The sequence below is a fragment of the Bufo gargarizans genome, chromosome 4, assembly GCF_014858855.1.
Source record: "Bufo gargarizans isolate SCDJY-AF-19 chromosome 4, ASM1485885v1, whole genome shotgun sequence".
Lineage (NCBI taxonomy): Eukaryota > Metazoa > Chordata > Amphibia > Anura > Bufonidae > Bufo > Bufo gargarizans.
Window position 1 is genome coordinate 40,523,616 of NC_058083.1, and position 144,179 is coordinate 40,667,794.

General features: G+C 43.3%; 2 protein-coding genes and 1 long non-coding RNA gene across 5 annotated transcripts; 2 read left to right on the forward strand and 1 right to left on the reverse strand.

The window, feature by feature from the left end:
- Nucleotides 1-7,909: 7,909 nt before the first annotated feature.
- On the forward strand, nucleotides 7,910-32,158 carry LOC122934195 (cytochrome P450 2K6-like). The gene is made up of 9 exons (XM_044289478.1): nucleotides 7,910-8,083; nucleotides 11,210-11,372; nucleotides 14,221-14,370; nucleotides 17,504-17,664; nucleotides 27,537-27,713; nucleotides 29,127-29,268; nucleotides 29,636-29,820; nucleotides 31,129-31,270; nucleotides 31,983-32,158. Exons 1-9 carry the CDS (start codon nucleotides 7,913-7,915, stop codon nucleotides 32,156-32,158), a joined length of 1,467 nt encoding a protein of 488 aa, XP_044145413.1. The 5' UTR covers nucleotides 7,910-7,912.
- On the reverse strand, nucleotides 27,861-65,651 carry LOC122934196. Its single transcript, XR_006388638.1, has 4 exons — nucleotides 65,453-65,651; nucleotides 38,022-38,079; nucleotides 29,101-29,256; nucleotides 27,861-28,272 (listed from the first exon to the last, which is right to left on the reverse strand). It is a non-coding gene; the product is annotated as an uncharacterized LOC122934196 (long non-coding RNA).
- Nucleotides 46,587-110,673, forward strand: LOC122934193 (cytochrome P450 2C5-like). 3 transcript variants are annotated; one of them, XM_044289475.1, is made up of 11 exons: nucleotides 46,587-46,633; nucleotides 53,692-54,141; nucleotides 75,918-76,111; nucleotides 81,003-81,165; nucleotides 83,720-83,869; nucleotides 89,036-89,196; nucleotides 91,069-91,245; nucleotides 92,056-92,197; nucleotides 96,258-96,442; nucleotides 96,964-97,105; nucleotides 109,548-110,673. In XM_044289475.1, the coding sequence occupies exons 3-11, from the start codon at nucleotides 75,932-75,934 to the stop codon at nucleotides 109,730-109,732; spliced, it is 1,485 nt and encodes a 494-aa protein (XP_044145410.1). In that variant the 5' UTR covers nucleotides 46,587-46,633; nucleotides 53,692-54,141; nucleotides 75,918-75,931; the 3' UTR covers nucleotides 109,733-110,673. The 3 variants fall into 3 exon arrangements, with proteins under 3 accessions (XP_044145410.1, XP_044145411.1, XP_044145412.1); XM_044289476.1 differs by lacking the exons at nucleotides 46,587-46,633; nucleotides 53,692-54,141 and adding an exon at nucleotides 65,829-66,072; XM_044289477.1 differs by lacking the exons at nucleotides 46,587-46,633; nucleotides 53,692-54,141 and adding an exon at nucleotides 69,465-69,508.
- Nucleotides 110,674-144,179: the final 33,506 nt, after the last annotated feature.

Genomic DNA, 144,179 nt, shown 5'->3' on the forward strand with positions numbered 1-144,179 from the left:
CTGATCCGTCTGACAAATGCCATCAGTTTGCATAGGTTTTGACGGATCCGACGGAGCAGCCTGCCGGAATCCTCTGCCGCAAGTGTGAAAGTACCCTAAACCTCCACTGAGCGAGCAGCTGACTGTCCGGAAGGAACGCTGTTGGATCGGAGTGTCTAAACCCCACGTTTAGGATAGATATTATTAAACCACCACACAATCCCTATAAAAACAAAAGTAAAAAAAAAAAAAGTTTTATAAAAAAAAAAATATATTGCCCCGTGTTAAGCTGTGCCCCCTTTTTACCTGTGTAAACTTGGCTGATATTTTTGGTTCGCAATATACGGAGGGCAAAAAACGGATTCATGGACCAAACATGGATCTTTCATGTACATCTTCTTGAATGAAGCACTGATCATCTTGTCACAGATGACATCACAGACACAGACGTGTGAATAAGGACTAATGGGGCCATTTATCAAACTGGTGTCAAGTAGAACTGGCTTTGTTGCCCATAGCAACCAATCAGATTGAGGTGGGCATTTGAGACCTGTTCACATTGTGCTGCATGGTGGCTGTTGCTGCTGTGTCTTTGGGCTAATGGCATGAGGGCATTTGAGAAGAGACCCACAAAAGAGAGGCCAGCTTGACGTGGTAAGTCTTCTTATGCATTTTGACCAGAACGTAGACAAAGTTCCTCAATGGAGAGGTTTCTGTTAGGGCTCATTCACACGAGCGTATGACTGAGTCCGTATCCATTCCGCAACTCCGCGGACCCATTCATTTCAATGGGGCCACAAAAGATGCGGACAGCACACCATGGGCTGTCCGCATCCATAGTTCCGTTCCACGACCCCGCAAAAAATATACAGCATGTCCTATGTTCATGCAATTGCGGACAAGAATAGGCATTTTCTATGATAGTGAAGGTCATGTGTGGGCCGGTATCCGCAAAACACTACGGTCGTATGAATGCGCAGTTAGGGCTCATGCATACGAACATGTCCGTTCCTTTTTTTTTGCGGACCATATGTGGAAGCATTAATTTCAACGGGTCCGTGTGCATTCCGTTTCCGTATGCAGTTCCGCCAAAAAATGTATTATTATTGTTTTCATTACGGATGGGACTGTTCTATTAGGGGCTAGCTGTTCCGTTCCGCAAAATACGGAATGCACAGGGACGTCGGACGTATTTTTTGCGGACCGCAAAATACATATGGTCGTGTGCGTGAGCCCTTATGCTGAGAAGCAATGGATGAATGCATGGCATGTGTAAGTGCAATCCTTAGGCAGAATTCACACGTCCGTGAGATACCGGACTGGCATCTGGCTGAGCGCAGGAGCGCACGGCGTCATTAGTTGCTATGACGCCGTGCGCTTCTTGCCGCCGCTGCTGTACAGTAATACACTTGTATAGATCATAGCAACCAATGACGCCGTGCGCTCCTGCACTCAGCCAGATGCCAGTCCGGTATGTCACGGACCGTGTTCCACCGACGTGTGAATTCAGCCTTATATGTTTCTTCTCCGTCTAGTATTTTTGTAGTCTTTTCCCTCGTTTTTTGTGTTTTTTTGGGCTTTTTTTTATGATATCTTTACTCCTCCCATTTGACCTAGGTGTTTGTAATCAGCAGGAGACTGCCTAAGGGTTAATAATCTCCTACTCTGGTTCAGTCTGGTGCCTTAGACCACATGGAGAGGTGAGATCTGTTCACATTGTGTGGTGCTGCTTGGTGGTAGGTGATGCGGTGCATTTGGGCTGGTGGGGTCCAATGTCAGCTTAGCCTGACCGCGGTGGGGTTGTTGGGGAAGCAGTGGTCACATGTGGTGCTGCCAATTTACAGGAGGGACCCACTTACCAGAAGTTAGCTTGAGGTGGAGAGTGCTCCTATGCGTTTTAATCTGAATGTATATGAAGTGTTATGATTAGTGTTGAGTGAACTTGTGTTTTAAGTTTGGCGTCTAAGGTTCGGGTTCGGGTTATCGAAGTATCCCGTTATGGATTCCGCTACCATGGACCATAACGGAATTTAGGATCCATAACGGTATACTTTGATAACCTGAACTTGAACTTTAGGCGCCAAACTTAAAACGCAAGTTCGCTCAACACTAGTTATGATGGAGATGTTGGATTAGGCCTCATGCACACGACTGTTTTTTTTTTTTAAGGTCTGCAAAAACGTGGTCCGTAGGTCTGTGATCCGTGACCGTTTTTTCGTCCGTGGGTCTTCCTTGATTTTTGGAGGATCCACGGACATGAAAAATGAAAAAAATCTAAGTCAAGTTTGCCATTGAAATGATAGGAAAAAACGGACACTGATCACGGACACGGATCACGGACGCGGATGACAATCTTGTGTGCATCCGTGTTTTTTCACGGACCCATTGACTTGAATGGGTCCGTGAACCGTTGGCCGTGAAAAAAATAGGACAGGTCATATTTTTTTCACGGCCAGGAAAAACGGATCACGGATGCGGCTGCCAAACTGTGCATTTTCCGATTTTTCCACGGACCCATTGAAAGTCAATGGGTCTGCGAAAAAAAACGGAAAACGGCACAACGGCCACTGATGCACACAACGGTCGTGTGCATGAGGCCTCACACTGAGAAGAAGCAACAGGTCAATGCCTGGCATGTGGATGTGTGATCCTGTATAGCATCTTTGTCCTCTGCCCCCTCACTTATTTTTCTGTATGTTACGGTATCTGCTCCCCTCCTGTTCAACCAGCAGTTGACTACCTAAGGGTTAATAAACTCCTACTTGGTCTTAGGCTTAATGTACACGACTATGTATTTTTCAGTCTGCAAAACACGGATCCCTTGTAACAATGCTTGTCCTTGTCTGCAAAATGGACAAGAGTAGGACATAAGATATAGATAAAGATATATTTATTTTTTTGCAGTCACAAGGGTACTAAATGCACAGACATTCCCCCTTTTTTTTTTTTTGTGTGCGGCCCAATTGAAATGAATAGTTCTGTATATGGGCTGCAAATAAAAATGGGAGAAAAAAAATTGGTTTGTGTGCATGAGTCTGGTTTCTGAGACCACATGGGGAGGTGAGCTTTTGAAATCTGTGCATTGTGATGCTGTATCTACCCCTTTAACCCCTTCAGGATCACCCCAGTCTTTAACCACCTCAGCCCCCCTAGCTTAAACCCCCTTAATGACCAGACCACTTTTTACAATTCTGCACTACACTACTTTCACGGTTTATTGCTCGGTCATACAACTTACCACCCAAATTAATTTTACCTCCTTTTCTTCTCACTAATAGAGCTTTCATTTGGTGGTATTTCATTGCTGCTGACTAGAGATGAGCGAACTTCTGTTTTAAGTTCGGCGTCTAAAGTTCGGGTTTGGATTAGCGGAGAATCCCGATCTGGAACCGGATATGGATTCCGACTTCCGTTGTGGTCCGTGGTAGCGGAATCAATAATGGCCGATTATTGATTCCGCTACCACGGACCACAACGGAAGTCGGAATCCATATCCGGTTCCAGATCGGGATTCTCCGCTAATCCAAACCCGAACTTTAGACGCCGAACTTAAAACAGAAGTTCGCTCATCTCTACTGCTGACATTTTTACTTTTTTTGATATTAATCAAAAATGACCGAAATTTTTGCAAAAAAATGACATTTTTCCCTTTCTGTTGTAGTTTTATTTGAAAAATTTTAAATTTCTATATATTCTCAAAATTTATTGTTCTACATGCATTTGATAAAAAAAATAATAATGCAATAAGTATATTTAGTGGTTTGGGTAAAAGTTATAGCGTTTACAAACTATGGTGCAAAAAAATTAATTTACGCACTTTGACTTTCTGAGCACCTGTCATGTTTCCTGAGGTTCTACAATGCCCAGACAGTAGAAACACCCCACAAATGACCACATTTCGGAAAGTAGACAACCTAAGGTATTCGCTGATGGGCATAGTGAGTTCATGGAAGTTTTTATTTTTTGTCACAAGTAAGCGGAAATTTTTTTTTTTTTTTCTTACAAAGTCTCATATTCCAAACTTGTGACAAAAAATAACATTTTACATGAACTCGCCATACCCCTCACGGAATACCTTGGGGTGTCTTCTTTCTAAAATGGGGTCACCTGTGGTGTATTTATACTGCCCTTGCATTTTAGGGGCCCTAAAGCGTGAAGTAGTTTGGAATCCAAATGTGTAAAAATGCCCTGTGAAATCCTAAAATTACTCATTGGAATTTGGGCCCCTTTGCGCACCTAGGCTGCAAAAAAGTGTCACACATGTGGCATCACCGTACTCAGGAGAAGTAGGGCAATGTGTTTTGGGGTATATTTTTACATATACCCATGCTGGATGAGAGAAATATCTCTGTAAATGACAACTTTTTACTTTTTTTTTATTTATTTTATATAAAGTTGTCAATTTAAAGAGATATTTCTCTCACACAGCATGGGTATATGTAAAAATACACCTGTCCTATTTTTTTCACGGCCAACGGTTCACAGACCCATTCAAGTCAATGGGTCCGTGAAAAATCACGGATGCACACAAGATTGTTATCTGCGTCCGTGATCCATGTCCGTTTTTTCCTGTCATTTCAATGGCAACTTGACTTAGTTTTTTTTTTTTTTTTTTTTTTTTTTCATTTTTCATGTCCGTGGATCCTCCAAAAATCAAGGAAGACCCACGGCCGAAAAAACCGATCACGGACCTACGGACCCCGTTTTTGCGGACCTTAAAAAAAAAAAAAAAGTCGTGTGCATGAGGCCTAATGAGATTTTATTTTTTTCCATTCAGCCTCCGGGCTGAAAGAAAAAATGAACGGCACAGATTTCTTCATTTGCATCGATTAATGTGGATGAAAAAATCTCTTCCAAAAAATGTGCAAAATAAAGAGGGGAAAGGCGTCTGCCAGGACATAGGAGCTCCGCCCAACATCCAAACCCACTCAGCCCGTATGCCCTGGCAAACCCGATTTCTCCATTCACATCAATCGATGTGGATAAATAAATCATTGCCGGAATTTTTTTATTTTATTTTTTATATACAAAGTATTTGCCAAAGCATATGAACACCGCCTCCTCCTCAGCTCGTATGCCTTGGCAAACCTATCTTTTTTTACTGCAGAGGAGAAATCTAGTCTTGCAGCGCCGCATACAGACTTTTGTGTAATCTGACAGCAGCGCAATGCTTCTGTCACAATGCACATCAGTGCTGCAGCTGGTTGATCGATTGGTCCACCTAGAACAGGCATGCTCAACCTGCAGCCCTCCAGCTGTTGCAAAACTACAACTCCCAGCATTCTCGGACAGCCTACAGCTATCAACCTACAGCAGGGCATTGTGGGAGTTGTAGTTTTACAACAGCTGGAGGGCCGCAGGTTGAGCATCCCTGACCTAGAAGGTAAAAAAAGCGAAGTACAGGAAGCCGCCGCGATTGATCAAAACTGATTTTTATTTTTTATCGCCACAGCGCTTGTGTAGTGATTGTGCAGTGATAAAAAATAAATAAAAATTTTCTCAATGTGGCGGGGCGGGCGTGGGTGAACGCACATGTGGGCGACCGATCAGGTCCTGATCGGTCAAACCCTGCGTTTTGGGTGGAGGGCGAGCTAAGGTGACACGAATACTATTATAGATCTGACTGTTCTGATCACTTACAGATACTATAAAGTACCAATGCTGATTAGCGATACGCTAATCAGCGATTCAGTGACTGCGGTGCGGTGGGCTGGGCGCTATCTGAAGCTAACTACCTAACCAAGGGGCCTAAACTAACCTAAACCTAACAGTCAATACTGGTGAAAAAAAGTGACCGTTTACACTGATCACTTTTTTTCCCCTTTCACTAGTGATTGACAGGGGTGATCAAGGGGTTAATTGGGGTGATGGGTGGGGGGGGGGGGGTGATCTGGGGCTAAATATGTAGTGCTTGGTGTACTCTCTGTGATCTGTGCTCTCTGCTGGGACCAACCAACGAAAAGGACCAGCAGAGCGCACAGAAGCCATTTAAACACATTAGATTTATAAATATAATGTGTTATATGGCTGGTGGTTCGTTATTTTAAGTCACCAACCTGCCAGCGCTGATCATTGGCTGGCAGGCTGGTGACCAACTCCTTGTGCGCCTTTTGCCGACCCGCACTGCGCATGTGCGGGCTGGATATGCACGTCATCTCGCGTCTCGTGAGATGACGCCTAGATGCATCAAGGAGGAATAACCCGGCCACCCGCAGGATGCATCCCTGCGTTAGGCGGTTGGGAGGTGGTTAAACGTGGCGCCCACTGGCACATGCAGCGGGTGCCATAGCCGCCTGGTTTCTGCTGTTTAAATAGCCGACACACCCGCGGAAGATGTATGCGATGAGCCTTAAAGCTGAGCAGTCTGGAAGCGGGAGCTGCGCGCTTCCGCTCCAGTAACAACGTTCCCCTGCTGAGATTGGGGAACCTGTTAGGCCCCCTCTCACACGACCGTTTTTTTTCCATTTACGGGCTGTTTTCTGCGTTCTGTATACAGAACCTTTCATTTCAATGGTTCCGCAAAAAATAAAAACTGAATGTACTCCGTATGCTTTCCGTATTTCTGTTCCATTAAAAGATAGAACATGTCCTATTATTGCCTGCAAATCCTGTTCTGTGGCTCCATCCAAGTCAATGGGTCCGCAAAAAAAAAAAACGCATAGGGAAATGCATCCGTATGTCTCTTCCGTATCCGTTCAGTTTTTGTGGAACCATCTATTGAAAATGTTATGCCCAGCCCAATTACTGTATACTGTATATGGCATACGGAAAAACTAAAAGGAACAACGGATGGCCTCTTTCATAATTCTATAATTGGCAGTTATTTTCACCCAGGGTGACTTAAAAAAAAAAAAAAGGGAAAAAAGTTAATAAGTGTTTACAAATATAAAAAGTTAAAATCTAAAAAAATGCTTAACTAATAAAAAAAAATAATGGGCATCGTCGTGTGTGAAAATGCCCATACAATTAAAATATTACACTATTAATGGCATACAGCAAATGGGGGGGGGGGGGAAATAAAAACTTTGCCAATTCGCCATTTTTTGTCTCTAACTCCCCAGGTGTGTATATATATAATTATTTTCAAATTGGTATCACTGAAAAGTACAGATCGTCCCACAAAAGATTAGCCCTCATACAGCCCCATACACAACTACAAAAAAGTTGCATATTTTTTTTTTTTTCCCAATGCTACCCCATTTGGAATTTTTTTTCCGCTTCCCACTACACCGTATGAAACTGTAAATGGTGCCATTAGAAAGTACAACTTGTCCTGCAAAAAAGCCCTCGTAAGGCTATGTCAATGGGAAAATAAAAAAGTAAGGACTATGGGAAGGTGGGGAGTGAAAAACGAAAACGCAAAAAATTTAAAATCGCATAGTCCTCTACGTGATGTTTGATCTCAGTATTTACCTGTTTTCTTAGGCTGCGTTCACACGGGCGAGATTTCCGCGCGGGTGCAATGCAGTAGGTGAACGCATTGCACCTGCACTGAATCCTGACCCATTCATTTCAATGGGGCTGTGCACATGGGAATTTTTTTTTCATGCATCACTTCTGCAATGCTTTAAAATCGCAGCATGTTCTGTATTCTGCATTTTTCACGCAGCCCTGGCTCCATAGAAGTGAATGGGGCTGCGTTAATAACGCATTGCATCTGCAAGCAAGTGCGGATGCAATGCGTTTTTCACTGATGGTTGCTAGGAGATGTTGTTTGTAAACCTTCAGTTTTTTATCACGCGCGTGAAAAACGCATCAAAACGCATTGCACCCGCGCGGAAAAAACTGAACAACTAAACGCAATTGCAGCCAAAACTGACTGAACTTGCTTGCAAAATGGTTTAACTGAACGCATCCGGACCTAATCTGTCACGCCCGTGTGAACTCAGCCTTATACAAGTTTGTTTTACGTTTTCTTAGGTTCCTCGTCACCATGGACCTGGTTTCCATTATTCTGTCGGTCACTGTCATCTTAATTTTATACAATGTTTTCAGCAAGAAAAACAACAAGTACAAGAACTTTCCTCCAGGACCTAAGCCCTTACCACTCATTGGGAATATGCACATGCTTGACACGGTGAAACCCCATAAATCTTTAATGGAGGTAAGAACATTATCATCTGGAGCATTTCTAGCACACATCAGCGTTCTCCTTCAAGGTTTTAGAGGTTTTTTTTTTTTTTTTTTTTTTTTACACTGATAACCTATCTTCAGGTTAGTGCATTAATATCTGATCTGCGGGGTCCAACACCAAGACCCCTACCGATCAGCTGTTTGAGGAACCCACGGCGCTCACTGAAGTACAGGTGAGTGCGGCGGCCTCCTCCCATATTACAGAGTAAAGTTTATAGTGTATATGTTTTATAGTGGTGGTGCTTGGTATTGCAGCTCAGGCCCCCCTTCACTTCAGAAGAATTGAGCTGTGCCTATCCCACCTGACTGACCTTGATCGAGATCGGACCTCCACTTATCAGATACTGATGACCTATCCAGAAGATACGTCATCAGTATGAAAATAAAATTGGAAAACACCTTTAAATATTCTGTTCAGCTGCTGGGATAAGGAAAATAAGAATCACTGAAGGGTTCTCAGATGATGATGATTAAATGTTGAAAGTTCTGCCCCACCACCACTTTGGGTATTATTTGGGGGAGGATCATGAATTATATCTCTTAATGGAGTTCTCTGGTTAGGAATATTGCAAAGAGTAAGATTCATTGATAATAAGCTGTTCACAAAGTGCCCCCCTCCTGGGAATCCCACTGATCATAGTGATGGCATTTCCTAGAGAGATACCATCACTTTTAGGGCTCATGCACATGACCATATATTCATTTCACATCAGAATTCAATGCATTAAAGATGGAACATGTCCTATTCTACTCCGTTTTGCAGACAAGGATAGGACATTTCTGCAGGTGTTTAAAAAAAAAGTGTCATGCACCGCGGCATAGATGGTGATTGGGGATCGGACCCCTGGAAGTTAAAGTCCCAGAGTGGGATAGAAATGAAGTAAAAAAAAAGTCAGTGTTTTGTAATAATACAAAATAAAGTTTCAAGTAAATTAAAGCCTCTTTCCACTGACTTTAAAATAAAAAATGGGAAAAAAAAACTGCACATATTTGGTATTGCAACGCCTGGCTCTGTAAATATATTGCATAATACACCCCGACTGATAAACACCGTAAAAATAAATTGTGCTAAAAAAGCAATTTTTTTTTGTCATCTTGCATCATAAGTGCAACACCAAGCAATCAAAAAGGCGTATGCATGAATACCAATCAAACCGTCACCTCAGCCCAAAAAAATGAGCCCCTACATAAGACAATTGCCCCCCCCCCCCCCCAAAATAAAAATGGCTATCAGAATATGGAGACACTAAAACATATTTTTTTTGTTTTCCCCAAAAAATGTTTGTATGAAACGTGAATAATAAAAAAAAGTATAAATGTTGGGTACTGCCACGTCCGTAACAACCTGCTCTATAAATATCACATGACCTACCCCCCACAGGTGAACACAGTTAAAAAAAACTGGGCTCAAATCTGACCAGGTGAGACAGTCTGGCCATTCAGCCTCTCAGGTTATTAGGATTACACATGGCAGCATGTTATTACTGTTCTTTTTTAAAAAGATAGAAAGCTATTAATTTTAAGAGGATTGCATACCTCCCAACTTCTGAAAATCGCAGAGGGACAATATGTGCAGCACTCATCGCGACAATTTATTTTCATATTAGGCCACGACCCTAATCAGGTGAGTGTAAGTTTTTATTTTTTACAGCATGTGAAGCCTCTGGGACTATTTATTTTTTCTTGCACTTCAATAACCAGTTAAATATTTGCACAGAGATCAGCAAATTATCGCTATTTTAAGTTCCAAAATGCACCAAATAATGAAGTTATGGTCTCGTAGACAGGTAGAAATCATACAGATAGTTTAGTAAGGTGCAATTTAGTAAATTTATTAATGGACATTTATACATTGATTCTCCAGGTCAAAAATGGGGACTTTTAAGGATTAAGAGTACTTTCACACTAGTGTTTTCGTTTTCTGGTATTGAGTTCTGTTCTAGGGGCTCAATACCAGGAAAAAACTGATCAGTTTAAGGCCTCATGCGCACACAACAGTTTTTCAGGTGTGGACCCATTCCCTTTATTGGGGCCGCAAAAGATGCGGACAGCACTCTGTGTGCTGTCCGCATCCATTGCTCCGTTCCAAGGCCCCGCAAAAAAAAATAAAAAAAATTGCATGTCTTATTCTTGTCCGTTTTTGCGGACAATAGGCATTTCTACAATGGGACGCAAATTGCTAAGGCACGCAGGCGGCTTCCGGTTTTTGCATATCCGGGGTTTGCAGACCGCGAGAAACGGCACGGTCGTGTGCATGAGGCCTTATCCTAATGCATTCTGGAAGGAGAGCATTCTGTTCAGGATGCACCAGTTCAGTCCCTCTCACGTTTTTTGGCCAGAGAAAATACTGCAGCATGCTGCAGTTTTCTCTCCAGCCAAAAATCCTGAACACTTGACGGAATGCTATTGAAATGCATTAATGCCAGATCCGGCCCCAAGTGTTCTGGCAAAACTGATCCGCAAGCGCAGATCTTTAAAAATGAGAAAATAAATACTAGATCAGTTTTTCCGTATGACAACCGGAGAGACTGATCCGGCAACGAAACTGCCTGCCGGAATCCTCTGCCGCAAGTGTAAAAGTACCCTAAAGAGGGACTTGGGTCAAAAAGGGGGACTGTCCCTCCCAAAGAGGGACACTTGGGAGGCATGGGATTGTTTCTCAGTCTGGTGGTACTCAAAGCCATTGCCACGTCTGGTGACTTGTCCATGAATACTGGACTACTGTGTAAGGGTAGTATTCAACAGTGTAGGGCAAGTTTGAAATGCAGTACTAAATATTTAGTTCTTGTTGATTGACAAGAACAGGCAAAATGATGATGGATGAACCGGACTGTGTCAATGTATATAGTAAAGAGGTGCTGGAGGAGTAAGGGTGTAGACTGTGGCTTGGGCCCATTCTCTGTGCTCTTAACTGCTCAAGTGTCTCAGAATAAAGGCCTTTTCCAGAATGAAGCAACAGATCGCTAAGTGAAAGGTATCATTAGATTCAACCGAGCTAACCCTACATACATGGTCTGCTGTTAAAATTCACCCATTTCGGGAAAACCATTTCACCAGAGGTTTTAGTCTTTATTTTGGTTTTGATTCTTTTTTTTAGATGTCAAAAATATATGGCCCAGTATTCAGCATCCAGGTTGGAAGTGATAAGACTGTTATCCTGTGTGGTTATGAGACTGTGAAAGATGCTCTTATAAACTATGCCGAAGAATTTTCTGGAAGGCCCGATTCGCCAGTGTCCACTATGACCTCAAAAGGATATGGTAACTATTTTTACAGCTAGTTTTAATTTAAATTGTTAAAGGGGTTGTTAGGGTTCAAAGCTAAACCCAGACATATCCCCATTTTCACCCAGCCAGCACCCCTGATATACACAAACTGCCCTTGTCCTGCTCATATTTTTTTACTCTGCTAGGCAGAGGCTTCCACCTACCAGAGTTGCCGGTGACATCACCGACACTGATGTGCAGGCTATAGCGTTGCCCTAGCCATTTTACAGGCTAGAGCAGTGTCAAGGCCCACCCATTAGTGCCGTTGATGTCACCAGGCTCACTGCTAGGCTGAAGCCTCCACATAGCTTTACCTATGGAGAACACAGTAAGTCACCTGATCTCCAAAAAAAAAAATTGCCCTGCGTGGAGGTGGAGGGGGGGGGGGGGGGTGTGTGGTTGGGTGCTACCTGGGTAAAAATGGGGATATGTTCAGGTGCAGCTCTGACATTGGATACAACAACCCCTTTAATCCAGACCTGTGTCCCTGAAGCATAAAAAAAAAAACAGTTTTCTATTTTCAGAGAAAACAGATCCATCCCCATTGACTTGCATTGTGTGTCAGGATGGATCCGTCTTGCTCCACCACATCAGACAAACCCTGCTTGCGGCGTTCTTCTGTCCGCAATGTGGTCGCAACCAAACTGAAGGGAATGCATTTTGGCTCATTTGGTTTTGTTCAGTTTTGTCCCCATTGACAATGAATGGGGACAAAACTATATATTTTTTTATTTTTTTTGTCCCCATAATTTTTTTTTGCTATTGAGATCCTATGAAGTATCTCATAAGCGGAATTGAAAACACAGATGTGAAAGTAGCCTTAGAAGTCCTAGTGCTGCTTCAACCCCTGCTGCTTCTGTCCACTGAGGCCTGCAATAGGGACTAAACACTTGACTGGTACATCACTACCGTGAGTCGCCATTAAAACCTCTGTGACCACTAAGGCCTGTTTGGTGGCAGCACTGACATAACACAAACTTCCTGGGAATGGAGCAGCGGTGAGACTGCAGAGGCTTCAGGAGCACAGGTCTAGACTAAGGCCTTTTGCACATGAACGTATTTTCATTCGGTTTCCGTTCCATGTTTTATTTTTGCGGACCTTATATGGAACCATACATTGGGTCTGCAAAAAAACAGAAGGTACTCCGTGTGCATTCTATTTCTGTATTTCCATATTTCCGTATTGTCCACATTACGGACAAGGATAGTGCTGTTCTGTTCCCCAAAATATGGAATGGACACAGACGTCATCTGTTTTTTGCGGTCCACAAAATGCATACGGTTGTGTGCAAGAGGCCTAAGAATGAGCGAATCTATTCTACTGGTTCTAAGACATTTAAATTTTTTGGTGGTTCGTTGAGTGGGAGAGGGTCTAGTATGCTACTCTTAATTTCTCAGCAGTATGTTTGTCTTGGGGGTACTCTGATTGCAGGGAGTGCCTAGTATGTGTATTAAGTGTGTGGAATATTGTAGGCCAGCCAATGCCCCATTTGGTTTCTGGGAAAAATATTAAATATCCAGATCGGAGTGACAGCCTGAGGTGGGACACTGACCTGTCTTCATACACGTTCACACAGTGTGCAGTATGACATTCAGCATAAACCATTCCTGTCTTCCAAATAAGAGGACTGTTCTTTGTAGTCTAACTATTTTATTTATTTTTTATTAGTAAAACAGGATTGTTTGGTAAAACTACAAGAATACAAATAACATGTATAAAGTATTGATGGCGTGTACTATGACATTTGCATTGAACACTGAAGCAAATGGTAAAATGGCTGCCTGTACATAAGATTACATGTCTAGCTAACAGTAGTAACCACTCCAAATAACAATTACAACTAGCTGAACAGCTCTGCAACACAAATATCCCCGAACAGAGGTAGATCTCTCACCAGATAAGCCTTTACAAGGATGGTGGAGTTTAAGATGTGCATAGGACAGCTCTGGAGACTGGAGACTTCTTTCCTAGGATGCTTTGCACTCCCACAATGCAGTAGCCTTTGTAATAGGTTAAAAAAAAAAGTGAATTACAACTAAGGCTCCTTTCACACTAGCGTTCGCTGGTCCGCTCGTGAGCTCCGTTTGAAGGAGCTCACGAGCGGACCCGAACGCAGCCGTCCAGCCCTGATGCAGTCTGAATGGAGCGGATCCGCTCAGACTGCATCAGTCTGGCGGCGTTCAGCCTCCGCTCCGCACGGACAGGCGGACAGCTGAACGCTGCTTGCAGCGTTCGGGTGTCCGCCTGGCCGTTCGGAGGCGTGCGGATCCGTCCAGACTTACAATGTAAGTCAATGGGGACGGATCCGTTTGAAGATGCCACAATGTGGCTCAATCTTCAAGCGGATCCGTCCCCCATTGACTTTACATTGAAAGTCTGGACGGATCCGTCCGAGGCTATTTTCACACTTAGCTTTTTTTTTGCAATTTTAATGCAGACGGATCCGTTCTGAACAGAGCCTCCGTCTGCATTATTATGCGCGGATCCGTTCAGAACGGATCCGCCCGAACGCTAGTGTGAAAGTAGCCTTAACCACATTAAACACTTGCGTAATACAAAGACTGAAGCAGATGTGATCTGTAATGTTTCTTTAACTCAGCTGGGCAGAACACTGACTACATCTCATCAGGGCCACTAACACTTCCATCCTCTACACTCCCTCCTCCAATGCTCGCTGCAAGTGCAGTTTTGATAGTCTTGAAGACCCTTTGTATATGAACATAATGGTCAACATTTACATCAGACTGACTATGCTGCACCCACTGCGTAAACTGAAGTCTATTTAGGCTGGACAAGTCATAGGTTGAACTCTATGGACTAACATTTGCTTATTTCCTTCAGGTATTCTTTTTTCTCATGGAGAAAACTGGAAAGTGATGAGAAAATTCACTTTGGCAACATTAAGAGATTTTGGTATGGGAAAGAAGACCATAGAGGAGAAGATCAATGAAGAATGTGAAAACCTAGTACAGACATTTAGGTCTTATGGAGGTAAGGTTATAATGTCAGAAAACATTCAATAGAAATAAAGTCGAGAATCTGGACCAGAAGAGCTTACGTTTTACAGGAGATCATAGTTGCACTATAGGTAGAGGTGCTTTGGTTCAGCAGCTATCAGTACAGGGAATATTAAAGTGGTGAAGGACATCTAGTTCCAGTTTGCATATGTATAATTTTATTGTGTAAAAAAAAATAAAAAAAACACAGAGCTATGGGGACTGGGTATTGCGTATGTGCTAGTGGCCATCTAGCAGCCCATGTCTTCAGCGCTATACCCAAAATCCAGGTGACAGGTTCTCTTTAAATTAGATTTGCATTTCCTTCAGGAAATGCATAGTGCTTGAAAAGAGCTGAAAGTTTGGGTGTGCGGTCTGAGACGGGGTGGTAGCCTGTGACTGTAACATCATCCATGATAGGTCCTTCAGCTCTTGCAGTGCATTATATTCAACTGTATTGCAGTCCTGAGGATAGCAATACAGTTTTATCTGTATGGCAGGCAGTACATTCGGGGCCTGGGACAGAACATCCGGGGTCCAGGTTCTGAATGTTCTAACCTAGCAACACCCCTGTGTGGGTGTCTGCTGGATGAAACAGGAACCCAGCAGCTATGGCACCTGCTTCACTCAGGAGCAGACACTATCTTTAAAGACCTGTCCAATGGGAAGAAGATAAAAATCCCTCCTACCATACATGTATAGTGCTGGGACTTAGAGTTAATAACTTTTTTAGTTTTTTATTTCCACCTTCCAAAAGTATTTTTTTTAATTTTTGTGCCCATATAAGAGGGCACATTTTCTGTGGGGTAAGTTGTTAAACTTTTTTATATATTTTAGGTCTGTAGAGCTCTGAGGGTTTGTTTTTTACAGGGGTAACTAATCTTTTTGTACCATTTTGGGGTCTGCAACATTTTGATAATTAAAAAAAAAATATTTAATAGAATATTGCAATCTGAGATTGACAGACTGCATGTGAAGCTGTACCTCAGACACAGCTTAGCAGGCTGTAGGCGATGACAGGCCCGAAAACCTTCACAAGGCCGTAGGTGGTCATAGCAACTGATCTGGGCCCTGTGGCTTTGTTGCGTGGGCTTCGGTCGGAGGGCAGAGGTAGCCCCTCTCCCTCTGTTCAGCCCTATAGATGCCACAGTATCCAAGGGGTTAAAATAACTGGGATCTGAGTAATCGCTCATCCTGGTGAATGCCGGCAGGTGTCTGCTGTATTATACAGCTGGCACCCGAATGTATGGCATGAGCTCAGTGTGTAAACCAGCTCTATCATCCCCTGCATGCTAATGCCATACACATACAGCATTAAGGGGTCAAACACAGGGACCAGAGGGTGACATTGGCATACTTGATAGAGATGAGCAAACCTTTCAAGATTTGGTTTTTCAAGTTTGCTGAATTTCTTTAAAAAAATTGGTTTGGACACTAATCTATTCTACCTGAACCAATGAGAAAGATGCAAATTTGCACATTCTTTCTAGAAACCAAATGCATATTTTTGGTCTCTGATAAAGAGCACCCTGAAGAGTACCCTGCAAGGCCAGCCTACCAAGCAAGGCAAACTTATCTTGTGACATTCTGGTTCTATTGTCCTTCTCTCAAAGAAACATGCAAGCTAGTTATCTTTCTAGAAGTGTAAGCTTAGGGTACTTTCACACTTGCGTCAAAAGGGCTCAATGCTGGAAAAGAACTGATCAGTTATATGTCCATGCATTCTGAATGGAGAGCATTCCATTCAGGACGTCTTCAGCTCAGTCTTTATGACTGATCAGGCAAAAGATAAAACCGCAGCATACTACGGATTTTCTCTGGCCAAAAAAACTGAAGACTTGCCTGAATGCTGGATTAGCATTTTTTTTTACATTGTATTAGTGCCGGATTCGGCATTAAAAATGCCAGAATGCCGGACCCATCCTTCCAGTCTGCGCATGCACAGACTGAAAAAAATAAATGCGAATCCGTTTTGCCGGATGACACTGGAAAGACACATCTGGCATTTCAATGCATTTTTCTGACTGATCAGGCACTTTAGGACTGATCAGGATGCTGATCAGTCTTTCAAATGCCATCAGTTGGCATACATTTTGCCCGATCCAGCAGACAATTCCGGCGACGGAACTGCTTGCCGGATCACTCTGCCACAAGTGTGAAAGTACCCTTAGTAGGATCTAGTTTGCTTGTCTGTCTTTCAGTAGACTATTACTTTGGGCCTTTCTCTGGTTCATCAGTAATTAATCCCAAAATGGGAAAATGGATGTCCTCATTCTTAAAGGGGCTGTCTGCTTTTGCTAAATTGACCTATCCTCAAGTGACTAGGAAGGAGCCATCCCTTTGAACTGAATGGGGGCAATGGAGCTGTAATTGCATCTGCTCACTGCTACTGGGTGAGCAGGTAAACGGTGAGGAGGACACAGCACTCGCATGAGCAATGCGTTCTCTTCACACAGCTGATCAGCAGTTGGGCCCCCGCCAATCTGATATTGACAACCTATCCTGAGGATAGGTCATAAATAATGCAAAAGTACAAAAATTATTTTGCAATTGGTTTCAGATGAATGAGACATGTCTGAAAAGCATTTGTATTTTGTAATCCAGCTTTCTTTACAAAAAGACTTAAAAAAAATAAATAAGAGTTTCTCAACTACAGCATATCCCTCCAGCCTTTTTCCCATGCTTATGTAGCAAAAGTAGGAAAATGGCTTTTGGGACAAAAGCACTTTATCAGGATAAAAAAAAAAGATAAACTGCTTTGGGGTGGGAACCTCTGGGTGGGTACTCTTTCTAATATGGAGACCAGTTAACTTACGTGACTATTGTAGGCTAGGCAATGCTCCTTTGGTTTATTAAAAAATATAGATGGATAGATTTATCTATATAAAAGGAGGGAGAGAGACTTATTATGGAGAGTGTGTAGTATGCGGAGTAAGAGTATTCATATTCTCTATATCCTATCTTGCACTCTAGCTCTCACTTGTACACATTGCCAACTGGGTCTCCAACCGTCCAGAAATTTATGGACAGTCTGTAAAAGTAGGCGTCTCTTTTCCAGTGTCCGTTATTTTTGTCTTGTCGTTTTTTTGTTTTTTTTTAAATTGACCTGCTCTTCAAATTACTTTTAGGAAAACCCTTTGAAAACCAGTCTATCATGAATACTGCTGTAGCCAACATAATCGTGTCCATACTGCTGGACTATAGATTTGAATATGATGACCCTACAGTACTGAAGCTTATGAACTTGGTTAATGAAAATATCAGGATCATGGGAGATGTTATGGTCCAGGTAAGGTCTTCTAAACAAGAAATCTGATGTTAAAGTTGTATTCCAGTAGGTAAAAGTAATCGCCTATCTAGGGGATAACTATCTGATCAGTGGGGATTCCACTGATCGTAATGGGGACCACGTACCCCCTGCAAGTGGCTGCTGCTCCACTGAAATGCCGAGTGGGCAGTCTCACATGTGTGCGACCACTCCATTAATTCTTATTGGCGTTCTGGAGATAGCCGAGCTCTGTACTCTGCAATCTCCGGAACTCCCATAGAAATGAATGGATCGGCCGTGCCTATTTGTGACCAGCTGCTCTGGTCATTTCAGTGGAACAGGGGGTTACTGGGACCCTGTTCTTGTGATCAGTCCCTTCAGTAGGGCCTCCACCAATCTCTATTATCCCACATCCTCTGGCTATATAAAACCCTCTCGTGCTATACCCTTGTTAACAGCAGGTTTTACCCCTTAAGGACCGGGCCATTTTTCACCTAAAGGACCAGACTGATTTTTGCAAATCTGACATGTCCCTTTATGTGGTGATCACTTTAAAACTTTTACTTATCCAAGCCATTCTGAGATTTTCTTGTCACATATTGTACTTCATAACAGTGGTAAATTTGAATCAAAATATTTTTTTATTTACAAAAAAAATTTACCAAAAATTTGGAAAAATTCTCAACTTTCCAAATTTCTATTTCTCTGTTTTTTAAACAGATGGTTATGCCTCCAAAAATAGTTATTACTTTACATTCCCCATATGTCTACTTCATGTTTGGATCATTTTGTTAATGCCATTTTGGTTGTTGGAGACGTTAGAAGGCTTATAAGTTTAGAAGCAAATCCCAAAATTTTTCAGAAAATTTCCAAAACCCACTTTTTAAGGACCAGTTCAGGTCTGAAGTCACTTTGTGAGGCTTACATGATAGAAACCACCCAAAAATGATCCCATTTTAGAAACCACATCCCTCAAGGTATTAAAAATGTATCTTACAAATGTTGTTAACCCTTTAGGTGTGCCACAAGAATTAATGGAAAATGGATATGAAATTTCAGAATTTTTCACTTTTTGGCAGATTTACTTTTTTTTTTTTTTTTTTTTTTTTTTTTTCACTAACAAAGCCATGATTAACACCCAAACTAAACTCAATATTTATTTTTGCTGATTCTGTAGTTTACAGAAACACTTCGTATGTGTTTGTAAACTGCTGTATGGCCACGCGGCAGGGCGCAAAAGGAAAGGAATGCCATATGGTTTTTGGAAGGCAGATTTTGATGGACTGGTTTTTTGACACCATGTCCCATTTGAAGCCCCCCTGATACACCCACTAGAGTAGAAACTCCAAAATGGTGACCTCCATTTTAGAAACTACACCCATCAAAGTATTTAAAACTGATTTTACAAACTTTGTTAACCATTTAGGTGTTCCACAAGAATTTAATCAAAAATGGATATGAAATTTCCAAATTTCACTTTTTGGCAGATTTTCAATTTTTTAATTTTTCCCCCGCTAAAAAAGCAAGGGTTAACAGCCAAACTAAACTCAATATTTATTGCCCTGATTCAGCAGTTTACAGAAACACCCCTTATGTGGTTGTAAACTGCTGTAGGGCACATGGCAGGGTGCAGAAGGAAAGGAACGCCATATGGTTTTTGAGGGGCAGATTCCACTGGGATAATTTTAACTTGCCATGTCACATTTGAAGACCCCCCCCCCCCCCACCCTGATGCACCCCTAGAGTAGAAACTACAAAAAGTTACCCCATTTTGGAAACTACAGGATAAGGTGACTGTTTTATTGGTACTATTTTAGGGTGCAGTTTTTTGGTTGCTCTATATTTAGAGGTCAAGTCCTGGGGGGGGGAAAGTGTGGGAACTCACCCAAGATCCACTGCCACCCCGACCCCACCAAAAAAATATTCATATATTAATATAGATTATTCAGTGTAACATAAAATGTAAACAAAAACTTGAATTTGTGCTATGTCTGTTCAGGCATAATTTGTATTTCATATTATAAGCTCCTCTTATAATTTACTTGCAGTTCTGAAGACTCAGGGGTGCTGGCTGGCTTGGCTGGGCAGAAGGAGTGTTGGAGACTGTGGCCTTTTTTTCTCCAAGCTGCTCGGGGGGAAAAAGTCATTACACCTCAGGTCAGACCACTAGTCAGACCTCAGCTTACAGCCCCAATAAGATCCCCAATGTTAATAAGACCTCAGCTCAGACCCCAATATGAATTGGCCCAATCAGACCTCGGATAAGAGCCCTCAGTTGCCTCATGGCAGCCCCCAGTAGCCTCTCCATTAGCCTCATAAAATAAAAAAAAGTACCCTCTCCTGCTCCTGGACACCGCCTTTCCTCTCCTCCTACTCAATGACCTGCTGTCGGCTGTGCTGTGAAGGATGCACACAGCGTGACATCACAGAGCGCCTCAGCCTTCATGCCTGTGCGCTGCCCTGCACAGCCGAGAACTAGGAAGCGGCGAGTACAAAGCCTTCACCGCTTCCTGGTCCTTTTGTCCGGCATTAAAGAAGGGCGGCCCTGAAAGGGAACTGTTTCTGCTATCAAAAAGGTGCAGGAACGCCGTTCCTGCAGGACTCGAGCCCCATCTATATTACACTTTTGTGAGGCAAAGTAACAAAAAATGGCACTGGCACAGTTTTTCATTTTGTTACAATGTTCATCTGATAGGTTAGATTATTATGAGCTTTTTTTTTTTTTTTATAGAGCAGGTTGTTGCCTACGCGACAATACCAAATATGATTATTTTTTGGGTTGTTTTAGTTTTACATAAAGCATTGTCTCCATATTCTGAAAGCCATATATTTTTATTTTTTATAAATTTTTTATTTATTTAACGCAAAGCATTTTTGAAACAAAAAAATCATGTTTTAGTGTCTCCATAGTCGGAGCCATAGTGTCTGTGTTTTTTTTTTTTTTTTTTTTTTTTTTGGGGGCGATTTGTCCTATGTAAGGGCTAATTTTCTGCGGTATTAGTACTATTTTGGGTGGCATATGCCTTTTTGATCGCTTGGTGTTGCACTTTTAGTGATGTTAGGTGACAAAAATAGCTTTATATTTTTTTGGTGTCTATCGGACAGGGTAGATCATGTAATATATTTATAGAGACGGTCGTTATGGATGTGGCGATTCCTAATGTGTGTGTGTGTTTTTTTTTATTTTTATTTATTATATCAGGTGAAAGGGGCATTTTTCTTTTATGCAAATTGCCAAACTTTTTCTGTCCGACTCTGGGACTTCAACTTTTGGGGGTCTGATCCCCTCTGCAATGCATTACAATAAATCTGTATTGTAATGCATTGCCTGTTAGTGTATGACTCGGTGTAATACACTAAGGCCCCTTTCACACCGGCGAGTTTTCCATGCAGGTGCAATGCGTGAGTTGAACGTATTGCACCCGCACTGAATCGGGACCCATTAATTTCTATGGGGCTGTTCACATGAGCAGTGATTTTCACGCATCACTTGTGCGTTGCGTGAAAATCGCAGCAAGCTCTATTTTGTGCGTTTTTTCACATCAACGCAGGCCCCATAGAAGTGACTAGGGCTGCATGAAAATTGCAAGCAAGTGTGGATGTGGTGCGATTTTCACGCACGGTTGCTAGGAGGCGATCGGGATGGAGACACGATCATTATTATTTTCCCTTATAACATGGTTATAATGGAAAATAATAACATTCTGAATACAGAATGCATAGTACAATAGCACTGGAGGGGTTAAAAATATAATTTAACTCACCTTAATTTACTTGATCGCGCAGCTCTGCTTCTCTTCTGTCTTATTTGCTGTGTGCAGGAAAAGGATCTGTGGTGATGTCACTCCAGTCATCACAGGATCCATCACCATGGTAAAGGATCATGTGACGGCCCATGTGATGACCGGAGTGACGTCACCACAGATCCTTTTCCTGCACACAGCAAATAAGACAGAAGAGAAGCAGGGCTGCGCGATCAAGTAAATTAAGGTGAGTTAAATTATTTATTTTTAACCCCTCCAGCGCTATTGTACTATGCATTCTGTATTCAGAATGTTATCATTTTCCCTTAACAATCTTCAGAACACCAATCTCAATCCCGAACTTCTGTGAAGAAGTTAGGGTTTGGGTACCAAACATGCCTGTTTTTCTCACGTGCGTGCAAAACGCATTACTATGTTTTGCACTTGCACGGAATAATCGTGCATGTTCCCGCACCTTTTTCCCGCAACGCACGTGTGAAAGAGGCCTAACTGGTTGCCTAGGAGACCCAGCCTGAGGCTGGATCTCCTCTGAACCCATAGAAGGCAGGTCCCGATGCTGTACAAGGCATTGGGCAGCCTCTGCACAGCATCGGGCTGCCTTGTCACACGTGGGTCCCCACCACAGCAGCGCAGGGACTCTATGCGCTCCCTCACCTGCCAGAAACTACTATGTCGCGGACTGCGGCATAGAAGAGGTTAATCAGCCAAACTCGCTGTAAACGGCAATGTCGGCGGATACAGCAGGGGCCTGGCTACCAGGGACTGCCGGACACCTGCAGTGATCAGGAGCGCACCGCCCGATCAGCCCACCGTGCATGTACGGCGGAATGCATTCTAGCAATGCATGCATCCCCTGCCGTACATGCAGGGAGTTTTGCCTTAAGGGGTTAAAGCAAACCTCGATGTTACATGTGTTTATCCTTTTTCATACTCCAAAGCTTTGAAAAATGGTAGCTTATTTGGGGCAGATGATAACACACAAGGTGTTGTGGGAATAAACAGTGGTGCATGAATCAAATCTTTTGGATTTTTTTTGCAGGAAAAAAAAAAATTTAAGCCCATTTCAAATATAAAGTTGTTTCTGTAATCCTTATTGTACATTCTTCCCCCACCCCCTGGGGCCCAAGTGCATGACCTTACATTTATCCACCTTGAACTTAATTTTCCTTTTTTTTGCCCAAGGCTCCATCTTAGGGCTCCTGCACATGACCGTATGTATTTTGCGAACCGCAAAATACTGATCCGCAAAAAAACTGACATCCATGTGACATCGATATTGCATCATATTTTTTTTGATCCATTGTAACAATGCCTGTCTTTGTCCACAAAATGGACAAGAATAGGACTTGTTCTATTTCTTTTGCGGACGTACAGAAACGAAATGCACACTGTAATTTCAGGGTTTTTTTTTGGGTGGACCCGTTGAAATAAATAGTTACGCACATGGACCTGTAAAAATTTGTTCATGAGTCTTTAACCAAATCTCCCTCATCAGCTAAGGCCTCATGCATACGACCGTTGTGCGCATCCGTGTCCCTTGTTCCGTTTTCCGTGATTTTCTGCGGAGTTGAAAACTCTGAAAATGCACCGTTGTTCATCCGCGTCCATGATCTGTGTTTCCTGTCTGTCAAAAAAAAAATGACCTGTCCAATTATTATTATTTTTGACGGACAATGGTTCACTGACCCATTTAAGTCAATGGGTCCGTGAAAAAACATGGATGCACACAAGATTGTCATCTGCGTCAGTGATCCGTGTCCGTAGGCTACTTTCATACAGACAGATCCGAAGATCCGTCTGCATAAAAGATTTTTCAGTATATTCTAACACAGAGGCGTTCCCATGGTTAATCGGGGGGGGGGGGGGGGGGCTTGCACTGGCCACCAATGAAATAATACAGTAGAGGGAGGGGGGCCGCAATGGCCACCAATGAATTTAAAACTGGGGAGTGAGGGGGTCTGCCCCCTGCTGCCTGGCAGCCCCTGATCTTACAGGGGGCTATGATACGCTCAATTAACCCCTCAGGTGTGGCATCTGAGGGGTTAATTGTGCGGATCACAGCCCCCTGTAAGAGATCGGATGCTGCCAGGCAACAGGGGGCAGTCATGTACACAGTTCGTAGTATATTCTAACTTGAAGGTGTCCCCATCACCATGGGAACGCCTCTGTGTTAGAATATACTGTCGGATCTGAGTTTTCACAATGTAACTCGAATCTGATAGTATATTCTAACACAGAGGCGTTCCTATGGTGATGGGGATGCTACCATCGGATTGGAGAAAACTTCGATAGGGACTCCTGACTTTACATTGAAAGTCAATGGGGGACTGATCCGTTTGCAATTGCACAATATTGTGTCAACGTCAAACGGATCCATCTCCATTGACTTGTATTGTAAGTCAGGACTGATCCGTTTGGCTCCGCACGGCCAGGCGGACACCAAAACGACTTTAAAAAAAAAACAAAAAAACTTTCCTTCATGTCTGGTGATCCTCCAAAAATCATGGAAGACACACGGAAGAAAAAACAGACACTGAACAACGGAACCCCGTTTTGTGGACCGTGAAAAAATACTGTGTGTGCATGAGACCTAACTGTGAACAAAAAATTATACTAAAATCTGGTAAGCCCCCATTCATCATTTTGCCTCGGCACAGCTGGCCTGGGAGTGCAGGGAGAACTCTTTGAGCAGCAGATTCTTTCAAGACCATGATTCTAAAAGGAACTTGTAACGTTTGAGAATTGTTTCAGACAAATTGCGAAAATATGGCATCTGCAATGTGACAGGATGTCTCGTAGAGAACAAAAACTTTTACACAGACCACAACTAGTTTAGTGTCGGATACAATAACTAGTTGTTTAGATTTACCAAGGCATACTGTAACACCAAATCTATTGCTACGTCAAAAACGTAGCCTTTGCTTCTTCCTATTCCACAGCGAGTGTATCTAAGCTGGAAAGCAATTTATTTTTTTAAGTAGAAATGGTGTTTATCCACTTCCCAACAGCAGCCATACATGTACACATTTAGGAGTTGAGCTGTGGCTGCGTTGCCAAATGCCGGCCACTTTATCTAGAAAACACCCGGTGGAGTAGGTAATTGAAGACAACGCTGATCAGACTTTTAACCCCTTGGATGCCACAGTAAACTGCAGGAGTCCCTCATTCCTGGTGACCGAATGGCCCCTGTGATGAGACCTGTGAGGAGGAGCCATTCGGTTGATATGACAGCCTGGGAGCCTTCTGAAGGCTCCAAGGTCTGACATAGTAAAATTCCTATCAAGCCCTGCCTGCAGTGATTTTATTTATTTTTTTCCACAGACTGCAATGTGAAATGATTGCAGTCTGATAGAAGGGATCAACGAGTTGCATGTTGAAGTCCCCTAGGGACTAAAAAATAAGAAAGTTTCAAAGAAAAACAATTACATTTTTTATTTTAAATTGGCTCCCTAATCCATTTTCCAAATGAAAATATACAATAAAAACGGAACATTTACAATCAATGTATCCATACAGTATGTTGAATGGCGTAAAAAATCAAAATGACCAAATCCTTTTTCTTTTTAAAAATGCTAATAAAATGTGTGCGTAAAAATGGTATTGGTAAACTACAGTTCACCCTACATAAATTGGCCCCTGCACAGCTCGGTAAATGTACAAATCAAATTTTTTTTTTTCAAAATGGCCGTTCAGAATATGATTTTTGTTTTGCATAAAAAACATAAACTACCATAAACAAATGTGGCATTGTTGTAATGGTACTGATCCACAGAATGAACAGTTGCTGCATATGCAATGCTATAAAATGGAACATAGACCATTCCGCCAATTTCATTTAGGATTTTTCAGCTTCCCAGTACATTAAATGGAATGGTTAAGGCCTCTTTCACATGGGCGAGTATTCCGCGCGGATGCGATGCGCGAGTTGAACGCATTGCACCCGCACTGAATACCGACCCATTCATTTCTATGGGGCTGTTCACATGAGCAGTGATTTTCACGCATCACTTATGCGTTGCGTGAAAATCGCAGCATGCTCCTTTGTGCGTTGCGGTGCAGCGCAGGCCCCATAGAAGTGAATGGGGTTGCGTGAAAATTGCAAGCATCCGCAAGCAAGTGCGGATGCGGTGCGATTTTTCGCGCACGGTTGCTAGGAGACAATCGGGATGGAGACCCGATCATTATTATTTTCCCTTATAACATGGATACAGAATGCATAGTAAAATTGCGCTGGAGGGGTTAGAAAATAAAAAATAATTTAACTCGCCTTAATCCACTTGCTCATGTAGCCAGCATCTCCTTCTGTCTTGATCTTAGCTTTTTGTAGCAACAAGGACCTTTGGTGACGTCAGTCATCACATGATCCATCACATGATCTTTTACCATGGTGATGGATCATGTGATGACTGACATCACCAAAGGTCCTTGTTGCTACAAAAAGCTAAGATGAACATTTTTTTTTTGTTTAACCCCTCCAGTGCTATTGTACTAAGCATTCTGTATTCAGAATGCTATTTTCCCTTATAACCATGTTATAAGGGAAAATAATACAATCTACAGAATACCGATCCCAAGCCCGAACTTCTGTGAAGAAGTTCGAGTTTAGGTACCAAACACGCGCAATTTTTCTCACGCAAGTGCAAAACGCATTACAATGTTTTGCACTCGCGCTGAAAAATCGCAGGTGTTCCCGCAACGCACCCGCACATTTTCCCGCAACACCCATGTGAAAGGGGCCTAAGTGATGCCATTGGAAAGTAAAACTTGATCTGCAAAATTAAGCCCTGATTTGGCTATATGAGAAAAAGGCTCAGGGAAGAAGGGGAGTAAAGAAACTAAAATGGCTGTTTCAGGAACATCTACTTATTTGTAGACAGTTTACAATATGTTGCTGTCACTTTGACATTGCTAATGCTGTTTTGTCTTTAATCCTTTCACTACCAGCAACATACAAGTACGGCGCTGAAGTGATAATCAAACGTGGCGCCTGCTCGCATGCGCAGCGGGCATCGTGGCCAGCAGGTCTCTATTGTTTCAAACAGAGATCCTTGGCTAATTACCGCGACCGACAATAATGCTGATTGCGGTAATTAGTATCTTTTTAGATGTCGTGATCAAGTGAGATCATGGAACCTAAAGGGTCAAAAATGTATGTTTAAAAATAAAAAAAAGTTTAAATCTCCACCATATAATAAAAAAATAAATGCCTAAATAGCAAATATAAACATCATGGGTATCAATGTGACTGAAAACTCCCGTCCTATTTAAATATAAAAATATTTTTCCAATACGGCAAATGGCGTAACAGGGGAAAAAATGAATCAAAATGATCAGTTTGTCATTGTTTCTCTTACCCAAAAATATGTACAAATGTGCTAAAAAAAAAAATCATATGCTACAAAATGGTATCAATAAAAACTACAGGTTGTTCGGCAAAAATTGAGCCCCCACACAGCTCAGTAGATATAACTATTAAAAAAAAATGATGGGGGTTAGAATATGGGGACGTAAAAACTTTCCCCAAAGTTTACATTTATTTTTACACTATTTAGACATTTAAAAAAAAATACACACATGGGGTATTGTTGTAATCCTACTGAGCCATAGAATGAAGGGCATGGGTCAGTTTTGCCGCAATGCCGTGGGAACAAAACTCTCAACGGTGGGGGAATTTGTGTTTTCATTTTTCTAATTCCACCCCATTTTAATTTTTTATTTTTTTCCTACCGCTTCCCACTACATTATGTGTCATTAGAAACTACGACTTGTCCCTCAAAAAATAAGCCCTCATACAGCTATGTGAACGGAAATATAAAGTTATAGCTCAAGGAAGATGGGGAAGAAAAATGAAACGGCAAAAACTAAACCTCTGGCATTCTAATGGTAAAGCTTGAAAGGGGTCGTAGGAGACCTCAGTGTGTACAATTATTCAGGGCAACTGAATTTATTTAGACCCAAATGGAATCTGATGACTGGTTCTGTTGAACTGAACCCAAAAAAATTTGGGGGTCTGTAGCCTGTAGATTGGTAGGAGATCAAGGAGGAGCTGAAACTCAAGATTTCCCCACGGTAGGTTAGATTGTATATTGCATTAGATTGAACTAACAGTTGTCATCTTTGTAAATTAAGCTGTACAACAGTTATCCCACTCTGATCGGCTGGCTACCTGGGAGCCATAGAAAACTGGCTGGAAATTACAAAGAAATGCAAGATTTTGTTATGGCCACATTTACCAAACCTGGGAAAGATTTTGATGTGAACAATCAGAGAAGCTTCATCGAGGCTTTCCTGGCTAAACAACTAGAGGTAAATATGATATTTATACCTTGTATCATATCCACTGAATTTCATTATGAAAGTTTTTTGTATTAGTTATTAAAAATCAGAATGTCAGGAAGCTCTCTGTATAATCCAAAACAAAGCTCTATAAAGGGGGGGGGGGGGGAGGATTAGTCCAGTGAAACCAAATTCATGCCTTTACCCGAACCGGGATATATGTAGCAATAAGGTCTCCTTCGTAGTCATGCGATTAGCAATGTAGATTTTTCTTCTCCGATCACTTTGTGGTCTTCTTAAAAGGAGAACATGCCTCTAGGAATGCAGTTGGTGATCAGAATCTCTGGGATTGTTGGTGATCAGAATCTCTGGGATTGCAGATGTGTAGCTCTTAACTGTCTTTCCTTCAAAGTATAGTCAGTCGCACACAAGGTATTGTATGAAACGATAAGCGGGGATACCCCTGGCCGGTGGGATACTCTCAACCTAATCCAGCGATTTATGGTCCACTTGTCGTAACATCACTCACAAATCAGATAGTAGGAATGACGCTTGCTACACTTCCCAGAACAATCTAGGCTGTCTGACACTGAAATAAAAAATAGAAACTTAAGAATAAAATACAAGGCAAACCATCTGTCAAAGTCCATATGGGAGAGAAGAAAAACACAGCCAAGCAGGGGCTAGATATTCTTATATAGGCTCAAGCTTATTTGATTTAAATTTCCATCTATCCTACTAGTACAGGGGGGTAGAAATCTCATTGTTCTGCTGGTTAGGACTTGAGGGAAACTTTTATAAATCCTTGTGCCCACCCACCATGACAGGATAACCTCTTTTAGCTGGGACCCAAATCTATAATGACTCCTCCTCTTACCAACAGGACTTGAATTCAGGGGGAGTAGTATTCAGCTACAGTATACACTGCTATTATATCGCTGTCTATCTAGGCTGTCCTTTGGACAAAAGATAAGATGTGTCCATAAGTATCCACTGAGCCACAGTTCACATATTCAACATTAAAATACAAAAACCGTAAATTTGAATGCAACTTTAACACAACTTACAAAATTTACTGATCAATAGTAAATTGAAGTGACTAGGACCCAGCTAGTCAATTGATTATCCCTTTATCTATATAGTAGGGACAAGCTAAATTCCTGTTTTGGTGCAATATATATGGCACTCAGTTTGAAGAACACTGACCACAATACACTGGAAAATACATATTGGTCACTGAAGTGTTCATGTGCATAAAGCCTTAGACCACTGAGCAATAGCTGGACACATCAATTACATGTAAAAAGGCAAATTGGACAATGCAGTTGCTGGATAACTTCTAGAAAGAATTTGGGAAGCTACAGCTTTGAGCATTCTTAGACTTCTAATTCATTGGTCTGCATAGTATGTAACTCACCATAACTATTCACTTTCTGCATTAAGGGAAAACCTGAATCTAAATTATATTATAATAATGAAAATCTGAGCACACTGGTGATGGACCTGTTTGCTGCCGGAATGGAGACAACTTCAACCACTCTGCGATGGGGATTACTATTAATGATGAAATATCCTGAAATACAAAGTAAGAAAAATTAAATCCATAACAAAGCAATATTTCAATTTTGCCCCCATTCTATAATTAAATGCAAAAACATATGGCTATTTTATCTGGTTGGGGATCTATATGCACATTAGTATAATGGTAGCACATGCTTTGGAATATTTAACTGCTAATGAATCTGACTTTTGGATGTAAGGTAAAAAAAAATTGTGGTACTGTAATGGGTACTTCAGTTACCCCAGAATAACGTAAAATATCAGTCTGTGAGATTCATTATGAAGTCATTTTTTCCCAATTGTTTTGTATCAACAGTGTATAGAATAATTGTACTTTTAGTGTGCCTGTAGATTGCAATTAATGTAATCTCCTCCTTTTTTTTACTGAACAGAAAAGGTTCAAAATGAGATTGAAAGCGTTATTGGATCGACTCGCGCGCAAACCGAACATAGGAAACTAATGCCATATACTGATGCTGTCATTCATGAAATTCAAAGATTTGCTAATATAGTACCTGGAAACCTCCCACATGCAGTAGATAAAGATGTGACCTTTAGGGGTTATTTTATTCCAAAGGTGATGAGATATTGCATCATATAACATGCCTATATGTACAAGTTGGACAGGTTTTTTATATATACATGGTGGACCATTTGATGCCATGATCCAACTACCTGTTAATTACCCAAAGTGTAATTTATCAACAAAAGTTTACAGTGTATAAGGTTATCTAACTTTCTGCATCAGTTCTTAAAGGGGTTTTCCAAGCTTTTAATATCGATGACCTATTCTCAGGATAGGTCATAAATATCAGATCGACAGTGGTCTGACACAGGCACCCTGCTTATCAGCTGTTTAAAGAGAAGGCACGCGCCATGCATGTGTACCATCTCCTGTCTCTCTTCCTGCTCGCTACAGCTATATCTATGGCTGGAAGAGACAGGAGACGGCACATGCCTTCTCTTCATACAGCTGATGTGCTGGGTTTCTGACACCCCACTGCTGATCTGATATTGATGACCTGAGGATAGGTAATCAATAATAAAAGCCTGGAAAACCCCCTAAGAGTTGAGTGTGTGTTTTTTTTTTTTTTTTTTATGTATACTTGCACTAATGATGAAATGGGATTATCAATTGAAGGGCATTCAAATTTGTTTATTTTTTCTAAATACATATACCAGAACTTGGCCAAACTTTCATGTAGTGAATAGAAGAGGGGAGAAAGCCAGACTCTCCTAACAACTTACCTCCTCACTGACAAAAGAATCAGCCATTGAAAATCCAATATGTCATCTTTATTTCTCCCAACATCAGCCATCAGGGAGAGTCTGACGCCATACACATTATATGGTCTTCCAGAACTGCCAAGATCCCATCAGTGTGTTTGGCAAATACAGATCTAATGTGTTTAGTCAACTTCAGTCCTAGACTTTCAGAATGTTGATTGCTTTATAACAAAGTTATGTGTAGCCAAGTGATTTGACTTAAATAACATTGATCCAAGGCATAATTGTAAAATCACTGTTTTCCTTCCAAAGCCACTGGCTGCTGTTAGAATTGTGGTGAGGATACAAAAATCGGTGCCCCCTATAGCTTTGATTAAAGAGACTGTTTGTTTAATTTTATAACTGATACAAAAGCCCCCCCCCCCCCCAAAAAAAAAAAAAAAAAAAGAAAGCTACTGGGATCTGTGACCAATTTTAATTTGCAGAAGAACTCAGGAGCAAGTGTGTATTTTCCCTACAGTGCCCCCACTGGAGAAATGAAGCATTACAAGGTGCCCATTAATATCAATGGGCCATCCATGTAATGCACTTTCATGACACTTTGTAGTCACTCTATTTCGTATTCTATATACGCTCACACATTGTATTTTTATACTAGGGCACATTTGTTATCCCATCGCTGCACTCTGTGCTTAAAGATGAAACTTGCTTCGAGAAGCCGGATGAGTTTTATCCAGAACACTTCCTTGATTCAGAAGGAAACTTTAAGAAGAATGAAGCCTTTATACCATTCTCACTAGGTAAGAGGAACAGAAAAAATTATATCTAAGTAAAGGAAGTGAACATGGGTTTTAAAGGATTTGTTAAGTGTAATAGGCAAAAAAAAGGTGTGCCCTTTCAACAAAAAAACTAAAAAAAGCTTCTGCTGCGCTGTAAACTCATTTATCTGGACGTGGCTTAGTCCTGTGACCTGCTGCAACCAATCATTGGCCTCAGTAGTCACATGTGCTTGAACAGCAAGTCACTAGCAATGACTCCATGAGCAGATGTAAACAATGAGACCAGTGACTGACTGGCCACAGATCACAGGCTCGAACCACTTCTTTTTGGGAAGAGGAATGGGCTAGCAGCACTGAAATGGCAGGACTTCAAACAGGTGAGTGTTGGGAGAGACATCAAGATTTGAGAGACCGATTACTGGTATTTAAGCAGTTCCCCTTCCATGAGCCAGAATGGAGGTTTTTTCTGTAAAGTGGCTTCCATTCTGTTCTCAAACCATCCATGTAACTCTTGGCTTCCATGTAATAATGCATTTCCCCTACAATGGCAAATAACAGTCCTAATTTATGATGTGCCATTTATAAATGTGGGTTCTTTGTAAGTGACAGACAGGGTTTGGACCTCTGTCACCAGTAGCCTTGATGCAGCTGCTACCTCTGCCCCCCCCCCCCCTATAACTACACCTCTTAGTTGTTCGCTAAGGTTGGCCTATATCTATTCTATTTTATCTAGGTAAAAGAAGTTGTGCCGGAGAGAACTTGGCAAAAATGGAGCTGTTCCTGTTTTTCATAACCTTGCTGCAGAACTTCACATTCCAGGCCCCACCAGGCGCAGAGATGGACCTCAGTCCTGCTGTGGGACTCATTAGTTCCCCATTACCCCATGAAATCCGTGCAGTTCCTCGCTAATGAGACCTACCTAATGCTAAAACAAAGCTGAGATCTTGTTTTCCCGTAAAGCTTATTTTTGAATTATTTTTTTCCCTATGCATATAGTTATTGCACAATAGTGTATGCTATGTCTAATATAAAGTTATGAGCATCTGGGATCTTTCAAATCTCCAAATAAAAATTAAGTATAAGCAGAATTCTTGTATTTTGATGGACATTGACAGTGCATTTGTTCCTATATCAATGCAGTGTAACTTGCAGGGGGTGAGACAATCATAAAAAATGTAACTAAAAGTAGTGGATGGTGATATTTTAGGTGCTTCCGTATCCTTTCCAGATCTGTTTGCTGATACAGCCATAAATAACAGCACACGTGCCACATAAAACACCTTCTCTGGATGGAACCTGCAGATCATGTGACTACTGGTTCTGTGCTTATATTACAGTATAATGTTATGGTCACCAAGCTAGCGGAAGCAGGTCATCCTTTGACCTAAAAATGATCTTGCATGTAACCTTTTCCGTTTCCTTTCCTCCCTTGTTACAGCTTTCAGAATATTAAGCCACTCTTGTCCAAGGGGTGTGCTTCGTGCATTAACGGTCATATACAGACTGGACTAATGTTAAAGGGGGTTACCCGGCCTAGGAGCTGACAACTTCAAAAGAACCTGTGACCAATTTAAAACTAATGTGGGTTATTTCTTCATAAATTTCTACTGTAAAAAAAAAAAACTTTGTACCAAACTCTGGTTTGGTTCCAAGGCTCATCGGAGCCAATACATTCTCATACTGTTCTGAGCACTTGCTCCATACAGTATTATAACAAAGTTTAATGCGAATCGACTTTGGATGAAGCATCCAAAGTCTATTCGCTCATCCCTATTAACCTCAGCTGTCACACGTGATGTGTGGCTTATAACTGCTAGTGAGGTTCAATTCTCGCACATGTGAATGCTGAATACAGTGAAAAAAGCTGTTCCATCATGTTGAGACTGAATGGGCTGGTGGTGGGTGATCCTGTAGAGGGCTCACCTCTTCAGACATGCTAGGGGCAGGCCTCTTCACGCTGCCAGCTGTGTACCTGCTGTTTCCTGGAAAATTTGTCTTACATTTTATATGTATAGTAATGATAGGCACTCAACATCTGGAATCCTTTAAAGCTGATGGCATTTCTTTAAATGAACCCCAACATACATACACTGAAGAAGGAGAAAGTCCAATTCCTCCGAAATCTGTCTGGTTGGAGAGCCCCCCCCCCCTCATGTATGAGTACCCTCATATGGAGCACTCCAGAATGTATATGCCTGCGATCTGAAGGCATAACAGCCAAGAGGACCCAGTCAAAGCCAGCAAATTACTCAACTGCAGATTAGGGTTGAGCGAAGCGGAAATGTAAAGTTCGGGTTCGGTGTTTGCCGCTTTCTTGGTGCTTTTTGAAAGGCTGCACAGCAGCCAATCAACAAGCGTCATACTACTTGGCTGTGATGGCTTCTTGGGGCAAGCCTACTATTGGCATGGCTGTGATTGGCCAGTGCAGCATGTGACCCAGCCTCTATTTGGCTGGAGTCACGTAGCGCCGCACGTCACTCTGCTGTTAAAAGTGTAGGGAGAGGATGCTGCTGGACTTGTGATTTCAGGGAGAGCATAGGAGAGAATCTAACTCGGCGATCTACAGACAAATAGTTGTGTGGGTGCAGGACACTGTTTTACCCTGCCCTGAGCTCATTGACCAAAAAATACTAACTTTTTTAGAATTGTTAGGTGGGTGGCGGCGGCCATTTTATGCATGCTCAGTGCACCAGCACTGCATCTGAGCTTTTGGGATGGTGCAATGTGTTTTGGGGTGTATTTTTACATATACCCATGCTGAGTGAGAAATATCTCTGTCAAATGACAACTTTGTATAAAAAAAAAATGGGAAAAGTTGTCATTTTACAGAGGTTTCTCTCACCCAGCATGGGTATATGTAAAAATACACCCCAAAACACATTGCCCTACTTCTCCTGAGTACGGCGATACCACATGTGTGACTTTTTTTTTTTTTTTTTTTTTTTTATAGAGCCTAGGTGCACAAAGAGGCCTAAATTCCTTTTTAGGAGGGCATTTTTAGACATTTGGATTCCAGGCTTCTTCTCACGCTTTAGGGCCCTAAAATGCCAGGGCAGTATAAATACCCCACAAGTGACCCCCTTTTGTAAATAAGACACCCCAAGGTACTCCGTGAGGGGCATGGCAAGTTCCTAGTGTGTGTGTGTGTATGTGTATGTGTGTGTGTATGTGTATATATATATATATATATATATATATATATATATATATATATATATATATAAAAATTTGGCACACGTTAGCGGAAAATGTTTTTTTTTTTTTTCTCTTACAAAGTCTCATATTCCACTAACTTGTGACAAAAAATACAATTTTACATGAACTCGCCATGCCCCTCACGGAGTACCTTGGGGTGTCTTCTTTCCAAAATGGGGTCACTTGTGTGGTATTTATACTGCCCTGGCATTTTAGGGGCCCTAAAGCGTGAGAAGAAGTCTGGAATATAAATGTCCCAAAATTTTTACGCATTTGGATTCCGTGAGGGGTATGGTGAGTTCATGGGAGATTTTATTTTTTGTCACAAGTTAGTGGAATATGAGACTTTGTAAGAAAAAACAAAAAAACTAAAAATAAACAATTTCCGCTAACTTCTGCCCAAAAAAAAAAAATCTTCTATGAACTCGCCATGCCCCTCAAAAGTGATCTTTATAGCGTGTATGGTGAAAAAAAAAATCTTTCACTGCGGTGGGGCAGACTGAACGCAAGTGTGCACACAAGATCAGGACTGATCGGGCGAACACTGCGTTTTTTTGTAGAGCCTATAGAACATGTCCTATTCTTGTCCGCAATTGCAGACAAGAAAAGGCAGAGAAACTTTAAATATTAATACAACAAACAATTTGTCCAGTGGTGACCATGCGCATAACCGTCCACCAAGATGCTAGCTAGGATGGGGGAAAAAATTTCCCTAATTACATTTCCTAAGACTAGGCCCTCTGCCCAGGGGCGACTCCTAATGGTGGAGACCCCCTGTCCTCGAACCTAACTGGCAGCTCCTAGTTAGCCCTATTATGTGTGGGCTGATGATCATTGATCTAATGGTGGACTGGTATGAGCACTGACAGAGAGGATCAAATACAACACAACATAGTGCACGATGTATACAGCCCTGATGGTATAAAATACCAAGCGGTACACTGTGCAGCCAACTACAAATATAAAAGACACCTTGAAAAGATAACTATTGATAACATAAAAAAAAATCTGTGATCAACCCCAACGCGTTTCCCCCACGGTGTGGGATCATCAAGGGGTAAATGGATTTAGATATTTTGATAGATAAATAAATTGGAAATTGTCGAGCGGAGGGCGGCCCAAATAATATTGGGGCATCCGTTCAACAAAAAATGGTGTTAAATGACGGTCAATAGTAGGATTAAAAGATTGGACCAGATGACATTCCTGGGAGGAAAAGAGGGAGGGACACAAACCAACACACGTATATTTCATGTGGGACAACCAGAGTGGGTATCTGTAGAAGAGAGAGGAGAATATACAGATGTATATATGCATAAATTTACACCCAAACACCAAAATAGATTGCATGAGGGACCACCACCAGCAAAAGCCTTATTTAAGGGAGTCACTCACTGTGTCCAGGGGGAAATTCAGTACACATATATAGCCACGGTCGGTCTCTCAATCAAGGCCATGCGTAGCCTTAAGGATAATGGTGTTCACAGAGACTAATGGTGTTAATAGTGTTCACAAAGAACAGTATTCATAAGTATAAATGACAACGATAAGCTGAAACATAATATAGTAACCAGTCAATACAAAGTCATGCTATATGAGACCCCCACAGTATAGCCTGGATAGAAAGCATAGGCATACCTTAAGATACGCTCTGAATCAGATTAGACCGCTTAGGGTAAAGAGCCTATTCATTATGGGTCCCCTACATGACAAAAGCGTGTATCACATTAACAACACAGTTACACCCAGCTCATGTATCAATATAGTAAACCAGGATTACTTACTGTTGGTGCCTATGGGCGACACATCCCCCCCAAACAAGAAGTTACACTTCCCAGGGTCCAATAGTGGGCCTCTCTATACAGCCCCCTCTTATAGTGAACACCTCCTATTAGGCGATAATTGATGACATCTGAGTCTGGGCAAGGATATAGGCTCCACCTTCTCATTAATCCGATAAGGGTGCCAGGTGGTGGCGTCTTCGCCATGATGTAAAAAGCGTGCGTTCCACTGTGGAACGCATGCCGCATAGTAGACTTCCGGTTGTGGCGCCCGGAGTGGAGCGCACCTCAGTCCTAGGCTAAAAGGCCGTATGCGCTGGCGTCCAGTTATGGCGTCATCACCAGAGGACTTGCGTTCCACTTTGGAGTGCAGTCGGCCAAAAACAGCCAGAAGTTGCGATGGATAAATCGGACGAAGTTATATAGTTAAGGCACAAATTAACCACGACTGGGAGGGACAGTTTAATCAATACTCCCTAGCCCAAATATAGCCACTATAAATAGATAATAAATCGCCGCAAGGGGGCAGTGATTATATAAATTTTAAAATATAATCACACTAACTGCACAGAAGATATGAAAAAATCTCTATGGGGGGGTAGGTGAACCGAGGGCTACCAGTAGGACAAACATAATATCGCAATAATTGATAGCCAAATCGATAAATAAATTATGGCTAAACCAGTGAAACCGTAAATGTTCACTGTACATGGTAGTTACAATTTAGGTGCTTTACGCACCAGGCCCAGTATATAGGGACAAAGAAGTCAAACGAGCCAATGAGTTGCAGGGGAATAATGGGGAAGGGGTAGGGGGTGGGGGATAGGATATATCAGGAACAGGCCAAGAGGCCAAAGAGCAAAACAGGTCACAGAAAGCATGAAAAGGTGAGTCTTTCATTAAGGCCATGGGGGGATTGGGACCGGAGTCTATGGATCCATTCACTTTCCCTTTGTAGGATCCTCCTGTCCCAATCACCCCCGCGTGGAGATGGATGTACCATTTCAAGTACAGTAAAGCGAAGGGACCTGGGATCACCTCCATGAACCCCGTGTAGCAATCGCCTCACGTCTGATTTTTTTGAATTCACTCAGCACATTTTATTTTGGAGGAGGTATATTGATGATGTGCTAATCCTTTGGGATGGCACCACCGATAATTTTCACCGTTTTGTCACTGCACTTAACACTAATGCCATTGGGATGGCATTCACATCAGAGATTAGTGACAGCACTATAACTTTCCTGGATCTCAAATTGTCCTTGGACCCTGATGGCCACATCCGGTCAGAGGTTTACCGTAAACCTACAGCAACGAATAGCTTATTGGAATGGAATAGTTTCCATCCTAGACCTCTTAGGAAAGGAATGCCTATAGGGCAATACATCAGGGCCCGTAGGAATTGCTCTGACGAAGTTAGTTTTGAAAGAGAAAGTAAGATCCTATATGATCGATTCCGAGCCAGAGGCTATCCAAAAAAAGTCCTACATCATGCCTACGCCCGGGCAAGTAGGACCAGTAGAACGGAGCTTCTGACTAATCCATCTAAGGCTTCGAAGATGCCCACGGTCAGGTGTATTGGCACCTTCGATGCACAAAATAATAAAGTGTTTGGGATCCTTAGGAAGCATTGGCATGTCCTATGGGCTGACAATGACTTGAGGACAGTCATTACATCTAATCCCAGTGTAACCTACCGGCGTGGAAGAAACCTAAAGGACGTACTAGTCCATAGTTTCTTTCGCCCAGAACCACCTAAGACAACCTGGTTGAAATCAAATGTTACGGGTACTTACCCCTGTGGGAACTGTGTTTACTGCCCACTTGTGAAGAAATGTCGGTCCTTTGTAAATCCTGTTGACAAAAAAGAATATCAGATTAGACAATACATCAATTGCAAGACCAAAGGTATAGTTTACGCCATCCAATGCCCTTGTCTCAAGATTTATGTTGGGAAGACATCCCAAGAATTCAGGAGAAGGATGTGTCAACATATTAGCAGTATCAACACTCTTGCAGACACATCCATCTCGAAACATGTCAGAAGTCATCATGGGAGAGACCATAGGGTTCTGAAGTTTTGGGGCATCTGTAAAAAAACTTTAGGAGAAAGAAAAGGCGACCTGGACGCCATTCTTTTACAAGAGGAAACCAGGTGGATCTACCGCCTTGACAGCTTGAATCCAAAGGGACTTAACGAAGGATTTGCTTTTACCGCTTTTCTATAAATACTGGAAAAATAATAATAATTTTTTGGAATTGATCAGATATTTAATTATTTCAACCACTCACTATTACAGTGTTTGGATTGCTAGTAGAATCTACATTTATGCACAGACATAGTGTCAGAATAATAGGTTTGAATTCTCTGCACCGGATTTAAGCATTAATATTAAAATGAGCATATAACATCCTCAATAATCATGTGGTCTATCATTCTACATTTTTTGAATGTTACTGTCAAGTAACTAATCACATTGTGTACCGGATTGGTAAGACGCATTCTGTGTCTGAATATAAGTGATTGGGGTTATGCTGGTCAATAAATTTATAAATACATCTGTGAGGAGATGTTAGGCAGTATGGGGGTTCGTTTTTTCATCTCTCCCCCTTGCCAACTCCTCCCCCTCTCTTTAAAAAGATGTCTTTCGATCGATATAAACCACCAGCATATTTCTAGCTCAACATTTAACAGTGTAATATCTTTCATTCTTCCCACAATGACAGTCACAATTACCTCCCACTTTCGTGATGGTAGATATGATGCAGTTGAGCCCTGCGGGGAGATCCGGTCTATTCAGAGTCTGCGCGCATCTCTTCACTGCGCAGCGCATGCGCATTGAGCCGCTCTAGTGAAGAGCTCATGCCGGAGTTCCGGCGCATGCCCTCTGTGGCATTGTGACGCCGTGAGGAAGTTAAGTGGGAGGTAATGGAGAGGCTTGGCACAGGGAGATGATGTCAGCCCTCTCCGTTTACAGTGATTGGTTATTGTAAGGTTTCGCCTCCATTACCGATTGGTCAGTCGCATCTGTCAATCACGGGGACACCATTTAGTCTTCCGGTGCAGGGTTTCATTCATTGCTGCCCGTTACCCCTGAGGAAGCCAGCGAGACTGGCGAAACATGTCGGGGGGCAGTTTTAGGTTTTAATCAGCAGATATGTGGCCCCTAGCTGATGATCACCATTAGTGACCTGTCCAGCGCTCACGACTGGTCACACTTTTAGGAGGACAGCAGTCCTGCTAGCCCTGCATATGCCATTTGACCTGTTCAACAGTATTAACAGGCTGCGTTTTAAGTCAGATACAGCTTACATCAGTCCTGACTGTACTGACATCAATTGTTTGGGTTCACCAGCAGCCTGTATACTTAGGTTATTAACAGCATAGCCATCGCCTCTGTTTAAGGGTTAGCTGCACTATGATCACGTCTTGGTAGTACTGAAGGTGGATGCTATAAATCCTCCCTCATAAATAAAGGGCAGCATATTGTTCCAATTGTTGCCTCATTGCTGTTAACCAGGTCCCGCTGGTAACAGTATCCCGAGACGGAGTAACGTACCCAGTCAGCAACAAGTAGTGGCTGGGTTTGTTTACTGGCATCTCATTGGCACTAGCAGTAAGCTTTGATTGTGCTGGTTTGAACTGTTTGGTATCCACCAGCAGCTCGCACATCCAGCTCATTAACAGCACAGCCATTGCCATCATCTAAGTGTCAGTTACCCCAGAGCACGTCCAACTGTATAGAGGGTGAATGCCACAAATCCCCCCATACATTTAAAGGGCAACAATTTGTGCGATCTGTCGCTTATTGTTGCTAACCAACTGGTGTTGGCAATAGCATTCAGAGACGTGGTAACGCACCCAGTCAACAAATATTAGTGGCTGGGTTCGGTTCACAGGAATTTCCTTGGCACTAGCAGGACCATATACCTTTTTAGTCCAGGGCACATATGACAAGAGCCCTGTGTGCTGGCAAATAGTAGACTGGCAAATAGCCCATTAATATATAAGTGGTATGATGACATCAGTCTCCCACCGTTGACATTTGTCAATACCAATTAAGTCTTGCCGGCAATTACTAACATCACCCCTTGTGGGTATATGGTAATGATTCTGCTGTTCTCCTTATCATTGGAGTGAGCGATCCTTTATATCGCCTCCCATTGATGACATAGCATCTCTCGTGGTGGGCCATAACTGTGTTTTTAATACCTCAGCAGTTTATTTTGTGTTTTGTCTGTGTCTCTTCAAATGTGAATCACAATCACTAGTGACACTTTTTAACGATTTGTCTAATAAAAGTGAAGTATTAATTTAACCCGGGCCAAGATAGGTTTCTATTGCCTGCATAGGCATTTGTAAATACGAATATTATTTGGGCCTCCCTCCGCTCGCCATTTTCTAATTTATTTATCTATCAAAATATCTAAATCCATTTACCCCCTGATGATCCCACACCGTGGGGGAAATGCGTTGGGGTTGATCACAGATTTTTTCTGTTATCAATAGTTATCTTCTCGAGGTGTCTTTTATATTTGTAGTTGGCTGCACCGTGTACCTCTTGGTATTTTATACCATCAGGGCTGTATACATCGTGCACTATTTTGTGTTGTATTTGATTCTCTCTGTCCGTGCTCATACCAGTCCACCATTAGATCAATGATTATCAGCCCACACATAATAGGACTAACTAGGAGCTGCCAGTTAGGTTTGAGGACGGGGGGTCTCCACCATTAGGAGTCGCCCCTGGGCAGAGGGCCTAGTCTTAGGAAATGTAATTAGGGTCATTTTTTCCCCAATCCTAGCTAGCATCTTGGTGGACGGTTATGCGCATGGTCACCACTGGACAAATTGTTTGTTGTATTAATATTAAAGTTTATCTCTTTGTAAGGGTTACATTGTAGCTGGACCAGAATATTCCTTACCTTTTAACCCACTATATAGATTCATATCCAACTAGGCTGGATTTTCAATATACAAAATGAATTGATACGCCAGCTGTATCGCGGCATATCTGGTTTTTAGTATGTACAACGCATATTCCTCTGTCCATGGCATCTAGGATTGCTCCAAACAACATTTCATTGTATTGTACAATGACAATAAAGGCATCTTATCTTATCTTATGGATTAACTGTTTAATATTTTTTATGGTGGCAATTCACTGGTAGGGATCTGGTCACTAAAGTGATCTGTATGGTGTATGATAACCTTTCATCCTTCTTAATCTTGGAAGAAGGTAGTCTACCAGTATTTTTTATTCTCATATATTTTAGTATTATGTTTTTAAGGTGTATGTATGTTAGGGTTCATTTAAATAAATCCCATCAGCTTGAAAGGATTCCAGATGTCGAGTGCCTATCATTACTATACACATACATTTTAATTAATTGGTAACAGGGTGAGTCGTATTGATTGGTGCACCAGTTCCATACCTGTGGATAGGGGAGCCACCGTGCTCTCTATATTAGGAAAACATTTTACTTTGGCAAAAGTCTAAAAGCATAGCTGTCCAGTAATCCGCAGACTGCTTCATGTCAATGATACGCCTGTCAGTACATATGCAATGGGAAGAGAAAGGAAAAAAAAGGAAGTTTATTCAAACACTCAAGGATCTGGAAAGGAAATCCCCCGAGTGTTGGAAAGTAGGCGCCGACAGTGGTGGTAAAGTGAGTCTGAGTAACGCAAGGGAGGCAGCCCAAGAAGTGTCCAATGAAGGCACTCAATGTAGATTTCGAAAAACACAAGGGAGGGGATCAAAAAACAAGGGTGTACGTTCCCCCATCACCCTTGTTTTTTGATCCCCATCCTTGTGTTTTTCTAAAAGTACATATGCAAGAAAGGGTACAGCTCGACATTCTGGCCAGGGTGCACAAGGAGCCAGTTCCTCCTGGTCCACCCCCTCCCACTGAGTGTTTGGGCGTCATGGCCAGTGTCATTATCATCATACTCCTCCATCTGTTTGAGCTCCTCATCCTTATGTTCTTCCATGTGAGTTTCTCCTTATGGATCCTCAACGGCTACAGGGAGGACAGCAATATGTGTTAACTGTTCTTCTTCCACCATCATCCCTTGTTGCTTGAGTGTAAGATAAATTAGGGGGATGACATAGATCATTCCACAGTTATCCCTACTGACAAGTTTTGTGGCCTCTTCAAAGGGTTTCAGCACACAGAAGGCAGGTTTGATGAACTGCCACTGCCTGACCTTGAAATTAGAGATGAGCGAATTTTTCAAATTCAAATCGGTTGTTTCGACGAATTTTCCCAAAAAGATTAGATCCAAATTCATTTCTGGTGAATCGCGTTAAAAAGCAGCTATTTCCTTTAAAATGGTGTAGAATACTGTGCCTTGCAGCAACACCCATAGTGAGTCTGCTGTGGTAGTGAAATAATACTGCGTCAGTATGACATGCAGATGACAGGTGTCGCTCTTAGAATCACTGCACACTTCACTTATTTGGGCAGTCACTGGGCCAAAACTGACCAAATACCTCAAGTGTGAACTCAGCCTTACAGGTTGATGTTAGCATCAGGTATAAAGAACTGTGCAGAGGCCCAAGATTCTACTGTAGCGTGAAAGAGCACAATCCTTTTACACAGTCGTCAGCTGATTCCACGTAGATGTCTATAGAACCTGTTCTATTAAAACGCTTATACAAGTAGAACCCCCCTGACAAAGTGGAGAGGATGTCAGCAGTAAGTTTGTGTTGACGTCGCTGATTATTTTGCCCTTCCTCTGATCCCTCAGAACTAGGGATCAGCGAATCGACTTTGGATGAAACTTTTGAAGTCGATTTGCATAAAACTTTGTTCTAATACTGTACGGAGCAGGAGCTCCGTTCAGTATTAGGATGTATTGGCTCCGATAAGCTGAAGTTATTGCCTCGTGAAGTCTCGCGAGACTTCGCGCAAAAACTTCATAAATTAATTTGTACTATAAAAAAACATTTCCTGAACTTGGTTTTGATTCCAAGTTGTACCTTGGAATCGACCCAGAGTTCAGGAAATGTTTTTTTACAGTACAAATTAATTAATGAAGTTATTACGCAAAGTCTCGCGAGACTTCACGAAGCAATAACTTCAGCTCATCAGAGCCAATATATTCTAATACTGTACAGAGCTCCTGCTCCGTACAGTATTAGAACAAAGTTTTATGCAAATCGACTTCGAAAGTTTCATCCAAAGTCGATTCACTGATTCCTAGTCAGAATAAAAAACCCCCAAAAAATGGATCCTGTCTGTGGAGCATCTGCCTTCACTCAGTCAGCATTTGGTCAGTAATCCATCAGTATTGCTACTGCCAAAAAAATAGGAGTGGATCCAAAACAGATGACATGTGAATGGAATATTTGCATGTCTTCTGTGTTTTGTACCCACTCCTGCTTTTGGGTACCAAATCATAAACCAATTCTGACGGGGCCATACAGCTGCTACACAGACAGGATCCGTTGTCTCATTTTTCCTTCCTTCTGACAGATCAGAAGAAGGTTCAAACTAATTATGTCAACCAGGCCAAAAAGGCAAAATAGTGGCCCAGTCATGAAGTGGGGAGGGTGGGAACAGCATGAGTGGCCCAATGACAGTGTTGAGGTGGCAGCAGCATCAGGGGACTACATAGTGGCCCAATGACATAGTGTGGAGGTGGCAGCAGAAGCATGAGGCCACAGAGTGGCGAGGTGGCAGCAGCATCAGGAGACCAAAGGGTGACCCGTGACAGAGTGGGGAGGTGGGTGGTACTAACAGTACAGTACTAACAATGGTGGGTATAAGAAGGAGCACTTGGCATTAGATGGGTGGCAGCATCAGAATTGTAGTTGAGGCAGGTAGCCAGAAGAAACTGGTCTCTTTTGTCAAAGTTTGGGTGAGGCAGCATGGATGATCTAAACCAGGCATGCTCAACCTGAGGCCCTCCAGCTGTTGCAAAACTACAACTTTCAGCATGCCTGGACAGCCTAGAGTCTAGGCTGTCCAGGCATGCTGAAAGTTATAGTTTTGCAACAGCTGGAGGGCTGCAGGTTGAGCTTGCCTGATCTAAACTGATGCATCAGGCATTGGTGGGTGGAATTCCTGGCTAATCCATGCCTGATTCAGCTTGACAAAGCTCAGTCTCTCCACATTTTGGGCGGACAGGTGAGTTCTCCATGGGGTAACTATGGCACCTGCCGCACTGTACACCTGCTTTGATGCCACACTACTGGCCGGGCAGGACAGCTTTTCCAGGGCAAACTCGGCCAGTTGCGGCCACAAATCCAGTTTGACTTCCCAGTAGTCCAGCTGATCTTCAATGATGGCTGGAAGGGTGCACTCAAAGTATGCCACCATCTGCTGGTTCAGGTTCTGTTCTGTCTAACTGCTGGTGAGTAGTTTCTTAACTATGTGGATGAAGAAAGCTGCTCATCAGCCACTCTAGACTCAGGCTGCTGTTGATGGAGCTGGTACATCTCCTGCCACCCCCTAGCAGCCATGGCAGTGGAGTGTGGGCGCAGACCAGCAAGAGGATGGACGATGGCGCATATAGGCAGCGGCCAACTGACGATATAGGATGTCTCTATAGTAGTTCAGTTTGTCCTCACTCTCAGCGGGTGTAAAAAAGGCCCCCATTTTGGACCATTACCGAGGGTCTGACAAGGTGGAGAGCCAGTAGTCATCCCTCTGCTGAATGGTGACAATTCGGCTGTCTCTACGCAAGCAAGTGAGCATGCATTGGGCCATTTGTGCAAATGACTCTGAGGGACACACTGCCTCCATCTCCACTGCAAACGACCACGGTGTGTATGGGTCATCTGCCTCATCTTCCACATCTCCCTCTTGCTCCTCTGGCTGCTCATGCTCCTCCTCTCCAGTCATCTGTGTAGAAAAACCAGCCATTTCGCTACACACTGCTTGTGCTTCAATGTTCTCCTACTCCTCCAGTTCAGCTGCCACAGGGCTCATGTGGCTTTGAGATGTAGGCACCACGTCTCCAGTCCCATTACAAGACAGATTTACCACCATCTGTTCCAGGATATGAATCAGTGGAATGATGTTCTTAATCCCATTGTTCTGGCCTCCTCAAAGGGCGTTAGCAAATGGCAGGTGTCATGCATGAGCTGCCCCTGGCTAACATCGAAGTTACACAGGGGAGTACCTATGCCAGCCTGTATCATCAATAAATCGTTTATGGCCTGTCTCTGTTCGTACAGTCGGTCCAACATATGGAGGATGGTATTCCAAGAGGTTGAAACGTTGCATATTAGCCTATGTTGAGGGAAGCCGTTCTGCCGCTGTAGTGCAAGGAGGGTGTGCTTGGCAGTGTACAAGTGGCTGAAATGCATGCAAAGTTTCCTGGCCATTTTTAGGATGTCTTGCAGATGGGTGGAATACTTCAGGAAACGCTTGACAACCAGATTGAACACCTGCATCATGCAGGGAGCATGGCTCAGCCGTCCTTGATGCAGCACCGACACCATGTTCTTCGTTGTCAGTCGCCATGGTTCCGATTTTCAGTTGTCGCAGAGAAAGTCAGGATTCGATTTCTTGATAAAGGACGCGGAGCACTTCCTCTCCCGTGTGACTCTGTTCGCCCAGGCAAACTAGGTGCAGAACAGCGTGATACTGCACATGTGGTATGCTGGTGGGGCACTGTGAATTGTCCTTGCAGTGGAGGCTGAGGACAAGGTGGAGGATGAGGAGGCAGTGGTGGACATTGTTGCAGGAACAACGGTGTGAGAGCGTGGAGGCGGAAGCGGCGTCACCTGGCCAAGTTGCTGGTTTGGCTGGGCAGGAACCACATTCACCCAGTGGGCCGTAAAGGACATGTACTGTTCTTGACCGTAGTTACAGCTCCACACGTCGGCGCTGCTGTGCACTTTCGCAGACACCAACAGGCTGAACGACTGGCCCACCTTCTGTTCTGTTCTACACAGGGCTGTGCAGGGCTGGTACTGCCTTTTTGGCAAAGAAATGACGGCTTGGGACTCTCTACTTCAGCTCGGCACAAGCCATCAGTTCTCTGAAAGGTGCAGAGTCCACCACTTGGAAAAGGAGGGACTGCAGCACCAGCAACTTGGCCAGGAGCATGTTCAGCTTCTGCGCCATTGGAGGAGTGCACGCATACTTAGGGCCGGACTGGCCTACCCGGAAAATTCCTGTTAGGCCGGTAGCCTTGACTGCCGCACGGCCAGCCATGCCGGCAGCGAGGAGGCTCTTTGGCTGGTGCAGTATATTACACAGAGTGACTGACAGAGAGAGGAGCCCATCCCCCGGCCCGCCCCCAACAGCAAGCACCAGCACAGACATTGCTCGGAGCCTGACTCCTCCCACACATGTCACTGATCACATGATCATGACATCACAGAAGGTCCTTTAGCATGCTAGCTGCTGCTTGTGCAGAGCTGTCATCCGGCTGTTCAGGGCTGTGTGTCAGGTAGAAGGCTGAGTACAGAGAGGCTGGTGATTTTCAATATCAATAGGAGTTTCAATAGGAGAGCGATTGTTTCAGCAGTAAAGAAAGACTTTGCATACAAAGACAGTTATGTGCGTGGTTTAGGACACATGAGGGGACATTAATAAAGTAATGCTGTGACACATAGGGCCATGAGAGGGGCCAGCATAATATGCTATATGTGTGTCATTCACACATATAGCATCTTATGCAGGCCCCATGTGTCATAGCACACATACCTTATAACAGTGCATCATCCATAGGTCCCTGTAAGGGATCGCCTCTTATTCGGGGGTCAGTCTCACAATGATCTTCATCGACCACAGGGTTAGGGGCCAAACATTGCTTTTATTTGGCACCTCAGCAAAACCAAAACAAACAATACCTCGCTTTTCCCAGCCTAACAATCCAGCACTTCCAGGCTGTAACAAAGTCCAGTACCTTTTGGGGGATTGTGGCCCAGAAGTCCTCCTGACTCTGGCCTTGCAACCTTCGATTCCAAGACATCGCAGAGTCCCCCAAAAATCAGGCTAACACCTAGCCCCGTGGCCCCTCAGCCAGCTCGGCTGAGCCCACTTGTACAGAGCCTTCCCAGGCCTCTGCTGCACACAGACTCTCCAGAGTGAGACACACCCAAGATCCAGTAGCAGGATTAAATAGGATCCCTGGACATGAGCATGCCCTAAGTCCTGGACTGGAACCTGGGGAAACAATACCTCAATGTTCACATTGCCACAGTCCCCCATAACAGTGCCATCCACAGATCTCCATAACAGTGCCATCCATAGATCCCTATAACAGTGCCATCCATAGATCCCTATAACAGTGCCAACCACAGATCCCCATAACAGTGCCAACCACAGATCCCCATAACAGTGCCAACCACAGATCCCCATAACAGTGCCAACCACAGATCCCCATAACAGTGCCATCCACAGATCCTTAATACCAGTGCCAACCACAGATCCTTCATACCAGTGCCAACCACAGATCCACTCCATAACAGTGCCATCCACAGATATCCATAACAGTGCCAACCACAGATCCCCATAACAGTGCCAACCACAGATCCCTATAACAGTGCCAACCACAGATCCTTCATACCAGTGCCATCCACAGATCCCCTCCATAACAGTGCCAACCACAGAACCCTCTTAACAGTGCCAACCACAGATCCCCATAACAGTGCCAACCACAGATCCCCATAACAGTGCCAACCACAGATCCTTCATAACAGTGCCATCTACAGATCCCCTATAACAGTGCCAACCACAGATCCCCCATAACAGTGCCATCCACAGATCCCCCATAACAGTGCCATCCACAATCCCCTCCATAATAGTGTCATCCACAGATCCCCTCCATAACAGTGTCATCCACAGATCCCTTCCATAACAGTGTCATCCACAGATTCCCTCCATAACAGTGCCAACCACAGATCCCCATAACAGTGTCATCCACAGATCCCTCATAACAGTGCCAACCACAGATCCCCATAAAAGTACCATCCACAGATCCCCATAACAGTGCCAACCACAGATCCCCATAAAAGTACCATCCACAGATCCCCATAACAGTGCCAACCACAGATCCTCCATAACCGTGCCATCCACATATCCTCCATAACACTGCAAATAAACCTCTAGCACAATTCCCTTAAAATATTGCATCGCATATTGTTATTGCATCCTGTTTGGGAAAAGCTGGTCTACTGTGATAATATAAACAATGGGGGTTCTACAAAAGAGCTATTGTGGGGCAAAATTCATATTCGTGTTTACACACGTGTTTTAAAATGAATGCTTTTGCCTTTTATAAACAAGTAAATAAGGACACAATGCTGTGGGACTGGTATGCAACTTTTTCCAGAGCTGGTTTTTATCCCCAGTCCGGCCCTGCGCATACTGTTGTCTCTTGGCAATCGATTTGGTGATCGATTGCTGATGGAATTACTGATGAGAAGGAGTAGGAGCATCTGGACCAGCAGAAGATGGGATTTACAGACAGCTCTCTTTGGCTGAAGTGGTGGAGCCTTGACTGGCCCAAACTGGGCGTGTGCCATCCACAGATCCCTATAACAGTGACAACCACAGATCCCCATACCAGTGCCAACCACAGATCCCCATAACAGTGCCAACCACAGATACCCATAACAGTGCCATCCACAGATCCTTCATACCAGTGCCAACCACAGATCCTTCATACCAGTGCCAACCACAGATCCACTCCATAACAGTGCCATCCACAGATATCCATAACAGTGCCAACCACAGATCCCCATAACAGTGCCAACCACAGATCCCCATAACAGTGCCAACCACAGATCCTTCATACCAGTGCCATCCACAGATCCCCTCCATAACAGTGCCAACCACAGATCCCCCTTATCAGTGCCAACCACAGATCCCCATAGCAGTGCCAACCACAGATCCTTCATAACAGTGCCATCTACAGATCCCCCATAACAGTGCCAACCACAGAACCCCCATAACAGTGCCATCCACAGATCCTCCATAACAGTGCCATCCACAATCCCCTCCATAATAGTGTCATCCACAGATCCCCTCCATAACAGTGTCATCCACAGATCCCTTCCATAACAGTGTCATCCACAGATTCCCTCCATAACAGTACCAACCACAGATCCCCATAACAGTGCCAACCACAGATCCCCCATAACAGTGCCAACCACAGATCCCCATAAAAGTGCCATCCACAGATCCCCATAACAGTGCCAACCACAGATCCTTCATAACAGTGCCATCAACAGATCCTTTATAACAGTGCCAACCACAGATCCCCCATAACAGTGTCATCCACAGATCCCCTCCATAACAGTGCCATCCACAGATCCCCTCCATAACAGTGCCATCTACAGATCCCCTCCATAACAGTGTCATCCACAGATCCCTTCCATAACAGTGTCATCCACAGATCCCCTCCATAACAATGCCAACCACAGATCCCCATAACAGTGCCATCCACAGATCCCCCATAACAGTGCCAACCACAGATCCCTATAACAGTGCCAACCACAGATCCTTCATAACAGTGCCATCCACAGATCTCCAATAACAGTGCCATCCACAGATCCTTCATAACAGTACCATCCACAGATCCTTCATAGCAGTGCCATCTACAGATCCCCTCCATAACAGTGTCATCCACAGATCCCTTCCATAACAGTGTCATCCACAGATCCCCTCCATAACAATGCTAACCACAGATCCCCATAACAGTGCCATCCACAGATCCCCCATAACAGTGCCAACCACAGATCCCCATAACAGTGCCAACCACAGATCCTTCATAACAGTGCCATCCACAGATCTCCAATAACAGTGCCATCCACAGATCCCCATAACAGTGCCAACCACAGATCCTTCATAACAGTGCCATCCACAGATCTCCAATAACAGTGCCATCCACAGATCCTTCATAACAGTACCATCCACAGATCCTTCATAACAGTGCCATCCACAGATTCTTCATAACAGTGCCATCCACAGATCCCCACATAACAGTGCCATCCGAAGATCCCCCATAACAGTGCCATCCACAGATCCCCTCCATAACAGTGTCATCCACAGATCTCCTCCATAACAGTGTCATCCACAGATCCCCCATAACAGTGTCTTTCACAGATCCTCCATAACACTGCAAATAAACCTCTAGCACAATTCCCTTAAAATATTGCATTGCATATTGTTATTGCATCCTGTTTGGGAAAAGCTGGTCTACTGTGATAATATAAACAATGGGGGTTCTACAAAAGAGCTATTGTGGGGCAAAATTCATATTTGTGTTTACACACGTGTTTTAAAATGAATGCTTTCGCCTTTTATAAACAAGTAAATAAGGACACAATGCTGTGGGACTGGTATGCAACTTTTTCCAGGGCTGGTTTTTATACCCAGTCCGGCCCTGCGCATACTGTTGTCTCTTGGCAATCGATTCGGTGATCGATTGCTGATGGAATTACTGATGAGAAGGAGTAGGAGCATCTGGACCAGCAGAAGATGGGATTTACAGACAGCTCTCTTTGGCTGAGGTGGTGGAGCCTTGACTGGCCCAAACTGGGCGTGTGCCACTTGGTGATGTAGCGGTTGCTGAGGCAGTCTGGACCACCACATCAGAGCCATGGTTCTCCCAGGCCACTTTATGGTGACGCTGCATATGTTGACGCAGGGCCGTAATGCCATTTGGCACCCTGGCCACGCTTCATCTTCTGCCCACAGATGCGACATATGGCCACGTCCACATCCTCTGGCGCTTTGAAAAAAAACTGCCACACCGCTGATTTTACCCCCAACAGTCTGCACTGACTGATTGCTACCGACGCTGCCTCCGTGAACCCCTACACCACTACTTCCCGGGCAGGTAGGCTCTTGCGAAGCAGGTGGTCTACCCCAGGCGCATTTGGCTCCCGACCTCCCACTACTGCCAACCAACCTGCTGACTCCGCCACTGTCTCACAGGCAAGCTGCCACCCTTTTCTCCTGATGATGATGAAGCCCCTAATGCACCCGGCTCCCAAGTGTGATCGGCTTCATCATCATCGATTAGTGTCTAAACATTACTTATGTCCTGCTCAATGGCCTCTGACCACTCGCAGCACACGCTCCCGTGCCACTCTTCTCATCACTACTTGCCCAACTAGCGTGGAGCAGGGCCTACAGCATATACTACTTCTCACGGTGAGGGAACAGAAAAGGACAGAGGCAGGTTGAGGACAGGTCCCTGCTCCGGGGCCATGACAAGTAAGGGTTGTGTCTGACCAACCCACCAACTGTTGGCTGAGGGTGTCTGATGTCACTTGGGATGACGTGGATGTACGAGTTAACCAATCGGTAGAGCACCCGAGCATCGCAAAGTGTTCTACTCGAGCACCCAAGCACTTTGGTACTCGATCAACACTAGTGACCTGTTTATATATTTCTCGTATTGGACTAAAATAGGCCACTAAACAATTTCAGAGTAAATAAGAGAAAAAGTGAACTGCGTCAATTTTTCTCGTATTGTAATGAAATATGACAAGAAACGCTTTTAGAGCAAATAACAGCAAAAGTGACCTGCGTAAATATTTCTCGTTTTTTTATTGAAATAGGCCACTAAATGATATCAGCGCAGTTAACAGCAAAATTGACCTGCGTATATATTTATCTATTTCCACAGATAAAAGCCACTAAAGGCTTTTCAACATAGCACTTGCACCCCAATAACTAATTGCTGGAATGACAGAGCTGTATTAAGAGACTATCTGGATCCCCAAGTATTGATTCCCTGCACTTGTAAATCGCTTTTTTTCCCAATGAGGATTTTCCTATGACTCTCCGTAGCATCTGCACAAGTCTCTCCCTGCCTGTGAAATGATTCCTCTCACTATCCTTTCCCTGAACTTCTTTCCTTTTTTTTTTTTTTAACAATTAGTTTTTCTTTCACTCTTCCTAGCGCCTGCATATACATCTGTCCCTGAAAAAAGTACGATAGTGAATGGCAGACTCTAAGATGGCCGCCGTATTTATAGGGCTGTGACATCACCGGGCTGGCTGGCTGCATGATGATGGCATTATGGGTCATCCCGCCTTCCCAGAGTTCCTTGCCCTATGTCCTCACACGTGTAGCTGCCATTTTAGCCGCCATTGTAGCAGGCTAGCCGCCATGTTAGGAAAAATTGTGCTTCGTTACCATGAAGCACAAGGAAATTAGCATTAGCTCGGAATAGAATTTTTCCTGAAATTCAGAACGAATTTGACTTTGTCAGCTTCGTTTCGCTCAGCTCTACTTAGGACACATTGGGGAGGGGGTAAATCCAGAAGAAAAGCTGTGGAATAAGCTGGTCACGTATGTGACGCACATAGTTGAGTGACAAAATTATCCAGCTCACAGAAATCAGAAGAGAGGAGATGACAAAGGTCTTGTTGGCATTTTCTAGCAATAGACAATTCATTTTTAAAGGGGAACCTGTCTCCATGAAAATGAAAATTAATCTGCAGACATCATGTTATAGAGCAGAAGGAGCTGAGCAGATCCATATCTAGAGGAAAGATTCAATATAGCTTGAATTCCATTTATTTAGGTTCCTGCTAATTTTGGGCTTTGAAGTGTGGGAGGGGGTCCTGTCAATGAGTGTATATACTTAGAGAGCTGTCAATCACTCATAGGACCACCTCCTCGACTTCAAAGTCTTTTGTGGGTCTGGATCACTCTGCGAAATCCACAAGCATGTGCCCGTGAATTTCCCCGTAGCATTACATGTTGGCCATGCTCTTACAGGCTAGGGCAGCACTAAATACAGCCCATTAGTCCTGGTGACGTCACTGGGCTCACTGCTAAGCGGAAGCCTCTGTCTAGCTTACCCATGGAGAGCCCGGTACGTCAACGGATCTCCAAAAAATGCCTTTTCCCTGTGCGATTCAGTGCAGGGCAAAATGCATCGGAGCATGAAATGCTCTGATACTCATATCAGAGGGGCTGCCCAGGTGAAAAATAGAGATGTCCTGGTTCAGCTCTGAATCTGGACAACCCCTTTAAATTCAGGGAATTCCACTTGCAAGCCGAGCCCACACTATATTATACCTCTTTTGGTGCTACAATGGCCATTCAGGGAATTTAGGTTCCACATGCATGCTGAGCCCACTCTATATTTTACCTCTGCTGGTTCCAAATGGCCTCCAATAAATGCAGGGAGAGCTGGCTAAGGCACTAATTAAAATCAGCCTATGGGACAGACAGGTTAGTTAGGAGTGCACAACCAATGGAGTCAGCCACACCTCCAGTGCAAAAAAGGGGGTTAGTCAGCACATCCAAGCCTCCCCCCAAGCCAAATTCTTGACCTAAACCCTTCCCTCCAACTAGAGGTGTAACTTGACCACCATGCACTATCTATATTTTGTCTTCTTATGCAGCACAAGGGTCTTTGGGCCCCCTCAGGCTCCTGGGCCCTCTGCACCCCATATAGCTATGCCCCTGTGCATCCCATGACAATGTGCACCTGTGCATTAGGATGTGTTGACTAACCCCCATTTTTTTCTTTGCAGATCTCAATCTCACATATCAAATTTCATCAGAGGACAACCTCTTGGTATGGCAACATTGATTTCTTTCCATGGTTTGGACCTTCATCACAACACAGCACCGTCTAGTGGCACAGATTGGGAACGTGTCAGATTTCTGGCGTAATAGGAATGTGTTGAGATACATTGTAGCATTGGCAGGCATCCAATGTAAAAAAGACCAAGGTCTACTTAGCAGAAAACAGACCATGAAAACCAAGCTGTAATTTATTTCCTGCTAACAACAGAAACCAGTTATCCCAGAATAAAGCGGGATCAGCTGACAGGACTCAGGGGTTATCCAGGGATAAATAGGAAGAGAACAAGGAGTGAAAAGATTTTGTTTTCAGTGTTTAGAACCCAGCATCACAACCTGACCTGCTAAACCTAAGTGGAATAGCCTTCTTCAGCCTGAGATACCGGGACCACAAGACGGTGAGTTTATTCCGAGTTTCCTTTAATATATTTCTAGGAAGTTGTTCTAAAACTACAGATGAAAGATCCATAAAGGATAAGTGTTTTGTCTAGTGAAGAGCTCTCAGAGGAGAGCATAACACAAGGAGCCTACACTTCACATGACACACATTACAGTGTTCCAGTTTTTCAGGGAGAACTTCTTTAACCCCTTCCCATATTTTCATGCACATGTAAGTTGGTTAAAGTTATTTTATTCTGACATGCAAGTATGGCATGATGATCGTGTTGGCAGAAGAGCTGTGCCGGAGGATCACCAAGGGAGTATGGTTGGAACCAGGGCCATCTTTACCAAAGGGCAAAAGGGACAGCTGCCCCAGGCCCAGTTGCTCCTGGGGGGCCCAAGGCAGCTGCCTCTTGAGCCCTGCTAGCCGCTGCCCCGGGTGTCAGGCTGTCAGCTTCACAGGGGGTGCTGCTATGCCATACCTCCGGCACTGAGTCCATGCATCGTACTGTTAGAGCTGTGAATGTGATCTAGGACCTTAGATGACATCATCACCATGTGACCAGTAACCTAGCAATATTACTGGTCACATGGCTATGAGGTCATCACAGGAGTGTTGCAGAAGTTAACTGTGGAGCTTTCTTGTGTGAAGATTACATCAGAAAAAGGTGACAGGGGCTCTTATGCTAATATACTGTAAACTACTGTATAGTGGGGTTCTGTATACTGTGTGGGGGCCTGTATACTGTGGGGGCTGTATACTGTGGTGGGTTGTATACTGTGTGGGACTGTATACTGTGTGGGGGCTGTATACTGTGTGGTGGGCTGTATACTGTGTGGTGGGCTGTATACTGTGAGGGGCCTGTATACTGTGGGGGGACTGTATACTGTGTGGGACTGTATACTGTGGGGGGCCTGTATACTGTGGGGGGTCTGTATACTGTGGGGGGCTGTATACTATGTGGGGGACTGTATACTCTGTGGGACTGTATACTGTGTGGGGCCTGTATACTGTGGGGGACATGTATACTGTGGGGGGCCTGTATACTGTGTGGGACTGTATACTGTGGGGGCCTGTACACTGTGGTAGGGCTGTATACTGTGTGGGACTGTATACTGTGTGGGACTGTATACTGTGGGGGGCCTGTATACTGTATACTGTGGGTGGTGTATAGTGTGGAGTGCTATACTGCTGTACTGTATAGTGTGGGGGGCTGTATAGTGTGGGGGGCTGTATCATGTATAGTTTGGGGTGCTGTATACGGTGAGGTGCTATACTGCTCTACTGTATACTGTGAGGTGTTGTATACTGTGGGGTGCTGTATACTGTGGGCTGCTATACTGCTCTACTATATACTGTGGGGTACTGTATAGTGTGGGGTGCTATACTGCATACTGTGGGTTGCTGTATACTATAGGGTGCTATACTGCATACTGTGGAGTGCTGGGGTGCACTGTAACACTAGGGTGAGCCGATGTCACGGACGGTGTACAGGAAACAAGACAAAGCAACATGCATATATGACTCACTGGATCCAAAGCTAAGGAACCAAAAGGGAGACCCCTGCACAAGACCTAGAACTTGGCTGCTCAGCCTATGCAAAGATCCCAAAGGTGGATGGTTGCATATCCACGTACCTCGACTATATAACCCCTGAACACCCTACAATAGTGAGAGGACACGACCACCGGCTCCCTACACCAGACACGGAGGGAGTCAGGGTCACCTGGGATCCAGCAAGCAAAAAGTAACTGATAAATGTACAGCACTTAACTTTGTAGCAGACTGGGAAACAGGATCAGCATGCACACACACTCCAGGAAGAAGTATAAGCCGCCAGGTAAAGCATTATAGGGAGGAATTTAAAGGGAAGCAATCAGTCCAACTACATGACAGCTGAGAGAGGCTAACGAGATGAGGAACTGAATACCACAACAAAGAAAACTCAAGGAGGAGGTTCTGAAAGGCCTCTGTCAGAGCTTCTCAGCTGTCTGGTTGTGACAGTACCCCTCCCTCTACGAGTGGACTCCGGACACTCAGAAAGCACCTTCTCAGGATGGGACCTATGAAAAGCCCTGATGAGACAAGAGGCCTTAATGTCCGTCACTGGGACCCACATCCTCTCCTCAGGACCATAACCCTCCCAATGAACAAGGTACTGAAGAGAACCGCGGACAAGACGAGAATCCACAATCCTAGAGACCTGAAATTCAAGATTCCCATCAACTATAATCGGAGGAGGAGGCAAAGATGAGGGTACAATGGGTTGAACATAAGGTTTCAATAAGGACTTATGAAAAACATTATGGATCTTCCAAGTCTGAGGAAGATCAAGACGGTAGGCAACAGGATTGATGACAGACAGGATTTTGTAAGGCCCAATAAACCTAGGACCCAACTTCCAGGAGGGAACCTTCAATTTGATATTCTTGGTAGACAACCACACCAGATCACCAACATTCAGGTCCGGACCAAGCACACGTCTCTTATCTGCCACACGCTTATATCTCTCACTCATGCTCTTTAGATTATCCTGAATCTTTTGCCAAATAGATGACAAAGACGAGGAGAATCTGTCCTCATCAGGTAAACCAGAAGACCCCTCTCCCGAGAAAGTCCCAAACTGCGGATGAAACCCATATGCACCAAAAAATGGTGACTTATCAGAGGACTCCTGACGACGGTTATTTAAAGCAAACTCAGCAAGGGACAAAAAAGAACACCAATCCTCCTGATTCTCCGCCACAAAACAGCGCAGATATGTCTCCAGATTCTGATTGACGCGCTCTGTCTGGCCATTCGACTGCGGGTGGAAAGCAGAAGAGAATGACAACCAAACCCCCAAGCGAGAACAGAAAGCCTTCCAGAATCTGGAAACAAACTGCGTGCCCCTATCAGAGACTATGTCTGAAGGAATACCGTGCAATTTGACAATGTGATCAATAAATGCCTGCGCCAGCGTCTTAGCATTGGGCAAACCAGGAAAAGGGATGAAATGCACCATTTTGCTAAAACGGTCCACCACCACCAGAATCACAGTCTTCCCCGAGGAACGAGGCAGGTCCGTTATGAAGTCCATGGACAGATGTGTCCAAGGACGGGAAGGAATGGGTAAGGGAAGGAGAGGACCTGATGGCCGTGAATGAGGGACTTTGGCACGAGCGCAAGTCTCAGCAGGCTGCCACAAAACCCTCAACCGACTTACGAAGCGCAGGCCACCAGAATCTCCGAGCGATGAGATCCAGTGTGGCTCTTGCCCCCGGGTGCCCAGCAAGGACCGTATCGTGGTGTTCCTTAAAAATCTTGTGTCTTAAAGCGAGAGGCACAAACAACCTCCCAGGAGGACAAAGATCAGGAGCCTCTGACTGGGCTGCCTGCACCTCTGCCTCCAATTCAGAAAAAAGAGCAGAGACCACCACACCTTCAGCCAAAATGGGACCCGGGTCTTCAAAATTCCCGCCTCCCGGAAAACAACGTGACAGGGCATCTGCCTTCACATTCTTAACTCCAGGGCGGAAAGTGACAACAAAATTAAATCTTGAAAAGAACAAAGACCATCTGGCCTGTCTCGGGTTCAGACGCTTGGCTGACTCCAAGTCGGCCAGATTTTTATGGTCAGTAAACACGGTAATAGGGTGTCTGGCTCCCTCCAGCTAATGGCGCCATTCCTCAAAAGCCAACTTGATGGCCAACAATTCCCTATCTCCCACATCGTAATTTCTCTCTGCGGAGGAGAGTTTTTTCGAGAAAAAGGCACACGGTCGCCATTTGGCAGGAGAGGAACCCTGAGACAAGACCGCACCCATACCCACCTCAGAAGCATCAACCTCAACTATGAAGGGTAAATAAATATCAGGTTGCACCAAGATGGGAGCGGAAGCAAAACTCTCCTTGATATTAGAAAAAGCCTTACGCGCCTCTACCGACCAAGAAGAAAAATCTACCCCCTTTCTGGTCATATCAGTGAGTGGTTTAACAATAGAGGAATAATTCAAAATAAACTTTCTGTAATAATTGGCAAAGCCCAAAAAACGCATCAGCGCCTTCTGATTCTCAGGAAGCTCCCACTCAAGCACAGCGCGGACCTTCTCGGGGTCCATGCGAAAACCAGAAGCGGAGAGAAGAAACCCCAGAAATTGAATTTCTGGAACCGCAAACACACATTTTTCCAGTTTCGCATATAATTTATTCTCCCGCAGAATGAGCAAGACCTGACGTAAATGTTCCTTATGAGTTTTGAAATCAGGAGAAAAATCTAAATGTCATCCAAATACACTAATACAAATTTTCCCATCAAATGATAAAAAATGCTGTTCACGAAATGCTGAAAAACGGCTGGGGCATTCATCAAACCAAAAGGCTTAACCAAATTTTCAAAATGGCCCTCAGGGGTATTGAAGGCCGTCTTCCATTCGTCTCCTTCTCTGACCCTGACCAGGTTGTATGCCCCTCTTAGATCTAATTTGGAAAAAACTTTAGCCCCAACAACCTGGTTAAACAGGTCCGGGATTAGAGGAAGCGGATAAGGGTCACGAATTGTGATACTGTTCAGCTCCCTGAAATCCAGACAAGGTCTTAAAGAACCATCTTTTTTCTTAACAAAGAAAAAACCAGCGGCAACAGGTGACTTTGAGGGTCGTATGTGTCCTTTTCTCAGACTCTCAGAGATATAAGCACGCATAGCGATCCTCTCAGGTTGGGAAAGATTGTATAAACGAGATTTAGGCAGCTTGGCGCCTGGGATGAGATTAATAGGGCAATCGTACTCCCTGTGCGGGGGCAAATCCTGAACTCCACTCTCAGAGAAGACATCCGAAAATTCAGAGAGAAAAGATGGTACAGTCTTAGTAGCAACCTCAGAAACAGATGTCGTGAGGCAATTCTCTCTGCAAAAGTCACTCCAACCATTTATTTGCCTCGCTTGCCAATCAATGGTGGGATTATGTTTAATGAGCATGGGTAGCCCCAACACTAGAGGAGTAGGCAAACCGCTAAGGACGAAACATGACACATCCTCAACATGAGCATCACTCACAATTAAACGGATATTGTGAACTATGCCTTTTAATGATTTCTGAGAAAGTGGAGCGGAATCAATAGCAAAAACAGGAATATCCTTTCCCAAAGTGCACACCTGGAAACCATGAGTTATTGCAAATTGACTATCAATGAGATTGACCGCTGCTCCACTATCCACAAAAATCTCACAAAAAATGTTCTTGCTCTCTAGCGCCACCCTAGCAGGCAGGACAAAACGGGAACTACAAGCAAACGGAAAACCTTCAATTTCCGCCTCAACCCTGCCAATAGTAACAGACGGAACATTTTTAAAAGATTTTTTCCTCTTTGTTTCTTTATTACTCCCAGAGAACTGCCTGAATCTCCTAGAGGGACAAACATTTGCCGAATGATTTATACCTCCACAACAAAAACAAACCCTCCCATGCGGGCTGAATCTTCTATTGTCAGAAGCAATCAACCCCAGCTGCATGGGCTCCTGCTCAGAAGGGGCTGACAGCGACTGAGACCCCTGTGCACAGAATGGGACCGCTGCACTGTCCTGGGACTGAGTATGACAGGAAGGAGAGATCTCTCCTCTCTCTCTAAGATGCCTGTCAATACGAACATGCTGAAACATAGCAGAGTCCAAGGAAATAGGCCTTTCATGAAAGGCAAATGCATCTTTCAATCCCTCTGAAAGACCATGGCAAAATTGACTTTGGAGTGCAGCATCATTCCAACCAGTATCAGCTGCCCATCTTCGAAATTCTGAGCAGTATATCTCTGCGGATTGTTTACCCTGGCATAATAGACGTAGTCTAGACTCAGCCAGAGCAATACGATCCGGATCATCATATATCTGACCCAGGGCTAAAAAGAATTCATCCACTGAACGGAGGGGCCGTGCCCCCTCCGGCAGCGAAAAGGCCCAGGACTGAGCGTTACCCCTGAGCAGTGATATAATGATCCCCACCCTCCGTTCCTCATCACCAGAGGAATGGGGAAGAAGGCGGAATGGAGTTTGCAAGCCTCTCTAAAACGCACAAAATTCTCACTACCCCCAGAAAATGTATCCGGGAGCGAGATCTTAGGCTCAGAACAAACTCCATGAACGCCAGCTGAACCGGTCACTTGAAGCTGAGAAAAAGTCCTGCGGAGATGAGCTACCTCCAATGAAAGACCCTGAAGGCGCTCAGCCAAAAGTGAAACTGGATCCATGCTTGAGACGGTTTTGGCGGCTTATAATGTCACGGACGGTGTACAGGAAACAAGACAAAGCAACATGCATATATGACTCACTGGATCCAAAGCTAAGGAACCAAAAGGGAGACCCCTGCACAAGACCTAGCACTTTCCCTGGCTGCTCAGCCTATGCAAAGATCCCAAAGGTGGATGGTTGCATATCCACGTACTTCGACTATATAACCCCTGAACACCCTACAATAGTGAGGGGACACGACCACCGGCTCCCTACACCAGACATGGAGGGAGTCAGGGTCACCTGGGATCCAGCAAACAGAAACTAACTGATAAATGTACAGCACTTAACTTTGTAGCAGACTGGGAAACAGGATCAGCATGCACACACACTCCAGGAATAAGTATAAGCCGCCCAGTAAAGCATTATGGGGAGGAATTTAAAGGGAAGCAATCAGTCCAACTACATGACAGCTGAGAGAGGCTAACGAGATGAGTAACTGAATACCACAACAAAGAAGAACTCAAGGAGGAGGTTCTGAAATGCCTCTGTCAGAGCTTCTCAGCTGTCTGGTTGTGACAGCCGAGCCCTGGTCTCCTTCCTGCAGAGCGGTGCCCACTTCCAGCCTGAGCCCAGCTGCCCAGAGCACTGATCCTGAGCCGCTGGAGCTTTCAGAACTGGAAGTATTTATATCACTGTACTCTACCAGGTGTGTGGATTTTTTGTGTGTGTGTTGTGGTGGAAGGTGTGATTGCCTGCTAAGGTGTGGGAAGGCGGGATCCAGGGGGCCCAAGTAAATTTTTGCCAAGGGTCCAATCAATATTAAAGACGGCCCTGGTTGGAACTGACAGCTGGGGTCAAGCTGAAACCAGTGGGATCAAAAAAGAACTCAAATCCTGGCTTCTTAACCTCTTAGTTACCACTTGATGTCAATAGTAACCATGGAATTAGTGTTGAGCGAACTTGTGGTTTCAAGTCCAACGTACAAGGTTCGGGTTACCTAAGAATTCCGTTATGGATTCTACTTAACCACGGACCATACGTAGTAGCAGAATCCATAACTGAATTCTTAGATGACCATAACCTTGAAAGTCAAATTTGAAACCACAAGTTCACTCAACACTAACATGGAATCTATGGTATAAAACCTACAAATAACTACCCGACTGCTAACAAATTAATATCATTTTATTACACAATTGCAAAAAGCGTTGTCCATTTGATTATTATGTAATATGTTTTCTGCACTTGCACCGACAGATCAATGAACAGTATCCACTGGGTTCATCCTACAGATTATGTCCCTGCACCTATGTTCTTTTAATCATGTTTGTGAGATAGCTTTTTGCAATTATGTAATAAAATGATATTAATTTATAAGCGGTCTGGTAGTTATTTGTAGCTTTTATGTTATGGTGTGTACCACAGGCTTATGTGTGTAATTCTATTCATGTGTTTGAATAGTCAAGGAATCCCTGGTTGGGGCATATATTGGTTATTATGGAATCTATGGTGTTTATCAAAGTGACTTAACTCGCCATCGTCCACGATGGATTACCATGGCAGCCAGAGGGTCTGATAGGCTCTCAGTGTAATACTTGGAGGAGTAATACAGTTATAAGAGATCAGTTTATTACAAAGTCCTCTCATGGAACTAAGAAAAAAATTTAATCAGAGTTTAAAAATATTTTAAAAAGTACAAGAAATCAATCAGCTTTTTGGTTAATCTTTATTTAATTTTTTTATGGGGTTTAACATGCAATATAGATGACATGATAACTGAGATGATTACAAGAACACCAAATTTATATAGTTTTTATGTTTTCCTACTTTTGCATCATGAAATTGCTTTTTAATTAAAACCATTTTAGTGTACACATGACGTTTTTGTTTATTTTAATAATTTTTTGGGAGGCGAGTATTCTGCAAGTGTTTTTTATTTTTTATTTTTTTATGCATGAAAAATAGAAGCTGTTCAAGCACATTTTTGATCAAACTGTGTCGGGACCATCTACCAACGTCATCCAAAATAATGCGTAATCCCTAGTTCTTTTGTTTGCATGTATAATGGTGAGCTGCCATGCATATTCTGTTTGTCTTCTGCATTAGCTGCGGTCCAAATTTGCACTTGTTAATATTCATGCAGCAAATCTACAGTGTTGTACACTACCCGCAAAATAAATTAACATTTTAGCAATTCTCACATGAGGCAGAAAACATGCCTATTGCATACTTGTGAACTATAGAAGCTTTGTAATAGTTATTTTTTGTCTCCTGCACGTAAAAAGAGTACTGTCTCCTTTATATGAGCTTTGTGTAGTGCAGCACACAAAGATCCTGGCAACAGACAATGTAATTGACCCTATCCTGTCCCTAATGATAAAACCTGACTTACTACATAGTAATTCAATCTACCTAACTAAATACAGTATATGTTCTTCACAATCCCTACACTGTCTATATCTACTTATGTCTGTCTTGTTTGTCATATCAGTAGCTGAGATCAAATGTCATCAGGCTGACTGCAAAGCATCATGGTAGATCCCACCAGCCTGGGTTCATGCGATCTTCTGTCTTCATCTTTTAAAAGTAAAATGGTAGACAGCACTTTACGTGATTTATCTAAAGAGAAGCACCAAAATTTTGAATTCATTTGAAAAAACAAATTTTTGTAAAATTCTAAATGTATTGATTCTTTTAGAATTACCCTGCTCATCTTCAATTTGGACCCAAATTGAATCTGACAACTAGAGTTTAGCGGACACCTGGATGTTCGGGTTCGACTAGTTCGGCCAAACTTGAAAAAAAAGTTCGGGTTTGGGACCCGAACTTGAACCCGAACCCCATTGAAGTCAATGGGGACCCGAACTTATGGGCACTAAAATGGCTCTAAAATAGTCCTGGAAAGGGCTAGAGGGCTGCAAAAGGCATCAAAATGTGCTTAAGAGCATGGCAACTGTTCTGCAAACAAATGTGGATAGGGAAATGACTTAAAATATCATAAAATACAGAAAAATGTAAAATAACAATCTGGATCTAGGAGTAGGAAGTTGAGGAGGGGGTGGATGTGGCGGTGTAGGTTGACGTGGCGGTGTAGGTGGAATCGGCGGTGAAGGAGAATAGGTAGCCAACACTGATTTGTTTTATGTTTTATTAAAAAATTGGGGTATCCCCCAAAATATTGGGACATATAACAAAATAAAACAAAGAATAAGTGCACTTGAGTACAAGAATGGATGGTTGAGGCTGTTATAAATGTCTATGCTGCACAAGGTACGGACCAGTCCTGTGGGATCCATGCCTGGTTCATTTTAATAAAACGTAAGCTTGTCCACTTTGGCTGCGGCCTGTGATAATGCTGTCTGCCGTACTAAACACACGTTCACACTATACACTGGCTGCAGGGCAGGTCAGCACCTCCAAGGCTGACAAAGCTTTTCCACATTTTGGCCATGCTAACCCTGCCTTCTCAGGTGCTGGTGGTGCCCCAGCTGCGTTGGCGACATCTTCATCCTCTTCTGCCTTTGCCTTGTGCTTCCACTGTGCCCCCGCTGTCAGGTGGGAATGCCATCAGCAGCGTGCGCTTGTAGTCGGCCACTTTCCGATCAGTAACAGATGTTTTCACTAAATTTAGTTCCCTGTCAGCAATGCAGAGCAGGGGTTCATTCACGGCAAAAGTGGGTTCATGTCACCAAGCAATATAACAGAGGATTTTTTGAGATTTAGGCCCATGTCACCCAGGCACAGCAGGGGTTCATTCACGGCAAAACTAGCTTCATGTCACCCAGCAATAGAACAGAGGATTTTAAGAGATTTAGGCCCATGTCACCCAGGCACAGCTGGGGTTCATTTATGGCAAAAGGGGGCTCATGTCACCCAGCAATAGAACAGAGGATTTTGAGAGATTTAGGCCCCTGTCACCCAAGTACAGCAGGGGTTAATTCACGGCAAAACTAGCTTCATGTCACCCAGCAATAGAACAGAGGATTTTGAGAGATTAAGGCCCATGTCACCCAGGCACAGCAGGAGTTTGTATACGCCAAAAATGGTAAAATGTCACCCGAAAATTGAAAATAAGATTTTTTTCAATTTAGGGCACTAAAATGTGCACTTTTTTGATTAAAATGGCTCTAAAATAGCCCTTGAGGCTAGAGGGATGTAAAGGGCAGTAAAATGTGCTTAAGAGCATGGCAACTGCTCTGCAAACAAATGTGGATAGGGAAATAACTTTAAAAAATTAAAAATTATTGACCTGCAACTCAGAGGAGGAGGTGAATATGGAATCGGAGGTTGAGGAGGCGGTGAATGTGGTGTTTTAGGTGGAGGCAGGAATGGAGGAGGAGGAGGTAGCCAACAATGTTTATTTTAAATTTTTTATTGGGGTAGGTAGCCCCCAAAATATTGGGACAAATAAAAAAGAAGAAAACAAAGAATCATTGCGCTTGACTTGAGTACAAGAATGTATGTTTAATGGTGGTATACATGTCTATTCTGCACAAGGTTCAGACAAGTCTTGTGGGATCCAAGCCTGGTTCATTTTAATGAAGGTTAGCTTGTCCACATTGGCTGTGGACAGGCGGCTACGCTTGTCTGCGATGAAGCCCCATGCCATGCTAAACACACGTTCAGATATACACTGGCTGCAGGGCAGGCCAGCACCTCCAAGGCATAAAGGGCAATCTCAGGCCATGTGCCCAATTTGGAGACCCAGAAGTTGAAGGGGGCAGACCCGTCATTCAGTACGTGAAGGCGTGTGCACACATACTGCGCCACCATGTTGCTGAAATGCTGCCTCCTGCTAGGACGTTCCATATTAGCTGACCGTTCCATCCGGTCAGCGTAACACCTTCACCACCAACTTCAGCACAGCCAGGGGTAAACGACAGCAGACGGTTTTAAAACTTATCTGTTTGGGGGACAAACCACACACCGCGCAGGAGCTGTGGACGGGCCTTGAACAACAGACTGATGAGTGGTTTGTGACAGTCAGCCTCAAGCCCCAACAGTTGGCACCTATGAGATAACCTTTTGCAAATACAAAAGGGGGGACATGGTGTCAGGGAACACCCACCCCCTTTTGGTATGTGAAAAGGTATGCGGTAATGAAATGGTTAATAAATTTACTTACCTGTATAGTGCTGGACTGAACTTGATCTCGAGGTCACTGGTGGATCGTGATTGGTCCGTGGGTAACGGTCAGCACGAGTCACCTGTAAGAAAAGAAAGTTTCAGTTACTTACAGCGCATTCTGGAGCTGACAGCAAAGAATCCGGACCAGCTCTGCGATGGAGGACCTTATGAGGCAGCTTGTGGAGAAAGCCGCGTCCCAAGGCGGTGAAGAATGGCTACGATCCTGCTTACTGCTTGAGACAAGTGCCGGTAATCCTGCTCTTCAATCAGCTGAAGCTGGCTGCGCTGCTTATCTCAGTGAGAGCGCAGAGCCAGTGAGGAATGCAGAGGTCATCGATTGCGATCCTCCTGCATTATCTCAGACACTCTCGCCGCCGAGGAGGAAGAGAATCAGAAAAGAAAAACATTGATTTTCTCCTGTAAGGCATACAACAGGATCCAGGCAGAAGAAAAATGCTGCGCCACCTGGCGCGAGCAGAAGGAACGACAATCGCAAGCAACAACATCAGTTACCATCGGACAGTTTAACTGCTGCTGCTCGAGCTCCCTGTACTATTAACCCTCAGCAGGAATTTCAAATAGAGGATTCAGCTCCTTCTTCAAGCAAATCCTCTCAAGGTAATTTGCATACACCTACCCCTATATTTTCTTCTGGGGATCAAACCACAAGGAATGCTAATAGCAATATTCAGTTATTTAAAGAATTTTTATACTTTTTAGAGCAGAGAGAAAATCTTCAGGGGTTAGATACACCTTGGTCCCCCCCTGTGGATGAAATTATTTCTCCTGAGAATCAGTTTAATTCTGATAAAATTAGGATGCCTAGTAAGGAAAAAAAAAAATTCCCTTGTACTGATGGAAATAGTGGATTAAAAGATATTTCATTTAAAGAAACATTACCATGTGAAATGTCTCCACTAGGTTTCCATTTATCTTCAAGTACAAGGAAAAAAATATGGAATTGTGAATATATTGATTTATTAACGCTGTTACCATCTGTTAAAGATAAAAAAGAAGAGGACGATAAAAAGAAAGCGAGCACACAGAAGAACATTTTTGCTTGGATTCAAGCTTTTTGTATTTTCGGTGCAGTTTTAGGTGAAAAACACCCCTCTCTTTGTAGCGGTCTATTTCATCATATGGAATCCGTTTTAGAAGCTTTTAGAAATTTCGGAGGTTCCGCTTGGTTTAATTATGATGAGTCGTTCCGTCAAAAATTAGCTGTTTACCCTGACCTTAGATGGGGATTTAAAGACGTTGGATTATGGCTCAATCTAATGCTGCCCCACCGCTCTCATAATTTTCGCATTCAACCCCCTAGAAAAGGATTCTGTTTTGCCTATAACGAATCCGCCTGTAAATGGCAAAGTAACTGTAAATATAGGCATGAATGCTCACATTGTACAGGCGCTCACCCCTTATTCAAATGCTTCAAAAGGAATGCCAGTAATAAAGAAGGAAATAAAAATAGTGACTCCTCTGAATCTGGAAAGATTAATTCAATGTATAAAATTCTTTCCAGACAGGGAGAAGGCCCATCTACTAATTGAAGGTTTTTCTTCTGGTTTCTATGTGCCGGAATTTAAAGGTCACGGTTGTGTTTTAGTTAAAAATGCTTTTTCAGTTTTTGTTAATAAAAATAAGGTTCTGGAAAAAATTTACAATGAAATTGCGGAACATAGAATTGCTGGCCCTTTCTCTTCCCCCCCTTTTAAAAATTTCAGGATTTCCCCTCTAGGTTTTGTCCCAAAAAAGGAGCCAGGCAGCTTCCGCTTAATCCATAATTTGTCTTTCCCGCTTAATTCTTCCCTAAATGATTCCATTGATAAGGACTCTGCTTCAGTGCATTACGCATCTTTTGATCAGGCTTTGCAATTTTTAAGGAAAGCAGGACCAAAGGCGTTATTAGCTAAAGTAGACATCAAATCCGCATTTAGGTTACTCCCAATTAACCCTTCTGGTTACAATTCTTTAGGTTTTTATTTGGATGGTCTTTACTTTTATGACATGGCATTACCCATGGGTTTTACTTTATCATGCCAATATTTTGAGGCCTTTTCTACTTTCCTGCAATGGATGCTTGAGACTCATTATGTAGGAGGTTATACCATACATTATTTGGACGATTTTTTGTTCATTGGAAATGCCCAGTCTGATGATTGCGCCAATTTATTAAAAACATTTAAAAATATATCCTCATATTTCAATGTCCCTTTAGCTGAGGAAAAAACGGTTTATCCAACTACCTGTATAAAATTCCTGGGCATTGAGATTGATTCGGTTAATATGTTATTTAAGATTTCAGTGGAAAAAATTAATTCTTCATTAAAAAATTTGAAATTTTTATTACAATGTAAAAAGTCCACAGTAAAAATTTTACAGTCAGTCCTGGGTTCTCTAAATTTTATTTCAAGAGTCATTCCTTTAGGCAGGGTATTTTCTAAACGTTTGTATGCATCCATTGCAGGAAAGAAAAAAGCGAATGACCATATCAGGATCACTGCAGCTTTAAAAGAAGACATTAATATTTGGATTCATTTTTTGGAAAATTTTAATGGATGTTCAGTCTGGCAAGAAGAATTTGTCGATTCTGATTCATTAAAATTATTCACTGATGCTGCTGCTTCTGTCGGATATGGTGCATTTTTTAATAAACAATGGTCTGCTGAATCTTGGCCTAGGTCATGGTTGAATAAGCCGTTCATGAAAAACATAAATTTTTTGGAATTGTTCCCGGTTTTAGTTTCTTTGAATATCTGGAAAGATTTCTTCAGAAATAAACGAATCCGTTTATTGTCTGACAATAAGGGTGTTGTTTTTTCTATTAACTGCCTGTCGGCAAAATCTGTCGAGGTAACAACTACGTTAAGATTTATAGTTTTATTATGCTTGGAAAACAATATTTGGCTCAAAGCTAAATACATTGAAGGCAAACAAAATGTAATTGCCGATTCTTTATCTCGGCAGGAATTCCAGATATTCAGGAAGCTAATACCGGATGCAGATTCAGAAGGGATCCAATGTCCACCACAGTTGTGGAAAATAATTCAGTCTTAATTTTAAAATTATTACAAAATGCGCTTGCAAGTAACACTTGGACAGCGTACTTGTCAGCCTGGAAAAATTGGGTGACTTTTTGCAAAGTTAACAATTACAATACTTGGGATTCTACTTCTTCCTCTAGTATACAATTCGTGTTAGAACTAATTAAATCTGGTAAGTCGGGAAGGTATGTTCAAAAAATTCTGTCAGGATTGTCTTACTTTCAAAAATGTTTTAATGTAACTCCCATATCTAATAATTTTTGTATAAAACAATTTATTAAGGGAGTTGACAAGTTGGCTCCAGTTAAAGAAAGGACTATTCCGTTATGCACTGTTTATCTTGCCAAATTTATAAAATATTTACCTGAATTGTGTTCATCTCCTTACGAGTCTTCACTTTTTAGTACTGCATTCATAGTGGCATTTTTTGGAGCTCTCCGAATTTCGGAATTTGCAGCTGAAAAAAGAAATGCAGAAACACCGTTGTATTTATCCGATCTAAAAATTTTCGATAGTAAAGTTTGTTTATTTATTAAGAAGTCTAAAACTGACCAAAAAGGTCTTGGTACTTGGATATCACTAAATAAAATCCAAAATACGGATATTTGCCCAGTTTTGGCTCTAAAAAAGTGGTTAACTTTTCGTTCTAAATCTAGTGGACCATTATTTATGCATGTTGACCACTCCCCTCTAACGAGATACCAATTTAATTATATATTGAATAAATGTAAGTCTCATTTCAATTTAAGTGATGTAAAGCTATCATCTCATTCTTTCCGCATAGGAGCGGCGACATATGCGAACAATATGGGTCTTCGGACTAACATAATAAAGAATCTGGGCAGATGGAATTCTGACAGATTCAAGCTTTATATCAGGCCAGAATTACTTTAAAAAAATGAATTTCTTTGTTTCAGATACCAAGATTATTTGGATTGTGGGGTCTGATTTGGTATCCGAAGCATATAACAGATCGAGGTTGAGGTTTAAATCGGATAACCTCGGTTTGGGTAAGAATATAAAAATATTCTGGAATGGCATTCCGAACTTTAGACTCCGAGATGTGGTAAATATTTGTTCTCAAACTAAGAAAAAATGGCCTGTTCCATCTTTATTAATTCTATATTTAGATGGTAGTGATTTGGGCATTATTAAGACCCATATTTTACTGGAAGAGTATTCATGTAAGTTGAGAGCCCTGCAATTGATTTTGCCAGATACTATGTTGGCAATTTCCGACATAATTTCAAAACGGGAATGGCATTCTACTCATATGCGTTTCCTAGAAAAAATAAAAAAGAGAATTAACAAAAATCTGGAAAAAGTTATGTATTGTTTTAATGGTTTTACTTGTAGGCATTCGGAGTTGGAGGGCTTTCTTCCTGGGCTCTATAATTCTGAAATTCTGATAAGAGTTCTTTATCAGAAATAGGTTTAGACATTTTGAATGTCGGTTTTCAAAATTTAATTGATTTGGCTACGGGGGTTTAGCCATCTAGCTGTGCTGATGGCGAATGGGTAATAGTCGCTCTTTGAGCGGACTAGTTTGGGTCTTAGACAAGGTATTGGATTTAATTGGTTATTATTATTTAATTAATTTGGATTGTCTAAGAATATGAAACGTAAAAACACCGTGGCCTTTAATATACCAAAACAAGTTATTTTAATCAAAAATAAAATATATTATTATTTAATTGACAATTGTGTAAAGTCTTTTTTGTCTGTTTTCATTTTGGTTAGTGGTGGAATATGACACCATGATTCGTCATCATCTGAGACGTGCTGCGATGGTCCTCCTGTGTACTCATCTTGAAAAATAAGTGGTTGGGCATCGGTGTCTCTTCCACTTCTGGTGCAGGGCTAGGTAGATGGCCCTGGGAAACCCTGCTAACAGATTCATCAAAAATCAAAAGAGACTGGGTGGGAGACAATGTGAAGGAACTGGATCCACTGTCAGCAACCCAATCTACTATCGCCTGTACTTGTTCAGGCCTCACCATTCGTAGAGCAGCATTAGGCCCTACCAAATACCGCTGCAGGTTTTGTCGCCTACTCGCACCTGAGGAAGGGGTTTCACTTGTGCGTGTAGCTGGCACAGATCGACCACGTCCTCTCCCTGCAACAGGAGCTCCACCAACAGCACCAAGACCTGGGCCACATCCCCTATTTGACGCTCTCCTCATATTTTTTGAATTTAGGATCTTGCCCTAAATGGGTGTTTAATTAATAGTAGAAAAGAACGACAGTATGTAAAAGAGTGTATCTCACATGGCCTGAACCAGACTAGGCTTAAATAAAAGATTTATTTGCACAAAATGGCTGTATTTCAAATGCCTGATTCAAACCCCTGTATGTAGAGGGGGTATCTTACACGGCCTGAACCTCTGTAGGCCTGAAGTAAATATATCTTTGCACAAAATGGCTGTATTTCAAATGCCTAATTCAAACCCCTATATGTAAAGGGAGTATCTCACACGGTCTGAACCAGTGTAGGCCTGAATTCAATATTGGTGCACCAAATGGTGGTATTTAAAATCTCTGAATGCAACCCAAATGTATTAAGGGTGGATCTCACAATGACATCTGCATCAAAGGCTGCCAACTAAATTAGTTGTGCCTAAATGAGTGTTTGTTTAAAAACTGAACTTGACAGCAGTATATAAGCCTGTAATTTCACACGTGCTGATGCTGCAAGGCCTGAAAATAGTGTTTTCTGTCAAAAGAGTGTGTTTTTCAAAACCCAGAAATTGATGGGTGTATTTCTAGCTTAAATTGCACACTGATTAATCCAGATGCTGTAGATTGCCCAAAAAGTCTTTTTTTTTGCTAACAGAATATGAAAGCTGTATATATTAAACTTGAATTTAACACTTGCAGATCTGTAAAATACTGTTTTTTTTGGGGAAAAAAAAGTTTTTAGAACCCCAGAAAATGATGGGTGTATTTCTACCATAAATTGCACACTGACTAATCCAGATGTTGTAGTTTGCACCCAAAAAAATGGTGATTTGCAATGTCCCAAAAGCTCAGATGCAGTGCTGGTGCACTATGCTTGCATAAAATGTCTGCCGCCACCCACCTAACTAACAGAATTGTAAAAGTTAGTGTTGTTTGGTCAATGAGCTCAGGGCAGGGTAAAACGATAGTGCCCTGCACCCACACAACTATTTGTCTGTAGATCGCAGAGTTAGATTCTCTCCTATTCTCTCCCTGAAATCACAAGTCCAGCAGCATCCTCTCCCTACACTTGTAACAGCAGAGTGACGTGCAGCGCTACATGACTCCAGCTTATATAGAGGCTGGGTCACATGCTGCTCTGGCCAATCACAGCCATGCCATTAGTAGGCATGGCTGTGATGGCCTCTTGGGGCAAGTAGTATGCCACTTGTTGATTGGCTGCTGTGCAGCCTTTCAAAAAGTACCAAGAAAGCGCCGATCGCTGAACCCAAACTTTTACGGAAATGTTCGGGTCCGGGGTCCAAAAATCCTAAAGTTCGGTATGAACCTGAACTTTACAGTTCGGGTTCGCTCAACCCTACTGACAACCGATTATTTCAATTCAGACATAAAACAAGTTTCATGAAGTTCATTCATCATATCACAGCCACATCTATTAGCATTAATCAGTTGAAAAGGGATGTCCACTTTTTTATATTGATGACCTATCCATCAATATCAATTCAGTGGGGGTGCGACACCCGGCACCCCCACAGATTAGCGGTTTGAAAACAGCAGTACTAGTGCTGCCTTCACTTCATTGCTTACATGCCAAGGCTTCGTTCACATCACCGTTCAATCTTTGCATTCTCCTGCCCAGTTTAGGGGCAGAAAAAAGGAAAGGATGATTTGGCACATAACTGAGCCAAATGGAGCCCACGGGCCCCATAGACTATACTGTATGCACAACTTCTCCGCTCCAAAATCTTCTTCTGAGCAGAAACCTAACGGACCCTATTATAGTCTATGGGGCCCATGGGCTCCGTTCGCCTCAGTTATGTGCCGAATACATGCTTTCTGTTTTCCTGCCCCTAAGCAGGGCAGGAGAACGGAAAGGCTGAACGGTGATGTGAACAAAGTCTTACCGTCCCAACTGCAATGGTAAGCAGGTATAATTACAACTTATTGTCTGTTATACCACTGAGGAAGAAACGTAATAGTTTCAAAACGCGTCTGGTAGAAGAAAGGGCAGTGTGAACATTCGATATATAGTGACTAACAAAGATTACAGCTCCAATAAGAAGTTGGCGTCCCGACTGTCCAGATGCGCACCCTTGAGAAGTACGCTCTGAGGAGAGGCTGAGTCGACGGCACACAAGGCAGACAACAGAGTGGAGGCACATACCGGCGGGGATTGTGTGAGTAACACGCAGATGAGTGTAGCAGCGGCTAAATCAGTTCTGACTGAATAAGTGGACACATAGATCAACCGTGACTGTAAGTAACACGTGGTCGCGGTAGCGTTCAATAACCAAACTGGACAACTGGATAAATGCGCAATAACGAAGTTTGTATATATGCAGGTATCGCCAATCACAAATAATATTCTAACTGGACAATATTTAACAATCTAACAAGACGTACAGCAAATACCACATTATGAATGGACATAATCTAACTATTTAAAGGGAGTCTTTTACCTATACTGACCGTTTTAGAACACTAACACCGTTATCAGCATTATAGTCCCCATATGTGAATGCTACTTACTGTTTAGCTGTCCGTCGCTTATTTTCTTTAAAAAATACCTTTATTCAATATGCAAAATAGGTCTGAAGGTGCCTAGGGGCGGCGTTCAAGCGGCCGGTGCCCAGGCCCCTCGGCGCTATTCATCTGAAACCCCTTCCCTTTCACCACTCTGGCCCGCCTTAGGTTCTTCTGATTACCTCCTCCCTTCAGTGTGAAATTCTGCGCCTTATGAGCATCGGCATCAGAGCGTTTATTGTGCATCCACCGGCCCCAACATCCCGATCTAGCCGGCGGCTACTGCCGATGCCCATAATGGGTAATGCTGTATGCAGGCGTGGTGATTCGGATGCACGGCGCAGGCGCGGAATTTCACACTGAAGGGAGGAGGTAATCAGAAGAGCCTTACATCACAAAAAGTGTAATAGCGAGCGATCAAAAAGTCATACACACCCCAAAATAGTGCCAATCAAACAGTCATCTCATCCTAAAAAAATTAGCCCCTACATAAGACAGTCACCCAAAAAATAAATAAAGCTATGGCTTTCAGAATGTGGAGACACTAAAGAATATTTTTTTTTTTATGCTTTGTTATGTAAAACTGAAACAAATAACCCCAAAAAGTTGTCATATTTGGTATTGTCGCGTCCATGACAACCTGCTATATAAAAATAGCACATGATCTAACCTGTCAGATGAATGTTGTGAATAACAAAAAATTACAACGGTGCCAAAACAGCTATTTCTTGTTACCTTGCCTCACAAAATGTATAATATAGAGCAACCAAAAATCATATGTACCCTAAAATAGTACCAACAAAAACTGCCACCCTATCCCGTAGTTTCCAAAATGGGGTAACTTTTTTGGAGTTTCTACTCTAGGGGTGCATCAGGGGGGCTTCAAATGGGACATGGTGTCAAAAAACCAGTCCAGCAAAATCTGCCTTCCAAAAACCGTATGGCATTCCCTTCCTTCTGGGCCCTGCCATGTGCCTGTACAGCAGTATACGACCACATATGGGGTGTTTCTGTAAACTACAGAGTCAGGGCCATAAATATTGTGTTTTGTTTGGCTGTTAACTCTTTATTTGTATCTGGAAAAAATTGATTCAAATGAAAAATCTGCCAAAAAAGTGAAATTTTTGAATTGTTTATCTATTTTCCATTAATTCTTGCGGAACACCTAAATGGTTAACAAAGTTTGTGAATCAGTTTTGAAAACCTTGAGGGGTGTAGTTTGTAAAATGGGGTCATTTTTGGGTGGTTTCTTTTATGTAAGCCTCACAAAGTGACTTCAGACCTGCACTGGTCCTGAAAAAGTTGGTTTTAGAAATGTTCTGAAAAATTTCAAGATTTGCTTCTAAACTTCTAAGCCTTGTAATGTCCCCCAAAAATAAAATGACATTCCCAAAATGATCCAAACATGAGGTAGACATATGGGGAATGTAAAATAATATAAATTTTTGGAGCTATTACTAACTATTATGAAAGTAGAGAAATTGAAATTTGAAAATTAGCTAATTTTTCAAAATTTTTGGTAAATTTGGTATTTTTTTATAAGTAAAAATGAATTATTTTATTTTATTCAATTTTACCAGTGTCATGAAGCACAATCTGTGACGAAAAACAATCTCAGAATGGCCTGGATAAGTAAAAGCGTTTTAAAATTATTCATACATAAATTGACACTGGTCAGATTTGCAAAAAATGGCCTGGTCCTTAAGGTGAAATATGGCCGTGTCCTTAAAGGGAGTCTTTCACCTAATCTGAGCGTTTTATACCGCTCAGATCAGGATATAGACTCTTTAACCCTCATTACGATCATACCTGTCCCTTATGTGTCCCTCGCCCAGATAATGAAAATAACACTTTTTAAACTTATGCAAATTACCTTCTGAAGGTGCCCAGGGGCGGCGTTACTGGGCGATGTGCCCAGAAAAACACACCTCCAGCCGGCGGACGTCACGAGCGGCACCAGAGGACGGCGGGCTGGGAACTGGCCCGCACCTGCGCACTGCTCTGCCCATTATGGGCAGAGGAACATCCTTTCATATTGCGCATGCGCCGGCCAACTAAAGACAGCCGGCCGGCGCATGCGCAATATGAAAGGATGTTCCTCTGCCCATTACCTGGGCAGAGCAGTGCGCAGGTGCGGGCCAGTTCCCAGCCCGCCGTCCTCTGGTGCCGCTCGTGACGTCCGCCGGCTGGAGGTGTGTTTTTCTGGGCACATCGCCCAGTAACGCCGCCCCTGGGCACCTTCAGAAGGTAATTTGCATAAGTTTAAAAAGTGTTATTTTCATTATCTGGGCGAGGGACACATAAGAGACAGGTATGATCGTAATGAGGGTTAAAGAGTCTATAACCTGATCTGAGCGGTCTAAAACGCTCAGATTAGGTGAAAGACTCCCTTTAAGTGGTTAAAGGTTGAGCTCCTTTTAACACAGAACTGCTATTTCTGTATTATACTGTAACTTCTTGCAGGACGTCTGTCCACTTCTTCATTCTGTATCCAAGACTAAGCTCTGTTATACCCTGGTAGACTAAGGATAAAGTGGTGTGGTAGATATGGGGAAGAAGAGTATGGGTGGAGCTGGAGGCTATAACTTGCTTGGTCATTTTCTGCCCCACAGGATTACATAATGCTCAACAGCATTATCTACATAGACAACGGAAATTTAGAAAACACAAGTCATCACTTAATTTTAATGTTAAAACTCTCTCTCCTTCTCAATGTAGATTTGACCATCACCATGTTCAGCGTGGATATTATCACACTTATTCTCTTCCTCCTTATTTTCCTTCTTCTGAGCAAAGTATTTTATAAGAAGGAAAGCAAAAACAAGAATTTTCCACCAGGACCAAACTGCTTACCAATCATTGGGAATATGCATTTATTTGATGTAAAGAACCCTTCCAAAACATTCACCCAGGTAAGGATATCTGAGATAAAAGATTACCCAGGTCTGTGGCCGGTGTAAAAGAGGCCCTAGGCTCAAGCTACAGTATATTATATAACGCAATTATTCCATTTGGTAACAAAAATTTACAAATGTCTTTGTCAAAATTCCACAATTTGGATGCAACTGCAAGCTACTGTATTTTATAATTTGTATGAGTTTTATTGCTATTAGAGATGAGCAAAGTTTTGTAAAATTAGATTCGGCTGCTTCATCGAATAAAAAATAAAAAAACACTTTGTAACGAATTACTTCGTAAGTAGTGCGCGCGATGACAGGGAGTGATGATTGTGCCGCCCACCATTATTGTACTCCTCAGATGCCGTATTCATACATGATTGCAGCGTCTGATATACATAAGTGTGTAAAATTAAAAAACAAACAAAAAAAAAACCTTATCTGATCCATTCGCCCTCGACGGGCCAGCCGCTGCCATCTTGCTTGAAGGTCTGGTGCAAAATCTCACGCAGCCCAAGATGACCTCAACACGCTGGCTTGCGCGGTGAAGTCATACGTCACCTCGCCGGGATTTCGACCATGATCTTCAAGCAAGATGTCGGCAGGCAGCCTGTCTCAAGCAAATGGATGAGGTAAGTATATATATATATTTTTTTTGTTTTTGTACACTATATCAGGTTAAATACATTTGCTACCGGAAGGCACAAAGAAATTAGGCTTCAAAGTGAATCGAATTTATCCTGAAATATGAATCGAAGTCCACTTCATTCACTTTGATTCACCCATCCTTAATCACTATAATTGGGGCAAAGGTCAGAAACTAGTAAACCTGGGCAGATGTTAGAGCCTATTGATCTCAGGGAGGCTCAGAGTAATATGATTAAATATAATCTAAGTGACTATCATTCAAATTAGAGAAGGAGGCACTGGGCAACAATACTGGTGAAGCAACAGCGCACCAAACAGGGTACCCCCGTTCATGGTGCACCATAAACCTTATTTGAATAAACAGAAAAGGAATAGAATCAAAATGTAACCCAAATTATTACAAAAATTCATACTGTATTGAATCAGAATGTTTGGCGAGAATATTTGAAGAGGAGAACACAAGTATGGTCTCCGCCATTTTTCAAGCAGTTTTGATATGGGTGGAGTCAATTTGGGTGAGACCCAAATCAAATTTCCGGAAATTTGCTGATCACTAAAGGGTATGCATATCTACAGATTAGAGGACCAGATTTTCCCATGAAAATTATGATTGTTTCAAGGCACCTACCCTTCATGGCGGTATGCTTACTCTGAAACTGGGTGACAGACTACCTTTAAACCGATATTCCCATCACAGACATTCATAGCATATCCACAGGAGATGCCCTACAGTAAATATCTGATAGATATGGGATCCAGAACCCGCCTATCTTTGGAATGGAGCCCTCCAACTTAGAGTCCCACTTGGATGTGATTGCCAGATGTGGTCGGCACTATGGAGTCTGACATCAACTTATGTCCTACTACTGTATTAAATAGTTCCCTGAAGGTACTGAAAATGTTCCTTGTTAGACCCCTTTCACACGAGCGAGTTTTCCGCGCTGGTGCAATGAGTGACGTGAACATATAGCACCTGCATTGAATCCTGACCCATTCATTTCAATGTGTCTGTTTACATGAGCGTTTTTTTTTCACGCATCAGTTCTGCGTTACGTGAAAAACGCAGCACGTTCTATATTCTGCGTTTTTCACGCAGCCCAGGCCCCATAGAAGTGAATGGGGCTTCAGTGAAAAACGCACGGTATTTTAAGATCATATGAGTGCGGGACAATAGTCCCGCAGGCGGTATGACGTCCACAGCATCATTGTAATCTATGATGCTGTGTGCTCCCGTGTGCCCAATCAATACCACTCCGGGACATATGGCCCGCTCACGAACCGTATATCTCGGAAGGCATATGGGCGTGTGCAAGAGGCCTTAGGCAGTGAAGGAAGAAAATCAGTGACTGCATTCTTCCTTCATCTCACAGGAAGAACAGGTACAATTATAGGAGATCTATCATGTGAGGACACCACCAAACAGCTTCTAATATCTCAGCTTCCTGAACCCTTCTGAGGCATACATTCAGTTTGTTGCACTAGCTTGTCTTAATACCCTGGCCAAGGCTGAGTGGATTGTTGGCAAAACCTTAGCACCCTTGCCACATTCCTTGACACTTACCCCCTGAGTGGGGTAAGCGAATACTGTAGTTAATAGTAGTGATGTCCTTGCGGTTCACCCGGCGGTCGGATTGCGGCGAACTTTGCTCGTTCGCGATTCGCCGAACATGCGATCATATGGAGATATTCGCGCCATAATCTTTTACATTGTGAAGAACTTTGACCCATGACACATTCATCAGGTGGTACAGGACAGCCAATTGAAAAGTTTCAGCACATGGACATACCCCCTACCTTAGAAATAAACCCGATATGGCCGCCATTTTACATTCAGTCTTTTGTCAGTTTAGGGAGAGGTTGCTGTGTGGAGCAGGGACAGGCTGTTTTGATTGGGTGACTAAAATAATAGATGGAGGAGGTGCAGTAGACATCGCTTATCTGGACTTTAGTAAGGCTTTTGATACTGTCCCACATAGAAGGCTTATCAATAAATTGCAGTCTTTGAGCTTGGACTCCCACATTGTTGAATGGATTAGGAAGTGGCTGAGGAACAGGCAACAGAGGGTTGTAGTCAATGGAGTATATTCAGACCATGGTCTTGTTACCAGTGGGGTACCTCAGGGATCTGTTCTGGGACCCATATTGTTTAATATCTTTATCAGCGAAATTGCAGAAGGCCTCAATGGTAAGGTGTGTCTTTTTGCTGATGACACAAAGATTTGTAACAGGGTTGATGTTCCTGGAGGGATACACCAAATGGAAAAGGACTTAGGAAAACTAGAGGAATGGTCAAAAATCTGGCGACTAAAATGTAATGTTGATAAGTGCAAGATAATGCACCTGGGGCGTAAAAACCCAAGAACAGAATATAAAATCAGTGATACAGTCCTAACCTCAGTATCTGAGGAAAGGGATTTAGGGATCATTATTTTAGAAGACTTAAAGGTAGGCCGACAATGTCATAGAGCAGCAGGAAATGCTAGCAGAATGCTTGGATGTATAGGGAGAGGCATTACCAGTAGAAAGAGGAGGTGCTCATGCCGCTCTACAGAGCACTGGTGAGACCTCATTTGGAGTATTGTGCTCAGTACTGGAGACCATATCTCCAGAAGGATATTGATACTTTGGAGAGAGTTCAGAGAAGATCTACTAAACTGGTACATGGATTGCAGGATAAAACTTACCAGGAAAGATTAAAGGACCTTAACATGTATAGCTTGGAAGAAAGACGAGACAGAGGGGATATGATAGAAACTTTTAAATACATAAAGGGATTCAACAAGGTGAAAGAGGAGAAAATATTTAAAAGAAGAAAAACTGCTACAAGAGGACATAGTTTTAAATTAGAGGGGCAAAGGTTTAAAAGTAATATCAGGAAGTATTACTTTACTGAGAGAGTAGTGGATGCATGGAATAGCCGTCCTGCAGAAGTGGCAGCTGCAAATACAGTGGAGGAGTTTAAGCATGCATGGGACAGGCATAAGGCCATCCTTCATATAAGATAGGGCCAGGGGCTATCCATAGTATTTAGTATATTGGGCAGACTAGATGGGCCAAATGGTTCTTATCTGCCGACACATTCTATGTTTCTATGTTAGAGACAAAAACGCTATAAAATAGGTCCACAAAAGTCCTTTTAAGGACCGGTATAGGTGTACTATTGATAGGTGTGCAGTACAGAGGGGTGTAATACACTTATAATATACTTTCTAACATACAAAGCATATTATAGTTGATTTGTATTGAGCAGTTCTGCAGCGATACTGCAGCTACACAGAGTGACAAACGCATTTAGAAAAAATAATTATAACTGGTGTGATAGACCAGTTGCCCCCCCAAAAAACTGATAAAAGCAGAGTGTTATATACCAATAACATACTTTCTATATAGTGCATTTGGCTACTGCAGCATTTGTTTGCGGTTTTGCTGCGTTCCCTCTGCTACACACAGTGACAAACGGTATTGTAAAAAATAATTATAACTGGTGTGCGCATGCGCGTACGCAAAAATTATATTGCCGATATTTTGCATTGAGAAAAATAAGGAATGGAGATTGCAAATTTGAATAATACATCTAATACATCTGGTATGTCACTGTCCATGTTGTGGGACTATTTGTGCACTTCTAGTAATTATTTCTTGGCTGCAAATATGAGCTGAAGGTTTTTCTGGTTCTCCTGCCATTAAAATGAATGGGACCCGCCGCGAACTTGCGGTTCGCGAACATTTGATCCCGTCTCGGCAGATGTTCGTCCATCACTAGTTAATAGTATTTACAGCTGAATTTTCAGGTTTTGAGTGGAATTTCACTACTACTATATACTGTGCATCAGTAGTATCAGTAATAATTTATTAGTAAAAGTAAGGCCTCATGCACACGGCCGTTGGTCAGCCGTTCCGTGCATTTGGGACCGCAATTTTCAGTCCCCAATGCATGGGCAACATCAGTGTGGATTCCGTAGACAGATCCAGACCCATTCAACTTGAATGGGTCCGTGATCCATCCGCACCACAAAAAAGTAACACATGCCCTACTTTTTTGCTTTGCAGAGGCACGGAGAGAAACCCTATTGAAGCACTCCGCTGTACTCCGGGCCTTCCGGATTGGAGACCCATTCAAGTGAATGGCTCCACATCCGTGATGGGGGATGAACACAGCATGAGCTGTGTGCATGAGCCCTAAATCATTAAATATTTAATATTATACTTATTATTATTATTATATTTATTATATTTTATTCTTCATTTCATTTTACAGCTGAGCAACAGGTTTGGCCCAGTGTTCAGTGTCCAATTAGGAATGCAGAAGGTTGTGGTTTTGTATGGATATGATGCGCTAAAGGACGCTTTTGTCAACCATGCTAATGAATTCGCCGACAGAGCTGACATACCGATATTTACCGAAACATCAAATGGACATGGTAAGAATAAGCTAACAATAACCCTGTTACCCATTGTGACAGCAGAGCCCGCATGATCACTCATAGAAGGGCAACTGTGATTGACAGCCATGGGCAAGTACAATGTCAAAGAAAAGACTAATCTGAGCATTTTACCCTTTGAAATGATTCTCTACTTTGTGAAAGTTCTTATTTACTAGAAGGTTCCTTTGACAATAATCTGTTCATAAAGTTTCTCGCTATTGGGACCTTCATCTATGGGGAGACCTTGCAGTAAGGAGGAGTCGGGCTAGTGCTCGGTTTCCTCTTCAAGATTACATTGCGGGTCGCCTCATTTGTAATTACACTGTGGTGCAATGTAATATTGAAGTGGGAGCAGGGCTCACACAAGCACTGCCTCCTCTTTACCCACTGCACAACCTCTTTAACCACCTAGCAGTTTTCCTGAGCTCAGCTGGTCTTGTGGGAGAAACACTTAACTGTTCTGCCAGAGCCCAGCTTGGGCAGAAGGTGGAGGGGAATCTAGTTTATGATTTATTATTTATTTATTTTACGCACTTATATGGCGCTGACATATTGCACAGCTCTTTACAGACATTGGAATCAAGCTGTCCCCAATGAGGCTCACAATCTAAGTCTAATGTCTTTTAAGTGTGGGAGGAAACCGGAGTACCCGGAGGAAACCCACGCAAACACAGGGAGAACATATAAACTCCATGCAGATATTGTTGTTGGTCGGATTAGCTGCTCATATCTCTGGATAGGTAGCATCTAGAGACTTTCCAGGCTTTCATACAAGATCAAAATAATAGCATTAGCACAAGATAAGCAGGAGATATTGCTGTTAGAAAGCGAGTCAGGAATAAAACCTGATTTTACTTTTAGCTGCATTTATTGCATCCCGATTTCTAACACTGATATATCTTCCCGTGTAGTGAAGATAATGCTGGTATCTTTGTATTCTGGTATTGTTTGAAAGCTTGGAATGTCAGCTTTCAGACAATACAATGATTTCTAACAGTGATATCTTCAGGTTTTTTTGTGCTAATGCTGTCCTTTTGGTATCGTATGAAATCCTGGAATGTCTCCAGCTGCTACCTATGCAGAGATATGAGCAGCTAAAGCAGCAGTTGGGGAGCTGACAGTCTGCAGGAGGAAAGGAAAAAAAATATAGAAATATGACATTATCATCATTGCACTGACCCACATAATAAGGTTTTGTTATTTATAACGCACAGTGTACACCATAAATAAATGCCACAAAATAATGTTAACCCCGTCCCGACTTCCCATTGGGTAGATACGTCCTATCTGCACATGCCTCGTGCAGATAGCATACAGTATATACACATTTAGGCAGCACTTTAATTCCAGCACTGATCAGCGTTGGGATTAAAGCTCCAGCAATCTAGCAGGAGCAGGTTGTGTCCCGGCTGTAAGACACATCGGGGACCCTGAGAAGAAGACAGGAGCAGATTATTACCGCTTCTGCCTTCTCCTGTGCCGAGAAGAGAGCGCTGAACGAGCGCAGGTATGGAGAGCAGGATGCGACAGTGCCGCTTCTTCTGCTAGTCACAGCGGTCATGTGACCGCCGTGGGTGTCTGGGACAGGAACAGTTCTGCAGGGTCTAAGGCAGGCATCCTCAAACTGGAGGAACTGTAACAGATTCCTCCAGCTGTTACAAAACTACAACTCCCAGCATGCCCGAACAGCCTACAGGTATCAGCCTACAGCAGGGCATTGTGGGAGTTGTAGTTTTACAACAGCTGGAGGGCCACAGTTTGAGGATGCCTGGTCTAAGGAGACCCTAATCAACTCTGGCTGTGTGCAATGCCCCACATGGGGCTGTTTTACCCTGTTACCCCAGTTACAGTGAAAAAAAATAAAGGTAAAAGTCAGTGCTCTCCTGAGGTCTTTTAATGACCTTCTGAGGGACATATTATGTGCCAAAATTAAATTAAAATATAAGAAAAAAATACAAATAAAAAATGTAATTTTCTTTTTTTAATGCAATCACTAACAGAAACCATCACCATAGTCACCCCATTTGTTCAAACCTATACATGTTACATGAAAATGATTGCCACAAAATAGTAAACCCATATCAATTATGAATTTTTGTGTCAATTATTTACAAACATGTGAGGGGTGGACTGACTTTTGTTAGATACTTTATATACCCCAAAATAGTTCCTAAAAAGTCTACAACTAATCTTGCAAAATAAAAATAAAGAAATTTAGAAGGAAAAAAATTAAAAGGTTAATGAAGGGGGAAAGTGTTGCTGGTCCTTAAGGCTAAAATTAATTACTTCACTAAGGGGTTAAAAATGCAGTTGTGTCCCCTAAGTTGTTTGCCAACAAGATTTACTTCAGGCAAATCTACAATAAAAAAAAGTGACATTTTTGGGAGGGTTTTTCCAATTTTAATGTGATTATTAGGAGGTTAATTCACCTTATGTTAAATGGCCATATCATAATAAACCGTCATATAGTAGTGTATACCACTTAATTAACTTCCTCTAACCCAGCATCCAATAATCCGGAATAACACTATTTACATTCTCCTTTTTCAAGGTATTGTCTTTTCTAATGGCGAAAACTGGAAAGTAATGAGAAGATTTACTCTTTCAAAGTTGAAAGACTTTGGAATGGGGAAGAAATCTTTAGAAGATCGGATAAATGAAGAATGCGACTCATTAGTACAGACATTTAAGTCATATGGAGGTGAGATGTTCCATGTACAATGCACAATATTATAATATCAATATTTTTATATCATTATATAACGTCATAGACCCAACTAACTGCTACAATAACAGTTCATGACCGCCGATGTCTTGTGTGCACAGGTGCCAGCTTCCTGTGTGTGAATTAGGACTTGTATTCATTGTACCTCTATCTTCAGCACTGCTAGGGTTAAACTTACTGTGAGGTGCTGCATGGCCAAACTACAGTCACCTTCCAGGCCACCCCTAGTGTGCCCAAAACCTGCTTTTGAAACCTCTCCAGGTAGTATGAAACTAAGGCCCCCCTTAGCAGTTCACCAGACCGCGCTGCAAGGCAGGATGGACTTGGCTGCTAAGGACCCAAGATACACCTGCTTCAGATATCAGATTACTGGTGCCGACATACTGGTAGCAGAACTGTCAGGATTACCAGGTAAGTACAAGAAGCACCACGCCATGTCCGCCATAATCCAGGCTTAAGCTTGATAAAGGGCAACGTATCAGGGCCTAAAACGTTGCACCAGCCGTAAATGCTATCGTGTGTACTACTGTACGAATAAAGCTTAAATAGCAACTTCATCTGGTGTGCCGTCTCCGCCATCTTTTGTAAAAAATGTATACAAGACTCATTGGGTGGAAGGAATTGATTGGAGACGTGCACCCACGAAAGCCCTATACTAACCCCAATTAGTGCAGCAAGATGTAATAGAATAGCTCCTATTACCCAGGCTTTACACTTTCCTGTTGGACCCTGCTCTCTCCCTACAGTGTGGATAATGCCTCCCTATCCTTTCCTTACACTATGAATAATCTTTCCCTGAACTGCTCAATAGTTTTGTTTTTTTGTGTGAATAAAGTCTTTTCTAAACTCTCCCTAGCGCCTGTAACATCTTTCCCTGCACTAAGTTCACTGTAAAATGGCAGAGACCGTTTTTTTTTTATAGGGCTGTGACATCACTGGAGCTTGCTATCTGCTGATTGGCTGTCTGCATGCCATTGTGGGTGCTCCCTCGTTCCCGGGGTTCTTACTTTCACTTTGTACAGTAACATGTGCAGCAGCTATTTTAGAAAAAATTATGATTTGTTACCACGAAGCGGGAGGAAATTCTCGCTTTGGAAGTAATCAAATTTTGTCAACTTCAATTTGCTCCTCTCTTATTGCCACAAATAAAAGGAAATCCAGGTACAAGACAAAGTCAATGCCAGGAGAGTCAATGTGAGCAGAATCAGCAGCAAGAGATAATCCAAAAACAAGCCACAGGTCAAAACCAGAGAAAACTGCAGTATTCCCGCAGTACAGAGCCTAGACAAACAAATCGCTCTATATTTGGACACAGAGACTGAAACCTGATTGGCTCGGTTTCTAGTCATAGTGACAGGTCATGCAACTGATGCTTGTCTGGTCAGCATAGCAACCCTCCCAGATGGACTCTGCATAGCAATACGAGGAGACAATGGCTATGTTAAATTGCTAATCAGCTGCTCCTCATAATTGTGTTGATTACCTAATTTCATGGTCTGTGCAATGCATTTTCTAGTTAGAGCCTGCATCGTAGCTATTATCCAATTGTCTGACTATGCACCTGACCTGTACCTGTTCACCATACTTTTCCTGTGAGTCCTGCCTTGACATTTGGTCTGTTTTAAGGATTTTCATGTACTCTGCCTGATCTCTGCCTGTTTCTTGACTTCTTATATTGCCTTTTCATTCAGTGTTACACACATCAGGACTATTCCAAGAGGTAGCGACCTGGTGGCTCCTGTGCAGTGAAGTCCAGATCCCTGTAAGGGTAACTGCCAGGGGGACTGCCATGATAACACCCTTAGGTCTAGCTCAAAATCAAACTGGTTGGTTGGCACAGTGGTTCTACAACCATTGTTCGTAACACTAATATGTAAGGAATGTCCTTTATGCGTTTGCTAGTCAGGTATATATTCCTATGCACTACATTTAGTCCTCCACTGGGCTTTCTGTTGGGGGTACTGTATATGTTTAAACCTCCCAAAACAGGATTGAAATGTATAAAATAAAGTTTGCATTCACTTCAGTGACGCAATGGGAGTCCAAAGGATATATTAGTTTTTTTTTTTTTTGCATGTGGTTTGAGGAGTGATAGAGAGCCTAATATGAGGTACACACTTCACCAGCTTGTTCACATCTTGTTACTGGCCTCCAGTTACTGAATTCATTGGGAAAAGCTTCCAACATGCACTTCCGACAAAGGCCATACACCGCTATCTGTCATCCGTATGCGCCCATGTAAAAAAAAAAAAAAGTATACTGCATACTAAGGATTTTTTAATGGATACCATTTCATGGAATACCATAGTCTACTGCACTAGTCTATAATTTTTATTTCTGTATACCGGCATATACTGGCCCGATACATGGCAAAAATACATTCTTTTGGACTCCATTGCCTTATGGACATTCATGAATACATCGATGGTTTTTCCTAGTGTACAGGCTACTGTGATGTGAACATATCTTAAACTGACACCTACTATATGCAGTACAACAATACAGATGTGCTGTAAGGATTGCATCTGAGTTCATTGAGTTTAAGAGATTATGCACATGGCCAGTAGATGAAGGTCATACGGCACCCTAGTATGTAGCCATGTGACAGCTGCGTTTTGCCATGGAGGCTTAAGTGCCTTATGTATGGATATATTCTCCCCTAGATGTAATGCCTCCTTATACCTCCCTACATGTGACTTTTGTTTTTCTCTTGGATTAGTTTGGGACAAAACTCTTTGGAGCAGATTTACATGTCACTGTTTTACACCAGTTTTATGGGTATGAAACACCAGTCTTTATAAACTCCCCCCTTTATCTCTGCATGAAATCAGGAGCTTATAAAGGTACAGTACATGATTATTTCTCTGTGGAAGCCTCAAGTTGAAGGGGTTGTCCGGCCTAGGATCCGACAACTTCAGTAGCCGAAAGGTGTTCCCCATTTAAAAAAACAACAAAAAACTCTCACCTGTCCACAGTACTGCTGTTCCAGTACCTCTGTCCTGTCCCCATCCACTTCCAGTCACAACAGGACCAGAAGTGGCTTTGCGCCATGACCACTGCAGCCAATGGAAACATGATCTTAAATGGCACATCATTGCTAGGGATGCGCTGATGGCATGCTGTTCAAGCACATGTGACCGCTAAGATCACACCAATGATAGGACTAAGCCACTTCCGGTCTGGTCTGGACAACAATGCACATCTTCCTACCACTACGGTTGTCAGCTTCTAAGCCGGACAACCCTCTTAATATGTCACCCATAGCTGTCTGGGTTAATACTGTAACTTCGTACGGCATTATACAAAGGTTGCTAACAAATGTAAAAAAAAAAGTGACTTATGGTAGTGGGCCAGTCTCCAAAAAAATCATTGCTTCTAAGAAAAGAATATAATCATATGGTGACACATCCAGAGCCTACCCAGGCTATGTGCAACACGTACATGGCTCTAATTTGTGCATGAGGCCTAAGGAGTTATGCTGGTATTGTTGGTGGTAATATCCAGCACTATAAGGAAAGAGATCGGCAAACTATTATAATTGCAAATAGTTCCATCTAGTAGCTTGTCATTATAATACTTTTCGAAAAGAGGTTAGTGACTGTAAGAGCAACTAACGGCATAGACTATACCATATTGCACATTGTTTTCTATTTCCTCATTTTACATAATGTTAAATTTTTTTTTTTTTTAAGTGTTCTTGCATGGCAAGACCACTTACTGTTATCTTACATATATATTCTTATTATTATAGCCAAATTTTCCACCCTAACTCCTCCCACAGTTTTTACACTACATAGACAGTAATATACCGAAACGTGTGGCTTGTTCCCGATTGGTGTGCTATTACTTTGTGGAATGTTTCGCCGAATGGTTCACAAAATATTGGCGTTTTTGTGGCAAAATAGGTCCCATAGGAATGAATGGCGGAATGTTCAAAACTAGAGTGGGAGCTGACAAAAGCTAAAGTGGGAGCTGAAAAATCAGGACATGATTTTTAAACTGCCACCACTCCCTCATTTTCAAGCCCACCTACACAAATCTTATATCAAAACGTTCAGCTATCCCTGCTGCCACTAAAAATGTCAGACGGCTAAGCCATAGTCCTGATAGTTTTCACAATATGACCATTTGTTTGCAACCTACACCGCCCATTGACATTCATTGAAATTCCACTCTAGGCAATTTCTAAACTGCGACTGTGCCTCCATTTTTAATATTTCAGAGACATACTATGCAAAATGTAGGTCTGTGTCTTGTGATTCTCACAATATAAAGCTCTTCGCTGTAGGATTTATAATTTTTAAACTACAACCGTTTGAAGATGGCAACCACCAGTGAAGTGAGCAAGTTGGAGCAGTTTGTTTTTAACCGCTCTTCTCTGCCCTTGCTGCAGAGTGAGTTGCCATAGGAACCCAGGTGTGTGAGTAGCCAGGAGAGTGACAAAAGCTAGAGTGTGAGCTGAAAAATCAGGTCATGATTTCAAAACTGCCACCACTCCCTCATTTTTAAGCTCACCTACGCAAATCGGCTGTTAATGTTTTTATAAATGTATGTTTTAATGTAACTGTGAAGCACTTTGGGCAACAACATTGCAATTAAATGTGCTATATAAATAAATAAAAGTTGAAATGCATTTCTCCCTCTATCAAGCTTGTCATGTGCACTAAATTTGATCAATCAATTGGTTAGTGTGATGTTTACTATCTTTACTCACTCCAAACACTCCACACAGTTACTCTACCTACTCCATAAAGTTACTATGCCCAGTCCAACCTTTCCACAGTTACTCCAGATACTCCACCGAGTTACTCTGCCCACTCCAGTTGTAGACTACTAATGGAGGCAAGAACACTTCACACAATTTCCCCAGAAATTGTAACTTTTCTAGTTACTATTGTTCTTTTAAGCTGCTAGTGTTGAAGTGTCTATCACAATTTTAACCAAGATACTGTATAAATATACCACACTATTCATTGAATTCAATGGGGCTAAGTGTGGGAACAACCATTGCCTCAGGTCCCCGACAACTGACATTCCCACTAATGTCCTGACATTGATCCATATGTTATTAGAAGATCCACCATATTATCTAATATGATACACAATATCACAGTACACCTCTGTCCTATGTTGTTTTTCTAGGGCAGCCGTTTGAGAACACGACCATCATTAACACTGCTGTGGCTAATGTCATTGTGTCTATATTACTTGGCCACCGATACGATTATGGAGATCCAACGATCCTTAAACTCATGAGATTAGTCGATGAAAACTTTAAGCTGCTGGGTAGCCCAATGATCACGGTAAGTCCTACATAATACAGAATTCACGTCACAAGCTGCCATGACAGTCATCAAATGAGAATACAATCCACCAGTGGTGTCTTTAGGCCCTGATACTAAGCGCATGTGCCCAAGGTGTTTTTCCCTGTGTCTCATTTGCCCCTGTACCAAAGATCATCCCTTTCAATTCTTACAAAACATCACCCTAGGATACCCCCTCGCAAATGCACCAAGATCGCAAGATAGGAGAATTTTTTTTTTTAAAAGAGAACATAAGCAGATAACTAAGCCAGATAAAACAAGTCCTTACATATAACAGTCAGGAGAAGATGCTGGAAGCTGTAATTCACTTTCTATGATGAGGACAGGAGTTTCTTCAGGGTTTATGTGTAATATACATAATATACCAGACAAATAAAATGACTAAGTTGTCCTCACCTGCCATCCAAAGGAGCAGCTCATCCTAGTGCAGACAAAGAGCTGTACAGAACAGTCAATACAGGGGTTTTGCCAGTGAAATGACCATGTTGGTTGGTTGGATCAGAGTGTGAGTTTAGTTTCAACTTACTATGGCTCAGGAAAGACCATTACAAGTTGAAAATATTGTATCCTGAGGCCATTGTATCTTGAGGGACCACTGTATATTGCTCCTATATATACAGTCCCCTAACAATAATAATACATTCATATGAATCACGCTCTTCAACTCCCCCTAGTGGTAGCTACTGGCAAGATTTTTTATAAACTGTATACTGCTCACTCCATTCTCTGAGGTGAACCAAGCAGACCCAATCAGAAATGAAGGGGCAGAGTTATTAGCTGAGTGCTTCTGCCCCTTAAAATTGGCAATCAGGGAGTGTCTCAACAATTGGACCTCCACCGATCAAAACTTTTAACGTATCATAAGTTTTTATTATATGCAGGAAAATCAAATCTCCTGAGAAGTGGGCTCACCCCTGTCAGAGGCGGGTGCTCCACTTTTAGGCAGGGGTAGCTGAGGGACATCTGAGGGACAGATGAAATTGTGCCCCAACCTAAGTAGCATCGGACAACATTTGACCCCACTTTTATCAGTCATGAGTATGACCATGTTTGATAGAAACATGTTATGCTGATGCGTTCATCTCAGGAGAATGTTTTAACCACAGTTTATTAAAGGTGAACATTTATCCATGCTGTATATTTCCTTTTATATATACAAATGCTCTTCTCCGACAGTCTGACAGTTCACCATCCTGTATAAAAGGACATGGTACAATTGTGTGCACTTTGGCCCCAGCTCAGGTGTTGTCTTACCTTTTTGGTATAACCACTACAATTATGTGATGTGACCATGTGTTTGGGCATCAAGTCAGGGTTTTATTAGGTGATTTTTGGATCCATATCTTTTTTTACATTTGTTACATATTTTGTGTTCAATAAAAGTTGTCTATAAAATAATATTATCCTGAGAGTTCGGGCTCATGCATATTCTGCAAATTGAGGATCCGCAAAACACGGATCCCGACTGTGTGCATTCCACATTTTACGGAATATCCGGCCCCTAATAGAACAGTTCTATCCTTGTCCATAATGCGGACAAGAATAGCACATGTTCTATAATTTTGAAGACGGAATTGAACAGGTGTGTGGATGCGGACAGCGTGGCCCTATTGCGTGGTTCACATCTTTTGTGGCCCTATTGAAGTGAATGGGTCCGCATCCGAACCCCAAAAAATGTTGATAGGATGCGCCCCCAAAAAATAAGTATCATATCATAACAAATGAACTAGCACAGAATAAGGGGTCTAAAAACATGATGATGAAAGGGAGGCGATCATATGGAGGACAATAACTTTACTCTTGATGTTGTTGGCATTGTGAATAATCCTATGTGTGCTTTACCTCTACAAGTTGTACAACATGTACCCTAACATAATGCGCTGGTTACCTGGAGGACATAGGACAGTTTTCAAAAATAATTCGACATTAAAAAACTTTATAATGGAAACGTTCACCATGCAGAAGAGTCGACTGGACATTAATCACCAGGAGAACTTCATTGATGCCTTTCTGATAAAGCAACTAGAGGTAACCTGTAATTCTCATGTAAGATGTCACCAGAAGTCCTCAGTGGATAAAATCTAATTTATCCTAATGTAAACATTAGTGTTGAGAGAATCAAAGTTAACAAAGTGGACTTTGATCCGAATTTCAGGAAAAATGTATTTTGTCACAAAGCCGAATTCCCTCGCTCTTTATGGTAATATTTTTTTTTTCCTGAAATGGCAGTAAAAAACAAAAAAATACATACTCACCTCATCCATTTGGAAACCATCTTGATTGAAGGAAACGCGCCAAATCTTGTGCGTGCTGACGTGTGATGTCACCATAACAATGGCCACTATAAGGAAGTAACTTATACTAGTGAACAATAAATATAACACAGAAAACAATTAAATGAATTGGCTTTCAGAAGCCATAGCTGGGACAGCACAATTGTGCAGAGCTGTAAGACAGGATCAATAGGCCTCTAGTGTGTACTATGCCTTCTTCACATGTCACACATTTCATGCAGAGGAATACAGAGGTGTTTTCCTGTTGAATTCTTTATGAACCTGACACCTGCTTTGTTCTTTACGATGCCATATTACAGGGGTATTCTCACAGTACGGTGCTACACCTAACACACTGAGCCTCCTGAACATGGCTCAGCTATGTGCATAAGACCTGTGAGTACATAGCTGCAGTCCAAAGCATATCATACATAATAACTTCATAGATACATCAAGTTGCATACCAAATTCTGGCACATCCACATCCCCTTCTGCTATGTGTTTATGCATATTGTAATCCGACATGACCAGCCTTCATTCACTCTTGTCTTCTTCTATATTTCAGAATAGTCCTGAATCGGATCTGTACTTTCACAATAGCAACTTAATCATGCTTGTTTCCAATTTGTTTGTTGCCGGGTTGGAAACTACTTCTACAACTCTGAGATGGGGCCTCCTGTTGATGATGAAATATCCCGAGGTCCAAAGTAAGAGACCATTAAACAGTTGGGTTGAAGCACTTTTATCTGAGCAGAGGCCAAGGGATGTGATGGCCTCATAGCAGTGATGGTCAAAGCACCGCCTTCTAGGGGCCTTTGATGCCATCTAATAGCAACATATTAATTTTAAGGTCCCTTGTCCATCTGTTTGCAGTGGACCATTGGTTATGCTTGTGCCATTATTCACAGAGTCACAGAGATCCATATTTAATTCCCATCAAGTTCAGCCATATTTTCCCCATACAAGGTCCTGCCACATGCCCCATATAGACTCCGACCACATACCCCTCATACATTGTGGAGTTATTTTGCCTAATATGTACAGTGCGGCCATATACAGACGTGGACAAAATTGTTGGTACCCTTTGGTCAATGAAAGAAAAAGTCACAATGGTCACAGAAATAACTTTAATCTGACAAAAGTAATAATAAATTAAAATTCTATAAATGTTAACCAATGAAAGTCAGACATTGTTTTTCAACCATGCTTCAACAGAATTATGTAAAAAAATAAACTCATGAAACAGGCATGGACAAAAATGATGGTACCCCTAGAAAACACAGAACATAATGTGACCAAAGGGACATGTTAATTCAAGGTGTGTCCACTAATTAGCATCACAGGTGTCTACAACCTTGTAATCAGCCATTGGGCCTATATATATGGCTCCAGGTAATCACTGTGTTGTTTGGTGATATGGTGTGTACCACACTCGACATGGACCAGAGGAAGCAAAGGAAAGAGCTGTCTCAAGAGATCAGAAAGAAAATTATAGACAAGCATGTTAAAGGTAAAGGCTATAAGACCATCTCCAAGCAACTAGATGTTCCTGTGAGTACAGTTGCACATATTATTCATAAGTTTAAGATCCATGTGACTGTAGCCAACCTCCCTGGACGTGGCCGCAGGAGGAAAATTGATGACAAATCTAAGAGACGGATAATCCGAATGGTAACAAAAGAGCCTAGAAAGACTTCTAAAGAGATTCAAGGTGAACTTCATGCTCAAGGAACATCAGTGTCAGATCGCACCATCCGTCGTTGTTTGAGCCAAAGTGGACTACATGGGAGACGACCAAGGAGGACACCATTGTTGAAAACGAATCATAAAAAAGCAAGACTGGAATATGCCAAACTACATGTTGACAAGCCACAAAGCTTCTGGGAGAATGTCCTGTGGACAGATGAGACAAAAATCGAAGTTTTTGCCAAGGCACATCAGCTGTATGTTCACAGACGAAAAAATGAAGCATATCAAGAAAAGAACACTGTCCCTACTGTGAAACATGGAGGAGGCTCTGTTATGTTCTGGGGCTGCTTTGCTGCGTCTGGCACAGGGTGTCTTGAATCTGTGCAGGGTACAATGAAATCTCAAGACTATCAAGGAATTCTAGAGAGAAATGTACTAGCCAGTGTCAGAAAGCTTGGTCTCAGTCGCAGGTCATGGGTCTTGCAACAGGACAATGACCCAAAACACACCGCTAAAAACACCCAAGAATGGCTAAGAGGAAAAAATTGGACTATTCTAAAGTGGCCTTCTATGAGCCCTGACCTCAATCCTATTGAGCATCTTTGGAAGGAGCTGAAACATGCAGTCTGGAAAAGGCACCCTTCAAACCGGACACAACTGGAGCAGTTTGCTCATGAGGAGTGGGCCAAAATACCTGCTGAGAGGTGCAGATGTCTCATTGACAGTTACAGGAAGCGTTTGATTGCAGTGATTGCCTCAAAAGGTTGCGCAACAAAATATTAAGTTAGGGGTACCATCATTTTTGTCCATGCCTGTTTCATGAGTTTATTTTTTTACATAATTCTGTTGAAGCATGGTTGAAAAACAATGTCTGACTTTCATTGGTTAACATTTATAGAATTTTAATTTATTATTACTTTTGTCAGATTAAAGTTATTTCTGTGACCATTGTGACTTTTTCTTTCATTGACCAAAGGGTACCAACAATTTTGTCCACGTCTGTATCTGAAATATACAGTGCATCCTAACAACATGCAACCACAAGACTCCTATATACTGTGCCGATCCAGTCACTGCTGCCTGTATAGTGTCAAGATAGACTCTTTCCCCCCTTATTGCTCAGTTACTCCTCAGCGTGTACGTTAGGCCGAATCATTATTTGATCCCACCACCTAATAATGGCTGACTTATTAGTATTTCCACTAAAACATAGAAACAGAATAACTAAAACTCAAATAAAGTTGCATACTCAGTGGGAGGAGGGAGGATGAGTATAGAGAGCGGCCACAGGGTGGGCACCTGATCGTTGTATGCTAGTAGCCCACTGCTACTCTATAAAGAATTTTGATTTTAAGTTAAGGGGTTGTCTGACCTAGGAGCCAACCAACCCAATCTTCGAAACCTGTAAACAATCATACAGTATGTTCACAGTCCCGCATTCCCGGTTGCTTCTGCTCTCCTTTGGCTTGGTCCTTTGACTGATGTAACCAATCACTGGCCTCAGCAGACCAATGTCCTAGAATTTCATATCAATTCTAATGATGTGCTAATAATAACCTGTGAGCAAGTACATGCAAAATGGGGATCACACCAGAAAATAAAAGGTGTACATTTTATTGGATCAATTTAAAAATAATTAAAAACCCCAAGAACAGGAGCTTCCGAAGTAAATGATGGGAGACTCTCCCCTCACAGCAGAGTTCATAATACAGCTTTAGAGGTCCCAATAATATTCAAAAATATTCTGAATAATCTTAAGTGAGTACTTATAATGAAATAATAAAAATCAGCCATTACAATATAACATGATTAAACATAATCCCCCAAAAATATAATGTAACATTAAATGTCTAAATATAATATAAAGTTACGGTGCTAACTAAGAATAAAGTGCATAGACTTTTCCAAGTGGAACACCAGGTTGCTACCTCTTGAGGAGGATAGGCACACGAGGCAGCTGGTCCAGGCGGACCAGGAAGTACCTGAGTAGATACTAGAAGTACAAGCGTAGTCAGGCAGGCGGGGTCATAACCAGAAACAACAGTGCAGGAACGAAGGATGAGGCAGAGGCGTAGTCAGACAGGCAAAAGGTCAGGGCAGGCGGCACTGGAACAGGTCAGGAAATCCGGATCGGCAACAGGAGAGTCAAGGCAAGCAGACAGGGGTCAGACGAGTAGCAGAATCCAGGAACAAGGCATAAGTCAGGCACACACATGAGTATCAGGAGCTTAGAAAACTCAAGGACCTTGACATTGAGGCATCTGGGAAGGGGGCTGAGCCATTTTAGTACCTGCAGGAGAGTCTGGGTTGGTCAATGAGGTCACATGACCCAACCCATGCAGCCCAGGGAGTGATGCACGCCACCCCTAGGGCAGTGTAACAAGAAACCAGCAGCAAGCCTGCTGTGACCAGGGCTGAGTGAAACCTGTGGAGCAGAACCCTCAGCACCACAGCACGTAGAGCGACAGAGGACTGCAGTGGTGTACGGAAGGATCACCACTGCGCACGGCGCCCAGGACTACGGCGGTAAGCGAGGAAACTGTGGCGTACAGCAGCTGCTGTTACATTTTGAACATTTGATTATTTTTTTTACAAGCTATTTTTTAGAGTCCTTGTTCTTTTTAGTAAAATACAATCAGTACATCAAAATTAAAGGTATAACAAATACAAGTTATAAATGACTTGCAGGACAGCACCCATATATTACTTATATGGGTGGTGCCCTTACTACTGTATGTTTTTTGATCAGTTTCAATGGTGTGCTAATGACTCACAATTCTAGCACATGTGACCACTGAGACCAGTGATTAGTCACAACACTCGCAAGACCAAACCACTTCCAGTCCAGTGGGGATCTGAAGCAGCCAGGAACGGGGTTGTAGCACACTAACAATAGGACTGTGGACATTGGACACTGGTTCTAAGAATTGGGTTGGTTGGCTCCTAGGCCGGAATAACCCTTTAACATTGTATGACCTACAGTATAACAAATCATCTGCAATGGATTTACCCTTTGAAGGGTTAAATAACCTATAATATCACTTATACATTATATAAACCATTGTAAAACATTTTTAGAAAAAGTTCAAAAGGAAATTGAACAAGTCATTGGCTTTCGCCAGCCCCAGATCGAACATCGCAAGCAAATGCCCTACACGGACGCTGTAATACATGAGATTCAGAGATTTGGGAATATTATACCTGCTATTGCTCCACATGCTACAGCTCAAGACGTGATGTTCAGAGGCTACTTCCTGCCAAAAGTAAGAGAGAGATTTCATCGTTTAGAAATGATTAAAGTTGTTGTCTGCTTTTAAAATCTATTTTCATATAGCCTTTTAGAAATTCTTACTCTAGATGCATCTGTAAACAGTGTCTCTTACACTGGAAGACCCAGCCTATTGATTTCAGTAGAAACCGTGCAATACTTAATTTCACCTGTGGGGGCGTTGCAGGGAAATGGAACGCCTACTGCCAGGTTCCTCCACAGATTACACCTGATCACTAAGCGGAACCACTTTGAAGTCCAGATATAACTGTACTCAAAGGTTTCATTGTGAATAAAATTATGGACACCATCATCTCTAGTGGCACTGCCAATGGAGTAAAGGTTGTCCTTATAATTTATATAGTGCCATAATCTTCCATGGTGCAGTACACTGTAATGGTGGCAATGTATTGTAGAACCATGCAGCATATGACCACTCGGTTAACAGGCCCCTTTGTAGATATTACATCATTCTCAGTCACGTATGTCATTTACCCCATTATCCTGTATTTGCAGGGCACCCATGTTCTTCCATTACTGGCTACTGTACTGAAGGACAAAAAATACTTCGAAAAACCGGATGAATTTTATCCAGAACATTTTCTCAATTCTCAAGGACATTTTATGAAAAATGAAGCATTTCTGCCTTTCTCAGCAGGTATAGTAACATGGGGTATAGTATTATGGAGTCTTCAGGCAGAAATTGCTGCTTGTTCGGCACCTGTTCTATGTTTTTTGGAATATGATGAAGATTTAAATAGTTGCTTCTCGTGTCAGTGGTCATAAGATACAGTGTACAGATGTAAGAGAGCCACTCTTGACAATATTTGAAACTACGGAAGGTAGATTACAATAAGTCATGTATTAAGTGAGGCAAACATTTTTAACATATGCCCTGTCCACTTATATAGAGTATGTCTCCAACTTAAAATATAGTTTTGCATGAGACCCCATTTGTCAAACACCAAATGGATTACAGACCACTTAGCAGAACTCTTAAACAAATACCCCAGACCAGACCACATAGCCAAATACAGACCTGAGACTCTGAACTAATACAGACTGCAGATCAGGCCATCTAACCAAATGCAGAACCACGACCACTAAACTGATACATTTCCAGACTGGACTCCCTAAATAAATATTGACCCCAGACCCAAACTAAACTTCCTAAACTTACCGTATATAGACCAAAATACCCTTTACAAATACATAACCCCTATAGTAATACAAATCCCACACCACATCTCATAAATGCTGACCCCAGGGCATACCGTCTAAACAAATACAGGCTCCACATTGCTCAAAGGAGCTGTTCATGTAACACCCCAGAGTGGTGTTACCACTCCTGCACCCTGCTATAGTCTTTATTGGGCTAACACCAATGCCATCTATGTATTTTGTTCAGGTCCTCCACAATGTGCATTCCTAAACTGTTTGCAACTGTTATGTTAATGTAATGTGCCTGGTTCACCAGCAGGTGACAGCAAATATGGCAGAGCTGTACTTAGATCGAATGGAACTTTCCATTCCATTCTAACCCCCCTCTGGAGAGAAGTGGGCTAGCCCTAATTCCTGCAGGAAGGGTGGGGACCAGTTAGTTCCAGTCTAGTTAAGGGTGTGCAGAGGCATGTCTCTGCTGGATGTGCCCATGCCAGCCAGAGAACCTTAAGCTCTGCTGGCCATGGAGGCCAAAGCATAGAAGCCTCAGGAGCCAGGAGATTAGTTCCTCGGCTGAAACATAAGTCCAACTACAGAGAGAAGTGCAGCATAAAGAAGAATCAAAGTTATTAAGTCAGCTTGTCAGTACAGCCGAGTGAGAGAAAGATATAGCAGTGTTGAGTTTGTCTGCCAGTTTAATGCTAAAGCCTCCTGGAACCAAGACAAAGCCTGAGAATTAGTGTTGATCGAGTACCACAGTGCTCGGGTGCTCGGGTTCCCTGGCTGAGCACATCTTGATGTTCGGTGCTCTACCGAGCACCCGAGTATAATGGAAGTCAATTCGAGAACCCGAGAATTGAACCAGGCACCCCGTGCTCTAAAGAGGAGAGGGTGCCTGGTTCATAGGAAAATGTCAGAAATGTCAGAAATATGGAAACACCGCCGAAATGGTTCAGAAACAGCATGGGGAGGATGTCTGGATGCATCTTGGACTGCCAGGTCGCTGCTGGGAACGATGTTGTCTGAGTAGTACGCCACTTTTACAGACTGACAATAATACGCACCAAACCAAAGAAAAAAAAATATTTTAGAGGAAAAATTGATAGGAAACATTATTTCCTGTATATTTACTTGTATATAAAGTGCAAGTTCAGCCAAAAATGTTGTTGATTTTCGGGGCATGATTAAGAGGGACGGCCGGTGGCATCCGTATTGCGCCGCTAGAGGTGAAATTTGTGGATCGGCGCAAGACGAACTACAGTAAAAGCAATTGCCAAGAATGTTTTCATTAATCAACAAAGAAAGTCGGAGGTTCGAAGACGATCCAACAGGTGATCTGGAGGCATTATTCCTATGAACTGCCAAGCAGCTTCCGGGAAACCAAAGTCTTTGGGTTCTGGGGGGAATATGGTTGCATAGCTGAAACTTAAACAAATTGACACAAGGGCACCACCAGGAGTGGAGCCTGCGGCTTAATTTCACTCTCGGGGAGGTAGTGACAATAATTAACTATACAGGACTCTTAGGAGGCCCTGTTATTGGAATGAGTAATACAAAATTACAGGGAATGTCACTGGTATTTAGGTTGAGGAAACGTTATACAGGAGAGGTACCACAGGTAATGTCACTGTTCGCAGCGTCTACACAAAAAGTACACTGTATGTCACAGATATGCGAGGGCCTGCAGGTGAGCTGACCAGCGAAAACATTATGGGCGAGGGCCTGCTGCCGCTTTGTTGACTCTAGATAGCTTCTGCCTGATCGCAAGTCCCCATGACGTCGACGATCCATTTGGATGTCAGCCCTATAAAATGTAGAGCAAGTTTTCCACAAGGACCTTCTGGTATAGCACCGTTTTGCTTGTCCTCTCCACCAGAGAAATAGGAGATGATACGTTCTCTTTGTAGTGGATGTCGAAAAGGGTGAACAACCAATAATCCGTGTTGTCTAAAATGGGTATACCGCACGTGTCGCGGAAAGGCAGCCTAACATAAAGTCATCCATGTGTGCCAGAGTACCAACAGCCAAGACTTCGCTTTCATCATCAGGAGGTGAGCTGACCTTGTAAAATATTGTAGGGGAGATGATAGCAGAAGAAAAAAGCACCGCGGCACTCACCACTGGTCACAAAGTTGCACAATACACATCGTGGACGCAGACAGGACACAGGTGAATGAACAGGCCAAGGGCTTTGATACTCATGACTTGTGTGCTGCTTTCATTATCACACTGTGTAAAAAACATCTCTGCGTCCACTCTTCCTTCATTTATGGCTGCATCGCATGGATCCAGTGATGCTATATTTGTATCCATCGTGATCTCGACACACATATTGCTTTAGCGTGCTCTGGTTGCCCAGAAGACAAAGTCTGAATATATCACAAGGAATGAGAGAAAAGAACGCAACCGGCACTGCTACATGCACCCATGCAGTCACTGGAGCACATAAAGCACTTGGATCCCGAACCTTCACGGTGGTGCTCTGTCGGTGATATAGTAGTTATGATGATAGCAGAAGAAAAAAGCACCGTGGCACTCACCACTGGTCACAAAGTTGCTGTTTTGTAGGGGAGAGCCTGCTGGTGAGCTGACCATTTAAAAAATTGTGTTGACGACGGCCTGCTGCTGAGCTGACCATTTAAAAAATTGTGTGGATGAGGGCCTGCTGCCGAGCTGACCTTCTAAAAAATTGTGTGGTCGAGTGCCTGCTGCCGAGCTGACCATTTTAAAAATTGTGTGGACGAGGAACTGCTGCCGAGCTTACCATCTAAAAAAATTTGTGGGTGAGGGCCTGCTGCCGAGCTGACCATCTAAAACATTTTGTGGGTGAGGGCCTGCTGCCGAGCTGACCATGTAAACAATGTTGTGGATAAGGGCCTGCTGCCAAGCTGAGCAGTTAAAAAACTTTTGTGAATGAGGGCCTGGTGCCGAACTGACCATTACATTTTTTTTGTGGACGAGGCATTGCTACCGAGCTGATCATTTTAAAAATTGTGTGGACGAGGGCCTGCTGCCGAGCTGACCATTTAAAACATTTTGTGGATGAGAGCCACAGCTCAGTCTGGTCCTTTATCCCCTGCCACAGCTCTGCGGCGGTGTGCTGTTTGTCACCCAAGCAAATTAGTTTGAGCATGGCCTGTTGCCGCTTCCTCACTACAGTGCTACACTGCTTTCAGCTACTGACTGATGGCTGACTGGTTCTGCAAGATACGGCATACATATTAGGACATCATCCACAACTCCATCCTCCGTCAGGCAAAACTCCATCAGCCCTCAGACATCAGACAAAACTCCGTCCTCCGTCAGACAAAACTCCATCAGCCCTCAGACATCAGACAAAACTCCGTCCTCCATCAGGCAAAACTCCATCAGACCTCAGACATCAGACAAAACTCTGTCCTCCATCAGGCAAAACTCCATCAGCCCTCAGACATCAGACAAAACTCCGTCCTCCGTCACCCAAAACTCCATCAGACCTCAAACATCAGACAAAACTCCGTCCTCCGTCACCCAAAACTCCATCAGACCTCAAACATCAGACAAAACTCCGTCCTCCGTCACCCAAAACTCCATCAGACCTCAGACATCAGACAAAACTCCGTCCTCCGTCAGGCAAAACTCCATCAGACCTCAGACATCAGACAAAACTCCGTCCTCCGTCAGGCAAAACTCCATCAGACCTCAGACATCAGCTAAAACTCTGTCCTCCCTCAGACATCAGCCAAAACTCCGTCCTCCCTAACTCAAAATACACCCTACTACACACACTCTTCACCTGACGGAGCTGCTAGCTGCTGGAGAAGCAAAGGACCTGTGATGACGTCATGACCATGTGACGAGTCACGTGTGTGGGAGGGGTCAGATGTGCACAGCAGCTGGTAGAGTGTACAGAACAGTAGCCATCAAATAGAGCTCTGTACTAGAGATGTGTGTGTAACCTGCATGTAGCAGGGCTGTGTACTGTGTTACAGAGATGTATGTGTAACCTGCAGGTAGCAGATCTGTATGTGTAACCTGCAGGTAGCAGTGCTGTGTACTGTGTAGCAGAGATGTATGTGTAACCTGCAGGTAGCAGAGCTGTGTACTGTGTTACAGAGATGTATGTGTAACCTGCAGGTAGCAGATCTGTATGTGTAACCTGCAGGTAGCAGTGCTGTGTACTGTGTAGCAGATCTGTATGTGTAACCTGCAGGTAGCAGAGCTGTGTACTGTGTAGCAGATCTGTATGTGTAACCTGCAGGTAGCAGAGCTGTGTACTGTGTAGTAGATCTGTATGTGTAACCTGCATGTAGCAGAGCTGTGTACTGTGTTACAGAGATGTATGTGTAACCTGCAGGTAGCAGAGCTGTGTACTGTGTAGCAGATCTGTATGTGTAACCTGCATGTAGCAGAGCTGTGTACTGTGTTACAGAGATGTATGTGTAACCTGCATGTAGCAGAGCTGTGTACTGTGTTACAGAGATGTATGTGTAACCTGCAGGTAGCAGAGCTGTGTACTGTGTAGCAGATCTGTATGTGTAACCTGCATGTAGCAGAGCTGTGTACTGTGTTACAGAGATGTATGTGTAACCTGCATGTAGCAGAGCTGTTTACTGTGTTACAGAGATGTATGTGTAACCTGCAGGTAGCAGATCTGTATGTGTAACCTGCAGGTAGCAGAGCTGTGTACTGTGTAGCAGATCTGTATGTGTAACCTGCAGGTAGCAGAGCTGTGTACTGTGTAGTAGATCTGTATGTGTAACCTGCATGTAGCAGAGCTGTGTACTGTGTTACAGAGATGTATGTGTAACCTGCAGGTAGCAGAGCTGTGTACTGTGTAGCAGATCTGTATGTGTAACCTGCAGGTAGCAGAGCTGTGTACTGTGTAGCAGATCTGTATGTGTAACCTGCATGTAGCAGAGCTGTGTACTGTGTAGCAGAGCTGTATGTGTAACCTGCATGTAGCAGAGCTGTGTACTGTGTAGCAGAGCTGTATGTGTAACCTGCATGTAGCAGTGCTGTGTACTGTGTAGCAGAGCTGTATTTGTAACCTGAATGTAGCAGAGCTCTGTACTGTGTAGCAGAGCTGTATGTGTAATCTGCATGTATCAGAGCTGTGTGCTGTGTAGCGGAGCTGTATGTGTAACCTGCATGTAGCAGGCTGTGTACTGTGTTACAGGGATGTATGTGCAACCTGCATGTAGCAGTGCTGTGTACTGTATTACAGAGATGTGTGTGTAACCGCATGTAGCAGAGCTTTTTACTGTGTAACAGAGATGTGTGTGTAACCTGGGAACTATAAAAAAGTGTAAAATAAAACATAAAAATTCAGATCACCCCCCTTTTCCCAAAATGAAAATAAAAGAACTAAAAAAATACACATCATGGGTGTCGCAATGTGTAAAAACACCCATTGTATAAAAATATATTCCCCATACAGCAAAAGGCAAAACAGAAGAAAAAAAAAAGAGTCCAAATGTCCGATTCGCCGTTTTTGGTCGCTTCATTTGCTACAAAAATGTAAATAAAAAGTGATCAAAAAGTCTTAAACACCCCAGAATGGTATTAGCGAAAAGTTCAGATTGCCCCGCAAAAAATGAGCCCCCACCCAGCTCTGTATACATAATTACAAAAAAGTTATAGAGCTCAAAATATGACGACAAAAAAAAAAATCTGATTCTGTAAATCTCCTGTCACTCCGAGTTACTCAGAATTGGTCGCCCTAATTAATAAATACATGCAACATGAATGCACATATGCCGCTTCACACGGATCACAAGTGTTAGGCCTCTTGCACATGAACGTTGTTGGTCCATTCCGTGCATTGGGGACAGCAATTTGCAGTCCCCAATGCACGGGCAACGTGCGTGCAGCGGCCGGGACAGATCCAGACCCATTCAACTTGAATGGGTCCGTGAATATGTTCTACTTTTTTGCTGTGCGGAGGCATGGCCAGAAACACCACGGAAGCACTCTGTAGTGCTTCTGTGGGGATCCGATCCGTGTTTCTGTTCCGTTCAAGTGAATGGGTCGACATCATGGATGCGGGATGCACACGGCTGGTGCCCTGTGTATTGCGGAACCGCCGTATGTGGTCCACAATACGACCACAGGCACACAGCGACCATGTGCAAGAGGCCTTACAAAGATGGGATTTATGGTGCACATCCTCTTGTGCTTCCCATATTCCACAGATTTATATCACACAGCTACTTACAGTTGTGCTGATAAGTTTACATACCCTTGCAGAATTTATGATTTCTTAAAGGGGTATTCTCATCTTCCCTTTTTCATACTTACCTTCCTTGAGCGTGACGTTCACTTCCTGTATTCTTCTCCCGGCCGGGCCGCGCTTGCGCAGAAGACTGAAGATTCTCTCCCGGCCGGGCCGCGCAATGTCCTGAACGCGCACAGCGCCGCGCATGTGCCATGGTGACTTATTCCTGGCCTGTATAGTACAGAGTCGGCGTGCGCATTCGCGGCTCTGTACTATACTGGCCAGGAAGAAGTCATCATGGCGCATGCGCGGCGGCATGCGCGTTCAGGACATTGCGCGGCCCAGCCGGGAGAGAATTTTCCGTCTTCTGCGCAAGCGTGGCCCGGCTGGATTCGACAGGAGAGGTGGCCGTGACCAGGGGAGACCAAAGACAACATCAGGTAAGAGGGGACTTATTTTCTAAAAAAGGATGGGAATTGGGTAATAAAATGTATTTAGAAAAATTATCACTGTCAAATCATTAACAGATGTAACAGTGATCATTAAGATGAGAATACCCCTTTAACCATTGTTCAGAGAATATGATTGATACCACGGACACTTCTCTCTCGCTCATGGTTAGTGGTCGGCTGAAGCCATTTATGTCAAACAACGGTGTTTACTCTTTATAAATCATAATCACAACACAAACTCCCCAAATGACCCTGATCAGAAGTTTACACACCCCAGGTCTTAATACCATGTATTGCCCCCTATAACATCAATGACAGCTTGAAGTCTTTTGTGGTAGTTATGGATGAGGCTCTTTATTTTCTCAGATGGTAAAACTGCCCATTCTTCCTGTTGAAAAAAAAAAAGCAATTCCACCACAGTTTTACGTGATTTTTATTTACGACATTCGATGTGCGATAAAACTGACTGGTTACTTTTATTCTACAGGTCAGATCGAATCCGGCAATACCTTATATGTATAGTTTTTCTTGCGTTTTAATAGTGATAAAAAAATAAAAATATCCGATTTTTTTGGTCGCCATATTTTGAGCCCCATAACTTTTTTGTGATTATGTGTACAGAGCTGGATGGGGGCTCATTTTTTGCGGGGCAATCTAAACTTTTTACTGATACCATTCTGGGTGTTTAAGACTTTTTGATCACTTTTTATTTACATTTTTGTAGCAAATTAAGTGACCAAAAACGGCGAATCGGACATTTGGACTCTTTTTTTTTTCTGTTTTGCTGTTTGCCGTAAAGGGAATATATTTTTATACAATGGGCGTTTTTACACATTGCGAAACCCATGATGTGTCTTTTATTTTAATTTTGGGAAAAGGGGGGTGATCTGAATATTTATGTTTTTTTTTTACACTTTTTTATAGTTCCCAGGTTACACACACATCTCTGTAACACAGTACACAGCTCTGCTACATGCGGTTAGACAAACTGCTCTATATACACAGTACACAGCTCTGCTACCTGCAGGTTGCACATACATCCCTGTAACACAGTACACAGCTCTGCTACATGCAGGTTACACATACAGCTCTGCTACACAGTACACAGCACTTCTACATGCAGGTTACACACACATCTCTGTAACACAGTACACAGCTCTGCTACATGCTGTTACGCACACTGCTCTATATACACAGTACAAAGCTCTGCTACATGCAGGTTACACACACATCTCTGTAACACAGTACACATCTCTGCTACACAGTACACAGCACTGCTACCTGCAGGTTGCACATACATCCCTGTAACACAGTACACAGCTCTGCTACATGCAGGTTACACATACAGCTCTGCTACACAGTACACAGCACTTCTACATGCAGGTTACACACACATCTCTGTAACACAGTACACAGCTCTGCTACATGCTGTTACGCACACTGCTCTATATACACAGTACACAGCTCTGCTACATGCAGGTTACACACACATCTCTGTAACACAGTACACATCTCTGCTACACAGTACACAGCACTGCTACCTGCAGGTTGCACATACATCCCTGTAACACAGTACACAGCTCTGCTACATGCAGGTTACACATACAGCTCTGCTACACAGTACACAGCACTTCTACATGCAGGTTACACGTACATCTCTGTAACACAGTACACAGCTCTGCTACATACAGGTTACACATACATCTCTGTAACACAGTACACAGCTCTGCTACATGCAGGTTACACATACATCTCTGTACCACAGTACACAGATCTGCTACCTGCAGGTTACACACACATCTCTGTAACACAGTACACAGCTCTGCTACATGCGGTTAGACAAACTGCTCTATATACACAGTACACAGCTCTGCTACCTGCAGGTTGCACATACATCCCTGTAACACAGTACACAGCTCTGCTACATGCAGGTTACACATACAGCTCTGCTACACAGTACACAGCACTTCTACATGCAGGTTACACACACATCTCTGTAACACAGTACACAGCTCTGCTACATGCTGTTACGCACACTGCTCTATATACACAGTACAAAGCTCTGCTACATGCAGGTTACACACACATCTCTGTAACACAGTACACATCTCTGCTACACAGTACACAGCACTGCTACCTGCAGGTTGCACATACATCCCTGTAACACAGTACACAGCTCTGCTACATGCAGGTTACACATACAGCTCTGCTACACAGTACACAGCACTTCTACATGCAGGTTACACACACATCTCTGTAACACAGTACACAGCTCTGCTACATGCTGTTACACACACTGCTCTATATACACAGTACACAGCTCTGCTACATGCAGGTTACACACACATCTCTGTAACACAGTACACATCTCTGCTACACAGTACACAGCACTGCTACCTGCAGGTTGCACATACATCCCTGTAACACAGTACACAGCTCTGCTACATGCAGGTTACACATACAGCTCTGCTACACAGTTCACAGCTCTGCTACATGCAGGTTACACATACAGCTCTGCTACACAGTACACAGCTCTGCTACATGCAGGTTACACATACAGATCTGCTATACAGTACACAGCTCTGCTACCTGCAGGTTACACGTACATCTCTGTAACACAGTACACAGCTCTGCTACATACAGGTTACACATACATCTCTGTAACACAGTACACAGCTCTGCTACATGCAGGTTACACATACATCTCTGTACCACAGTACACAGATCTGCTACCTGCAGGTTACACATACATCTCTGTAACACAGTACACAGCTCTGCTACATGCAGGTAACACATACATCTCTGTAACACAGTACACAGCTCTGCTACATGCAGGTTACACACACATCTCTAGTACAGAGCTCTATTTGATGGCTACTGTTCTGTACACTCTACCAGCTGCTGTGCACATCTGACCCCTCCCACACATGTGACTCGTCACATGGTCATGATGTCATCACAGGTCCTTTTTTCTCTCCAGCAGCTAGCAGCTCCGTCAGGTGAAGAGTGTGTGTAGTAGGGCGTATTTTGAGTTAGGGAGGACGGAGTTTTGGCTGATGTCTGAGGGAGGACGGAGTTTTGGCTGATGTCTGAGGGAGGACAGAGTTTTAGCTGATGTTTGAAGTCTGATGGAGTTTTGCCTGATGGAGGACGGAGTTTTGTCTGATGTCTGAGGTCTGATGGAGTTTTGGGTGACGGAGGACGGAGTTTTGTCTGATGTCTGAGGGAGGACGGAGTTTTGGCTGATGTCTGAGGGAGGACAGAGTTTTAGCTGATGTTTGAGGTCTGATGGAGTTTTGCCTGATGGAGGACGGAGTTTTGTCTGATGTCTGAGGTCTGATGGAGTTTTGTCTGACGGAGGATGGAGTTTTGCCTGATGGAGGACGGAGTTTTGTCTGATGTCTGAGGGCTGATGGAGTTTTGCCTGACGGAGGATGGAGTTGTGGATGATGTCTGACGATGTCCTAATATGTATGCCGTAGCAAGATGATAATTCAGAGGTGGAAGTGGAGGAGGAGGCGGAGGAGGAGAATAGGGGGTTGCATCCACTAACGTAGGTGGCGGTGGAAACCCTGATGGAAGTAGGGCCCTCAATCCTTGGCATTAGTAGCATCTTTGCCATCCCAGGGTACGACTCGCTCCCGGCCTCCACAACCTTCACCCAATGTGCCGTCATGGAAATGTAGTGTCCCTGCGAAAAGCGCAAGTAATGTCGCTGCCACCACCGCCTAATAAAAAATAAACTGAATGAATATCACTGATATTTAGGATGCGCACGCATTATACAGGAGGTAAAGCGCAATTAATGTCGCTGCCACCATCGCCTAATAAAAAATTACACTGAATGAATGTCACTGATATTTAGGATGTGCACCCGTTATATAGGAGATTTGGCGCTGGTAATGTCGCTGTCAGCAGCAGCAAAAAATTTTGACTGAACTTCACTGATATTTCGGATACGCAAACCTTATACAAGAGATGTAGTGCAGCTAATGTCACTGTCCGCAGCGGACACTGTCTACGTTAAAAATACTCTGGATGTCAGATTTTTTAGGGATGCGCACACTTTAAACAGGAGATATGATGCGGATAATTTAACTGTCCGCAGCGTACACCGCCTATTGAAAGATGTAATTTAATGTCACAGAAAACTTTTAAAACTGCACACGTTACACAGCAGATGTGGGCCTGGTAAGGTCACTGTCAGAAGGGGACACTGTCTATTGAAAAATAAAATGTTATGTCAGAGAAAAATTTTAGAAGCGCACAATTTACAAAACAGATGTGGGCCTGGTCAGGTCACTGTCAGAAGGGGACACCGTCTATGGAAAAAGTGCACTGGATGTCATTGACATTTTAGGGATGCACACTTTACACCGGAGATGTGGCGTGGATAATTTAACCATTACACGGTATTTAGTGCAGGGAGTAGACTCGAGCATTGCGCTCGAGCATGTGTGGTACTCGGCCGAGTACCGCCATGTGCCGAGTATAGCAATACTCGAGCCGAACTGGTATTCGGCCGAGCATGCTCGCTCAACACTACTTAGACTGTTTGGAGAAACGTTTATTAAAGTAAAGCTGCCATTGGACTTCATCTCAAGGTCTGAACTCAAGTTATTTCTTCAAATCAATCAATTATTCCCCCTTTTTATTGCTTCGGAGCCAAAGCCTGGGGTCCAGCGTTATCCAGGTAGGAGCACCGTGACACACATAAAGAGATATTTAGGCCGATATACACTACTCGGCATTTCCTACACCTGGGATGCGCGTTATATAGAGGGCTCTGAGGGGAGGCCACCTGTCGCATTCACCTCTCGGTTCCTTTCCAGCAGACCCCTAACATGGTTGAACCTGTGGAATCATACTTACTGTACCTGGTCCCTGCTCCTGGGTTTTGGCTCCTTCTCTTCCCTGCTAATGCTGCACATCTTTGGTCTCCTCACATAACCATCTAGTTTAACATGGGTCATGTGACTGCTGCATGACTGGCCACAGTGATGACATGTTACTGGGTCACATGACACATGGGGGATACATCACTGCTCTGATGTGACCTGTGGTAAACCAGATGTTCATGTGGGTATATCAGAGATTTACAGCAGCAGTGGGGAAGTGAAGAAGCCAAAACCCAGCAGCGGAAATTAGGTAAGCAAGAAAGGCCCTTGGGGTTGAAGAACCCCTTTAAAAAATTCTAGAACTGACATTCTCAATTATTACAGACTTGAGACCAACCTAAACCAATATAGACTTAGACTCCCTAATCTAAATATATATATTTTTTCTTCTAGGTAAAAGACGGTGCACTGGAGAGATTCTGGCTAATGCTGAACTGTTCCTCTTCTTTACAAGACTGTTGCAGAACTTTTCTTTCCAGGCTCCTCCTGGCACTGATGTGGATATTACCCCTGTAGTTGGGTTCACCAGTGCTCCCATGATCCATGAAATGTGTGCTGTGCCACGTCATAATGACTAACTGGGCTGGTGGAGCCCCATGGTCAAAAAACTTTGGTGGGGGTCTCACCCAAATAAGTGTCATATACTTTGTGGCTGTTTAATTTAGCCACACCATTGGTGCTTTGTTGTCCTCTTCAAATGTCAACAATGATGACATCTTCTCTATGACACCTGACCACACTCTCCACTGCTGTAAAATGTATGGCAATAATCATGAAAGCTTGGCCACCAAATATCATCTAGTCATAAGAGCTGACAGAGAGGATGTTAAAACTTTAATATTGATGGAGAGACGTGTTCCCATGTCTTGTGCTATGTCTTGTCTGTTAATTGCTTGAAGGTGGTGGGCCCAACAATTACCTGCTTTGCCCACACTATAATCTAGCCTTGATAACTAGTGCTGTGAAAAATATTGGGCAATTCTCCCATCTGCCCATAGGATATCAAAAAATCATCCAGAGTCACCATTGGTCACCTCTCTTACCAAGGTTCTTCTCTGCTGATTACTTAGTTTTGTGGGGAAGCCAACTCAAAGAGTCTTGGTTGTTCCAAATGTCTTCCATTTAAGAATTATAGAGACCACTCTGTCCTTGGGACCTTTAGGACCATGTTCAATCAACTGAATTTACCACTGGTGAAGTCTAATCAAGGTGTGGAAACATCTCAGAGATGATCAAGAGAAATGGTAGGCCCCCAGGGCTGAACTTCAAATGTCATAGGAAAGGATCTAAATATGTACAGTGGTCAATCAAATTACAATATTGTTTCCGACTGTTGTAAGTTGAAACGAGTTGAAACCATTGTACTTGAGTAATGGTCAGTTGAAAAAGCCCAAAATGTCATCCAAGGACAATAAAGATTTAATAAATATAAGCAGATACCTAAGACAGATAAAACAATTCCTTACATATAACAGTCAGCATTAGCTGCTAACTATGAAAGCAAGAAAAATAAAAAATATATAAAGATAGAAATACAAACAAAAAAAAGATAAATATATATATATATATATATATATATATATATATATATATACATAGTCCAGAAAAATGGGCGGCACTCCAAGATAAAGTACAAGTGAACTTTATTCACCCAGGTGGTGCAACGTTTCGGTTCTGCACTAGAACCTTTTTCAAGGTTCTAGTGCAGAAAAGGTTCTAGTGCAGAACCGAAACGTTGCACCACCTGGGTGAATAAAGTTCACTTGTACTTTTTCTTGGAGTGCCGCCCATTTTTCTGGACTACAAAATTGGGGTAAGAAGCCTAATCCCCTGGAGACGTGCACCCTATTTCCACTAGACTGCGTACCAGTGCCGCCATTTTTCCTTTGTATATATATATATATATATATATATATATATAGTTCACCACTGCGTTTTACATCTTCTAGCGGCATCGCAGACCTCGGTTTGAAGTGGGTTCCATTCACAGATTTTGGTATTAAAGTAGTGAGAGAACAATTTGAAAAGGACCCTGATATGAGTGATACACAGTGAGATTTCATTTGTCAATGCCTTGATTTTTGTTTGAGTTACAATTATTTTTGGTTCCAGAATAATTTCTATTTGCAGCAAACCGGTATGGCGATGGGGGCGAAATTCGCCCCCAGTTTTGCAAATCTATACAGGTCAGCATGGGAGAATGAAAATATCAAGCCCATACTATACCAACAACAACTGAGTGGTAGACTCACATTATGGAAGAGATAGATAGACGATTGTCTTATAATGTCGGAGGGTGAACAACAAGGGTTAACAGATTATTTAAATAGTATAAATAGCAATAGCTGGAACCTAACCTTTACTAGTAAAATTTGCTCTGAGAGTGTGAATTTTCTCGATCTCACTATCTTTATACAGGATAACAAAATAAAAACAAAAACCTTCTTCAAGCCCTCTGATGTTAATGGATATATTGACACAACCAGTTGCCATCATAGCCCTTGGATAGCAAATATCCCCAAAGGATAGCTTATGCGAGTCAATAGGAACTGTACCGATATCGAGGATTACAGAGAACAGAGTAAAAATCAGTGAAAGTATGGAAATAGGGGGAAAGGGAAAAGAACCAGAGTAGATAAGGAAAGGACTATAGGTTTACTTTTTTCACCCAGTTTAGTGCGATCACAGGGCCAGTGAAAAATAAATTATGAAAAAACTGGTCAGTTTTGAAAAATGACCCTATTTTAGGAGCAGTTATCCCAGCAAAACCAGAGGTACTGTACCAAAAAGCGCCCAACCTACGTAATGTTTTGGTACATACAGGGAGTGCAGAATTATTAGGCAAGTTGTATTTTTGAGGATTAATTTTATTATTGAACAACAACCATGTTCTCAATGAACCCAAAAAACTCATTAATATCAAAGCTGAATATTTTTGGAAGTAGTTTTTAGTTTGTTTTTAGTTTTAGCTATTTTAGGGGGATATCTGTGTGTGCAGGTGACTATTACTGTGCATAATTATTAGGCAACTAAACAAAAAACAAATATATACCCATTTCATAGATTGCATATGGATGGGCACTCATATAAGGAGGTATAGGACACAATTTATTAATAAAAATTAACAATAAAAATACAATTTATTAATAAAAATACTCTATTGAGTTGCGAACAATCCTGATTTGTAACTGAGGCTGGCGGTCCAATTATCCGCGTTGTGGCACCTGATGGTAAATCCTGATTGCAGGGAAAGGGTTATTGGAACAGCCAGCTTCCGTCAAATCAGGCAAATTATTCTACAACAGGGTACATACATAAAATGCTCAACACATTTGGCTAAACAAAATAAAAATGCTGTAATTTGGTCCTATATATAGAAATGCACAGTGAGTGCTGGATTGTCACTGGGTAATTGTCTCAATGAGTTAAGCTTATATCCAGAAATGGTGTTCCACATGTGTAGCAGTCTCTGTAGAAAAATTAAACTTCCTTTTGTATCTAGACTGTTGTTACATTTGTATCAAAGTTCAATCTTTAAATGCGGTTCTTAGTATCTTTCCTCCTGGTATTTAGAGTGATGACTTTACAAGTTTTAACCCACTATGTGGGCTTACCTTTGCCTGCGTTCCTCTGCTCGCTGAGTGGGTTCACGCTCCACAATGTATGCCGGCGTCCCGGCTCTGGAGTTCGCCGCGTCCCACGTGTCTCTCAGCTGGCTGCAGGGTTTAGCTCAGTAGGAGGATTGCGTATCTCTCTGACGCAGGTTGATGACGTCTTAGGGTCTCTGTTCTTACGAGATAAGACCGTTCTTTTTCGTTTAGTGCACTATTGTTTGTAGATGATAAAGTATTTAGTCCAGGGTATTCCACCAGACGCATTTCGGGGAGACGCTGTCCCCTTCCTGATGCCACTGGGACCCTTAGACGTCATCAACCTGCGTCAGAGAGATACGCAATCCTCCTACTGAGCTAAACCCTGCAGCCAGCTGAGAGACACGTGGGACGCAGCGAACTCCAGAGCCGGGACGCCGGCATACATTGTGGAGCGTGAACCCACTCAGCGAGCAGAGGAACGCAGGCAAAGGTAAGCCCACATAGTGGGTTAAAACTTGTAAAGTCATCACGTCTAAATACCAGGAGGAAAGATACTAAGAACCGCATTTAAAGATTGAACTTTGATACAAATGTAACAACAGTCTAGATACAAAAGGAAGTTAAATGTTTCTACAGAGACTGCTACACATGTGGAACACCATTTCTGGATGACAATCCAGCACTCACTGTGCATTTCTATATATAGGACCAAATTACAGCATTTTTATTTTGTTTAGCCAAATGTGTTGAGCATTTTATGTATGTACCCTGTTGTAGAATAATTTGCCTGATTTGACGGAAGCTGGCTGTTCCAATAACCCTTTCCCTGCAATCAGGATTTACCATCAGGTGCCACAACGCGGATAATTGGACCGCCAGCCTCAGTTACAAATCAGGATTGTTCGCAACTCAATAGAGTATTTTTATGTATAAATTGTATTTTTATTGTTAATTTTTATTAATAAATTGTGTCCTATACCTCCTTATATGAGTGCCCATCCATATGCAATCTATAACTTAACCACTTTTTGAGGGGTGATCTCAAATTTTGTTTGGTGCACCTACCCTGAGGGTAACAGAGGTGAGCGGATCTCTTGAAACCTTTTAAAAATTTGTTTATATACCCATTTCAATTATTTATTTTTACCAGTGAAACCAATATAACATTTCAACATTCACAAATATACATTTCTGACATTCAAAAACAAAACAAAAACAAATCAGTGACCAATATAGCCACCTTTCTTTGCAAGGACACTCAAAAGCCTGCCATCCATGGATTCTGTCAGTGTTTTGATCTGTTCACCATCAACATTGCGTGCAGCAGCAACCACACCCTCCCAGACACTGTTCAGAGAGGTGTACTGTTTTCCCTCCTTGTAAATCTCACATTTGATGATGAACCACAGGTTCTCAATGGGGTTCAGATCAGGTGAACAAGGAGGCCATGTCATTAGATTTTCTTCTTTTATACCCTTTCTTGCCAGCCACGCTGTGGAGTACTTGGACGCGTGTGATGGAGCATTGTCCTGCATGAAAATCATGTTTTTCTTGAAGGATGCAGACTTCTTCCTGTACCACTGCTTGAAGAAGGTGTCTTCCAGAAACTGGCAGTAGGACTGGGAGTTGAGCTTGACTCCATCCTCAACCCGAAAAGGCCCCACAAGCTCATCTTTGATGATACCAGCCCAAACCAGTACTCCACCTCCACCTTGCTGGCGTCTGAGTCGGACTGGAGCTCTCTGCCCTTTACCAATCCAGCCACGGGCCCATCCATCTGGCCCATCAAGACTCACTCTCATTTCATCAGTCCATAAAACCTTAGAAAAATCAGTCTTGAGATATTTCTTGGCCCAGTCTTGACGTTTCAGCTTGTGTGTCTTGTTCAGTGGTGGTCGTCATTCAGCCTTTCTTACCTTGGCCATGTCTCTGAGTATTGCACACATTGTGCTTTTGAGCACTCCAGTGATGTTGCAGCTCTGAAATATGGCCAAACTGGTGGCAAGTGGCATCTTGGCAGCTGCACGCTTGACTTTTCTCAGTTCATGGGCAGTTATTTTGCACCTTGGTTTTTCCACACGCTTCTTGCGACCCTGTTGACTATTTTGAATGAAACGCTTGATTGTTCGATGATCACGCTTCAGAAGTGCTGCATCCCTCTGCAAGATATCTCACTATTTTTGACTTTTCTGAGCCTGTCAAGTCCTTCTTTTGACCCATTTTGCCAAAGGAAAGGAAGTTGCCTAATAATTATGCACACCTGATATAGGGTGTTGATGTCATTAGACCACACCCCTTCTCATTACAGAGATGCACATCACCTAATATGCTTAATTGGTAGTAGGCTTTCGAGCCTATACAGCTTGGAGTAAGACAACATGCATAAAGAGGATGATGTGGTCAAAATACTCATTTGCCTAATAATTTTGCACTCCCTGTAGTCATATCCCCACTAAAGTTGAAAAGAAAGAAATTAATTCACATGGTGCAGTTTTTTGCATTGCTTGCAGGAATCGCACCATAGAAGAAAAAATAAAATGAATATACAGAAGATAACATCGAAGAGTGGTGTAGCGTATGAGATTAAAGGAGAAATAAACTTTGAACACATGGGAGTAATATATTTATTAAAAGGTCCCTGTGGGCTATACTATATTGGGAAGACCTTCCGCAAGCTTAAAACTAGAATCCAGGAACATATTAATAACATCAAAAAAGGCCTGGAAAGCCATAGTGTGTCAATGCATTTTTTTAAAAAGGCATAGAAAAGACCCAAAAGGTCTATGGTTTGCGGGAATTGAAAAGGTCAAATCAAACTGGCGGGGTGGAGACCCAGTGGCGAACATTAACCGCCGGGAGGTTGAGTGGATCTATAGAATGTGTTCCCTACAACCGGATGGATTGAACATTGACTTAAAGAGAACCTGTCACCTGGAAAACACATATAAAACCAACCACAGTACCTTAAAGTATCCCCCAGTGTGTTGTTAATCATGATTTTCTTTCTTCATTCTGTCTCCTCATATTTGTTGAAATCGCCGTTTTAATGTCTGTTAGTGCATTCTCCAAGTCAGGCTTGAAGTCAAGGGGGAAGTGGCTTCTTGCTTCAAGGCACGATAAGCCCACCTCTTACCCCTCCTCTTTACATTGTGATGGACATCTTGCCGTGATGACGAGACCGCGCTCTTCTCGCGCATGCACCGGCGCTGCCTGTTACAGCGCGATCCCGATGTTCTGTCAGAAAACCTTAAATCGCCAGATTCCCTTACCTAACGTGATTTCCAGGCCGGCACCCCCCCAGAAGTCACGTGGGATAAGGGAATCTGATGATTTAAGGTTTTCTGACAGAACACCGTCCGTCGCTTCTCATCTTTAGCATGAGCGTGATCACTGGCATGCGTTCTCCAATGCCTGAAGCCAGTGATCACGCTAAAAACGAGAAGCGACGGCCGGGCGCGAGCGCGATAGAACTGAATGGCGCATGCGCAATCTGCAAAATGAAGGCGGTGAGTGAGGGAGCTGGAATTGCGCTGTAGCAGGCAGTGCACGGCACATGCGTGAGAAGAGCGCAAGAATAGCGCGGTCCCGGCATCACGGCAAGATGTCCATCTCAATGTAGAGAGGAGGGGTAAGGGGCGGGCATATCGTGCCTTGAAGCAAGGAGGCCGCTGCTGCCTTGACTTCAAGCCTGACTTGGAGAAGGCGCCAACAGGCATTAAAACTGTGATTTAAACAAATATGAGGCGACTGAATGAGGAAAGAAAATCACAATTAGCAACACACTCGGGGATACTTTAAGGTATGTCTTGATGAAGCTATCCTAGCGAAACCTGGGTTGGGCGGTTCTGTGAACACGGACGATTTTATGTTTGCTCAAATGCCTGTTGATCTTATACTTTTGTGAGTATAATAAAACCTGTTGACATATAGAAAATTGGTGGACCTTCACTATGTGCTCCAACCTTTAATATCCACAGAAGGGTCGTTCTGGGGCAATAACTATCTTCTGTTGGAACTCAGGTATTCGGCTGCATTGAAAAGAACTGCCATATCCCCACCATCAATCAGAAGCCACAGCCTATGTGAGGCAGTGCGACCACTTTGTTGAAATAGATGCTAACTAGCAAGTAATACAGCTATTTTACCAGAGAAGTGGCCTTGATTGGTTGGATCTCAGTCTGAGACATTCTATGTTGAGTCTAGTTTCAATTTACAATAGGTCAGAAATGACCATTGTATGTTGAAAATATCGGTGGAGATCATAGCTGCTGTAAAGGAAAACTGATTTTGCTGCCCTAGCAACCAATCAGATTTCCTCTTCATTTTTCAGAGCTCCTTTGGAAAATGAAAGGATCATTCTGATTAGTTGCTATTAGGGTTGAGTGAATCGAAGTATCCGTGCACTTCGATCCAAATTTCAGAGAAAGTTTGATTTGCCACAAAGCCAAATTTCCTCATGCTTTGTGGTAACTAATAAATTTTCCCTGAAATGGCAGTAAAAAATAAAAAATCATACTCACCTAACCAATTTCAGCGTGAAGAGCCTGCAGCGGACTTCTTAATTGAAGATATCGTGCAAAATCTTGTGCATGGTGACGTATGATGTCACCACGCCAGCCAGTGTGATGACGTCATCACGCACCATGCAGGATTTTGCATGGGATCTTTGATCAAGATGGCTGCAGCGGCCTCTTCGTGCTCAAATACATAAGGTGAATATTATATATTTTTTAATCCATTAACACCTGGGAGCCCTCATTTTCCATGACATGGGAGGGGTACAATGATGAGGGACGGCACAACCTCCGTTCCCAATCATTGCGCCTGCTACTTACAAAGAAATGCACTTCATGATGAAGTAATTTGACACAAAGCTAATTTCTTTGCAAAGCAGCGGAATAAATTTTTTGTAAGCTTGGCTTATCACTAGTTGCTATGGGCAACTAAGGTAGTTTTCCTTTGCACCAATTTTGATTAATTTCCCCCATTGTATCCTGAGGCCATTGTATCTCGAGGGATTACTATTAGGGATGAGCGAACTCGAACTGTATAGTTCGGGTTCGTACCGAATTTTGGGGTGTCCGTGACACGGACCCGAACCCGGACATTTTCGTAAAAGTCCGGGTTCGGGTTCGGTGTTCGTCGCTTTCTTGGCGCTTTTGTGACGCTTTCTTGGCGCTTTTTGAAAGGCTGCAAAGCAGCCAATCAACAAGCGTCATACTACTTGCCCCAAGAGGCCATCACAGCCATGCCTACTATTGGCATGGCTGTGATTGGCCAGAGCACCATGTGACCCAGCCTCTATTTAAGCTGGAGTCACATAGCGCCGCCCGTCACTCTGCTCTGATTAGCGTAGGGAGAGGTTGCGGCTGCGACAGTAGGGCGAGATTAGGCAGATTAACTCCTCCAAAGGACTTGATTAACTGATCGATCTGCAGCTGTGGATCATTGAGCTGCTGATCCTCAATTGCTCACTGTTTTTAGGCTGCACAGACCGTTTGTCAGTCTCATTTTTCTGGGGTGATCGGCGGCCATTTTGTGTCTTGTGGTGCGCCAGCACAAGCTGCGACCAAGTGCATTTAACCCTCAATGGTGTGGTTGTTTTTTGGCTAAAGCCTACATCAGGGTGAAGCTGTCACACCAAGTGCATTTAACCAGCAATAGTCTGTTCATTTTTTGGCCATATACAAAATCAGGGGCAAGCTGCGCCTGTCACCAAGTGCATTTAACCCTCAATGGTGTGGTTGTTTTTTGGCTAAAGCCTACATCAGGGTGAAGCTGTCACACCAAGTGCATTTAACCAGCAATAGTCTGTTCATTTTTTGGCCATATACAAAATCAGGGGCAAGCTGCGCCTGTCACCAAGTGCATTTAACCCTCAATGGTGTGGTTGTTTTTTGGCTAAAGCCTACATCAGGGTGAAGCTGTCACACCAAGTGCATTTAACCAGCAATAGTCTGTTCATTTTTTGGCCATATACAAAATCAGGGGCAAGCTGCGCCTGTCACCAAGTGCATTTAACCCTCAATGGTGTGGTTGTTTTTTGGCTAAAGCCTACATCAGGGTGAAGCTGTCACACCAAGTGCATTTAACCAGCAATAGTCTGTTCATTTTTTGGCCATATCCCAGTCTAATTCTGTCACTAAATCCATACCGGTCACCCAGCGCCTAAATACTAGGCCTCAAATTTATATCCAGCTAAATCTGTCCCTAGTGCTGTAGCTGGGCGAGTTATTTAGTGTCCGTTCAAGCACATTTCTTGTTCTGGGTTGAAATACAATTCTCAATTTAGCAATTTCATAATTTAGTGGTTCCTGCTATATCAGAGCTCTTTGAAATCTATCCCAAAAAGGGTATATAATATTGAAGGTGCACATAGGGTCATTCAGAGTAACTTCACACACACCCGCTACTGTGTATTTCCAAGTCTAATTCTGTCACTAAATCCATACCGGTGACCCAGCGCCTAAATACTAGGCCTCAAATTTAATTCCCTCTAAATCTCTCGTTACCCACCGCTGTACTGTTGTTGCTGGGCAAGATATTTAGTGTCCGTCAAAGCACATTTTTTGTTCTGGGTTGAAGTACAATTCCCAATTTAGCAATTTCATAATTTAGTGGTTTCTGCTATATCAGAGCTATTTGAAATCTATCCCAAAAAGGGTATATAATATTGAAGGTGCACATAGGGTCATTCAGAATAACTTCACACACACCCGCTACTGTGTATTTCCAAGTCTAATTCTGTCACTAAACCCATACCTGTCACCCAGCGCCTAAATACTAGGCCTCAAATTTAAATCCCTCTAAATCTCTCGTTACCGTTGTCCTGTTGTAGCTGGGAAAGTTATTTAGTGCCCGTCAAAGCACATTTTTTGTTCTGGGTTGAAGTACAATTCCCAATTTAGCAATTTCATAATTTAGTGGTTCCTGCTATATCAGAGCTATTTGAAATCTATCCCAAAAAGGGTATATAATATTGAAGGTGCACATAGGGTCATTCAGAATAACTTCACACACACCCGCTACTGTGTATTTCCAAGTCTAATTCTGTCACTAAATCCATACCGGTGACCCAGCGCCTAAATACTAGGCCTCAAATTTAATTCCCTCTAAATCTCTCGTTACCCACCGCTGTACTGTTGTTGCTGGGCAAGATATTTAGTGTCCGTCAAAGCACATTTTTTGTTCTGGGTTGAAGTACAATTCCCAATTTAGCAATTTCATAATTTAGTGGTTTCTGCTATATCAGAGCTATTTGAAATCTATCCCTAAAAGGGTATATAATATTGAAGGTGCACATAGGGTCATTCAGAATAACTTCACACACACCGCTACTGTGTATTTCCAAGTCTAATTCTGTCACTAAATCCATACCGGTGACCCAGCGCCTAAATACTAGGCCTCAAATTTAATTCCCTCTAAATCTCTCGTTACCCACCGCTGTACTGTTGTTGCTGGGCAAGATATTTAGTGTCCGTCAAAGCACATTTTTTGTTCTGGGTTGAAGTACAATTCCCAATTTAGCAATTTCATAATTTAGTGGTTTCTGCTATATCAGAGCTATTTGAAATCTATCCCTAAAAGGGTATATAATATTGAAGGTGCACATAGGGTCATTCAGAATAACTTCACACACACCCGCTACTGTGTATTTCCAAGTCTAATTCTGTCACTAAATCCATACCGGTGACCCAGCGCCTAAATACTAGGCCTCAAATTTAATTCCCTCTAAATCTCTCGTTACCCACCGCTGTACTGTTGTTGCTGGGCAAGATATTTAGTGTCCGTCAAAGCACATTTTTTGTTCTGGGTTGAAGTACAATTCCCAATTTAGCAATTTCATAATTTAGTGGTTTCTGCTATATCAGAGCTATTTGAAATCTATCCCTAAAAGGGTATATAATATTGAAGGTGCACATAGGGTCATTCAGAATAACTTCACACACACCCGCTACTGTGTATTTCCAAGTCTAATTCTGTCACTAAATCCATACCGGTGACCCAGCGCCTAAATACTAGGCCTCAAATTTAATTCCCTCTAAATCTCTCGTTACCCACCGGTGTACTGTTGTTGCTGGGCAAGATATTTAGTGTCCGTCAAAGCACATTTTTTGTTCTGGGTTGAAGTACAATTCCCAATTTAGCAATTTCATAATTTAGTGGTTTCTGCTATATCAGAGCTATTTGAAATCTATCCCTAAAAGGGTATATAATATTGAAGGTGCACATAGGGTCATTCAGAATAACTTCACACACACCGCTTCTGTGCATTTCCAAGTCTAATTCTGTCACTAAATCCATACCGGTGACCCAGCGCCTAAATACTAGGCCTCAAATTTAAATCCCTCTAAATCTCTCGTTACCCACCGCTGTACTGTTGTTGCTGGGCAAGATATTTAGTGTCCGTCAAAGCACATTTTTTGTTCTGGGTTGAAGTACAATTCCCAATTTAGCAATTTCATAATTTAGTGGTTTCTGCTATATCAGAGCTATTTGAAATCTATCCCTAAAAGGGTATATAATATTGAAGGTGCACATAGGGTCATTCAGAATAACTTCACACACACCCGCTACTGTGTATTTCCAAGTCTAATTCTGTCACTAAACCCATACCTGTCACCCAGCGCCTAAATACTAGGCCTCAAATTTAAATCCCTCTAAATCTCTCGTTACCCACCGCTGTACTGTTGTTGCTGGGCAAGATATTTAGTGTCCGTCAAAGCACATTTTTTGTTCTGGGTTGAAGTACAATTCCCAATTTAGCAATTTCATAATTTAGTGGTTTCTGCTATATCAGAGCTATTTGAAATCTATCCCTAAAAGGGTATATAATATTGAAGGTGCACATAGGGTCATTCAGAATAACTTCACACACACCCGCTACTGTGTATTTCCAAGTCTAATTCTGTCACTAAATCCATACCGGTGACCCAGCGCCTAAATACTAGGCCTCAAATTTAAATCCCTCTAAATCTCTCGTTACCCACCGCTGTACTGTTGTTGCTGGGCAAGATATTTAGTGTCCGTCAAAGCACATTTTTTGTTCTGGGTTGAAGTACAATTCCCAATTTAGCAATTTCATAATTTAGTGGTTTCCTGCTATATCAGAGCTATTTGAAATCTATCCCTAAAAGGGTATATAATATTGAAGGTGCACATAGGGTCATTCAGAATAACTTCACACACACCCGCTACTGTGTATTTCCAAGTCTAATTCTGTCACTAAACCCATACCTGTCACCCAGCGCCTAAATACTAGGCCTCAAATTTAAATCCCTCTAAATCTCTCGTTACCCACCGCTGTACTGTTGTTGCTGGGCAAGATATTTAGTGTCCGTCAAAGCACATTTTTTGTTCTGGGTTGAAGTACAATTCCCAATTTAGCAATTTCATAATTTAGTGGTTTCTGCTATATCAGAGCTATTTGAAATCTATCCCTAAAAGGGTATATAATATTGAAGGTGCACATAGGGTCATTCAGAATAACTTCACACACACCCGCTACTGTGTATTTCCAAGTCTAATTCTGTCACTAAATCCATACCGGTGACCCAGCGCCTAAATACTAGGCCTCAAATTTAATTCCCTCTAAATCTCTCGTTACCCACCGGTGTACTGTTGTTGCTGGGCAAGATATTTAGTGTCCGTCAAAGCACATTTTTTGTTCTGGGTTGAAGTACAATTCCCAATTTAGCAATTTCATAATTTAGTGGTTTCTGCTATATCAGAGCTATTTGAAATCTATCCCTAAAAGGGTATATAATATTGAAGGTGCACATAGGGTCATTCAGAATAACTTCACACACACGCTTCTGTGCATTTCCAAGTCTAATTCTGTCACTAAATCCATACCGGTGACCCAGCGCCTAAATACTAGGCCTCAAATTTAAATCCCTCTAAATCTCTCGTTACCCACCGCTGTACTGTTGTTGCTGGGCAAGATATTTAGTGTCCGTCAAAGCACATTTTTTGTTCTGGGTTGAAGTACAATTCCCAATTTAGCAATTTCATAATTTAGTGGTTTCTGCTATATCAGAGCTATTTGAAATCTATCCCTAAAAGGGTATATAATATTGAAGGTGCACATAGGGTCATTCAGAATAACTTCACACACACGCTTCTGTGCATTTCCAAGTCTAATTCTGTCACTAAATCCATACCGGTCACCCAGCGCCTAAATACTAGGCCTCAAATTTATATCCCGCTGAATTTGAATACAATACATTGGGCCAAATAATATATTTGTTGTTGTGGTGAACCATAACAATGAGAAAAACATCTAGTAAGGGACGCGGACGTGGACATGGTCGTGGTGGTGTTAGTGGACCCTCTGGTGCTGGGAGAGGACGTGGCCGTTCTGCCACATCCACACGTCCTAGTGTACCAACTACCTCAGGTCCCAGTAGCCGCCAGAATTTACAGCGATATATGGTGGGGCCCAATGCCGTTCTAAGGATGGTAAGGCCTGAGCAGGTACAGGCATTAGTCAATTGGGTGGCCGACAGTGGATCCAGCACGTTCACATTATCTCCCACCCAGTCTTCTGCAGAAAGCGCACAGATGGCGCCTGAAAACCAACCCCATCAGTCTGTCACATCACCCCCATGCATACCAGGGAAACTGTCTCAGCCTCAAGTTATGCAGCAGTCTCTTATGCTGTTTGAAGACTCCGCTGGCAGGGTTTCCCAAGGGCATCCACCTAGCCCTTCCCCAGCGGTGAAAGACATAGAATGCACTGACGCACAACCACTTATGTTTCCTGATGATGAGGACATGGGAATACCACCTCAGCATGTCTCTGATGATGACGAAACACAGGTGCCAACTGCTGCGTCTTTCTGCAGTGTGCAGACTGAACAGGAGGTCAGGGATCAAGACTGGGTGGAAGACGATGCAGGGGACGATGAGGTCCTAGACCCCACATGGAATGAAGGTCGTGCCACTGACTTTCACAGTTCGGAGGAAGAGGCAGTGGTGAGACCGAGCCAACAGCGTAGCAAAAGAGGGAGCAGTGGGCAAAAGCAGAACACCCGCCGCCAAGAGACTCCGCCTGCTACTGACCGCCGCCATCTGGGACCGAGCACCCCAAAGGCAGCTTCAAGGAGTTCCCTGGCATGGCACTTCTTCAAACAATGTGCTGACGACAAGACCCGAGTGGTTTGCACGCTGTGCCATCAGAGCCTGAAGCGAGGCATTAACGTTCTGAACCTGAGCACAACCTGCATGACCAGGCACCTGCATGCAAAGCATGAACTGCAGTGGAGTAAACACCTTAAAACCAAGGAAGTCACTCAGGCTCCCCCTGCTACCTCTTCTGCTGCTGCCGCCTCGGCCTATTCTGCTGCTGCCGCCTCGGCCTCTTCCTCCGCCTCTGGAGGAACGTTGGCACCTGCCGCCCAGCAAACAGGGGATGTACCACCAACACCACCACCACCACCTCCGTCACCAAGCGTCTCAACCATGTCACACGCCAGCGTTCAGCTCTCCATCTCACAAACATTTGATAGAAAGCGTAAATTCCCACCTAGCCACCCTCGATCCCTGGCCCTGAATGCCAGCATTTCTAAACTACTGGCCTATGAAATGCTGTCATTTAGGCTGGTGGACACAGACAGCTTCAAACAGCTCATGTCGCTTGCTGTCCCACAGTATGTTGTTCCCAGCCGGCACTACTTCTCCAAGAGAGCCGTGCCTTCCCTGCACAACCAAGTATCCGATAAAATCAAGTGTGCACTGCGCAACGCCATCTGTAGCAAGGTCCACCTAACCACAGATACGTGGACCAGTAAGCACGGCCAGGGACGCTATATCTCCCTAACTGCACACTGGGTAAATGTAGTGGCAGCTGGGCCCCAGGCGGAGAGCTGTTTGGCGCACGTCCTGCCGCCGCCAAGGATCGCAGGGCAACATTCTTTGCCTCCTGTTGCCACCTCCTCCTTCTCGGCTTCCTCCTCCTCTTCTTCCACCTGCTCATCCAGTCAGCCACACACCTTCACCACCAACTTCAGCACAGCCCGGGGTAAACGTCAGCAGGCCATTCTGAAACTCATATGTTTGGGGGACAGGCCCCACACCGCACAGGAGTTGTGGCGGGGTATTGAACAACAGACCGACGAGTGGTTGCTGCCGGTGAGCCTCAAGCCCGGCCTGGTGGTGTGTGATAATGGGCGAAATCTCGTTGCAGCTCTGGGACTAGCCAATTTGACGCACATCCCTTGCTTGGCGCATGTGCTGAATTTGGTGGTGCAGAAGTTCATTCACAACTACCCCGACATGTCAGAGCTGCTGCATAAAGTGCGGGCCGTCTGTTCGCGCTTCCGGCGTTCACATCCTGCCGCTGCTCGCCTGTCTGCGCTACAGCGTAACTTCGGCCTTCCCGCTCACCGCCTCATATGCGACGTGCCCACCAGGTGGAACTCCACCTTGCACATGCTGGACAGACTGTGCGAGCAGCAGCAGGCCATAGTGGAGTTTCAGCTGCAGCACGCACGGGTCAGTCGCACTACAGAACAGCACCACTTCACCACCAATGACTGGGCCTCCATGCGAGACCTGTGTGCCCTGTTGCGCTGTTTCGAGTACTCCACCAACATGGCCAGTGGCGATGACACCGTTATCAGCGTTACAATACCACTTCTATGTCTCCTTGAGAAAACACTTAGGGCGATGATGGAACAGGAGGTGGCCCAGGAGGAGGAGGAGGAGGATGAGGAAGAGGGGTCATTTTTAGCACTTTCAGGCCAGTCTCTTCGAAGTGACTCAGAGGGAGGTTTTTTGCAACAGCAGAGGCCAGGTACAAATGTGGCCAGCCAGGGCCCACTACTGGAGGACGAGGAGGACGAGGATGAGGAGGAGGTGGAGGAGGATGAGGATGAAGCATGGTCACAGCGGGGTGGCACCCAACGCAGCTCGGGTCCATCACTGGTGCGTGGCTGGGGGGAAAGGCAGGACGATGACGATACGCCTCCCACAGAGGACAGCTTGTCCTTACCCCTGGGCAGCCTGGCACACATGAGCGACTACATGCTGCAGTGCCTGCGCAACGACAGCAGAGTTGCCCACATTTTAACCTGTGCGGACTACTGGGTTGCCACCCTGCTGGATCCACGCTACAAAGACAATGTGCCCACCTTACTTCCTGCACTGGAGCGTGATAGGAAGATGCGCGAGTACAAGCGCACGTTGGTAGACGCGCTACTGAGAGCATTCCCAAATGTCACAGGGGAACAAGTGGAAGCCCAAGGCCAAGGCAGAGGAGGAGCAAGAGGTCGCCAAGGCAGCTGTGTCACGGCCAGCTCCTCTGAGGGCAGGGTTAGCATGGCAGAGATGTGGAAAACTTTTGTCAACACGCCACAGCTAACTGCACCACCACCTGATACGCAACGTGTTAGCAGGAGGCAACATTTCACTAACATGGTGGAACAGTACGTGTGCACACCCCTCCACGTACTGACTGATGGTTCGGCCCCATTCAACTTCTGGGTCTCTAAATTGTCCACGTGGCCAGAGCTAGCCTTTTATGCCTTGGAGGTGCTGGCCTGCCCGGCAGCCAGCGTTTTGTCTGAACGTGTATTCAGCACGGCAGGGGGCGTCATTACAGACAAACGCAGCCGCCTGTCTACAGCCAATGTGGACAAGCTGACGTTCATAAAAATGAACCAGGCATGGATCCCACAGGACCTGTCCGTCCCTTGTCCAGATTAGACATTAACTACCTCCCCATAACCATATATTATTGGACTCCAGGGCACTTCCTCATTCAATCCTATTTTTATTTTCATTTTACCATTATATTGCGATGCTACCCAAAGTTGAATGAACCTCTCCTCTGCCTGTGTGCTAGGCCTAAATATATGCCAATGGACTGTTGCAGTGGTGGCTGACATGAAGCCTGATTCTCTGCTATGACATGCAGACTAATTCTCTGCTGACATGAAGCCAGATTGTCTGTTACGGGACCTCTCTCCTCTGCCTGGGTGCTGGGCCTAAATTTATGACAATGGACTGTTGCAGTGGTGGCTGACGTGAAGCCTGATTCTCTGCTATGACATGCAGACTGATTCTCTGCTGACATGAAGCCAGATCGTCTGTTACGGGACCTCTCTGCTCTGCCTGTGTGCTAGGCCTAAATATATGCCAATGGACTGTTGCAGTGGTGGGTGACGTGAAGCCTCATTCTCTGCTATGACATGCAGACTGATTCTCTGCTGACATGAAGCCAGATTGTCTGTTACGGGACCTCTCTGCTCTGCCTGTGTGCTAGGCCTAAATATATGCCAATGGACTGTTGCAGTGGTGGGTGACGTGAAGCCTCATTCTCTGCTATGACATGCAGACTGATTCTCTGCTGACATGAAGCCAGATCCTCTGTTACGGGAGCTCTCTCCTCTGCCTGGGTGCTGGGCCTAAATTTATGACAATTGACTGTTGCAGTGGTGGGTGACGTGAAGCCTGATTCTCTGCTATGATATGAAGACTGATTCTCTGCTGACATGAAGCCAGATTGTCTGTTACGGGACCTTTCTCCTCTGCCTGGGTTCTGGGCCTAAATTTATGAAAATTGACTCTTACAGTGGTGGGTGACGTGAAGCCTGATTCTAGGCTATGATATGAAGACTGATTCTCTGCTGACATGAAGCCAGATTGTCTGTTACGGGACCTTTCTCCTCTGCCTGGGTTCTGGGCCTAAATTTATGAAAATTGACTCTTACAGTGGTGGGTGACGTGAAGCCTGATTCTCTGCTATGATATGAAGACTGATTCTCTGCTGACATGAAGCCAGATTCTCTGTTACGGGACCTCTCTCCTCTGCCTGGGTGCTGGGCCTAAATTTATGACAATGGACTGTTGCAGTGGTGGCTGACGTGAAGCCTGATTCTCTGCTATGACATGCAGACTGATTCTCTGCTGTCATGAAGCCAGATTGTCTGTTACGGGACCTCTCTGCTCTGCCTGTGTGCTAGGCCTAAATATATGCCAATGGACTGTTGCAGTGGTGGCTGACGTGAAGCCTCATTCTCTGCTATGACATGCAGACTAATTCTCTGCTGACATGAAGCCAGATTGTCTGTTACGGGACCTCTCTCCTCTGCCTGGGTGCTGGGCCTAAATTTATGACAATGGACTGTTGCAGTGGTGGCTGACGTGAAGCCTGATTCTCTGCTATGACATGCAGACTAATTCTCTGCTGACATGAAGCCAGATTGTCTGTTACGGGACCTCTCTCCTCTGCCTGGGTGCTGGGCCTAAATATATGCCAATGGACTGTTGCAGTGGTGGCTGACGTGAAGCCTCATTCTCTGCTATGACATGCAGACTAATTCTCTGCTGTCATGAAGCCAGATTGTCTGTTACGGGACCTCTCTGCTCTGCCTGTGTGCTAGGCCTAAATATATGCCAATGGACTGTTGCAGTGGTGGGTGACGTGAAGCCTGATTCTCTGCTATGACATGCAGACTGATTCTCTGCTGACATGAAGCCAGATTGTCTGTTACGGGACCTCTCTGCTCTGCCTGTGTGCTAGGCCTAAATATATGCCAATGGACTGTTGCAGTGGTGGGTGACGTGAAGCCTCATTCTCTGCTATGACATGCAGACTGATTCTCTGCTGACATGAAGCCAGATTCTCTGTTACGGGACCTCTCTCCTCTGCCTGTGTGTGTGCTGGGCCTAAATATATGCCAATGGACTGTTGCAGTGGTGGCTGACGTGAAGCCTCATTCTCTGCTATGACATGCAGACTAATTCTCTGCTGACATGAAGACAGATTCTCTGTTACGGGACCTCCCTCCTCTGCCTGGGTGCTGGGCCTAAATATATGCCAATGGACTGTTGCAGTGGTGGCTGACGTGAAGCCTCATTCTCTGCTATGACATGCAGACTGATTCTCTGCTGACATGAAGCCAGATTCTCTGTTACGGGACCTCTCTCCTCTGCCTGTGTGTGTGCTGGGCCTAAATATATGCCAATGGACTGTTGCAGTGGTGGCTGACGTGAAGCCTCATTCTCTGCTATGACATGCAGACTGATTCTCTGCTGACATGAAGCCAGATTCTCTGTTACGGGACCTCTCTCCTCTGCCTGTGTGTGTGCTGGGCCTAAATATATGCCAATGGACTGTTGCAGTGGTGGCTGACGTGAAGCCTCATTCTCTGCTATGACATGCAGACTAATTCTCTGCTGACATGAAGACAGATTCTCTGTTACGGGACCTCCCTCCTCTGCCTGGGTGCTGGGCCTAAATATATGCCAATGGACTGTTGCAGTGGTGGCTGACGTGAAGCCTCATTCTCTGCTATGACATGCAGACTAATTCTCTGCTGACATGAAGACAGATTCTCTGTTACGGGACCTCTCTCCTCTGCCTGGGTGCCGGGGCCTAAATATCTGAGAATGGACTGTTCCAGTGGTGGGTGACGGGAAGCCAGATTCTCTGCTATGGAACCTCTCTCCAATTGATTTTGGTTAATTTTTATTTATTTAATTTTTATTTTAATTCATTTCCCTATCCACATTTGTTTGCAGGGGATTTACCTACATGTTGCTGCCTTTTGCAGCCCTCTAGCTCTTTCCTGGGCTGTTTTACAGCCTTTTTAGTGCCGAAAAGTTCGGGTCCCCATTGACTTCAATGGGGTTCGGGTTCGGGACGAAGTTCGGATCGGGTTCGGATCCCGAACCCGAACATTTCCGGGATGTTCGGCCGAACTTCTCGAACCCGAACATCCAGGTGTTCGCTCAACTCTAATTACTATACATCCAAGCAAAAATTTTAGTTTTTCCTTTTTAATAAATTTGCTAATATTTCTAAAATTATGTTTTTAGTTTGTTTTTATTAGGTATTAAATACAAATTGAAGGAAAAACTTAAATTTTATTTATTTTGACACAAGGCCACAACATAACCAAAAATGCATTGAAAATAGCTATGGGTAAATGCATGGCTGATGGTGTTAACAAACTATGTGTTTAAAAACACACTAACCTGTCATATGTGTTCTGCTTTTGCATATTACAAACAAAATATGTCCCTTATTGGAAGCAGATAGTTTTGAAATTATTCTTTAACGGTGGCAGATTCTTGTTCCTGTTTATACACACACAGGTTAATGTCAGAAGAACCAGTGACTTACAAAAATGATGCCTTAATGGAGACAGCATGTATTTATTGTGGCAGGCGCAGCATTATGAAGTGCCTTTTGCACTGTGGCATTAGAAGAATTTTGATATCTCTGACTTTTTAGTCTAACCAGACTGTCTATTACTCTGTAATTCCTCTAGCGCCGTTCTATGGAAACAGTAGGTTTAAAGTGCACACCAAATGCTTGAAATAACTTCTTTATTAACTTCAACTTTTCTTCATATATAAAACTGCGGCCTCCGCAGCAGATAGTCCATGTACATAACATGTGTTGAAAAGATATCACAAAATGGCGGTATGCATAAGATGGTGGTTCAAATCTTGTCATTCAACATAAAATGGTGGATGTATTTGTCTCTTGAGTATCTGTACTCAAACTTTAAGTTATTTAAGCACTTTATGATCTCTCTGAGAGGTACCGTATATCTGAGGTCTAACTAATAGCTCTACTTGCGGTATGCAGTTGGCAGTGACTATTTGCAGATTGGTTGAGTATGATCTGGTATGGTTGTATGCAATTTGGATTGCAATATGAAATCGGAATGCTTGCAATTTGTATTTGTATGGTTGCAATTGGTGGAACTGTAAGTAAACACATACAGTACAGACCAAAAGTTTGGACACACCTTTTCATTCAAAGAGTTTTCTTTATTTTCATGACTACGAAAATTGTAGATTCACACTGAAGGCATCAAAACTATGAATTCACACATATGGAATTATATACATAACAAAAAAGTGTGAAACAATGGAAAATATGTCATATTCTAGGTTCTTCAAAGTAGCCACCTTTTGCTTTGATTACTGCTTTGCACACTCTTGGCATTCTCTTGATGAGCTTCAAGAGGTAGTCACCTGAAATGGTTTTCACTTCACAGGTGTGCCCTGTCAGGTTTAATAAGTGGGATTTCTTGCCTTATAAATGGGGTTGGGACCATCAGTTGCGTTGCGGAGAAGTCAGGTGGATACACAGCTGATAGTCCTACTGAATAGACTGTTAGAATTTGTATTATGGCAAGAAAAAAGAAGCTAAGTAAAGAAAAACAAGTTGCCATCATTACTTTAAGACATGAAGGTCAGTCAGTCCGAAAAATTGGGAACACTTTGACACAAAAACCATCAAGCACTACAAAGAAACTGGCTCACATGCGGACTGCCCCAGGAAAGAAAGACCAAAAGTCACCTCTGCTGCAGAGGATAAGTTCATCCGAGTCACCAGCCTCAGAAATCGCAGGTTAACAGCAGCTCAGATTAGAGACCAGGTTAATGCCACACAGAGTTCTAGTAGCAGACACATCTCTAGAACAACTGTTAAGAGGAGACTGTGTGAATCAGGCCTTCATGGTAAAATATCTGCTAGGAAACCACTGCTAAGGACAGGCAACAAGCAGAAGAGACTTGTTTGGGCTAAAGAACACAAGGAATGGACATTAGACCAGTGGAAATCTGTGCTTTGGTCTGATGAGTCCAAATTTGAGATCTTTGGTTCCAACCACCGTGTCTTTGTGCGACGCAGAAAAGGTGAACGGATGGACTCTACATGCCTGGTTCCCACCGTGAAGCATGGAGGAGGAGGTGTGATGGTGTGGGGGTGCTTTGCTGGTGACGCTGTTGGGGATTTATTCAAAATTGAAGGCATACTGAACCAGCATGGGTACCGCAGCATCTTGCAGCGGCATGCTATTCCATCCGGTTTGCGTTTAGTTGGACCATCATTTATTTTTCAACAGGACAATGACCCCAAACACACCTCCAGGCTGTGTAACGGCTATTTGACCATGAAGGAGAGTGATGGGGTGCTGCGCCAGATGACCTGGCCTCCACAGTCACAGGACCTAAACCCAATGGAGATGGTTTGGGGTGAGCTGGACTGCAGAGTGAAGGCAAAAGGGCCAACAAGTGCTAAGCATCTCTGGGAACTACTTCAAGACTGTTGGAAGACCATTTCAGGTGAATACCTCTTGACGCTCATCAAGAGAATGCCAAGAGTGTGCAAAGCAGTAACCAAAGCAAAAAGTGGCTACTTTGAAGAACCTAGAATATGACATATTTTCTGTTGTTTCACACTTTTTTGTTATGTATATAATTCCACATGTGTTAATTCATAGTTTTGATGCCTTCAGTACGAATCTACAATTTTCATAGTCGTGAAAATAAAGAAAACTCTTTGAATCAGAAGGTGTGTCCAAACTTATGGTCTGTACTGTTTATATCTAGTTCAGTATACAGTTCTAAACACAATACTAACAATATGAACATTATATAACTGTTTTAAATACCTATTTTGTCCTCTTGTTCCCATAAAACGTAGCTCTCAGTGGAGTGAATGTCTCTTCAGCTCCTGTCTCTGGTGAATAATGTTTCTAGCAGCAGGAGCTGGGGGAATTCTCAGACAGGCTGTGTGTGAGGCTGGCTGTGATTGGTGAAAACTCTTGCTGTGTAAAAAGCTGGCTGTGATTGGTCTAGACTTCTGCCCAGCAACAACAGATTAACACTATGCTTTCTGTTGTTTCTGCTGTGTCACTGAGCTTACCTTACATTCCAAAATGAATCTTAAAGGCATATTATCTTTTTCTGCTTCTGTGTACACAAAATATAACAGTTATATGACATCAAAAACATGATGTCTTAAGGTTATTAGCAGGTTTAGCTGTATACACATATAAGGCTATACTAGCAACCTAGGACAGGTCTGCATTTGTGCCGATTTGTGCAATTGCGAATATATTGGAGCACTTTATCTGCATATAAAGCACACTGGGTACTCTCATCATCCATGATAGTGAACAAGGATCGAGCGTTTTCCATTAGAGATCCACTGAAGATCTTAGGCTGGCTGGGCTTCTTCTGACAGCGCTGAAAGGGTTTAAATACCAAATGGTCGGGTCCTGCACCCATGCGGCCTCAGTAGGAGCTTCCTTCTCCTACTTCCAGAACGAACTCTGCGTGCATTCCAAGTACCGGAAGTTGAGTCTTACAACTTCCGGTTCGTGCACAGGACATGTGAATAACTCAACCCCCCCCCCCCCCCACCTCTGTAAGCTTCAAGACAGGGAGGAAAGAAGATCATCCTGAACACTGTCAGGAGGATCCGGCGTGTTTGCATCCCCTCTCAGTTATGCTGGGTCTGTCCAGGAACACCGGCCCAATAAACTATCCAGGACCCAGAAGGATGAATCCCAGGCTTAGTAGGTGGCCCCTAGAGGAGACTTATGCCGCACCAGGTAACTCCCATAATAAAGTGCCTGCGGCGCTCCTGCAGCCTAATCAAGCTCTCCACAAAGCGTCCTATCCATAGGACAGGAAACAGAAAACTGGTGGTATAGGGGAGGTATCCCTCCTTAAGTGCTCTCCACAAAAGTTCCTGTTTCCTGTCCTGGATGGAGGTGGTCTCTCAAGGGTGCTGTCAAAGGCGTAAGGAAAATAAGTCAATATGTGAGTAAGTGTTGTGCACTAGCGAGAAGAAGCAGTAGTCTTGCTCAGATATGTGGTGGATTCTCCAGATATCATACAGCTCCTCCTACTGAAGCAGGGAATTGAGTTTGGGGTATAGTACTCTAGTGCTAGCTGTGAAGTCCACTTCAGCATCAGGCACTAAGTTGAAGTCTCCACAAACGATAAGATGGCCTCTCCTTACTTTTGCAGTCTGAGCTATCACTTTATTAAGAAAGTGCATTTGATGTTTATTTGGAGCAGAAAGGGCAACTATGGTATATGGGATATTATTGATAGAATAATGAATTTACCATTGGTATCTAAGATTGTGGTACTAGGTGCAAAAGCAATAGAATTACTGAAGGCTAAAATAACACCCCTCTGCTTCCGGATCCTGTGGACATCTTTACTTACAATGTGTAATTCTTGCACGAAAAGTATATCAGTCTTAAGCAGTAGCGCTTCTGACCACATGTAAGATCGTTTCTGTGGGCAGTTAAGCCCTTTGGCGGTCAGAGAAACTAATTTAATAACCATGGGAAATGACTGAAATGCATAGATCTCCAGCTAACCTGTTAAGGCCAAAGCAGTGATCCGACCACACCTTCTGTCCCGCTTACAGTATAGTTATCTGAGACAATATGGTAAAGGTGAATATAAAACATTAAGAGCGGAAACTAGAACAGGTAGAAAACTAAATTAAAGGAACAGAAAGCTCAAAACCTGGAGTGCAAAACTCTACCCAGCAGGGTGTATAATCCTGACTGAAAGGACTTCAAGGGGGAAAAGTCCTGTTTGATGCCAAGCACTGAAAGTAGACTCCAGTGCACTTTAGAATGAGTCTAGAATCAGTGTTTAGTACCCCTTTTAGCACAGACTGTGTGCCTCTCAGAGATCAGGTGTTGCGTAGGAGATTGATGGATCTCCTCTGTAGATGGCAAGGATATGTTCCACGATCCCAGCAGGCAGCAGCCCTCTTCCACAGAGGCGATACTTTTCCATTGTAAGTAAGCAAGAGCTTTACAGGGAAGCCCCACTTGTAAGCAATTTTGTGTTCTTGTAGAGCTACAGTGACAGGAGCTAGTAGACGCCTCTGTCGCAGTGTCGCTGCAGACAGGTCTGTATATAATTTCACTGTCTTATATAGTGCTGGCATCTCTGAGAGCTGACGGGCTGCCAACATGACCGCTTTCTTGGTCCGGAAAAAGTGCATCCGGGCCAAAGTGTCCCCAGGTGTGGTCTCTCGTAGGTGTCGAGGTGTAGGACTCCTGTGGGCCCGATCTATGATCAAGTCCTAGGCAGAGCAGGAGGGTAGAATCATTTGCATAAGGGACTTCAGATAGTCCATTAAGTCAAAGGGCCCCCAAAACATTATATTGTTTTGCCTAGAGCGATCTTTTAGGTCATTCTGCTTAGCCTTTATACGGTCAATATCTGCTGACATGTCTTCTTGGTTATCAATAAGTTGATTATTGGATGTGGCGAATTCTCCCATTTTAGTCTCCACATGTAGGACTTTGGCATCTAATCCTGAGATGGAAGATTTGAGAGAGACTAATAATGAAGAAAAGTCCTTGTAGAGGGCAGCGCTAAAGGCTATTAACATATCTCTCAGGAAATTGCCTGAAGCAGGCTGTTCAGAGATGGGGAACCTCTGCAATATGGAGGAAATAGAGCTAGTAGCAGGTGATTCAGGGCCCACATCCTCTGATGCAGCAAACTGAAGTCTGGGCCTTTGTATCTCTGGGCTCCTCATGTCGGGGGAAGATGGCACCTGTTTCCTCGCGGGGATTGAAGACGGAGACGACCTGGCTGATCTTCCGCTCGCCAAGCCCCCGGTTTCAGGCACTAGGTCTTGAGGTAAGTGGCGGGAGTCCTGTGTGCATTTGAAGGATGCAGGCGCCGGAGTGGGAGGTGGTAATGATAGCTGAGCTGCATTGGTGTCTTTGTCAAAATAGAAGTCAAGCCTGTTCTTCCTGGCATGGGCTCTTTTGCCTCTAGGCATCGTGGAGAGGCATTGGACAATGCTCACTGAAGTAAGGTGATTAGAAAAGGGGGAAAACATGCTTTGAGAGTTGCTTAGTGCAGAAGCTAAAGAATCATGCGGCCATCTTGCTCGGCTGCCAAGCCAGGCCCCGTGGTAAAATGTTTTTAAATTATGCGTTTGCTATAACTGAATGTTACCTTGCAGTAATATGGAACTCGTTAAATAACATTGGTTTAATAATGATGTTATTGATTGCCATGAAATGGTTTTCCTAAAATAGACAATGTTTTATTCTGGCCCTGATTAGCTGATCAGGCTGTCCATATGGCCGACAGAATGTTTCAGTTACAGATGGACAGCATTTATAGGAACACACTGCGTTCTAGCATATGGCAGGCAAACCTCTAGCACACTAGTCTTCAATGACAGCAAAGCAGTACTTTGAGGGTATGGGTGCATTTAGAGCAGCAAGGAATAACATAATAAATTTAAGATTTAATGTAAAATATAGTTCAGCACTAAAAAGGTTACAAAAAGGACATACAGATAAGCAAACAGTACAGAAATAAAAGCGATGAAATTAGATTGGTGAAGGTTCCAGCTTTAAGTGACCAGACATACACTAGATGTATTTTTGGGATGTGAACATGTGTGGTTTATAGTATGAGATTTTTAAAGGGTCTTAGCCAGACCCTCTTCACCGTAGTTATGTGACAGGAAACTGGCTAATTGCATGCAACAAGTGGAAAGTTGTATGAGATAATTCTAATTTTAGCCAAAGCTTCTTGAAGGTATATCTGAGAATTAACCAGGGCAGTCTTTAATATTGATTGGACCCTGTGCAAGAATTTACTTGGGCCCCCTGGATCCCGCCTTCCCACACCCTAGCATGCAATCACAGCCTCCACCACACCACACACACACAAAAAAAAATACACAAACGTAGAGTATAAATACTTACAGTTCTGAAGACTCCAGCAGGCTCAGGATCAGTGCTCTGGGCAGATGGGCTCAGGGCTGGAAGTGGGCACCGCTCTGCAGTTCAGGAAGGAGACCGGGGCTCGGCTCACCCTATCGTTGCAGTGCCTCCGTGTGACGTCATGGGCCACGGCGTGCAACGTATGCAAAGGGGCAGGGGAGGTCGGGGTGAGGAGCAAGCAAGTCCTTCACTATGCGAGCCATGCCGCTCGCATAGTAAAGGATAGGATCGGGACACGGAGCCGGCGGAGCAGAGGCAAGATATTTTACAATGACGTCATTGAATTTGTGGGCAGTGGCAGGGGAGTAGCTAGCATTTAATGGGCCCCAGAGAAAACTTTGAATTTGGCCCCACCCTCTGATTTAGTAGTGCGGAACTAATGTCTGAATTCAGAAAGGGGGGACCCGTGCCAGCCATATGAGGGCAGGGGGCAGCAGCAAATAATGAGGGGGCAAGATGAAAATAAAATATACACAGAGAGGGAAAAAATGAAATATAATGAGAGAGTGGGCCACAGACAAAACCTTGGCAATAATAACCATGAGCACTGCTGTGCCCCGCCGGCCATATGCGGGCAGGGCACCGCACTGGGGTATGCGGAGGGGAAAAGAGACACAAGGCAGTAGAGGATCATAATTTCAAACCTGGAGCCCGACATCAGCTGGGACAAAAGATTAGCAGCGCGGAGCGGCAGAGAGCAGGGGAAGGATGGGAGGAGGGAGGAGCAACGCAGCAACCTACATCATCGCGTCTTGCTCCGTGAAAGCAGCCACACTTAAAAAATATGAGCACTTGCGGGGCTGCGGGCACCCTCTGCGATCGCGATCATTACACCCCTAGGCGATGGCCATCGGGGCTCAAGAGGCAGCTGCGTCGTTGTGCGCAGCGCTGCCGCCTCCGGACCGCACATCTGCGTTAGGCGGTCCGGAGGCGGTTAAAGACGACCCTTACTATAACCTACAAATTTTACAGGATATTCTTATCACCCCAGGCATATCGAACACAAATATGAAATATTAATCCTTTCAACCAATATGGAATTGGGTAGGTTTCCTAAAGCCGAAAACTCTGGCGCTTGAAACTTAAGAAGTGTCCAAGCTCGCTGATCATAAGAACTAAAGTTATTTATTACAAAATATGAATTATCCCCAGACTGCTTTTGTAACGTATCTTCTTGTCTATGGATATATACAGCGCTATTCACCAGCATTGGGAGGCCTGAAGATGTACCTTCTGTGGCTTGCATTAATTCCATTAGCACCTCTATTATAACTAGCAAGCAGTACAGTTTGGCTTTTTGCCTGCAAACAACTTTAATTGTCCCCAGTCTACAACATCCTGTGTCTAATAAGTTTATATGTCCTGGAAGGTGGCATCAGAACTCAGAACTCTTCTGAAGTCCTGAGCAGTGCTATTGCACTCAACGCAAAATTGCCAGCACCCCCAATATAATGGCGTTGTACAAACACTAGATGGTGCTGCTTCATTACCAGTGACATATGATTTGTTTTCATGTCCTGTGGAAGGAAGTATATAATAAAGATAATATAATAAAGATATGTTATGTGCTGCAAAGATTTCATATAGTTTCTGCATTAACAAATGGACCTGTAGGGTGAGCTGCTGCCTCGTCATGGTGTGCAGTGCACCATACTGATATTAAGTGTTGTGAGCAGGAAACAGCAAATTAGTTTGGGGGGAGACCAACAGCAGACACAGGGGTGTAGCTTTACCTGGTGCAGCAGTAGCAGTTGCATCTGGGCCTTGGTGCTTAAGAGGTCCCAAACACCTCTTCATCACATTAGAAGACTCCAGTATTATAATGGTACATGATACAATCAGGTCCATAAATAGTGGGACATCGACACAATTTTAACATTTTTGGCTCTATACACCACCACAATGGATTTGAAGATAAACGAACAATATCTGCTTTACCTGCAGACTGCCAGCTGTAATTTGAGGGTATTTATATCCAAATCAGGTGAACGGTATAGGAAATACAACAGTTTGCATATGTGCCTCCCACTTGTTAAGGGACCAAAAGTAATGGGACAATTGGCTTCTCGGCTGTTCCATGGCCAGGTGTGTGTTATTCCCTCATTATCCCGATTACAATGAGCAGATAAAAGGTCCAGAGTTCATTTCAAGTGTGCTATTTGCATTTAGAATCTGTTGCTGTCAACTCTCAAGATGAGATCCAAAGAGCTGTCACTATCAGTGAAGCAAGCCATCATTAGGCTGAAAAAACACAACAAACCCATCAGAGAGATAGCAGAAACATTAGGCCTGGCCAAAACAACAGTTTGGAACTGTAAGAGGTGGAACCGAGGGAGTCCGTTAGGATACAGTGAACCACACAACAATGAATGCATGGACAGTGAGCTGTGTGAACCAAAATAATTTTATTGACTTTAGTAAAGAAAACTATATACAATATATTGTACACCGTGATCCAGCCGGACCACACGGAGTGAGGTATGTTCTGGTGTACTGAAGTGGTGATACAAACTCTCTGGATTATTAGCAACCCAAGATTGTCCACAGTGGGACCCTAGCCGGGAATTCCCTAATTTAGGTACTGTACCTTTAAATATTCATACTTTGCCTAAATGCCACTAAATATGTCAGGATCTCCTAACCAAACACAGTGAACCAAAGCCACTAGGAATCAACACTAGATTTGGGGTCTGTGTCCCTGGGATCTCGGCTGAGGGACACTGTGGCTCACAGAGGCCAAATACAGAAAAATCCCACACTATCCCTCCCCCAAATGCCGATAATGCCCACTCCCCCACCTCAGCTAGACTCCCTTGAACTTCCACGTGGCTATTTGTAACTTCAGAACCGGGATATGAATCCAATTGCTGTCACAATAAAGCTTTACTTGCTGCAGCGGTGCCAAAACTTGTCCTCACCCTGATTGCAGGGAAGAACCTGAGCTCAGGATTTAAGTCCCATTAAAAGTGCGCACTAACCGAGTGCAAAATGCTTCAGGCTGAGATCTCCAGTGCAGGCTTGAATGGCAGTTTGGTTTTCTTCATGATGATTCACCGCTGGCCTCAGGGCAGGCAGGCCTCTGGTCTCCTCAGCTCCTGATTATAAATGAAGACTACAGAGCCTCTTTAGCAGGCAGCAGATATTCACCAATCATCCTTTGCTTGCTGTGGATAAAGCCTTCAATATCTGGCTGATCACAGGACACCTCAGGAAAACTATTTAGCAGACACGTCTGAATCCGTTGCTCTCTAACTGACGACTCTCTGTCCTCCTGCCACTTCCTTTCTCCAGCCCCTGTAGCTTTTCCCAGGAAGTTAGGACATGGCAACAAAATAACAAAATGCACAAAATAAATAAGAAGCTATGTTTTACAGTCTATTTCAATAAGAAAGCCAATCAGGTGCAGCTATAAGATTACTTTTCTTTTTATATATTAATTGTCAACATCTCGCTCCTATTAGTTCTAAGGGGGCTGTCCGACTAAGGGCCTCTAGTGGCCAGTCACACAAACTGCATGTTATATCACTATAGCTTATTCAATGTAGTCACAATCTTGGGGGCCCCAGACTGGGACCCCTTCACATCCCACCCCACTAAAGGGTGGCGACCTCGACACCACTCTCACAGACCCAGGGTTCCCCCACACAAACTTCTCCTGAGCATAGCGCTGAGAAGAAATCCCTGCCGTGGGCCTTGTCATCCAACGTAGTTGAGAAGTAGGTGTCTGACTTGGTACCACCACACTCGAGGGTGACACCGGATCAATTACAGTTGACCGGGGATGAAATCCCTATGGATAGGACCAGGGCACCGTCCACCACTCATCTGTCATCGCCCCTTCCTGGGAAACCGGTTCACTCCTGGGCGGAGCCTGCTCTCGAAACCGGCACAACCGCAGCATGTTTCTATGTAAATTTCTAACAGGACCTTAACCCCCCTCTGGTTCAACCTCGTAGACGGGTATGTCTGAACCCACCCTGCGCCGAACTATATATGGTGTGGCCTCCCACTGATTGTCCAGTTTTCCACAACGCCTCTTCTCCCTGACTAGCACACGATTTCCCGGCCCCGAGCATACTGGCCCAGAGTTAGGGTTTTGTAGTCGCTGCAACCGCTCTCCCACCACCTTGTGGATGGTCCTCAACCGTCGTCGATGTTCTCGAGTCCACTCGGTTGCAGTGCGTGCTTGTTCACTGTCAGGCGAGGGCATATTCAACTCTCCCAGCTCTCTCCCAGCCCAACCAAACATAAGCATGTACGGTGAGTTACCAGTCATGCTATGCACCCGGTTATTATAGGCCAAAATCAATTCGGGGAGATACTCCGGCCATCTGGATTTCTGATCTTTTTCCAGTGTCCTCACCATCTGAAGGAGTGTACGATAGGGATGAGCGAACTCGAACTGTATAGTTCGGGTTCGTACCGAATTTTGGGGTGTCCGTGACACGGACCCGAACCCGGACATTTTCGTAAAAGTCCGGGTTCGGGTTCGGTGTTCGTCGCTTTCTTGGCGCTTTTGTGACGCTTTCTTGGCGCTTTTTGAAAGGCTGCAAAGCAGCCAATCAACAAGCGTCATACTACTTGCCCCAAGAGGCCATCACAGCCATGCCTACTATTGGCATGGCTGTGATTGGCCAGAGCACCATGTGACCCAGCCTCTATTTAAGCTGGAGTCACATAGCGCCGCCCGTCACTCTGCTCTGATTAGCGTAGGGAGAGGTTGCGGCTGCGACAGTAGGGCGAGATTAGGCAGATTAACTCCTCCAAAGGACTTGATTAACTGATCGATCTGCAGCTGTGGATCATTGAGCTGCTGATCCTCAATTGCTCACTGTTTTTAGGCTGCACAGACCGTTTGTCAGTCTCATTTTTCTGGGGTGATCGGCGGCCATTTTGTGTCTTGTGGTGCGCCAGCACAAGCTGCGACCAAGTGCATTTAACCCTCAATGGTGTGGTTGTTTTTTGGCTAAAGCCTACATCAGGGTGAAGCTGTCACACCAAGTGCATTTAACCAGCAATAGTCTGTTCATTTTTTGGCCATATACAAAATCAGGGGCAAGCTGCGCCTGTCACCAAGTGCATTTAACCCTCAATGGTGTGGTTGTTTTTTGGCTAAAGCCTACATCAGGGTGAAGCTGTGACACCAAGTGCATTTAACCAGCAATAGTCTGTTCATTTTTTGGCCATATACAAAATCAGGGGCAAGCTGCGCCTGTCACCAAGTGCATTTAACCCTCAATGGTGTGGTTGTTTTTTGGCTAAAGCCTACATCAGGGTGAAGCTGTCACACCAAGTGCATTTAACCAGCAATAGTCTGTTCATTTTTTGGCCATATACAAAATCAGGGGCAAGCTGCGCCTGTCACCAAGTGCATTTAACCCTCAATGGTGTGGTTGTTTTTTGGCTAAAGCCTACATCAGGGTGAAGCTGTCACACCAAGTGCATTTAACCAGCAATAGTCTGTTTATTTTTTGGCCATATCCCAGTCTAATTCTGTCACTAAATCCATACCGGTCACCCAGCGCCTAAATACTAGGCCTCAAATTTATATCCAGCTAAATCTGTCCCTAGTGCTGTAGCTGGGCGAGTTATTTAGTGTCCGTTCAAGCACATTTCTTGTTCTGGGTTGAAATACAATTCCCAATTTAGCAATTTCATAATTTAGTGGTTCCTGCTATATCAGAGCTATTTGAAATCTATCCCAAAAAGGGTATATAATATTGAAGGTGCACATTGGGTCATTCAGAATAACTTCACACACACCCGCTACTGTGTATTTCCAAGTCTAATTCTGTCACTAAACCCATACCTGTCACCCAGCGCCTAAATACTAGGCCTCAAATTTAAATCCCTCTAAATCTCTCGTTACCGCTGTACTGTTGTTGCTGGGCAAGATATTTAGTGTCCGTCAAAGCACATTTTTTGTTCTGGGTTGAAGTACAATTCCCAATTTAGCAATTTCATAATTTAGTGGTTCCTGCTATATCAGAGCTATTTGGAATCTATCCCTAAAAGGGTATATAATATTGAAGGTGCACATTGGGTCATTCAGAATAACTTCACACACACCCGCTACTGTGTATTTCCAAGTCTAATTCTGTCACTAAACCCATACCTGTCACCCAGCGCCTAAATACTAGGCCTCAAATTTAAATCCCTCTAAATCTCTCGTTACCGCTGTACTGTTGTTGCTGGGCAAGATATTTAGTGTCCGTCAAAGCACATTTTTTGTTCTGGGTTGAAGTACAATTCCCAATTTAGCAATTTCATAATTTAGTGGTTCCTGCTATATCAGAGCTATTTGGAATCTATCCCTAAAAGGGTATATAATATTGAAGGTGCACATTGGGTCATTCAGAATAACTTCACACACACCCGCTACTGTGTATTTCCAAGTCTAATTCTGTCACTAAACCCATACCTGTCACCCAGCGCCTAAATACTAGGCCTCAAATTTAAATCCCTCTAAATCTCTCGTTACCGCTGTACTGTTGTTGCTGGGCAAGATATTTAGTGTCCGTCAAAGCACATTTTTTGTTCTGGGTTGAAGTACAATTCCCAATTTAGCAATTTCATAATTTAGTGGTTTCTGCTATATCAGAGCTATTTGAAATCTATCCCTAAAAGGGTATATAATATTGAAGGTGCACATAGGGTCATTCAGAATAACTTCACACACACGCTTCTGTGCATTTCCAAGTCTAATTCTGTCACTAAATCCATACCGGTGACCCAGCGCCTAAATACTAGGCCTCAAATTTATATCCCGCTAAATCTCTCGTTACCGCTGTACTGTTGTTGCTGGGCAAGATATTTAGTGTCCGTCAAAGCACATTTTTTGTTCTGGGTTGAAGTACAATTCCCAATTTAGCAATTTCATAATTTAGTGGTTCCTGCTATATCAGAGCTATTTGAAATCTATCCCAAAAAGGGTATATAATATTGAAGGTGCACATTGGGTCATTCAGAATAACTTCACACACACCCGCTACTGTGTATTTCCAAGTCTAATTCTGTCACTAAACCCATACCTGTCACCCAGCGCCTAAATACTAGGCCTCAAATTTAAATCCCTCTAAATCTCTCGTTACCGCTGTACTGTTGTTGCTGGGCAAGATATTTAGTGTCCGTCAAAGCACATTTTTTGTTCTGGGTTGAAGTACAATTCCCAATTTAGCAATTTCATAATTTAGTGGTTTCTGCTATATCAGAGCTATTTGAAATCTATCCCTAAAAGGGTATATAATATTGAAGGTGCACATTGGGTCATTCAGAATAACTTCACACACACGCTTCTGTGCATTTCCAAGTCTAATTCTGTCACTAAATCCATACCGGTGACCCAGCGCCTAAATACTAGGCCTCAAATTTAAATCCCTCTAAATCTCTCGTTACCCACCGCTGTACTGTTGTTGCTGGGCAAGATATTTAGTGTCCGTCAAAGCACATTTTTTGTTCTGGGTTGAAGTACAATTCCCAATTTAGCAATTTCATAATTTAGTGGTTTCTGCTATATCAGAGCTATTTGAAATCTATCCCTAAAAGGGTATATAATATTGAAGGTGCACATAGGGTCATTCAGAATAACTTCACACACACGCTTCTGTGCATTTCCAAGTCTAATTCTGTCACTAAATCCATACCGGTGACCCAGCGCCTAAATACTAGGCCTCAAATTTAAATCCCTCTAAATCTCTCGTTACCCACCGCTGTACTGTTGTTGCTGGGCAAGATATTTAGTGTCCGTCAAAGCACATTTTTTGTTCTGGGTTGAAGTACAATTCCCAATTTAGCAATTTCATAATTTAGTGGTTTCTGCTATATCAGAGCTATTTGAAATCTATCCCTAAAAGGGTATATAATATTGAAGGTGCACATAGGGTCATTCAGAA

Bases quoted from the DNA above. Each gene is read 5' to 3' on its own strand.
- LOC122934195 (XM_044289478.1), top strand. From the start codon at position 7,913: ATGGACCTGGTTTCCATTATTCTGTCGGTCACTGTCATCTTAATTTTA. The intron at 14,371-17,503 runs GTAAGGTTATAA...AATTACTTTTAG, and splicing joins GACATTTAGGTCTTATGGAG to GAAAACCCTTTGAAAACCAG. The intron at 29,269-29,635 runs GTAAGAAAAATT...TTTACTGAACAG, and splicing joins GAAATATCCTGAAATACAAA to AAAAGGTTCAAAATGAGATT.
- LOC122934193 (XM_044289475.1), top strand. From the start codon at position 75,932: ATGTTCAGCGTGGATATTATCACACTTATTCTCTTCCTCCTTATTTTC. The intron at 76,112-81,002 runs GTAAGGATATCT...TTCATTTTACAG, and splicing joins CTTCCAAAACATTCACCCAG to CTGAGCAACAGGTTTGGCCC. The intron at 92,198-96,257 runs GTAAGAGACCAT...AAACATTTTTAG, and splicing joins GAAATATCCCGAGGTCCAAA to AAAAAGTTCAAAAGGAAATT.